This window comes from Myxine glutinosa, chromosome 10 (genome assembly GCF_964187855.1).
Source record: "Myxine glutinosa chromosome 10, kmMyxGlut1.1, whole genome shotgun sequence".
Classification (NCBI taxonomy): domain Eukaryota; kingdom Metazoa; phylum Chordata; class Myxini; order Myxiniformes; family Myxinidae; genus Myxine; species Myxine glutinosa.
Window position 1 is genome coordinate 96,614,967 of NC_136270.1, and position 144,179 is coordinate 96,759,145.

Consider the following 144,179-nt stretch of genomic DNA (forward strand, 5'->3'; position numbering starts at 1 on the left):
AGACTGCTGATGTCATTCTTTTCATATCAGTTATCATATCCTGATTAATTTCCCAGAAAAGTTTGCCAACGAGGCACCGATGAAGGGGCACGTGGAAGTCTGCTGTGGCACTCGACGACGTATCGCCAACTAGCACGAAGGAAAATTTTACCGCAGACTCTGCGGCTGCACTTTCTCACTACATTAATAAGAATGTTTTTCGAAAGATGCATTTTAAGAATTTGTGTCGATGCGTTGTTTCTGCGTCACTATATTTTCTAAACTTTTAATTATCATTTTAATGCTGTTTTGTACGAATTGTATTTTTTATTATGAATGACCTTAATGGCAGCCATTGTAAAAAAAAAAAAAAAGAACAAAAAAAGAGTAAACTTTCTTCCTATTAAGTTTTCTTTTCTTCAAGAAGGATGCTTTTAAAAAACTTTTCTGTGATTTATAACAATTCGTGGGGTCACCCGTGGGAATCCCACGGGCATGGAGGTGTATCGTTGCGATCGGTGGAGCCGTTTTTGCGGTACCCAGGACAATAACGTTAGGAGGGAGTCCAAACCTGAAAATGCTGGAGACCAAAGCTGAAATTGGAAAAACAATATAGCCTATTTTACTCCAGGGGGTCCCAGGATTACCCACGCAAAATATCGTTGCGATCGGTTCAGCCGTTTATGCGGTACCTGGGAACGGACGGACGGACAGACAGACAGACAGACAGACGGACCGACATTTGGTGAATTATAGTAAGATTGTTAGAGCATGTTGAGCTACGATGATTCAGAAACTTGTTTGTTCAGCCGTTGTGATGTTTGTGAGACTTTATCCTGGAAACTGCGGAAGGCCTTTTCCACAGGCAGAAAACAACCAGAAATAAAGAAAGATGTTGCAATTCTACAGCGTTCGTCATAATCTAACAGGTGTCATTTATTTCTCACATTTTCTATCTCTTTCTCTCCCATCCTCATCGCTTCCGTCTGCGGCATTAGATCGCTTTGCAGTCTCTTCTGAAGTGCCTCCTGGAATTTCTGACAATTTCAGTTGTCCTTTGAGAACTTCCTTGTAGCTCAGTTTTTATCCACTGAATTTTCGATTTCCTTCGACAAGTTGATCGTAAAACACCATTCTGACAACCTGACTGCCCCACCGAAGATGGGAGACTAGTAATAATGAGCACCTCCATGTTAGGCATCTTGGTACGATGGAGAACCTCGACATTGAGTACAAGATCTTTGCAAGAACTTTTTTGTTTTGTATACAAGATCGAGGCTGTAAGAGCTAACATTAATCACAAAAAGACAAACTGACACACAAAACATATGATAAAGGGAGCAGGAGACAAGATGGGGAGAGAGGGGGAAGCACACAAGTGCAACATTTGAGGGCAGGGACATCGGGAGATCTGTGGGAGGGGGAGGGCTTGGGGGGGTGGAGGAGGCATGAGAAGTGGGGGGGGGGGGAGGGGAGGTGGGAGAGGAAAAAACACATGGACATTGCTAGGACTTCCAGGAAAGAAGTCAGAATCTGTTCCAGGAAAGCAATTCCCATAATCTGTGCAAAATTCCCAATTTGAATACTAGTTATAACTACGGTATATACTGATATAATGTGCCGTCTCTTTAGCATTTAGGATTCAGCAGAATAATGGAGTGAGGACAGCACCATTGCATAATAAACTTTACATTTTATTGTGAGTTTGATACAACGTTGAGATCACATCCTCTTTCTCAGACCTTTATTAACCTCCAAGTTTAGTAACTTTAAGTTAAGAGAGTAACATGATCCAGGTCTATTCACTGGTCAAAAATGATTAGTGTTTTTTAACTTCGAAACAGAAAGACATAATTCCCCAAGTCAAGGGATATGATAGCAGGCAGCCCATGCAATTTGGTCATCCCGCAAGGATTAATCTAATTCGAGTGTTTAAAAAGACAATCTCTCAGGTACACAAAAATACAATACAGGGAATGTCAACGGATCTCTGGCAGGGAAAATCAACCAACGCAGTGGCTGCACTTCTCCTTGCGTATGGCCTCAAGGTTGGATGTGAAGTCAGCAGTTCTCAACCAGTGTCGGACTCCCGGTGTGAGTCTCTGCAGGCCAGTCCATCCACCTGGGCAGCTGTGTGTGCCACGTCTCTCAACTAAATGGTCTGCAGTTTGATTGAGACCACAGTCGCACAGTAGGCTCTTGCAGAGACCTCACGAGAGCATACAACGTTTGTATCTGCCAACGCCTGAGCGAACACACTTGAAGCGGAGCAATTTGGTCCATAGTAGATCAGATCCCAGGGTTTGTCGGACATGGAGAGATCTTGCGTGTGACCTCCTGCAGGTTGGGTGGCCTTCCATCAGTTGATGGTCCAGGTTTTCCTGGTTTGATTGTCGATGCAACTTCGCTGGTTTGAAGAATGGCGTATGGCTGGGCAGGTATTGGGCTTGAACGTCACTGTTTATCTTGGTGTGGAGGGGGTGGGAAGTGCTTTGTGTAGCCCACAGAGTAGCATGGCATGTTGCAGTTTCTCTTCTGACATTGCGAGCAGGGACGCTGACTAGGAAAGGAAAGTATTGCATTGGAGTAGGGTGAAGTGCAGGTGTGTGTTGACATTATATGTGTGCACTTTGGGCCCATGCCAACACGCAGTGCTCTGCAGGAGATTAGACGAGTGCAACTGTAGATGCATGGAGAGTGGTAAAGCCCGTGTAGGTGGACCATAGACCACATTATATGTAACAACGCTTGCGCAAAACAGCAAGGTGGACATTATCAGCAATGGACAATAGCCCAACCTACTCACCTGAACTATATCAGATTAGATGTTGTACAATCTTTCACAAAAGGATTACTTAATGATCTCTTTGGAGAGCGTCAACCTGGAAGGCAGGATCCACGCCCAATGTTTCATGACAGATACCATTTAGCCATTCCACATGAACCAGGCTAGGTGAAAATATTTACTTTACAAATGCACTCCAACCCGCCCACATTTCCCTCCACTTTGTTCCCTGTAAAATCATAAGGATACTGGACCAATATTTACCAGTTTTAGTCTGAAGGGGTTGTGGCAAGATTTTATTGTCTGGATTGGTTCCAATACAAAGACTTGGCAGGCCAAAACCCTTAATTTAGTGACTAATTTTAACCTTTGGCTACTATGAAATTGAAAGGAAGACACGTGACCAATGTGTACCTGCATTATTCTGGAGCGACTGTTGTAAGGTATCAATTTGCTAATTCTTGTCTGGATTTGTTGACATAAAGAGGCATCACAAGCTATAAACCTTAAATTGGATCGATTTGACCTTTGACCCCTGTTTAACCTTGAAAACGACTCTAATCTGAAATATTTTGACACATACCTATAGGAGCTCTTTTAAAACACCTTCATGTCAAATTTCACATTTATTGACTCAAGTAGAAGGCAAAAGGTGCGATTTTTAGTGCTTCATTTTTGACCCCTTAAAATCAGAACAGGAGCCGAAAATGAAAAAAATAAAAATGGGTTTGGGCGTATTTGATCAAGGTACCTCAATTGCAAATTTGAAGAGGATTGCCTCGCAATTGAATGCAGGTGTGCGATTGTAATTGTTGGAAAAGAAAAAAAAGAAAGAGGAACTGAAGAAAAGAAGCAGGAAAAACTATCAAGCATCTCCAAATGCAAAGCCTGTCCACGTCCGCTTTGTACTTGAGCTAAACCTTACGAAAAGAACAGCTGATTTTTTTGATTTTTTTTTACATTTTAATAATTCGTTTTCTCCATATTGTCATCATGGAGGTTTGTTGGAAATTTGTTGACTGAAGCTCAAATGGAAGAAACGTTATTTCCCGGGCAGACACATTGAAGTTCAAATAGTAAATAAATAACGAAACTTGAAGTGGTTATAAGATACCTGGCCGTCTCATGCTGTGCAGCTGTGGTCAGGCTAAAAAGGCCTTTTCCCACTTACTGTTACTTTGCCCTTTGACAATTTGACCCAATTATTCATTAGTCTTCTTCATATCCTCATAATAAGGATTTTTTTTGAAAATTTGAAGATAAAAGCTCATTTGGTTAAAAAAAAAGTTATACCCTAGAGCCCAGAGTCTAGACAGACACAGAAGCGATTAGAAAACCCCATCTCCGACTCACGGGCGGGCAGGGCTTTGCCCTGTAAGACGAAATAAATAATTAGGGTGTTGTGATTTGGGACAGTTCAGTTATGAACACGTTTGCCACTGAAACATTGTCTAGGTTGGATCCCTGACAAAGTTGTGCTAAACTAAAAGCTGCTGCTGTTGTGAAGTGCCAACAGGGAGCGATCCATGATCTCAGAGCCATGTCATACAAAACGGGCTTTCCCATGATGTGCATTTCGGTTGTAGATGTTACAGATCCCACCGTAACTTTCAAAATGATTAAGTAATTGTGCTCCGGTACCGGGTATCCTTGCCAAAGCCTGTTTGGAAATAGCTGTGTAATTAGCATTACTCACAGTGAATAAGCTACAGACATGATGCACACTAAAAGGCCTCCTTCTGTGTTTAAGTTTCCATTGAAATGAAAAAGTGCTTTCCCAGCAGTGCCAAATGGCACCCTCATTTGCCATAGTAGAATGTGATTTACAGACAAATGTGCAATCTGGAAGGATAACTCGGGGGAAGGGCACCTGCCTGTGTAATATGTAGTCCAGGTTGAATTCTCCACCTGACTATAACTGCCACCCTATTGTTTTGCACGCAGGTTCATTGCATCAATGAGTCTGTTGTCGCTTGAATTGACCTTAGTCTGGGTACTCATTTGCTGGCATTAGTTGGTGGGCGGTAGAGACCTTTCGTTGCCATTTAACGAGGAGTAGGCTACGACAGGTTGTCGGCAGTCCCTAGCCAAAATCCAAATATCTGTCGCAACCTGTCACAACTTCTCACTTCAGAAGTGATACAACTCGGAGTCGTGAGCCACACATGCTCAGAACAAAGACAGAACACCTTTTATAGGACAACAGAGGTCTTGGTTGGGGTAGGGAAAATAGGGCGATGCTTTGGCAAGTCGTGTTGGCAATGATTAGATTATTCTACTCCTTGGAGGAAAGAATGCATTTTTAAAAAGCATGGCACAGGTACAGAGCAAAAGGTTGTGCCAAGGAATATTTTGGAACAACAATCGGTACCCATCGGTTATTCTTTAGACCATGTTCGGTGTGTCGGGCCAAAATGCTATGGAACACGTTTTTATCCAGTCCATAATATTCACGTTTTTTGGGGAATTTTAGCACAGACTTAGCAAATTGTTGATTTGTGTTTAGAGCTTTGTGTTGGTAAACAATATTGATTGCTTTTCAGTTGTTTACTTGTAGGTTGGAATTGTCACTGCTTTGTGGACCACCTATTATATTAGATATTCACGATGGGGTGGGCCAAAATGGAGGAAATTCAAATAGAAAATAATAAAAAGTATGAGAAGTTATATTGTAAGAGGAACTGGAGGGCAAGGGAGACTGGGAGAGAAATTAAGGATGTTTGAGAGAAAATAATAGTGAAGTGAGAGGAATAACAAGACAACTTTCTCTTTGGCCTTTCTACTACCAAATGGTTTAATTTATTGGCATATGAAACGATTAGTCGATCAACACCAGCACCTGTTACGCTGTCTGGGAAACAAAACTACTTTTGACTCCAACTTACTGTGAGAACCGAAATAAACAATACAATTAAAACTTTAAAATAACAACTTCCAAAATACCTGTCTATCATCTCTACCTTCGTACACTGACTGATATGTGCAGTGAGTCCATCGCAAGAAAACAAATTACATTCTCCTCCTGGAAGTCAATCCCTACTGATGGTAACCTACAGTCTCTTTGCACACCTCGGGACCATTGTGTCCTTGGAAGAGCCAGGGCCAAACATCAGGGTCATCTTCCACGGATATTTCTCATGTTCCTCCATATCTGTGCGCGCGATTTGCATTACAGAACAGAACAGTTATGGTTAAGCATTTTGGAATTGCCACTCTCTTGTCTAAATGCTGAAAATTATGTTTAAACTAGCAAATGCCACTCATTGCTTCGCTGGCGGGAATGCCAGGTGAGGAGGGATGGATGGGAGAGAGAGGGGAAAAGGAAAAATAGAGGGGTGAGGGGAGAGAGAGGAGGGAGAGAGAGGAGGGAGAGAGAGAAGGGAGAGAGAGAGAGAGAGAGAGAGAGAGAGAGAGAGAGACAAAAAAAAGATGGTGGAAAGAGAAAAGGATTGGAGAGAGAGGAGGGAAGGAAAAAGAGAGGGGTGAGGGGAGAGAGAGGAGGGAGAGAGAGAGAGAGAAATAAAGATGGTGGAAAGAGAAAAGGATTGGAGAGAGAGAGGAGGGAAGGAAAAAGAGAGAGGGACAAGGGAGAGAGAGGAGGGAAGGTAAAAGAGAGAGGGGCAAGGGAGAGAGAGAAGGGAAGGAAAAAGAGAGAGGGGCAAGGGATAGAGAGGAGGGAAGGAAAGAGAGAGAGAGAGAGAGGGGCAAGGGAGAGAGAGGAGGGAAGGAAAAAGAGAGATGGGCAAGGGAGAGAGAGACAGAGGAGAGGGGAGAGAGCAGATTGGAGAGAGACAGAGGAGAGGGGAGAGAGAGAGAGAGGAGGGGAGGGAGAGAAATATGGTGGAGAGAGAGAAGGATGGGAGAGAGAGAGAGAGAAAGATGGTGGAGAGAGAAGGGGAAGGAAAAAGAGAGGGTGAGGGGAGAGAGAGAGTGAGAAGGGAGAGGATGGCAGAGAGGGGGTAGGACAGAGGAGGAGGGGGTGAGAGGAGGGAGGGGGGCCAGGAGGAATGGGGGGAGGGAATGACGCCTTACCACACGTTGTTATACACTCCTGGATGGATAGGGTATGATGAGGATGGGGGGGGGGGGGGGAGAGCGAGAGGTGGAGGGAGAGAGAGAAAGAGGGGAGGGAGAGAGAGAAAGAGCTGTGGAGGAGAGTACTGCACTTTATGTGGAGTGGTAAGTGAGGAGGGGAGAGAGAGAGAGGGAGAGAGAGAGACTTTTGAAGCTCTTTTATTATAAAGGTAAGAAAACCATACAAGTCATGCAAATAATAAAGTCACCACAATTCAAAACATGTGCAGCCAAACAACAATAAAAACACCAAGCACTAAAATAAAAAACTTAACAAACCATGATCAAGTTTACAAAACCCACCCTTTGCACACCATTTTTCCACAAAGGTTTGCAAATCATCTTTCATTTGGCAAAAAGAAAATTCCAAGCATAACCTTGCCATGACTAGAGCCTTAAACACAATTACCACATCACATAAAATATCAGCATTTGCCAGGAGCTTTGCTTTTCTTGTTTTGTAGATTGCTAATTTTCCAATAGAAATTAAGAAATTAGCAAGAGCAGTCTCAGAGCGTTTTTTATAACTAAGTGGTGTTCCAAAGATAAAAACACGTGTAGAAAAAGAAAAGTTCATACGATTAAAAAAAGTTGATAAAAAACCAAAGAAGGGAGAAAGTCTTGCACAATCTACGTAAGCATGGAAAAGGTCTTCAGAAATCATACAACAGGGGCATTCCACTGAATTATCCTCATTTAAACGATGTAATAAAACATTGGAGGGCAACACCATATGGGCGAGTCTCCAAGCAATATCACCAGTCCTTTTAACAATCGGTGAAACATACATTGCGGACCATTGCGGATGGGAGGGAGACCCAGAAGGCAGTTTCTCTTTCCATCGAGCACCAAAAGAAAGAGGCTGTAACGAGGGAAACCGAACTGAGATACACAAACGATACAGTCTCTTTTTATCCTTGCTGGAAAGTGGCGATGAGGATAGCAAGATAGATGTTGTGGCGCTATCAGCTGGCAGGCTTGAGCTAGCACAGATCTGTGGTGGTGTATGGTGGTCACCAATGTTGGCGGTTGAGCTCAGGCCCAGGTGCCTAAAAACACACAGGATTTCCTGTAGGACCTTGGCTACGCTCCTCAAAGTTCTGATGCCAGTTCTTACTTGAAGATGTCCTGCGGAGAACCAACTGTTCCTGTTACAGTCACGAAGGTCCCGAGTCGTTTTCACGCCAGCACTCACAAAACGTTGCACAAAGGCACGTGAGCGAGGAATAGCAGGAAAGAGGGCATTATAGAAAAGGGGTTCCCGGAGGAACCTTTCACTGTTGTATGTCCCCATTTGGCGAGTTATTGAAATGGACCGCCAGACATTCAAGACATCTTGGTAAAAGTCAGGGAGCAGCGAAGCATCGACATGTTGCAGCTCCATGAAGAAGAGTTCACAATTGTACCCAAGCATGCCGGCTTGTTTTAGTATACAGTTTGCAGTCGATTTCCAGGGCAAGGCCTCCAGAAATATAAAACGACGAGCTGTGGAGACTCGGAAGGCCATCACCCGACAAAGAATGTCCACAAGCCCATGACCTCCTTCTGCCAGTGGGAGGCAAATAGTCTCTGGCTTTAGCCAGTGTTTGCCATCCCAAAAGAAGTCAAGTAAACATTTTTGGATTGACGACACCAACGTTGCAGGTGGCTGCAAGGCAATCATTTTATGCCATAAGAGAGGGGCCACCAGGTTGTTAATGACCAGGGCACGACCTCGGAAAGACAAGGTCGACAAAATTCCTCTCCATCTGTTTAATTTGTTGCTGATTTTGTGGAGCAAACCATCCCAATTCCTTTTGACAAAGCCTGGGGTTCCAAGGTAAACACCGAGGTATTTCACACCTTCTTTTTCCCATGTCAAATTCATAGGGAGAATTGGAAGGGCAGAAGGTGGCGTACCGCCGACCCAAACTGCTTTGCATTTCGACCAATTAATTTGCGTTGTACATGCTTGAGAGTAAACCCGTAGGCACTCAAATAGCAGAGCAATGTCATTACTGCTGCGAACAGCAACACATACATCATCAGCATAGGCCGAAATGATAACGGGATTTTCTGAGGGAGTCACTGAAAATCCCATAAGAGAAGATCGTAAACGAATCAAAAGGGGCTCAATGCAAAGAGAGTACAATATTCCAGATAAGGGACAGCCTTGCCGAATTCCCCTCCCAATCCGCAAAGGTGAACAGAGACCATCATTGATTTTGATCAAGCTAAAAATGTGATTATACAATAAGGATACATATGAAATAAAGGATGCCCCAAAACCAAATTGCTTTAAAATGTGAAACAAATACTCATGATTAACAGAGTCAAAAGCCTTTTCTTGGTCAATAAAAAAGAGACCGGTATGTTGTTGTTGAAATGCACACACACCCCACAGGTCTCGTACCAAAAAAATGTTATCGTGCATAGATCTGTGCATAACACAGTACGATTGATCCTGATGTATAACTGTGCTTAGAACAGTCTTTACACGGTTAGCTAGCGTTTTGGCAAAAATCTTGTAATCTGTGCAGAGAAGAGAGATTGGACGCCAGTTCTGTATCAATTGCAGGCCTTTTTTCTTAGGGATAAGGCAAACAACTGCACGTCGACACCTAAGGGGTAACAATCCCTCACGCAGACTGTATAAAAACACTGAGTGCAAAGCAGGACCAAGCATGTCCCAAAAGGTTTTATACAATTCAGCTGGTAGCCCATCAAAACTAGGAGCCTTATGATCAGCAAGGCCATCGAGCGCAGTTTTAAGTTCACCGAGAGTAATGTTCTCATCCAAGACATGCCGTTGATGCTCATCTATCTGCGGTAAATTGGTCGTAATATTCTGCATTGCAGGCACATCATTGGGCTTAAAGGAAAACACACTCTCAAAGTAAGACCGAACAAAGTGAACAATCTCCGTATTATCACTAAGAATATGCCCATCACCAGCCCGAAGACTAAGCATTTGCTGGCTCGCCTTCGTCGTCTTCTCAAACTTAAAGAAATCTTTACAACATGTGTCTGACGACAGTAAACCATTCACTCTCAGCCTGACTAAGGCACCGATACCATTTTCTTGAATTAATTCCTTAAGCAGAGTTTGTTTTTCAAAGAGGAGTTGACACCGTCTTTCATCACTGAGGACCTCAGCACCTTCCTGCAATCGTAGAATTTCTTGTTTCAAGGCATCAATACATAATTGTTTACTTTGAGAGCAATTGGTTTTGTATTGCTGACAGAAAACACGGATCTGCGCTTTAGCATAGTCCCACCACTGACAGAGATTTAGGAAACGATGTTGGAAAACCACAACCTTGTCCCAAAAAACCACAAAGGATGATTTAAAGAAAGGATCGCTCAGAAGTGAGGTGTTAAAGGACCAATACAGGGTGCGGCGTTTGAAACGAGGAAAAGAAAAGCACAGTTTTACCAAAGAATGATCAGAGAAGCCTGAAGGGACAATAGCCGTATATGTCACAAGGTTGACAGCAGAGTTAGGAATATAAAATTTATCAAGACGAGCAAGTGAAAGATGATTTAGTAAAACCCGACACCAGCTAAATTGCTGCAGGTTTGGGTGTTGTTGCCGCCATACATCGTTGAGGTCATGCCGCGAAGTTATACTGGAAAGAGGCCTACTTGAAGCTGGATGTGGCTCTGCACTGTTCCTATCTAAAGTTGGGTTTAAAGTACAGTTAAAGTCACCCCCTAAGCACAACAACGTATCAGAAGAGAGGTGTCTCAGGAAATTAAAGGACTGATTAAAAAAAGTTCCTCTATCTGTGCTATCGCTTGGAGCATAGACGTTAACAAACATAAATCGTTGCTGATTGTATGCAAGCTCTACAGAGGCTAGATAGCCTGGTACGATTTCCTTAAAGATGGGGGGGGAGACAGACAAACGTGAACTGACAAAAAAGCAATACCCGCACTCACAGAATCTGTATTACTAAAAAACCAAGTGCCAATCAGCTGTTGCTGCCAATCAGCCATGCAGTCTGCAGTGGCACGAGTTTCTTGCAATAAAAGTACATCAATCTTTTCCCTCCTGGCTAATTGCACAGTTTGGGACCGACGCAGCTGACTGCGCCCACCGTTAATGTTCAAGCTTGCTATGTTCATAAAAACATAGGCAGAAACACAGCCATTACAGGTTTAATTATTTCCTTGCTGTGACAAGGTACCTCTTCAGTCTTTTCAGTGATTGATCAGAAATATGAAGGGCCGCAGATTGTTGTACAACTTCCTGAGCCCCACTAATGAAGGCGTGAGTATCAACGAAGAAATCGCAGATTTTCACGCGCTTTTTACGGTAAGTTTTTTGTAGGAAATCCACGATTTCAGCAGGAGGGACAGAGCCTCCAGAGACATGCTCCGATGAGAAGTCGGCCTCACCATCACTCAGTGAGGCAACGGAAGAACCCCCATCAGAGTAACAATCATTGCATTGAGAGTCCATTGCCGAGGCAATGGGCTCATCGACGCGAAAATCTGAGACTTCAGCACTATCACCCTGCTGACCATGAGCTTGACAAGGCTCAGCTGCCTCAATGGAGGATTCCACAGACAGATCACTAGTTCCAACACACTCACCACTCCCCACAGAGGGAGGGGTGGCACAATCAACACAAGCTTCAGCAGGGGACACACATGGAGGCTCAACCTCACATGGAGGTTTACCCTCAGAACACGGGAGAGACTCAGGTGCTGTCTGGCCAACACATACATTTTCAGCATTTATCACATTACCCTCAGAGTATTCTGAAGGTGGGGGAGGTTGAGGAATTTCCTCAACTGGAGGAAACTGCTGAGGAGGAGGTCGCGCTCCACCATAACCTTCACTAACCACTTGAGCGAAGGTTGGAGGACCGGCCAAGACCTTATTATCAGGCTCGTTGAGGTCGCTAGAAGGTGGGAGGGTTCTTTTCCTGGTTCTCTGTTTGTCTACAATGGGGTTTGCATCAGCACCATCCATATTGTTTACATCATCGACAACGATCTCAGTGGAGCCCTGCTGTTCATCACCACTCAGGCTAGTGACTCTATCTGTGGACTTTTTCGGGCACGAGTCTTTTAAATGACCATATTGACCACACTCAAAACAAACTAGAGACTCTGTGGAGACAAAGACCCGATAAGTGTGACCTTCGACCTTGAAGGGCAATACCGCATTTAAAGAGGTTACACCACGCGGTAAGATCATATAAACAAAACGACGAAAGGACATGACGTGTTTTAAACGGTTATTTTTTCCTCGTACAGGAACCATTGTGACTGAAGAGACGACAGAACCAAGTTTGTTTAGTTCAGTAACCAGGTCTTTGTTCTTAAGGAACGGAGGAGCGTTAGAGAGAGAAACCCGAACTGCCGGCGTGTCGACTGGACAAACCTGAACAAACACATCGGGAGCAAAGAAGAGCCCGTGCTCGACTATTTGAGCAACCATGGGCACTGTGGAAACAAAGATTACCATGTGGCGGACACAAAAGCCCACTGGTGTGGTGACATCATTCCACGCACCAAGTGGGCGGTGGCCACGCCCGAGGGGTAGGCGTGGCCTCATGATATACACCGGGCGACCAGCCCGGAGCAGTTCAGTGTTACAGTGTGCTCTTACAATAAAGACGTTTATATGTTACCGCTTGTCCGCTTCCTCCTTGCTCACAAGCAGCGCGCGTAACGCCGCGCTTTACTGGTGACCCTCGACGTTGGATCTGCCGTAGCGATCCTTCCGAACACGACGCCATTGCAATGGCCAACGACAAGGCAATGGCGATTAAACTTCCCGAATTTTGGGAGGCCCAGGCCGAAGTCTGGTTCGTTCAAGCCGAAGCCCAATTTCAGCTTCGGCGCCTCACCAACGACGACCTGCGCTACTGCCATGTCGTCGCCTCCCTCGGGCCCGGCACGGCCGCTCGAGTTGTGTCCGTCCTTCGCCACCCACCGGACGGCCACAAGTACGAGGCACTCAAGCGGCTACTCCTAGCCATGTTCGGCCTCACGGACGACGCACGGGCCGACCGCCTCCTGGATCTCCCCGAGCTCGGTGAGACGCGCCCGTCGGTCCGAATGGACCATATGCTGTCACTGTTGGGCGACGAAGCCCCCGGTTCGCTATTCCGGGCGCTTTTCCGGCGCCAACTTCCAGCGCAGGCTCGCCTCGCGTTGGCCGGGACTGAGCTAACGGAACCCCGAGCATTGGCAGCCGAGGCGGACAGGTACTTCGCCGCTTCGGACACGCGGGCGAGCGTCGGCGTGGCCGTCACGGCCCTCGACGCTGATGTTCAGCAGCATGTTCCACAGCATCAGGTTCTACAGCACGCTGATGTTCAGCAGCATGCTGATACGCACCTCGTGAACGCCGCCACGCCCCGCCCACCGCCGCGGCGAAAACCGCCACCGCGGGGAAACCCGCCAACTCCACCGGCCTGGCGGAGCCAGCCGCGCTCCTCCAGCTCCACCACCTGGTGCTGGTTCCACGCCAAGTTCGGCCACGAAGCTCGGCGGTGTCATCCGCCGTGCTCCTTCAACGGGTCGGGAAACGCCCGGGCCGGCGCTCAATAGTGGCGATGAGCGCCGGCCGTTCGAGCAGCCTGCTGTTCATAACGGACACCTTCTCCGGGCGCCGTTACCTGTGTGACACGGGAGCACAGGTGAGTGTCATTCCCGCCGGCACGTCAGACAAGCACGCCGTGGGTGGGGGCCCCGCGCTGCTTGCCGCGAACGGGACGCCCATCCGTACGTACGGAAAACGCTGCCTCTCTCTGCGGTTTGGAGGGCAGGTTTTCCGATGGACGTTCGTCACCGCCGACGTGCCCATGGCACTGCTTGGCGCGGACTTCCTGTGCGCTAATGGGCTCCTGGTCGACGTCAAGCGCAGACGGCTTGTCCAGGCCGAGACGTTCAGCTCGCTCGCTTGTGCGTTGCCCAGCTCAACGGGCGGCTTGCCAAGCGGCTTGCCGAACGATTCGGTTCCGGCCATGTTGGTCTGTACGCTTCCGGCAGCGGACGCATTCACCCGCCTCCTCGCCGGCTTCCCGGCCCTCACGCGGCCCACCTTCTCGGCGGGGGCCGTCAAGCACGGGGTGGCCCATCACATCCCCACCGTCGGGCCACCGGTCTACGCCTGGGCACGCCGCCTCGAGCCGACGAAGCTGGCGGTGGCAAAAGCGGGGTTCGCTACCCTGGAGCGACTCGGCATCGTTCGGCGCTCAGAGAGCGCTTGGGCGTCGCCGCTGCACATCGTGCCGAAGCCCGGCGGGGGATGGCGACCGTGCGGGGACTATCGCCGTCTCAATGACGCCACGACTCCCGACCGCTATCCCGTCCCCCACATTCAGGACTTTTCCGCCCGTTTGGCGGGCAGGTCCTTCTCCTCGAAGGTGGACCTCATACGCGGCTACCATCAGGTCCCCGTCAGGCCGGAGGACGTCCCGAAGATGGCGGTCATCACGCCATTCGGACTCTTCGAGTTCCTGCGCATGCCCTTCGGTCTGAAGAATGCGGCTCAGGCGTTCCAGCGACTGATGGATAGCGTCCTGCGCGACTTGGATTTTGTCTACGTCTACCTGGACGATATCCTCGTCACCAGCGCGTCCCGCGAAGAGCACCTACGCCACCTCCGCACGCTCTTCGAACGCCTGGGCCAGCATGGCCTGATTGTGAACCCCGCAAAGTGCCGGTTCGGCGCCGCCACAATCGATTTTCTGGGGCACCGTGTCACCAGGCACGGAGCCGTCCCCCTGCCGGCCAAGGTGGAGGCGGTGAAGGGGTTTCCGCGCCCCCGCACGATCAGAGGGCTGCAGGAGTTCCTGGGCATGGTGAACTTTTACCATCGGTTCCTGCCCCGTATCGCCCAGCTCCTGCGCCCCCTGCACGAAGCTCTCCGAGGTAAGCCGGGCAAAGGCGACGTTACCTGGACCGAGCAGATGGACACGGCGTTCACGGGCGCGAAGCTCGCCTTGGCTAACGCCACCATGCTCGCGCACCCGGCGCCCGATGCACCGATCGCCCTCACCACCGATGCCTCGGACTACGCGGTGGGCGCGGTGCACGAGCAATGGGTGCGTGGAGCTTGGCAACCGCTGGCGTTCTTTAGCCGGCAGCTTCGCCCACCCGAACGCCGTTACAGTACCTTCGACCGCGAGTTGCTCGGACTTCACTTGGCGGTCAGGCACTTCCGCCATCTGCTCGAGGGCCGGGCGTTCACTGCCTTCGTCGACCACAAGCCGCTGATCTTTGCGATGGGCAAGGTCACCGAGCCGTGGTCGGCCCGGCAGCAGCGTCACCTCTCGGCCGTGTCCGAGTACACGACGGACATCCAGCACGTCGCGGGGAAGGACAACCCGGTGGCGGATTGCCTTTCCCGGGCCGTCGCCCACGCAGTCCACCTCGGCATCGACTATGCCCGGATGGCAGCGGACCAGGCCGCTGACCCCGACGTCCAGGCCTTGCGGACCGCCGTCACGGGCCTCCGCGTCACCGAGGTGCCGTTCGACGGCGCGGGCGCGGCCCTCTTGTGCGACGTCTCCCTCGGGCGTCCTCGCCCCATCGTGCCCGCGGGCTGGCAGCGCCAGGTGTTTGACGCCATCCACGGCCTGTCCCACCCGGGCGCGAGGGCCTCCCAAAGGCTGATCGCTGACAAGTTCGTCTGGCATGGCCTCCGGAAGGCCGTCCGCGGCTGGGCCAGGACGTGCCTCGCGTGCCAGCGCGCCAAGGTGCACCGGCACACCCAGGCCCCGTTGGCCCCGGTCACGGTGCCGGAACGCCGGTTTGACCACGTCCACGTGGACCTGGTGGGACCTCTGCCCCCCTCGCGGGGTTTCACCTACGTCCTCACCATGGTGGACCGCACCACCCGGTGGCCGGAGGCCGTGCCCTTGGCGTCGACAACGGCGGCCGATGTCGCGCAGGCTTTCATCGCCACCTGGGTCACCCGGTTCGGCGCCCCCTCAGACATCTCATCCGACCGTGGCCCCCAGTTCACCTCGGAGCTCTGGGGGGTGGTTGCGCAGGGGCTCGGGGTCCGGCTGCACCGAACCACGGCCTACCACCCCCAGGCTAACGGCCTGTGTGAGCGATTTCACCGCTCATTGAAGGCCGCTCTCCGGGCCACCCTCCGCGACGGCGGCTGGGTCGACAGGCTCCCCTGGGTCCTGCTGGGCCTCCGGACGGCGCCCAAGGAGGACCTGCGCGCATCCGCGGCGGAGTTGGTCTTCGGGCAACCGCTGCGGGTGCCGGGCGAGTTCCTCCCCGACTCCACGGCACCATGGTCCGCGGCACAGCAGCGCTCCGCTCTGCAAGAGACCGCCCAGAGGTTCGCCCCGGTGCCAACGGCATGCCACGGGCACCCACCGACGCACGTCGCCCCAGAGCTTCGCACGGCGGAGTACGTCTTCGTCCGCCACGATGCCCACCGGACACCACTGCGGCCCCCGTACGACGGGCCTTTCCGCGTGCTGGAGACCGGGGCGAAGCACTTCACCCTGGACATCGGCGGTACTCCTGACCGCGTTTTGGTAGACCGCCTCAAGCCGGCCCACCTCGATGTGGACCATCCACCGCCAGTGGCCCGACCCCCACGTCGGGGCCGCCCTCCTGCGGGCGGACCCCCGGCACCGCCCAGCCCCGCCGCCACGCCGCCTCCCGGTCCTGCACCCATCCCAGGGGCAGCCAGGGGCATCCCACCTGGCATCCCTGCACCCCGGACGCCGCCGATGGCCAGGGGGCGCTTCGGCCGGGTCATTCGTCTGCCCCGCAAACTGGCCCTCCAGGTGCGCGGGAATTCTGGGGGGGGGCGCGTGTGGCGGACACAAAAGCCCACTGGCGTGGTGACATCATTCCACGCACCAAGTGGGCGGTGGCCACGCCCGAGGGGTAGGCGTGGCCTCATGATATACACCGGGCGACCAGCCCGGAGCAGTTCAGTGTTACAGTGTGCTCTTACAATAAAGACGTTTATATGTTACCGCTTGTCCGCTTCCTCCTTGCTCACAAGCAGCGCGCGTAACGCCGCGCTTTAACCACACGCTTATTCATGCGAGAAGCCGCTTTTACATTATCCGAACCGATTAACTCTCCGACCGCAAGGATAATGGCCTCCACATCGATTCCCGACGGAGGTGAGCAAACTAACCCATGCTTCCGGGTTAGCGCTTCAAGAGACGTGTAACGAGAGCTATCCGCCATCGTTTACACGTTTAAACAAAGGATAAATGTATAAAGGGTTAATGAAGCCAAAAAGCTCCAGTAAACAAACGAAAAATATAAATATTTACGAAAAAAACAACGGAAAAAGTATTATGATTTGTAACACGAAGCCGAAGACCCGAAGAGGGAACCGCCCTAAGGGGGAACCTTTACCGGTTTCATCACGTGTGCTCTCTCACTTTCTCACTCTCAAGAGGGGGGGGGGGGGGGGGATGATAACGTGGAAGGGTGACACACAAAAGACAGAACAAAGGTGAGAAAAGGTAAGGGGAGGGTAAAGATACAAACCACGAGCACGGAGCTACAATGCCAAGACACGAACAGACTCCATGACACCGCACCCAGTGCACCAACAGCCGATAGGTGGCGACAGAGAGAGAGAGAGACAGAGAGACAGAGAGAGAGAGATAGAGAGAGAAAGGGAAAGCAAGGGAGGAGGAGAAAAAAAAAAGAGGAGCGGAGTGAGAAAAAGAGAAAGGAGCAGAGGGGGTGGGGGAAGAGAGGGGCAGAAGGGGTGGGGGAAGAGAGGTGCAGAGGGGGGTGGGGGAAGAGAGGGGCAGGGGGTGGGGGAAGAGAGGGGCAGAAGGGGTGGGGGAAGAAAGGGGCAGAAGGGGTGGGGGAAGAGAGTAGCAGAGGCGGGGGGGGGGAGAGAGGAGCAGGGGGGGTGGAGAGAGGAGCAGAGGCAATGGGAAGAGAGGGGCCGAGGGGGGGGGGAGAGATAAGTGGAGGGGGGGGGAGAAAAAGAGAGGAGAGGAGGGCAGGGGATGAAGAAGAAGAGAGGAGGAGGTGGGGGGGGAGGGAAGGAGAGGTCATCTTTTTTCATACGGCACTCGGATTGATTAATCATCATGCTTGTGAAACACCGAGATGACAGTTTATGCCTGGATTGAGATTCAAACCGAGGCTGGATAGATTAGAGCGAGTGTGTGTACCTCTCAGCCAGCCTGCCTTGGAGTGGGGATGCATTGCTCTGTAGCCACTGAAAACATTATTCAATTTGCTCACAAACTTTTAGTTCACTTTACTCATTCTATTACCCTCAATTTATTTTGCTTTCCAAACTATGGGGATTTCCCCATAGAGAACTGAGAGGCGGTCGAGGTCGACATGCCCACGTCTCGCACCGCAACAAAAAAATTTTTTGCTGCACTCAATGAAGTTACACTTTGGGCATATTCCTTTAACTTTTCTTCAATCAATATGATTGTAGATACATTAGAAAAATTAACGTTTAATGCTTTGGCAATTTCACATGTTCTTGTGTAAATATGGCGAAGCCTTCCTTAAATACATATGCTTATTATACGCTTAGTTATAAGAAACTAATTTCTTAACATTCTCAGATTCCACTACAGATTTTGACACTCATTTAGTCCACGAGGTCCGATCCTCAAATCTGAACACAGATTATGATTATATACTTTAATTAGTCTATGAGAGTAGATTGTGTTTCCAAAGCAAGACTTTTTGAGTAGGCCAAATCAAAAGACTCTTACGAGGTGAAGTTGGGCAGATCAACGATAAGCCTTTCCTGAAGGTAAACCGTTAATTATCTTCAAAATAGGTGTTAAATTTTGCACAAATTCCCAGTTTTCATTCATGCACTCCCTTGGATTTCCCTTCATATGCATGCAAAGTTTTGGGCCACCAAGTTGCATGGTTTTGGAGTTATTGAGGATACACACACACTAACTAACACACTGACACATTTATTATTATTATCATCATCATCGGGTCGATCTCTATTGGACATTCCAGGTATGCACAATATTTTCCAGTTATGCATATATGGCGTTAATAGGGAAGTGGCTGTATATAGGTGTGTGTGTGTGTGTGTGTGTGTGTGTGTGTGTGTGTGTGTGTGAGTGTGTGTGTGTGTGTGTGTGTGTGTGTGTGTGTGTGTGTGTGTGTGTGTGTGTGTGTGTGTGTATTATAGATTTGAATTACTGGTTTTGCAGGTTAAAAGTGCACGTTGATCAAAACCGAATCAGTGTAAATACACACAGTGCAGGCTCTAATGGCCTCATTTAGCATTCGTACGTCATTTTGAAAGTACCGTAGTGTGCTTTAGGCTCAATTTTTTTTTTTTTTTTTTTTTGTATACAAGATCGAGGCTCGTGTAAGAGCTAACATTAATCACAAAAAGTCAAATTGACACATAAAACATAAGATAAAGGGAGCGGGAGACAAGATGGGGAGAGAGAGGCAAGCACACAAGTACATTTGAGAACAGGGACATCGGGAGATCTGTGGGAGGGAGAGGGCTGGGGGGGGGGGAGGAGGCATGGGAAGGCGGGGGGGGGGGGGAGTATCAGTATTCCACTGTATTACTAATCTACTGCATTTTATAGTGGGACAATCCATGACGACTCAAAATTTTCATAACTTGAAAAGATTCCACTAAAGGTTCGCATAAGTTTCAGTGCCTTGTATCCATGGGTAATAGGCGTTATATAAATCAAATTATTATCATTATTATTAACTATTATTAGGATATTCTGCTGTATTTGCTTGTTATATGTACTGTATGTGGCTGATTTTATACCATGTTATATACAGAGCGTCGGTTATACCGAAGCAGTTTCTTTGCCAAGCGTTGCAATCTTGGATGGGCCACGACTCCAATGCAGGATACTTGACTGGAGGTGCAAAAATTTGGAATTTGGCCAGAATGCCGGCGATAGCTCGCCTACTATTCATGAAGTACACAATGGGATCTTTGGCATCCACCAACTAATGCTGACAGACGGGACACCCAGTTTAACGTCCACAAAATGAACAGCGTACTCATTGATGATATAATCACCAGGTTGGCAGTTTATAGCTGCGTCAGAATTCTAACCAGGATATATAGATCGGAGGTGAGTGTGCACACCTCCAGACAGACTGCTGTATCTCCTGCCTATCCTTTAAATGGCTCTTTATAATAAATGAGCAACTCTTCAATTTTCCTATGATTGTACACAATGTAATATTTCGAATAAGGAAAGGCAAATGGCGTTGCGTTATTCCCATCTACTGACGAGCCATGGCAAGTACATGGAACTTTTGGGCAAAAGGTAGACCGGTTTGATGTTGTTGTTTTTTTTGTGACCAGAAGATCGTCTGGTAATTAAGAAGGCAACTGCGTAGGGGAAGGCGGGGCAAGTTGAGCCAGTTTTTGTTCTTGGAATGTTAGGACTGAACTTACTGATGATCTTGCACAAATGAGTATCTTGCCTTCTAATTTAATCCTTGGGAAACATTTTGTAGCTAGTTCTTACTTTCTATCCCCACACTGAAAGTCACTGTGACCTTTGAAAAAACGGAGGCCAAATGGCTCAACTTGCCCCGCCTGAGGGGTAAGTTGATCCAACCTCTGGGGTAAGTTGCACCACATAGGGGTAAGTTGATCATTGCCCCAAATAAAGATAACTAAAGTAGAAAACCATTGTTTTGCCAGAAAAATATTTAATGTTCTAAAGTTCTACAACACTGAACGAAATGATTACCTTGTGTTCATGGTTATAGTAATCAGTTACGAACAAATTGAGTCACTCTCATAGCAAAACAAGATTGTCAACTGTGGTAAGAAAAGTCAACTCAATCCACCTGTCACAGTTTCAAGTCACAATTAAACAAAAAGTATCCCAAATAGTTGATCATTGTCCCAAATAAAGATAACTGAAGTACAAAAATTTGTCTGCCTGAAAAATATTGAATGTACTTGTTACAACACTGAACGAAATATTTACATGTGCCTTGTGTTCATGGTTATAATTCAATGTGGCAGCTGGATTGACTTGAAAACAGCTGCCACAGTTTTAAGTCACAATAAAACAAAAGTGTCCCAAATACACCCATAAAGGCCAACAGTCAGACTGTGGCAATTAAGGCACAATATCTTGCTCATCAATGCCAGCTTCATCATTTGGATCTGGAACTAAAACTAAAACATGTCAGAAATCAAGTCAATTAAGCTGCCAAACTGACAAGTCACAATTGAACACAAGCTGTCCAGAACAACGGGCAGAACTGCCAACGCACTTATGCTGTGGCAGCTTACGCACGATGTCTTCCAGTTCAAATCCTGCTTCATCCTTTGGGTTTGGAACAAACACTGGGTTGTCAGATCCAACTTTTCCAGCAACCTTCTGCAGGAAGACACCTTCAAACTGAAATTCCTCTCCATTCAGTACATCAACCCGAGCAATGTAATGCACAAATCTTGATTTGCCAGCACATTTGCCCGAGCTTTGCTCGGAGCGCTTGAAATGGCAGCACGGCAAGGAATGCTCCCCGGGGAGTGGAGATGGTACACCCAGGGTGGTGCAGGCTCGCAATGTATCCAATGACCGGGGTAATAATATGGTATTCTGTAAGCGCTTTGAGCCTTTGGGGAAAAGCGCATTATAAATGCTAATTATTATTATCTCCACCAACATGAGTTGGCAAGTTGAGCCAGACCCTACGGGGCAAGTTGAGCCATGGCTCAACTTGCCCCGTAGGGTCTGCCTCAACTTACCCCAGTCTGAACTTTCTGAGATGTCTCCACATACACACATATTCTATGCATCCATCGTATTAAAGTCTATGACAAGAATGGAGACACATACCTGGACTAACAATTGTCATCTGATATCCATATTATATCTATGCTGCATATGGAAGAAACGTGAACTTACCAGTTTTACACCTTTTTACAATTATGGCTGAAAATTGGATTTTTCCCTCTGCAACACTGGTTTCTGTTTCAATTTAGAAAACAATATGGCAGAATTTGGAGTTATGCAATGGGGCATCTATAGATGGCGCCACCACAAAGTCTGACTCATTCATAACTGGCTGGGAGGTGGTGGCTCAACTTACCCCTATGCTCAACTTGCCCTGCCTTCCCCTACCTGAGCACGTGTCAGATGAAAGTGGTTTATTGATCTAGAAACTGTCTGGTATTTTCATCTGTGGGGGGAAAGGTAGAGAAGGATTGGAGGAGAATGGAGAAAGGGGCACGGAGGAAGGGGAACATTGGAATCAGCAGGAATAAAAGGGAGCTGGAGTCCAAAATTTATACTATTTTGTATGATGGTGGCCAGGTGGTAAGGGCACCTGGTTGATCTCCCAAAGGTTAGGGGTTTAAATGTTGAAAGGTAATTTCAGGAGAATATCCACATTGCTTTGAATTTTTCATTCAAAATCCCAGCTGGCTCATTAATGACCTCCAGGAAGAGGATAACCTTCCTTCGCATCAGGTCTGGTCTCCATCTGACACCCATTCACACATTGCATCCGACTCTTTATGGCCTCAGGGAAACTTGGGACAGGGATCCAAAACGCACTGTACGAAAAGCTCTTTCTGCTCACAACCTTCTCACGGAAAAATCATAAAAAGATACAGACCCAAAAGGCTTGAAAAAAAAAACTTGCACTTAAATCTAACTGAAATGAGCCTTTAAGAATGAAAAACATCCCTGACTTTCATGTGACAGGCTACAGCTTGACTCGGCCTGTTTGATGAAACGCATCTTGCTGACTACGTTCAAAAAAGTTTTCAAACTTCATAACTCAAAAGACAACATAAAAAAAGAAGAAGTGTCCTTTGGAAGCATTTGGTCCCATTTACAGACTGAATCATGTGTTCATGTGTGGCTTTCATGTCTGTTTTAATTTCTCTCGTGGGCTCTTTTATTTACCATCACTTTGTTGTTCTGGCTTAGACATAAATTCTGTCATCTGTGGTCAACTTCTCAGCCAGGCCTGCTGCCTGCATTGCATTTATGTGCAGGTTATAGCACTGGCCTAGCCTGGTGTTGCCTTTTTGGGTATTTGCTTGGGATCCTACGATCCTGAGTTCCAAATCCCAGTCAATTGTTGAATTAACGCCGGGGGGGTTGACTCAGCCTGTCATCCTTCCGATGTCGGCAAATTGAGTACCAGCTCGCTGGTGATTGGGGCACTGCATATATATATAAAAAAATAACCACCTTTAGAGGCCATTTTTCCCCGCAAAGTGGGGGTTGACCTTTTTCGGGAACCGTGGTTGTTGTTGTTTTTCGGTCCCCTTTTTGAAGTAATGTTTTACGGCCGGATGCCCTTTCTGACGCCAACCCTTTTTGCCGCCTTTAACGACAAACAGGGAATTACCAGTGAACTGGTACTCAATTTGCATCAGCGGCACAAACGCGCTTCCAGAGAGATGATGCAACGAGCAGCCACAGGCTGCATACGAAACAACAACAACAACAACAACATGGTACTGGGTAGAAGATACTAAATGCATCATCGATTTGCACACCACAAAAACTTTTTTTTTAAAGCATTTTTATTCAGTTCATTCCTGATACTGACATGTTGCAAGAATTAGATACTTTAAAATAAGGTCTATGTGTTACTTTGTAGAAAAACGACATTAATAATTATATTACTGCAGCTAGTGTTTCTGCTATAATTCAATGGGAATTTCTCTATAATAAAAAAAACCGCTTAAAATATCTTAAATATATGTACATAACAAATAAAGTTAATTAATTTCGTATAAACCAACTGTTTAACAGGGAGATATGGAAAACATTTTTACATTTGCAGAGCAATATCCTTTTGGTGGCGCTGGCAGGGTAAGGTTGAGGCATGTGGACTCATCTGTGAGCTGCCTACCCGAGGTTTGAATATGGATGGTGGATGTCAAATACCTGAGGGTCTTGCAAAGAGTAGGTGAGTGGAACCGCCAGTACCCCAAACAAAATCCAAAATTTCTGCCCAAACTATATTGCCAACCTGCAAGTACGGCCAAATACCCTCATCGTGAATGGAAGGAGGCCTTGAACGTTCAGTGGACTGAAAACAGGATGAAGATGATTATGATGATGATGATTTTTGGTTTCTCATTTAGACCAATCATGTGGTTTATATGAAAGGAATTATATTTTCATCACATGTGCTTTCAACAATACCATGATGACTGCTAGAAAGCAACACCATACACAAAAATATGCTACACAAGTACCAGACTTCACTATTTGAGCTTTCCCCATTGCGGATATATAAATGACATTATCGTAAATCAATTGCAAGAAGAAATTAGTGAATACTGGGAATGAAGAAGTCAAATATACTCGTATCAAAGAGATAATAATGAGAGAATGTCTGATTTCACCATCAGCTTCAACATTCATTGGCATTTCATACCATCGATTGATTGGCAAACACACGCTTAAGTTTCTTTATTATTATTATTATTATGAAATCTTGCATTGGTTGCTTTTGAAAAGATCAATCCTTTTATCTTACAAAACTTTTTTCAAAAATACAAAGCAATTCGACAGGAAAAGATTAGTTGGACAGTTTGCATGGAGAATACTCAGCTATGATACACAAATATATATAAAAAAACAATTATATATAGTGCGTGTAATATATATATATATATACGTATGTAAATATGTATGTATGTATGTATGTATGTATATATATATATATATATATATATATATATGTATATATAGATTTGTGTATATATATATATATATATATATATATATATATATATATATATATATATGTATATATATACATATATATAACATATACTGTATATACATATATGTACAGTGTATATGTATATATATATATATATATTTATATATATATATATATATATATATATATATATATATATATATATATATATATATATATATATAACAATGCCAGCAAGGCAGCGTCTTCGGACAGTGATCCCATGAGGAGGACACAGGGTGGGTATCCCAGACATTGCAGGTTCAAATCCAGCTGAAGGCAAAATTATCAACGACTTGGAATCTTAGCAGCTTCTGTAACTGGAGCTTCTCTCAGGTAAATTACCATGTTGGTGTTGGATTTTTAGTGAAAACCAAAAAAAAATCTAGGAGCCTCATTAATGACCTTGAGAGAAGAGGTAATGTCTGTCCTGCCTGGGCCGATGTCTATACAGCACCAATCTACACTTTATAGTGGAATCATAAATTCTTCCGGGCTGCAAAGGATTCACATCAATGCATGCTGCTCATAAAAGGCAGTGGTATTCACAACTCCCTAATTGAAGAAAATATCTACATATGTGGCATATTTCAAACCTGTAACAGGGTCTGCAAAATGAATATTCATTTAGTAACAATGCAGTGATGTTTGAGTAATGTTAGATGGAAAATTGAAATGCTTTTATATGGAAACCTGACAAATGTTCCACAAAAATACAGCCCGATTAAGAATGTAAGCAATGCAACAAAAGTCTGCCCGACAAATAAATCAGTCATCATTTGGACGGAATGACTGGGCCTGCAGAACTTCCAGACCATTGACGAGCATAAGTAGACCCGTAGGAACATGCCATGAATGTGTGGGTGGCTCCCGCATTTTGTCCAATGCTGTATGGACATCCTGCAGGACATCCCTGTAGGAATCCCCAGCTTGTGTGCGCCACGTCACCATGAAATCATAGGCTGGTTTCCAGCGCATCTGGAGTAGGAGAATAACCTTATTATTCAAGTAAAATGCCACTTTTATATAACAATCCATCAGTTTGTTACTACCGCCACCGAATGTGGATGGAGGGTTTTAACCTCTGTATGTTTGTTTTTACAGGTTGGGTTTGTGACAAGGACGAAATGATTACGTTTTGATGAAAATCTGAATCCAGATCTGGATATGAGAATTTTGATTCTTCACCATTGAGTGTCAGAGCCAAAAACGATATATAACATGATATTTCAAAAGGTTGTGGACGAGTTATCACAAAACATGGTGGATGGGTTGGTTACGTGACAAGAACAAGGTGTTTAGATTTTGGTCCAGGACGGATCCAGATCTGGCCTATCAGTGGGATACAAAGCGTAAACTGTTCGGTCTGGCAGAGGTTTGCTCTCTACCGAGTGCCGTTCTAGTTTTCATCGTTTCAAATAGATCTATAGATCAAATATCTCTGCTCACCTTCACTCTTTCATTCCCCTTTTCTCCCACCTCTGGAACAAACTCCCTCACTCTCTTCAATCCCACTCCACCCTCCAGGTCTTTAAAACATCTGTTCACCACGATCTCTTATCTTCCCCCATTCAAAACCTTGATCTTTTCTACCCCCGTTAATTCACCCCAGATCCACTTTTTTGAAATACCAACTTCTTTCCTGGAAGTCCTAGCAGTGTCCATGTGTTTTATACCTATCCCCCTCACCCCCTTCCCATGCTTCCTCCCCCCCAAGCCCTCTCCCTCCCACAGATCTCCCGACGTCCCTGTTCTCTGCTGTTGTACTTGTGTGCTTCCCTCTCTCTCCCCATCTTGTCTAACGCTCCCTCTATTGTATGTTTTGTGTGTCCGTTTTTTTTTGTTTTTTTTTGTGCTTAATGTTAGCTTACATGAGCCTCGATCTTGTATACAAAAATATAAATAAATAAATAGAATTTCTTCAAAATAATTTCCCTGAACCGATACTTATTTAAAGTATATATTGGCAAAAGCTTAGATATGGTTGAATGCATTACCCGTGTGCTACCCCTATTTTTTGCTTTAATCCATGTTGGTCCTTGTGCCTTACCTCAGAAGGCACCAGGCCATTCTTGCTGTGAGGAGATTCATAAGCCTCGGCCTCTGTGGGTGAGAGGCGAGCAAGTACTGCAGCGAGATGTTTCCATTGGGCGCCCACCTGCACAGCCAGTGTTAGCAGCATGGAGTCCAGCAGACAGCGGATGAAAATTGCCTGCAAGTTCAACTTCAGTAAAGCCTGCACAAAAGGTGGCGACAAATCCATGATGAAGTGTGTTCATACTTTTTGCTTTTTTATTTTGTTTTACAAACCAAAAACATTAGGGTTTGTTTGTGTTTTGTTTTTTTCATTTGCAATCCATTTAGCAATCCATTTTTACATTGAGCAAGTTTGATTGCTATAACTTTGCAAAATGCAGGAAAATGTTGAAGAAATTCAACCAACAAAACTTGTGACTCCAAACTTGTCTGTGCACATTATTACCATTATTACCCCACACGAGTGCATGCACGAAGCGCAAAGCGGGGTTAAGGAATTGGTTCACTCTGTCTGTCTGTCCAGTGATCGAGGAACTACTTCATGTCATGAGACTTCAATATTTTTAACACCGTAGAACACGAATCGGAACATGAACCCGCAATTTACTCGTCCTTTGGCTCTGAATTTGGTAAATTGTCCCGAATCTTGTCCCGAATCTTGTCCCGAGTGCAGATGTGCACAGCCGAGTGAGATAATTGCTTTAGTCTGTCCGGCAAAATTGAAAATCATTCCAAACGGGGAACGTACTGTTTTTAGGGATGTCATAAAGGATGCAAATAGCAGGCACGAATCACGAATGTAATGTGTCACCGTAAATAAGGTGGTGTAACAGACGGTGCATCAATGGCGGTAAACTCCTGAAAAAAGTTTGGTTTTTTTCACAGATTTTAAAACTTTTTAAATTTCAATTGAATAATATACTTGACCACAGCAGAACACAAATTACCTTTTGGAACATTCAAACCCCTTCCATTTAGCAGTACTTGGACAAAATTTTCTGCCATTTAATGCCATCTTGACCAATCACATTTGTGGCTTGCGCTCTCAGCCTTTGGGAATATCGAGATTTTGACAAAAGTGCATGTCTTGGGAAATGTAGATCGTAATCGGAAATGCAAGGCAAGAGTTGACAAGACCCTTAAGTTCCCTTGTCTTTTTTCTCAAGACTGCGTGGAGTAAAGTGTTCTATGAAGTCTCTCTTCTTTTTCTGCATTTAGTTACTGGAAAACTTTGGAACGTTTGTGCCAACAGGGAGTGATTGTGCAGCAGGTCATCCTAAAGGGTGTCATATGTTGTCCAGCAACGTTTTGACAAATAAGATATCACAGTGGGTTTCTGTAAGAGTGAGCATCTGGGCAGCCGCATGATCAAATATGATATTCAATATGCAGGTTAACTGTGGATATTTACTTTAAAAGTTGTAAGTGAAGTTAAAAACGAAAAAAAAATAAAGGGTGGAGAGTTTACAGACTTTTGGGTCTCGGCTTGGATTCCTGGTGAGAATGAATGTAAATAAAATTGCCTTTCTCATTCAGTGCCAGCAGGGGGCAATGCACCTCAACTTATGTTGCATTTGGAATGGGGAAGCAAAATCTGGCTTTTCAATTGATCTCAGCTAGTATTACAGATCCCAATAATATTTTGAATCGACTAGACCGTTGTGACCAATTTCCTTTCTTTTAGTTAGCTGCAGAGATGTCAATAAGTCACTTGAGCCAAGTCTCATGTAAGTCTCAAGTCTTTGAGGGCAATTCTCAAGTAAAGTCTAAAGTCTCCGCAGTATTACTTCAACTTCTGTGAATTCTCACATTTACTTATAAACCTTTCCAAGAATGGAAATATAAACTTATTTCTCTGGGTGAATTTTCAAGTGTTGAATGAAATTTGATGTTGTTGATGTCACACAGCGCTTCTTTTTATGACCGAGTTATCGAAAGTTTTACATCCGAGTGAGACCACTTTGGGAATGTTTGCCACAATTAACTATATAAGAGAGCCGTCGGTCTGTGTGTCTGTCTGTGTGTCGCCATTTTTCTCAGAGATGGCTTAAAGGATCTTCGTCAAACGTTCAGAGGTTAATCAGTGAGTGCCTGGGAGTGTTTTATGCAAAAAGAAATTTATTTATGATAAAAAGTTCGTTTTATGGATTTAAAAAAAATGCTCTATAATAGTACCTTAACCTTTTTGATTTATGACAGTTATATACACGTACACATTCACATAAATAAATCCAAAATAAGCACCAGACATTTGAACACAAATAATCAAACAATACCGGAGGTGGTCGAAGTTGGTAGTAAGGCTTTTTCTTCTTCCTGAACGTCATCGTACTTAACTCAGAAACGTGAGCACATTCAGCAGCATATATTCAACGAAAAGGTAAAATGATGATTTGACATTTGTGATGTTTTCTGATTTGGATTTATTTGCTTTTACATTATATTTGCCCTCATTTCAAATATGTTAATGTTTCTTTTTTGCTTGAGCAACGCCGGGTACTCCAGCTATAAACACTTTTCTACCTTACTTGGGGTACAAATACAACTTTGTCTGGGAGGTAACATAAGCTATGTGGCCATGGCCTCATTCGGGAGTGTGGGGGACTGGGAGAGGGGCGTAAATTCTCTATGTAAATGTGTCCCGTGTAGCGCCACCTGGTGATGGTGGCAGCGGGTATTACAATTTCCTCTTTGCACAGGTAAATTTTTCCTCCTTCACTTCCCCACCTTTCCCAAAATGGAGGGGCCTGTCAAAGCCACACCCCCCCCCCCTAAATATGTATATGTAGTATATCTTTCCCCTCTCTCTCCCCTCACCTACCCCTCCCCCTTCCACTCCCCCCACTCCCTTCCTCACCCCTCCTTCCTCTGCTTCCTCCCCACCCCCCCCCATGCTCCCCCCCTCTAGGTAAGTGCCAGGTACTCCTGCTAGTCATTAATAAATTTAATAACACAAGTGCAGCTTATAAGTCAGCCTGATGATCGGCTATCAGAGCAGACATGTGAGGAGATTTTTCTAATTCACTTGTATACAGTACTAGCAGAAGTACCCGGCATTGCCGGGCGGGGGGAGAGGAGGGGAGGGGGGAGGGGCAGGGAGGGGAACGGGGGGGGAGGGGAGAAGAGGGGGAGGGGGAGGGGGAGAGGGGAGAAGAGGGGGAGGGGGAGAGGGGAGAAGAGGGGGAGGGGGAGGGGGAGAGGGGAGAAGAGGGGGAGGGGGAGGGGGAGAGGGGAGAAGAGGGGGGGATGGGGAGGGGGAGGGGGGATGGGAGGGGGAGGGGGGAGGGGAGAATGGGAGGGGGGAGGGGAGGGGGGAGGGGAGGGGGAAGGGGGAGAGGGGAGGGGGAGGAGGGAGGGGGGAGGGGGAGGGGTAGGGGGGAGGGGTAGGGGAGAAGGGGAGGGGGTATGGTGGAGGGGGGAGGGGAGGGGGAGGGGAGAGGGGAGGGGGGGAGGGGGGAGTCAAGTCGGAAGTCATTGTCGTCAATTGAATGTCGCATTTATTTTTTATTCCCTGTCAAATGGCATTGGTCCCGCATTCCGAACCCGGAAGTCGGAAGTCATTGTCGTCAAATAAATGTTTCACTCTCTGTCACATGCCGTTGGTCCCATGTCAATTGGATGAAGTTGAAAAATTAACGTTACGAAGTTTCTCTGGGACGTACTGATTCCGAATATGAAGTTGAAAAATTAACGTTCCGAAATACGCTGATGACGTCATAATTTTAAAACGCGAAGTTTTTTAAATTTTAAGGTGTGCTGTAGTTGCTCTGAGACGTACTGATTCCGAATATGCCTTTGGTTTTGCTCTGCGATGAGTAGTTCTCGAGTTATAAGAGGACAAACAAACAAACAAACAAACAAACATACTTTACTGCTTTATATAGATAGATTTATTGTGGACATAAAATGAAATGTACAAACTAATTAACTTCAATTGTTGTGTTTTAAGGTACCGTACTTTTTTTATGTTTTCCTTTAAAAAAGATGTCATTACATAATTGACAACTAGATATCTGTGATCACAAAGTGGTTGCCAAGGGTAATCCCTCCTCCGAATGCAGGAGGCTTACCCTTGGCCTGTGATCCAAAGATGGCCATAATTTTTCAGATCACCATATGACCATGACCTTCAGTATTTTTGGGCAGAGTGTAAATAAATAAATTAATTTATCCATAAAACTCAACGTCATGAAAATCGGATAAAGATTATTTAAGTTTTGATCACTTTCAGAATGAACTTTTGCACCAATAATGTGAATAGAAAGTACGCGGGGTTGACCTGAATGTTGACCTTGACCCAATGTGGTAATGACCTAATTAAAGTCATTTTAACATTTTTCACCATAACTCGATTGAGGTTTGTCAGATTTGAACGACATTGCCCTTTTTTAGATAGCCTAGAACAAGGCACATTTACGATCTATTTACATCATATTCATACCCCTACGGATTAAAGGTCAATTTCAAATCACGGTCGGAAAAAATAATGCAGTCAAAATCAAATGGTGTTGTGAATGGTCTTACACCCTGGGAGTACTAAACCACCATTTAGGTTTTTCTTCCTTTTTCTGCCAATGTCCGAGCTATACCTTGGAGTTAGCTGGGACTTTTTGGGTTGACCTAATATTTTTGACCTCGACCTCATTTTAATTCAATGTTTATTCAACGATTATTTTCCGAACATTGTTAACAAGCCATAAACTCAAGTCTCAAGCAAGAAACAAGTCCCCAGACACCAAGTCCCAAGTCCTGGTCTCAAGTTAATTTCGCCGAGTCTGAGTAAAATCACAAGTCACAAAATTTTGCGACTCGAGTCGCCAACTCTGGGTAGCTGTATAATTCACACTACATGTTGTGGGTTGCAAATGCTGGGATGTGATAATATGGCGCAAGCATGATGGGCAAAATAACCTCTTCCTGTGTCTTTAGTACCTTGTACATTCTTTGTAAAGATGGGAAGTTGATTGTTATGGGAATAATAAGATTAATGGATAATTTGGTGTCTACGTTTCTACAGACTTGGCATTTAACATGGAATATATATTTTTTCTTGACTTGGGTTTACTTTCTGAACTCAGTATATCAATCTGGTGAGTTTATTTTACCCTTCGGTGATGTCTTTGTTGAAAGAACCATGTCACTGATTGTCTATCGCAGCAAGAAGTCAATAACAGGATTATATCACAGGTGGCGTGACAAAATGTAAGGACAGGTACATTTGACGATTGGCTTCACAATCGGGTATATAAGGGTTGTTGCATTCTGTATTAGTGGAAAACAACTGCTGCAGTGCTGCACGTCTACAAAAGTTATTGCCGCTTCCTCTGGAGATGGCCCGTCAACTTGACAACGCTGTTTGTCATGGAGTGGTGGCTTTACGAAATTCTGGCATGAAACAGCGTGCTATTGCTCGGCAGTATGGCATCACTCAAGGTCAGGTGTCAAAGATCCTGAAACGAAATGCTCAGAGGGGTGTCCCTACTCCAATACCGAGGCCAGGACGTCCACGCAGAACCACAAGGAGAGATGATCGCCAGCTCCACCGGTTAGTCTGCAATGGCCGTACCAAGTCAGCTAATCGGCTTAGGGCTGAGTGGCAGCAACTGACAAATGTGCCTGTATCCAGAAGGCTAGTCAACCAGCGACCGGCTCAAGCAGGCTATCGTGCCAGGCGTCCCCTGAGAAAGCCACGCCTGACCAGACAACACAGCCAGCGCCGATTGCAGTGGGCCAGAGAGCACCGTCAATGGCAGCCAGGACACTGGAATCACGTGACCTTCAGTGACGAGTCTAGATTTCTGGTCTATCGTCAAATGGCTGCGTCCGATGTGCGCAGACAAGTGCATGAAGCCCACAACGGAGATTGTATAGTGCCAAGAGTCCAAGCTGGAGGTGGTGGGGTGACCGTTTGGGCTGCTTTTCATGCAGGGGGCAAAACTGACCTGGTTGTTCTGAATGGAAACCTGAACCAGTTCAAGTACAGGGTCATTCTGGAAGAAACATTGCTTCCATTTGCTCATGCAGCCTTTCGAGGAAACTTTGTCTTCCAAGATGACAATGCACGGCCTCATCGTGCTTGCATGATCCAACACTTTCTTGCTGACCGTGGTGTAGAGCATATGGAGTGGCCTGCCATGTCCCCGGATATGAATCCGATAGAGAACTTGTGGGCAAAATTAACGCATCAAATCGACAACTTGGACCAGCAGCCTACCTCTGTGCATGAATTGCAGCAGGCTATTGTCACTGCATGGCAAGCGATTCCTGTCCAAACCTTGGCAAATCTCGTGAACAGCATGCCTCGACGTGTACGTGCTCTCCTGAATGCTCGTGGGGGTTACACGAAGTACTGAACTGTAATTTTACTGTCCGTAATCCCAGTCATAATTTAGCTTTTGTTTTTGTTGGAATTTGTTTTGGCTAATGTGCAAAATAAAGAGATACTTCTGGAAAACGTACAGAAGTTTAACACAGTACTGTCCATGAATTGAGTTTGATATCAGTTTACATCACTTTCAAGGATCAATTTATTTGCTTCGAAATGTCAAATGTGGTTTTTGTTTCTTTTAAAGGTCACATTAACAAGATCTAGAATAATTTCAACATAATTCCAATGAACTTTTGGTTCTAAGTCATCTTGAAAAGTAAGTTCACCCCCACAAAAAAAATATGCCATATTAAATGCCAAGTCTGTAAATTATGGTGTGTACATGCCATATTAAACATAAACAAGTGATGTCTCTCACCTAATGCTGTATGCATCATGATATGAGATATTCAGTGTTATTTTATCATGCAAGATATAAATCAGAACATTCTTTTTAAATTTGCACTTACAGTGAAAAGCTCTTTTGGAAAAGACCGTCGTGGCCTGAGCTCTTGGCTGTTGCAATCCTTGCGTAATTTGTCGAGTACAGCAGCAACATGCTCTGCCTCGTTCCAGTCTGAAAGCCTCAGGGACATGTCCAATTCACTTTTGTTGTAACCAAGTGCATGTGCCAGCATCTTCCAGTCAGCAACACCCTCCGAAACTGTGGCACGTAGTGTCACGTAGCTGTATGTCAGGTGGCGGCAAGGCCGCAAGAGGAGGTCTAGAAGAATGCCTGTGGAAAGTGGAACATTGTTCGGACAACGCTTGGCAAGTCGAGGTTCAAGAACCTTGACATTTTTGCAATGAACCAGGCCAAGGCGTCCTGTCACATAAGCCACAAACCATTCCTTGACTTTGCTGTGACCACGCACATGCAGACGCTCTTCACTCAGGAGACCAAACACATCTCCCTTTCGGTATTCCAGCAGGTAAGGCGACTTATTTTGCCGTGAAATTGTGCATAGAGCTATGGCGTAATGGGGCAGCACCACGGAGCGGTCTTGGAATACGGGTATTTTGATTGGTGGAAGTGGGGGTGGTGGTGGTGGTGGTGGTGATGGTGTTGAATTTGGAGTTGCAGTTACTGAGCTTTGTTCGCGCCTCTTTAAGAAACGTCTTTGTGATGAGGCCTTACTTTTGGACAATACACTTGTTGGAGCAGCAACAGAAAATTGAGAAAGGAGGTCACCTGGCTGATCACGAATTTGAACTCTTAATGAGAAGTGAGGCCATGCTGATTCTCCATGTAGTCTGAAAGGAAAAGGTAACCTACAAACACGACCCAACCGAAGATGGAAGCTTCGAACAGGCCTGCTTTTCTCAACCAGCTGGATGATAGATTCACTGGCAAAGAGAGAGAGCTCCAAATCCTGTGGGTTACTGAGCACAAATTCGTGTTTGCCCCACAATATTAAATTGTCAGACTTCGCACCTTTCTTCGATTTTCCTTCATGGGCTGCATCACACAGCGGCATCTTCCGCGGCACTTCTTGATGCCCAAATATGGCTAAAATTGCGGTGAATGAACGTGGAAGTTGTGCTGGTCCATAAAGACCCACCGTCAACTTTCTGTAGACAAAGTTCCAAACTCCAGTTTTTTGTGACAGTGCTGGTCGGGGCTCTGATTGATTGAATGCCGATTGTTGATTAAGGTTTAGATCAAAATCAATGTCGATCAGTTTTTCACAAACTACCTCGCTTTCCTTTTGGAATGCATTCACTTCGGAAAGTAGGCTTGCGTCTTGAGCAGAATTACTGAGGTTATTCATCGCTGTGTCAAATGTTTTTATTCTAGCCACTGCCACTACATATGTGGACTGCAATGTTGACTTTAAAGACACCTGAAGCAAATCTCCATGAATGCATGGGTCAGGAAGTGGTTGAAAAGGGCCATCTTGGCTTGTGCCAGAGAAGCACACAATTTCAGCGGCATTCTGGCTTTTAGTGTCTGGCTTTACAGTTGCTGATACTTTCATCTCAAGCATGGGTGGCTTTAGAGTAGGAGAATCTCCAAGAAATACCTGGACAAGTGGTGTGATTACAGTGCTGCAGTGGCCGCTCAGCTTAAGAGGAGGGTCGAGCAGAGCTCTTAAAGAGACCTGCCGTGTCCCACCTGGCCAAACGTGGCCTTCAGGCACATGTAAGGTGATAGATGTGTCAGGTATTTGTACTGAGCCACCTGCTGAATCTAGGTGTCCTGATGTTTGGACAATCAGTGGTTGATGGGGAATGCTCGCAGGAGTCTTTCCAAGATCAGTGCAGGAACGGGTGAGCTTACGATGCTTCAACCAGGCTTCACGAAAAGCTTGCCGGTTGTCGTGTAAGAGCTCGGGCTTTGAGGCGCTTGCAAGGCCAGTGGAACTGAAATTTCCCTCTGGGCAGTACCCATTGATACTTTCCTTTGTTGCACACAACTCAGCCATGCTTTTCGATCGCTGTCTAGGTTCCGCTGATAGATTAGGTGGCTCAATCATAGGACTCGATAGATTATCTTCAGACTTGTTATTTTCAGTCCAGTCCTTTGAGGTGGAAGATCCATACAAACTCATCAAGTTCTCTTTACTTGTAAATCTTTCCTTTAGCACTGGAGATGTATCATTATTTATCGATGAGCCAGGAGTCCCTCGCATAGTATCACTTACATCGATCAGAGGATCATCCAACGAGGTATTTTCAGAAGCTTTACTGAAAGTATTTGGAGAAACATTTACATTCATATGGTTTAGGAAAGGGTTTGAAATGGCAGCAATCTTCCAAAATGGGTTGCTTTCACCTGACACAGTCATTCTTCTCTCTAACGTGCTGGCAAAAGCAGTCCGTACACTTGTAGGGTTTACGCTTAGGCATCTCTGATGGTTATTCATTGTGGGAAACACATCGCTTTCTTCTGCAACATTCGTCATTTTAGGCTCAAATTCCAAATCTATTAGAAGTTCGTTGGGACGACCCTCTTGGTGATTAACCGGGCTGTGCTGCACTTCATCTTGAGTCTTGGTTAAACTACTTGTGGTGCTGTTCATGCTTAAAGGCGATGCTGTTTTCCCAGAATGCCGCTCCATGGTCAAGTGAACTTCATCACTATCCCAGAAGTTGTCGACCATACCAGAGTCCGCTAGTGTGGTCCGTTGCAGGCCCCCATTCATGACAGGCCGCACATGTGATGCGGGGATGTAGCCTGCGTTGTGACTGTTGTGGGCATACCACCAAGCTGGGCCTGATGAGTCCAGCACATAAAGGTGTTCTCCACGCGAGAAGCGAAGCGTTGTCAATGTGTTGTCCGTGTGATCCTGAATTGCCACCACCTCCTGTAGGCAAAAAGGCGCAGGGCCTACAAAGGCAGGGAGTGGAAGAAAGAACATAAAAAGCAATAAAAATATTAAATATTTATTTATAAGTAAGTGAAACTATTCTCTAAGAAAACATGCACCACTTAATTCAGTACAAGTCTACAACATACCGGTACTGAAAGTTTCGCAGGACAGCCTAAAGACATTCACACTCGTCTTTTAGCTGTCCAGGCTGGGTTTGAATCTCAACCCCACAAGAAAACTGCCAGCAGGGTGAGGCATCAATGTGTTCGCCGTCTATTGGATGGGTGTTAATTTGAAGTATCCATCTGCCAGCACTGGTCATTGGTGGATGGTAGGATCTCACACTGTCTTTCGTAAAAAGTGGGCGGGTTATCACCAGCACCATTAACAAATTCCAAATTCCTGCCACCTTCGCTCAAGCATCAGGCCTTGTCAACCAGCTATAGTCTTCAGATTTTAAAATGTTTTCTGTGTTTGACACACACTATTGTTTGCCACATAATGGAAATATTTAAATTATCTGATTGTTTTTTGTCACTCTGGATCTAATTACACACTCTGCTTGCTGACAGTCATACAAGTACAAGGAAAGTTAAAACTAGGAGGAAGAAGGCTGCATGGCTCATCATACCTATGTTACATCAACATCACACCATTCCTACTGACTCATTCAGTTAGTGTTAGTAAGTGTTAACCCCAAGTTGAAATTTGACCAGGGTACCCCTACAAAGTTGCTTATTATTTCGGAAAGAGGGAATGGGAACTTTAACAAGCATGCCCTAAATGCAGATGAGATGAGTCTGGCCTCACGCTCCAATGGGAATGACACCCGAACTTGAAATGAACCCTCACAACCTGCATGCACCTGGGGTGGGCATATGTTGCTTACGCAGCAATGTAGCGAATGGTTTGCAAAGGTATGTCATTGTGACATTTTGGACAATGCTTCGCTCCTGGCTTTGATACAATTCTGGGATGACGGTCCTTATTCCGCCATGATGACAACACACCTTGCCATACTATACTGTGTATATTTGGAATTTGTTTGAGGACAACACGTTGATAAGAGTCCTGGACAGTGCAGAATAACAAAGTAAGCTCGGGTCAAAGCACTCTGGCACATCTTGGAACATTGTGTGAATTGTTGTAACAGACCATAATCCAGCACTGTAGTTGCAAATGCTACGAAGGAGGAACGATGCAATATTATGGTTGTTATCTTCCAGCAAAATCGAATGTGACGATATCATGGTATTAGAGGTAAGTTAAATGATCGGATTAGTAAATTTCTTTCAACTTTTCCTTGAGCCTTGATTTACCCTAAACATTTAAATGGCGTTTCTTCGATAGTGAATGCATCTGCACATCCAACTTGTTTGGCAACTTACTTAAAAAATTAAAAGGTTGCCTGTTATTACATCCACGAACGAAGGTGGTTACGTATATTCACCCCTGCTTGTTTGTCTGTTTGACTGTGAGCAGGATATCTCAAAAAGTTAAAGATGGATTCGGATGAAATTGTTAGATGTTTGACAAGGACGAAATTATTAGATTTTGGTGAAGACCTGGATCTGGATCCGGATACTATAAGTTTACAAGTGTCTTCACTATTGAAAGATAGGGCCAAAAACGACATATTGCATGATATTAAAAAAAGTTGTGGAAAGGTTGCTACAAAACTTGGTAGAGGAGTTTGGTAGGTGATGAGAAGAAGCTTATTAGATTTTGGTTCAGGTCCAGATGCAGATCTGGCCTATCAGTGTAAAGTCTTCAGCCTCATGGAGGTATGCGCTCTTAGTTGTACTACTGCATCTCATCTGTAGAATATATTGAAAGCCGTCACGACTGGTAGTGAGGTGGCAAAGTCAGAAAGAAGAGAAGAAAACATTGACAGACATGGGAGACAGCATGAGATAGTTGGTTGTGGGTGGCAGGGATGAGCAAGATAGGAGAGACTTGGAAACAATTTCACAGATGAGATAAAAGGGGATTTGTCCAAATTTGCTGTTGGCTATAGATGCAAAAGAAAACTAGTACATCACTCGGTAGAGTGCATACCTCCGCCAGGCTGAACAGTTTATGTTTTGTATCCCACTGATAGGCCGGATCTGGATTCAGACCTGAACCAAAATCGAATCTGCTTATTCTTGTCACCAAACCAACTCGTCCACCTAGTTTAGTCATAACTCATCCATAGCTTTTTTTAAATATCATGATATATATCGCTTTTGGCCCGATCTCTCAACGGTGAAGAATCACTTGAAAATTAAATAATTATTGTATACGAATCCATATTCAGATCTTCACCAAAATCGAATCAATTAGTCCTTGTCACATACCCAACTTGTCCACCAAGTTTCATGCAAATCTGTAAACAACGTTTTGAGATATCTTGTTCACAAACAGATAGACAGACAAACAAACAAGAGATATGTCGTGCAAAGCACAATACTTGTGAAATCCCTAAAATAAGTTGTTGGCCGATGATGACCTCAAAAATAATTGGTGGTTAAATTCAGTGACGTGGTATATGCAAATCCTCTTAATTTTTTTTAAAGTCAATCGGATGAAAATTGAGGATTTTACAAGTCTGGCCTATGTTGACCTTTTGGCCTATGTTGATCTAAAATACAATTAGTGGTTGAATTGAGTGACCAGATATGCAAATCCTCTTCAAATTTCAAGTCGATCAGATGAAAATTGAGGATTTTAGAAATTTGACAAGGTTGGTGACCTTTGGCCTATGTTGACCTATTGACCTTTTGACCCCAAAAACAATAGGCTTCTTGCTTATGACCAACTCTACCATTTGGTGAAGGTTCGTGAAGATCGGTTGAAAATTGTGACCTGTAGGCAACTGACATTCAGACAGACAGACGGATGGACAGACAAACAGACAGACAGAATGAAAAATCACTCATAGAGCGACACTTGGCAAAACAGAACAAAGTAGAATGGCACTCAGTAGGAGTAGAGCATCCTTTTGACCTCAAAAATAGTTGGTGGTTGAATTCAGTTAGCTGATATGAAAATCCTATTCAAATTTCAAATCAATCGGATGAAAAATGAGGATTTTAGAAATGTGAAAAAGTCGTTGACCTTTGGCCTATGTTGACCTTTTCGCCTTTGCTGATCTCAAAATAGTTAGTGGTTCAACTCAGTTAGCGGATGTGTAAATCCTATTCAAATTTCAAGTCAATCTGATTAAAATTGAGGATTTTAGATATTTGAAATTGTTGTTGACCTTTGGCCTATGTTGACCTTTTGGCTTATGCTGATCTCAAAAATAGTTGTTGGTTGAATTCAGTTAGCTGAAATGAAAATCCTATTCAAATTTCAAGTCAATCGGATGAACATTGAGGATTTTAGAAAAATGAAAACAGAGGTTGAGCTTTGGCCTATGTTGACCTTTTGACCTATGTTGATCTCAAAAATAGTTGTTGGTTGAATTCAGTTTGCTGACATGAAAATCACATTCAAATTCCAAGTCAATTGAATGAAAATTGAGTATTTTAGAAAAATTGGAATTGTTGTTGACCTTTTGGCCTATGCTGATCTCAAAAGTAGTTGGTGGTTGAATTCAGTTAGCCAATATGTAAATCCTCTCCAAATTTCAAGTCAATCGGATGAAAATTGAGGATTTTAGAAATTTGATATTGTTGTTGACCTTTGGCCTATGTTGACCTTTTGGCCCATGCTGATCTCAAAAATAGTTGGTGGTTGAATTCAGTTTGCCGACATGTGAATTCAATTCAAATTTCAAGTCAATCGGATGAAAATTGAGGATTTTATAAATTCGAAAAATGTGGTTGACCTTTGGCCTATGTTGACCTTTTGACCTCAAATGCATATAGGATTTTGTCGGACCACGAACTCTACCATTTGGTGAAGATTCGTGAAGATCGGTTTAAAATTGTGACCTGTAGGCAAGTATAAGTGAGCGGACAGACAAACACAAACAAACACACAAACACACTTGAACCGGAGTGATCAACATACTGTACTTGCAAAAAAAATATTCTTTTTTTGCCAAGTAATAACGCACAAGACCAACCAATATACTTGAAAAATCTTAGATTTTTGTAAGTAACAAACAGACAGGCATGGGTGAAAACACAACCTCCATCAACCTTCGGTGGCGGAGGTAAACACGACCAAAACTAAATTTGAAGCAATGGATATATGTATGTGCATAACAGCCCATATAGTGAAACAAGCTGTCACCAATACTGAGATGATGCACATAATATTAACTAATTCACCCCTTTTCAATAAACCCACTGAAGTGCTATTTCTCCCACAGGCAGTTATCTTCCTGTGCACAAACAAAGCTCTTTGAAAGAGGCAGACATTTTGTAATAAGTCCCGAGGCCAATTTGAGAATGAATCAGACAATGAATTGCTTGCAAGCGACTCTCCTTCGTTTCAGTGGGAATTCGTTTGTGTGTGTGGCATGGTGTGTGGGAGCAGCGGGTGGTCTTACCTCCGTGTTTAGCAGAACCTTGGGAGGGATGTGGGTCACTGAAGTCAATGAGGTCTCCCTCTGATTTGCACCGGGTAAAGTCATTAGGATTGTCCCTATTAATCCTATTTGCTGCCATGGCTTTGCGTGCTGGTCTGTGAAGTGGAAGATAAATCATTGTTGATGACAATTCAAACATACACAGGGACTTTTCCATGATGTACATCACATGACCTTTTCATTACTTCGTCTTAGGAATTATGCCATAATTTTAGGCAAAGGAAACATGTCTCCAGTAAAGCATATGACAGTCAGTATTCACTGCAGGTTTTTCTTATCTGGAAGGAAGATGCATGATAATAGCACATGTGATCAACTTTTCTACAAAATCCTGCAGAACCTTTATTAGTCCCAAGTAATATAGGCAGAATGCAGGTAACCAATTTTCCTAGAATTCACCAAATGTCCGTCCGTCTGTCTGTCCGTCCGTCCATCCATCCATTCCTAGGTACCGCAAAAACGGCTGAACTGATCGCAACAATATTTTGGGTAGGTAATCCTGGGACCCCCTGGAGTAAAATAGGCTATATTGTTTTTCCAATTTTTCCAAGTTTTTCAATTTTCCAGTTTTTCCAAACACGATGGAATAATATTTACCGATATGAACAGGGATGTGGCTTTTATTGAAATTCTACAAATACTGTTTAGATTTTGATGAGAATTATGAACCTGCAGCGAATCCGGAAGTGGACAGATGACGGCAATGTGCGGGTTTGATAATATCCCAATGCAACCGTCATTCAATCGTAATGTTAAATCGTTAAACGTTAATCATGTTAATTGTTTTGTTAAAGTATCAATTGATGATTGGAATTGAGTGAATACAATTACGATTTTGAATTCGTAATTGTGTTCACCCAACCATACGGAACTTCACATCAAGATTTAAATATTTTTTTATGTCACGAATGTTGGTAAAAGTTTATTTTTTATATTAATGTTATTTAATTTGTGATTGGAGTTATGCTGTTTGGAATGAAAAAAGAGATATCGAGTTCAAGTAAATGACGACATGCCGTGATGGTTTCTCCTTTCTAAATGTGAACTTCGCGGATCGCCATATGCAGATTCCGCCTTCCTACTTGATTTTTCTCCTTTCCCACTTGATTTTATTTCATTCCGACATGATTTTAGTCCATTCCCAGGTTGGAAAAAGTAATGTTATAGTATTTATGGAATGCCATTGTGTGCTGCTGACGGTGGTGATCAAGAAGAGAAATCACATTTCATCGGTAAGTGGCATTTCCCTTAGTTACTAACAGTCCCATTCATTTGTTTTGGGGACTCGTGGGAAAGCAAAGATGGCGGGCAAAAAAGAACTACCTCTCTTATCCAATTAGTATAGAGATCAATGGATCTGAACTGCTTTCACTGGCAGCTTTTTGCTTCACTCACCCTTTTTGAATATGGTATAATAATGTCATCTGGGTGGATAAATCTTGTTTATTGGCACTATTTTATAAGGAAAAATTGTTATGCCATTTCTGTACTCAATGCATCGATCCATCAGAATGGTGACACTTATTAGGGATTCTGATGGAATGACGGATTCAGTCCAGAAATGACACAACATATGACCTGTGCAAAACGGAACTTTCTGTTTTCTTTACTCCCACTTATCTTGAATGCATATTAAATGTAGACTATGCCTTAGCAGATAGAATACACATGAACCTTCACAAAAGTCGTTTTGCAAACTCAATATTTTTATTTTTATTTTTTTTGTATACAGAATCGAGGCTCGTGAAAGAGCTATCTTCACAAAAATCACATTTTTCACAAAAAAAAAATCAAACAGACAAACAAAATATATGAAAAGAGGGAGCGGTAGACAAGATTGGGAGAGAAGGGGAAGCACACAAACACAACATTTGAGATCAGGGACATCGGGAGATGTGTGGGAGGGAGAGGGCTTTGGGGGAGGAGACGTGGGAATGGGGGGGGGGGCGGGAGGAGACGTGGGAATGGGGGGGGGGGGGTTGGGAGAAGTAGAAAACACAAGGACACCAAGGACTTCCAGGAAAGAAGTTGGTATTTCAAGAAAGTGGCTTTGGGGTGAAATTAGCGGGGGTAGAAAAGATCACGGTTTTGTATGGGGGAAGATAAGAGATGGTGGTGAACAGCTGTTTTAAAGACCTGTAGGGAGGAGTGGGATTGAAGAGAGTGAGGGAGTTTGTTCCAGAGGTGGGAGAAAAGAGGAATGAAGGAGTGAAGGTGAATAGAGATATTCTAACATAAAGAAAATGAATTGGATCTAAACGACCCAGAAAACAATGAAGTCTCAAAACCTGGCTACAGACACTGATTGCCAATATCGTCTAAGTATGCACTATAACATACAAATGATCAAAAGTCCAAAGGAAAACAAATATGAAAACAAGCTCTAATTGTATACAATTACCTACAGAGGAGCATAACACATTCAAACTCCTTGGAATGAAAGTTTTGGATCTGCTGTATATTCCTTCTCCCAAATAGAGCAGTGGAAAGACTGACGTCCAACTCTCAAAATGACTCCATTTATGGATTTTGCATGAATACTCAACTAAAAAAAAACATTTACAACCAACTGAATTTCTGTCAGTCGTTTATAATAGCCTCAAACTGTGATAATAATGGGCCTACTATGTTATAATTCAACAAAACTGAACGCTTTGGGTATCACTTTACAAACAAAGAAGATGTACTTTAAAAGTAGACCAGTACCTCCCAACACTTGACCCAAAATAGGATAAACCAGAATACATCATTTGCAACATTAGTAGTGTGTCCTGATGCACTGCAGCGGTGCTGCTGATATAGTGCCCCATGTACTCAGATAGGAAATTTGGAATTTACTCAGGGTTCTGGCAATAACTCGCTACCCTTTTAGGAGGACATCATGGGATATTTAGCGACCATGGACAAAGATGGGCCCTCTAGCGGCCCAGCCACTACCTGCGATGCACCAATCAAACAGTTTATAGTCAAGTTCTGAATCAAACACAATTTAAATGGCTCAAAGGCACAAATACAAGTATGCTACCTCTGCATTATCTATATAATAAAGCAGGAGTGTCTGCATGGGTGAAGCTGCAGAAGCTTTAAAAAAAAAGGAAAAATACGCATTTGAAGGGGCCTCCGCAGACATGCATTTGAAGGGGGCTCCGCAGTCCGCAGACATGCATTTGAAGGGGGCTCCGCAGACATGCATTTGAAGGGGGCTCCGCAGTCCGCAGACATGCATTTGAAGGGGGGCTCCACAGACATGCATTTGAAGGGGGCTGCGCAGACATTTATTTATATACACTTTACCATCTTCACAAGAAACAGATAATTTTGAATTATTTATTTATTTTAAATACCTTTTCCGTTTGTACATCCGTTACTTATTAACCCTTTAAGTACGGATGACGTCCAGTGCCGCAACCCCCGAAAAAGTTTTGAGTAGGATTACGTTACCACACGTCATCGACTATACCTATAAATAGATCGTCAGGACGTGGTTGCATTCCCGTAATGCCAAATTAATCCCGTACCGGGGGTATTTTTATCAAAAAAATATCCCGTACTCAAAGGGTTAATTTATAGAGGAGTTGTATTAATGCAGAAGCTTTAAAAAAAAGGAAAAATACGCATTTGAAGGGGGCTCCGCAGACATGCTCCCCTGGAAATTTTTGAAAAATCGATGTCAAAATATGCCTTTTGGGGGTGATCTTGTCAAAATTGTAAAAAAAATCTATGCAAATAAAAAAGTGATATTTGGGGGAATATTTTTTATTTCACCTGAACATCCATTGCTGGGAGGATTATTTTCAACTAATACAGCATTTTATTATTATCAAAGAAATTAATTCTGAATACCACATTCGTACCTTTCCAGGATGTTTGATACACTAGTGGGTCCGTTGGTACAAATTCTCATCGGCCTTCATGGCCTTGTAGCATGCCTACCTGCTGTAGTGCTTGAGCATTAGCTTACCTATACAAATACAGTGATGTTTCCAAACATTCTTGCCCACCATGTGATTAACATAGAAGTTCCTCCATGAGTCTTCGATCAATTTTTTTTTTTTAACCTGAAATTATCTTGCTGACTTCTACTGCATAAGCTGACGAATCTTCGCAGTTGAAATCCAGGTGGTAAATCATTGGGGTTTCATCCTTGTTGCTATGCCATTGTGATATTAAACAGGATTTAAAAGTTTACTGAGCAACATTTAATGCTGCATCTACCTTCAAAGGAAAGAACATTGATGTAAACCACGTCACTAAAACTTTCCTTCATAAATTCAGCAAATCATTCGATTATGTTATGACGTACGTGATGTCGATCATGATTACAAACATTTTTGAAGTGCGCTATGAATTTGTGGGCTGAAGCATTGTTTCCTTTAAAAATAGCAAACTTGGGCTGCATGGTGACATCATCGTGCTGCTATGTTATGTGCGATGTTTGCATCAATAGAGAACAATTCCTGGAATTTGCTTTGTGTGCCTATTCACCCTGTCCCCACCCTTCCCTCCTTCGTCAAACCCTCACAATGATGTCATACTTTTTCAATGCTGAATACCTCTTCGCCTAAAATGGTATCCTCCGCGGATTCACCAAAATTCACCAAAAAAAAATGGTGGTCTTGGAATTCACCAAAATGCTCTCTGAGAAGCTGTGTACAAATTGAAAAAAAATATTCTGACTTTTGTACTTTAGAGCTGGGAGAAACTTTTACAAATCACCATACCATGTACGACTGCTTATAGTGAGTTAAACATGGAGTAAATGGAAGTTTTTCACACACTCAAACAAGACTGTGTACATCTACATTGTGAATATTCATTTGCTGAAAAGAACTTCAAGAACAGAAGATTTTATGCTGGCACATTAGTGTTCTGGGCTAACACCCTTCTTAACAAGTCTGATCAAAAGAGGTCAAGGTAATTGAGAGTACCTTTTTTAGCAACCATTAGAGGGTGAGAAACAACACTTGGCACCATTAAGTCGGGAGACAGAAATGGACTCGAGTAATGACCCCACAGTAATGTCATTGTTACATGCTGACGGCGGAGGCAAGGAGAGACCAACCCGAAATCTTACTGAATGCCAACACAGCACAACTCTTAATCCCTTTCACACAATAACCAACTTCCAAAGCAGATTCCAACATCTTGCATTTCCTGGTCCACAAAAATGCTTTTCACGTTACTTGATAATATTTTGTCATTTTGCAGCCCCTAAGTGGGTCAGCCCAGCTGGGGCCTTGTATTTTGGGTGCTGCCCGTCCGATTGGATCCTCTACTCAAAAATTGCTGGACATATTTTTTTCGTACTGGGTGCATGAATGCAATTACATAAGGAAATGAGGCGGGTCAAATTATTTTGGGATTGGAACCAAACGTCATGGGACACATGATTTAAAAAAATAATTATGGGAGAGAATGGTACAGGATTTATATGATTTTGGGAACCATTATTTATTTATATACACGTTAACATCATTATTATGAACATGCAATTTTGAATTGTTATATATTGTTACAGACGCGGTTTTAGATGTTATATTGACCGAGCGGTGGTGTATTACCGCGTCCGAACAGTTACTCCCCGATTAGAACCCGATTCCACCCGACGTTGACCAGATCGCACCGCAGATATTCAATCGGGAAACCTCTAAAGCGACCGAAAGAGAATGAAAAGAGAAGAAGACAGAGTACGGAGGAAGAACAGATTTATTATACACACACAAGCAATGGATGGAAGAAGCAGTCACACAGCAAATCGTTAACTTACACTATTCATTTTACTTAACCCCAAGACAACGAGTAGGACAGACGACGTTCACACTTACTCGGGGGATATTGCAGGCAGGTAGGGCTTGAGGTGGATTGCTGGAGAGGGAGGCGGGGTCGGAGGCAGCAGCTCTCAATTCCTCGCGGTTTTTGGCGGGAAAACCCTCCGTCGCGTATCCGCTGCTGTAGACGTCACGCGCTGGTTCGGCACACCTGCTCCTCTTCTTCTGGTGGAGCCGTCTCCCTCCTTTCAGCGCGTCTCTCCAAAGCTGGTTTCCTTTCCGAGTACTTCTCCTCTTTGGCTTGGAGCGTTTCGCATCTCACCGCTCCTCTTGGTGCCGCCTCTTCGCTCCTCTCCCAGGTCATCTGGTAAAGCAGTCCCTTACAGTTGCTTTTATAACTCGGGGCGGAATCAAGCCGCCGGCTGCGAGGGCACGCCTACCGGGTCGCTCACCGCGGTGCTGATTGGCCATGCGACCCTCTGGCTCACTCCTCCCCTCTATGACGAGATGGAGACACGCCTTTCTTCTCCGAGATTAGCACATGGGCAATGGCGGCTTACGGGATTGAACACAACTCGCACCCTTTTGAAAGGAACTTTGGAGAGCGGAGATGTTTGGGGAAATTGCAAGGGCCTACGCTTATTTTGTTTGATACAATGCAAAGTCAATCTAGTGGGAAACACATATTTAGCCTACATGGAATAAGGAAATACACTATTTAAAAAGATATATCGTGACCTGCGTGTAAGTTTCATGGAATTAACTAGGAGGACGGCTGCGACCATTATTTACATTACGAGGGTGTTTACACATAACAAAACCATACTTTTTTACATTCGTTACACTTCCTCCAAAATTGTTACACTTCTTAAAAACCGTTACACTTCTCAAATTCGTTACCCACTTCTCAAAACCGTTACAATATATATATATATGTATGTATGTATATATAGATAGATAGATATATAGATATATTACCATGTCCACGACATCACCCAACTTCGAATTATTTATTTATATACACTTTACCATCTTCACAAGAAACACATAATTTTGAATTATTTATTTATTTTAAATACCTTTTCCGTTTGTACATCCGTTACTTATTAACCCTTTAAGTACGGATGACGTCCAGTGCCGGAACCCGCGAAAAAGTTTTGTGTACGGATTACGTTACCACACGTCATCGACTATACCTATAAATAGATCGTCAGGACGTGGTTGCATTCCCGTAATGCCAAATTAATCCCGTACCGGGGGTATTTTTATCAAAAAAAAATCCCGTACTCAAAGGGTTAATTTATAGAGGAGTTGTGTTAATTTAAATGTAAAATCTATTCAGCTAATTTTAAGGTGTGGGGGGCTGTCTCCTCGATGAGGACCTGTATCCTTGCTTCACATAAAACCTTTGTTTTTGCCAAAATAAATGTTTCACAGAAAAGCTTTCTCATGAACATGAAATAAAAAGTAACTGCTTGAAAAAAATTAAATTAAAAACATTGAAGTGACAAGACAAAGTAACCAATCAGGACAACCCTGCTGGGATTCGTTCTCATTGACCCCTTCAGGGGTGGATCCAGGAATTTAAAGACGGACGGATGGGGGGGGGGGGGGGTTCATGAAACTATCGGGCTCCGGGGGGGGGGGGATTATGGGTGGTCTGGGGGTCCACCCCCAGGAATTTTCTTTTAAAATTGATCGTCAGAAACGGCATTTCATGCGTTCTTGGCAGTTTCTGCAGTTCCTTGTGTTCTTCCCTGGTCCAACAGTTCAGCAGATTCGCACTGCCTGCACCCTCATAGTGGATCGAAGGGGGGGGGGTGCGCACCCCCTGCACCCCCCCCCCCTGGATCCACCCTGCCCTTACCCATGCTGGTGGTGCTAAAATAAAGAAGGGGAATATATGAGTGATACAGAACTTTTATTGGCAAATATATATATATATATATATATTTATTTATTTCTAAAGCCACAATTGGTATTCCCAGAGGAGATCTGAGTGACAAGGTTGCGGCCTGACATTGTCATTTGGTCAGGTGCAACAAGACAGGTCATCTTAGGGGGATTGTCGGTACCTTGGGAAGAGAATATGGAGGAGGGGCAAGAGAGGAAAGTACAGTGAGCTGGAGGCAGAGTGCCGGGAGAAGGGTTGGCGAGTTTCATGTCAGCCATTTGAGGTGGGGTGCAGAGGGTATATTTGCAATTCCTTTTCTGCATTTCTTGCTCGACTTGGAGTGTGTGGGACAGAAAGAAGGAGGATGTGTGACAAGGTGGCCCAGGTTGCCTTGAAAGGCTCATTTTGGATATGGAGGAAGTTTATGGAGGCACGTCGAACGGTGTAGGTTGGTTGTGTTTTTTTTTTTGCTTTTTTGTTACTATTATTATTTCTTATTTTGTGGAAATGAGTGAGTGGGTGAGGGTGTGTGTTTTTTGCATGAATTATTTTTTGCATGAGTGTGTGTTTTTGTATGTTGAGTGGTGTATGTTGTAAGGGTAGGTGGTTGGTAGGTTGGTGTTGTGTGTGTGTGTGTGTGTGTGTATGTGTGTGTATGGGTGTGTATGTGTGTGTATGAATGATCTGGTGTGTTTTGTTGGTGAGTGGTGAAGGGTATAAAGGTGGGTGTTTGAGTGTTCCACCGTGTTTGTTTGGTGCTGTGGATTCTGGATGCGGAGGTGTTGTTGTTGTTGTAGTCTGCGTTAACACTGGCTGGGGGTGGGGGTATGTACGCATCCAGGTGTAGTTGCTGCATGTGGATGTGTATGTGCCCCTGCTGGCACACCTTAGCTGACCATATCGAGGTTGAAGGGCCGAAGCGGGATGATGCTGAGGACCTCGACTGAGGACCCGGTCAGTGCGGCACACTTGTGACCAGGTGTTGCTGTCGCTGTTGAAACCAAAGCGTTCAGAATCATTGGAATCTCCCGCGATGAAGCTAACTCCAAGGGCCTTTCACTCACTCACCGCAGGCAGGTTGGTGGTCTTTCCATCTTCTATCAACTCCTCTCTGGCCCTGCCCCCCCCCCCCCCCAGCTCTCTCTGGGCTCTGTCCCCCAAATATTCCTACAGGTCGCACAAGATCTGCCTGCAACACTCTTATGGTTAAACTGCCAAAATCAAGACTCTCTGCTCACCTTCACTCCTTCATTCCTCTTTTCTCCCGCCTCTGGAACAAACTCCCTCACTCTCTTCAATCCCACTCCACCCTCCAGGTCTTTAAAACAGCTGTTCACCACCATCTCTTATCTTCCCCCATCCAAAACCTTGATCTTTTCTACCCCTGCTAATTTCACCCCAAATCCACTTTTTTGAAATACCAACTTCTGTCCTGGAAGTCCTTGGTGTCTTTGTGTTTTATACTTCTCCCACCTCCCCCCCCCCCCATCCCACGCCTCCTCCCCCCCCCCCCCCCAATCCCACGCCTCCTCCCCCCAAGCCCTCTCCCTCCCACACATCTCCCTGCCCTCAAATGTTATGTTTGTGTGCTTCCCCTTCTCTCCCCATCTTGTCTTCCGCTCCCTCTTTTTATATATCTTGTTTGTCTAGTTGATTTGTTTGTGAAATAAATGTTAGCTCTTTCACGAGCCTCGATTCAGTATACAAAAAAAAAAGAAAAAAAAAGTGCGTTTTGAACTTATAAAATATATATATATATTGTTTCGGTTTTTCGAACCTTCACATGTAAATTTAGTTGTAAATTTCCTTATAAATAACCCCCTGTGTACATTTCCCCTTAATTGGCTGTTAAATGAAATAATTGCACCTTAGTTAGTCCACATTGCAACAAGAGAGCAAATCATAGGCCCTTTCGTAGTTATATCATTATTATGTGTTTCAGGTAAGGCCATGTTTCCAATAGTTGAATCTGCATTGCATCAAACAAATAAGATAGTTCCCCTTTTCAATTTCCCCAAAGCGCCTCTGCCAGCCGCAGCCGCCTTAGCGCTCACTCCAAAACTTCATTGCCCACGAGGCCAGGATCAGGGAAGAAGGGTGTGGCCCCACCTCGTCATACAAGGTGGAGCCAGGGAGCCCTCGTCATCAAAGGGGGAATCAGCCAGCCCTTGCCGACCAACCAGGGCTCAGTGGGCATGGCTTGAGAGGGCGGGGGCAGAAAGATCGAGGAGGTTCGAGAGGGTTCCACGGGGGTGGCGATATAACCCGTCGCACGAAGCCCCCATCGCAATTCTGTGGAGGGAGGCGCTTGAACAAGTTCGCAGTTCTGTGGAGGGAGGCGCTTGAACAAGTTCGGAGGTCTGTGGAGTGGTGAGCGTGCAAGTGTTTATGAAAACGGCGCTTGAGTGTTGAGCAAGTTATGAGGTCTGAGAGAGACGCGCAACCTGCAGAGGTACGAGAGAGAGACGCTGCTTCAAACAGCCCCTGCCACGTGAAGCTTTGACGCGCTGCCGCGAGCAACCCCGCCGTGTGAACCAGAGTGCGGGGAGTGGGCAGCCGCTCGCCTCCAGCCCTGCCGTTCTGCACGGACCTGAACCTCATCATCCCTCCATTCAATTCCTGCCTGCAATTCCCCATTCGTGTACGTGAGTTTGTGCTGTTTGTGTTGTCTGGGATTCTATAAGTAAGCCTGTTTAAGAATTGCCCTGTGTATCTTCTTCTTCCTTTTCTGTAAATTACCTTCGTTTCTTCTTCTTCTTTGGTTTTTGTATAGTAATAATAAATACCAGTTCCTCCTTACTTTGGTTTCTTTCTCATCCGACCGCTTCAGTGATTTCCCAATTGAGTACCTGTGGCACGATTTTGGCCGAATCGCTTCGCAATCAGGTTTAGTCTATTGCTAACGGCTCGGATTCCGGACTGCGAAACCACTCGGCAAAATACTATCTTGTCCGGGATTCGAGCGGTACTTGTCTCCCTGTTCTGCGGAGGGACTGATCAAGGTATTCGGGATAAATCCTGGACCAATAACCCTGATCAGTTCCACCCCGCTGAAGAGCGTTACAAGTACCAGGACCGGTCGGACGGCCAGCATAAAAAGACGCGGGGATTAAACCCCCCTCGGTAAGGGGAGTGCGGTCCCCCGGATTCCGTAACAATATATATATATATATATATATATATATATATATATATATATATATATATATATATACATACATACATATATATATATATATATATATATATATATATATATATATATATATAGATATATATATATTGTTACGGACACGGTTTTTGGATGTTATTTTACCGAGCGGTGGTGTATTTAACCGCGTCCGAACAGTTACTCCCCGATTAGAACCCGATTCCACCCGAACGTTGACTAATCGCGCTACAGATATTCAATTGGGAAACCTCTAAAGCGACCGAAAGAGAAGAAGAGAGAAGAAAGACAGAGTTTGGAGGAAGAACAGATTTATTATACACACACAAGCAATATTTTAGAGCGACCAATATTATTTACAGCAATAGATGGGAAAGAGCAGTCACACAGTGCATTGTTAACTTATTCTATTTCATTTACTTAATCCCCAAGACAAACGAGTAGGACAGGACGTTCACACTCACACGGTGGATATTGCAGGCAGGTAATGGCTCGAGGTTGATTGCTTGAGAGAGGAAGGCGAGGTCGGAGGCCGCAGCTTTCAACCCCTCGCGGTTTTGGCGGGAAAACCTCCGTCGCGTATCCGCGGCCGTCACGCGCTGGCTCGGCACACCTGCTCCTCTTCCTGGGGTGGAGCCGTCTCCCTCCGTTCAGCGCGTCTCTCCAACGACAGGGGATATTGCATGCAGGTAGGTAGGGCTTGCGGTGGATTGCGCTCCTCTTCCAGGTCATCCCCCAGCGTATCTCTCAAGGCCTCTCCTTGGTGCAGCCTCGTTGCTCCTCTCCAGCTCATCTCCAGTCATCTCTCATCTCGACTCGTAAAGCAGTCCCCTGCAGTCGCTTTTATCACCTCCGGCGGAATTAAGCCGCCGGCTCCGAGGGCACGCCTACCGGGTCACTCACCGCGGTGTTGATTGGCTGTTAGGGCCGGTTCACTCCTGCCCTCTTCTGACGAGGTGGAGACACGCCTTTCTTCTCCAACCTTACCTCGTGGCCAATGGTGGTTGAAGAGAAAAACCGACCAAAATGCGGAAGGCAAATGGAAGGGAGGTTTTGGGGAAATTGGAAGGGCCTACGCTTATTTTGTTTGATACAATGCAAAGTCAATCTAGTGGAAAACACATACTTAGCCTACATGGAATAAGGAAATACACTATTTAAAAGATATATCGTGACCTGCGTGTATGTTCTATGAAATTAATTAGGAGGACGGCTGCGACCATTATTTACATTACCAGGATGTTACCATACCAAAACCATACTCTTCACATCCGTTACCCTTCCTCCAAAATTGTTACACTCCTCAAAACCCGTTACACTTCTCAAAACCCGTTACACTTCTCAAAATCGTTACACTGCACCCTCCTTTCTTCAGGCACGTCCTCGGGCCTACTAGACTTAACTGAGTGTGACATGTAGGTGTAATTCCCTCTACAATTAACCTGACCCTGAGTGTGACAATTTTAAAACACAAATAAGTATGTCCCCCTATTGCATTGCATCCTGTCTAACAGACTCAAGCCCACAGCTAACCGAATTACGGAGTTATTCTGAAACTATACATTTACGGTGGGGAGCATTATTTACAATGACGTGATTTCTTATTTACAACGCAACCCAGGACCTGTGTGTTTTTTTCCTTTTCTTTTTAGGGAACAAGAGAAAGAAATTCCTGTTGGGAGGGAGGAGACAGCACGCATTGCATCGATGCACCAGTACCAATACCACCAAAGCACCCAAAAGCACCCAAAAGCACCACCAGCACCACAAAGCACCACTCGGTGCGCAGTCACCATGGTTCATAATAAACACAACAAAACAACTGGTGGTGGTCTTCTCCTTGTCTGCTGGGCCGATGTTCTTCCTGACGTCTTCTGGCTTCATGCGGCCTATTTGGACATAATAAAGAGCACAACTTGTGTCCATTTTTATTTAGGGCCTCAGGGGCCAACTAAGGGTGGTCCACCTGTTTGGCATAGGTGCCACCTTACCGAGGTCCGCAAGCAAGATTCCCTGGCCACTATGGCCGATTTCCAACAGAGGTGCCCTGCCCCAGAACCTGGGGTCCATCAAGTGGTACTTGGCCGCCGAACAGCGGTCCATAAAGTGGTACATCAACGCAATGCGTGCTGGTTCTGGGAATCTCGGGCGCACAATGGCCACCTCACGCACGCTCCCCTCGGCACCCAATGGCGCACAGGTCATGTGGGAGACAAAAGAAAGACAATTTAGCGAGGGGTAAGGTCACAAGGGTACACGTCAAACAAGGCAATGCAAGGTGAAATGCGTACAGAGGGCGAAGTGAGAAAGCTCGTCCCTACCGTACGTCACCCCCCTGTCACCTACACTACCCTTGCTCTTACCCCATATTTACAAAATCTACCCATTTACAAATTCGTCACTACTGTCACGTCTTCCCCATATTTCCCTTATACCAAATTCGTCACCACAATCCCTCTACTTCAAAATTTGCCATCACCAAATTCATCATCAATCCTCATAAGGAGGCAGAGATGGAACATCAAAGCACAATGTCACACCCACGTCATGATGCGCCTCACAACCCAAACATTTGCACAGTAAAAAAAATAATCAAACATGGCATGGTGTGGAGTACCTGTCACCTCAGGTGAGTGGATGCAGATGGTGTGAGGAGATCCTTCATCCTAACTATCCTCTAAATGATTTTAACACACTTTACACTACCCGGGGTCTTTCCCTGCCAATTCATTGGCCAACTTACACTATGGGTTCTAATAACCAATTCCCATTGGCCAAACTGTGGTGCTCCTCAATTTTGGGGTCTCACTCCCCCGATTCATCTCCCGGTGCTCTAGCACAATTTCTGGGCTGCGACGTGTACCTCTCCCAACAGGTCTACCCACCTGCACACCTCCACCACTGTAGTTGCCACCCGAGCTTACCTAGCTCCTCACCCTAACCTAACTACCTGGGGACAGCCCCTCTCCTGGCTCTGTCACCCCACTGGTGCCCTCTGGCACTGGGCTACCCGGGTCCGTCCTCCGGATCCTCGGGCCCCATCCACAACAACTACTACCGGCTCCCAGAGCCCACCTGCGGCCTCACCTGGCCGACATCCTCACAGTGGTGGAGTGCCCAAACCAACTACACACACTAACAGGCTACACGCCCAGCCATTTCCACAACACTAATGCACCCATCCAAAGACCATTCTTCCACTCGCACCACAGATGCCAATATCCAACCACAATTTACCTATACCCTCTACCTAACACTTACACTACCCGCCCCGGGTATCCGTGATGGGGGTCCACTCTTCCCCCATTCACACCTTCGCACCATCCACTCCACTCCACAATTTCCACCATACTCACTCCACGACCATCCATTCCAATACTCCATACCATTTATTCCATACACCTGCCCTCCATTCACCTGTCGTTGCACACCTGTGCAATCTCACCTGGTGCCACCTGCACCCTCCTTTCTTCCTGGACCACTTGGTCATCACAATACACAATCACCATCACTCACTCATACACTGCTCCATCCACCTGTTCAGTTGCACACCTGTGCAATCACACCTGTTCAATCCTCACCTGTTCAATCCTCACACACACGGCATCATCTCAGCTAACTACTCCCCTCTGAACTTGCGCTTCCCAGTCGTCCCTTTAAACTATTGCGCTCCCACGTCATTATCAACCACACTAACCTACCTGCGTCCCCACTACAGGTATCAGTCACTAACTAACCTTATCGTTACCTAAGGTCATCTTCGCTAGATCCCTATCATTATCCAAGCCCTCCCTGGCTCGTTTTCACTGCCATAAACCCCATAATCTATAGCGCATTTGCCCCCACCTGTGAGGGATGGTGGATTTGCCATCCCACCACATCGGGGGTCTCTCACTACCAATTTCGCTCGTCCAAATCCAACAATTCAAAAATTTTCCATTTACTGCCAATTCTATTCACTTTTCTAAATTTCGTTTCAAATCACTACTATCACTATCACCATCACCCGTCTACTTATTACATCCTCTCGGTGCGCCAATTCACATCACCCGTCTACTTATTACATCCTCTCGGTGCGCCAATTCACATCTACAGCCCGGCTTCGTACAGCCGAGCAATGAACGCGGGTCGTTTTTTTTTTCCAGCGGCTGGATACGTCCCGCATTCGGGGCAGGGACGGAGGCTTACCCGGGCCGAGATCCCATGCACCACTTCGGCGTGGAGCCATCCAATGTCCCGATCTCGACCTGCCGGCACGTCTCAATAGAAAGTGGTCGCCATGACGACCCTTCCTATCGAGCTGCCCGCTCCGCCTTGTGGAGCCCGGACGCGGCCGCTCCACGCGAGGCCCAGCGTGGATCGCGCACGGCGGTCCTTTCGAACCCGCCGTGGCTCGGATCTCCGCTGGTTCTCGCGGCACGCGAAGCCCGGCACGCACCGAGGGCCCGATCCGGCTAAAAGTCGACCTAACCTTTAACCCGGTTACCGTCGACGCTTCACCTGCAGGCTTACATGCATACGCTACCTCTTTCTTGCTCATACATGCAGCCGTTCCCATTCTCCTCGTACCTTTTCTTTCACACCTCGGTACACTCACTCCGCTCACCGACTTGGTCACACACCTGACCACCGAACACTTTGGCACACATTCGTTGCTCGCACACCTCACCAATACACCGCTTCGCGCCCCCTCCTCGGTCACCTCCTTTGTGACAATCACAGGTGTGCTCTCACCCGCACACCCAACCACGTGTCTCACTACCAATTCCAGCGTGCATTCCCACTCACGCTCTACCATTCCAGGTGTGCATCCTTCCATCCCAGGTGTACATCCTCGCTCACCTATCACAACCAGCTCACGCTCCGTTTCACTCTCACTACTCTCACCTCCACTCTCAGTCGCGCACTCACCCTTACTCTTGACAGCATGCGCTTTCCCCATGCACCCGTCCGTTACACACCTTTCTCGCGCATCCTCCCGCGCACACTTCTTCGTTACTTCCTCCGTAACACTCGCCACAGGCATGCATTCTCCCTTACTCTTGACAGCATGCGCTTTCCCCATGCACCCGTCCGTTACACACCTTTCTCGCGCGTCCTCCCGCGCACACTTTTTCGTTACTTCCTCCGTAACACTCACCACACCGCGCTTCCCTGTGCTCCCTCGCACACGCGCTTTGACCAATTCACTCTTGACGGCACACTCACTCCTCGGCGTGCACTTTTTCCTCACACACCCCATGGTCGGACATTCTCGCACACCCCTTTTTTCGCACACCTGTCCTGTCACACACCTCACCAACGGCCTTTCACGAACACCCGGATCCAAACCAATCCCCAAGCCGACTGAATCTCCCCTCACATCATGTACATTGCCACTCACCTCCGTACCTCGTCGCACCTTCTCTGCCACCTGCAAACTTTTTATTTGGTTAGTGAGCACCGCATCATGATTTGAACACAGACCTTGTACACATTCCATCACCTCCTCCCGGATTTCTCTCTTAGTTTCTGTCCGTCCCTTCTTAATTTCACTCACCTCTTCTCCCACTTCCTCTAATTTTTGTTTAACCTCTTTTATTTCCCGGTGCGTCTCCTCAAGTTCGTCCTCTAAGGCTACCGTGACCGTTTCTACGTGCGTCCTTACCTCCCGGTCCTTCGTCTCCATTGCTTCTGTCACCTCTTCCACCCTCATTGTCAGTTCCTCCCGTACCATCTGACATTGCCTCTGCGTCGCTATTAATTCGTTTTTAATTTCTTTTTGTGTCGCCTTTAACCCTCCTAGTACCGCAGTGTTCTTTTGAACCTGCTCCACTAACTTAGTTTGTCCCTCTGTCAGCTGCTCCACCTCCTCCGTCAGATCTTCTATTCCCCCCTGTAACTTTGCCGTATTATTTCTCACCTCTTTCTCTATACGCTTTTCGCCTCGCTTTACCTCCTCGCGCAGCCCCGAGACCTCCTCACTCACCCCTCGTCGTATTTCCTCCATCTGGTTCCCCATCTGTTCGATTTCCCGGGCGGATTGTTCCCCTATTTCCCGCAATTTGTCCTCCATCCTATTTTCTAACCCCATTAACCCATTTTTCACCCCCTCTAACTGATTCTCCTGGGCAGCCATTCTGTTTTCCACCCCCGTTAACCCATGTTTCACCCCTTCTATCCCATTGTCTAACCCCTCAAATTTCTTGTCTAATCCCTCAAATTTCTTGTCTAATCCCTCAAATTTCTTGTCTAATCCCTCAAATTTCTTTTCTAATCCCTCACCGGTACCCCTCGCTTCGTCCCTCATTACCCCCATTTGGCCCTCCAATCGCTCACCCTGAGCATCCATCCGGTTCTCCAATCGCTCACTATTCTGGGCCATAAGGGCCTTCATTTGTATAAAAAAAAGGTTCAAATCCATTGGCATCTCCGGTTCGACTACCGCGACCATGGGCGTGGCTAAATGTGGCGCCGCTGTAATCACGTGCGCTAGAGCGCCATTTTGTGCACCTGAAATTCCCGCAACCACATTGCCATTTTCCTCCTCCCTTTCTTCCACATACATTTCCCCTGGTTCCTGGGTTACCCCTAACCCGTCTATCTCCCCCACCGACATCCGATCGCCTTGATTGTCCATGGCGCGATCTAAAAATTCGGGTTTTATAAAACAACACAATTTCGTCCGCTTTATAATTTTGAGCGCGTGCAGCGCGCTCCGGGTCGATCTCACTCCCCGACACCAATTGTTACTCTAATAGTACAATTGGTGTTCCAAAATTTGGGCCTAACAAATTTAGTCCCAGGTTCGAATCCAACTCCTCGACACCAATTGTTACGGACACGGTTTTTGGATGTTATTTTACCGAGCGGTGGTGTATTTAACCGCGTCCGAACAGTTACTCCCCGATTAGAACCCGATTCCACCCGAACGTTGACTAATCGCGCTACAGATATTCAATTGGGAAACCTCTAAAGCGACCGAAAGAGAAGAAGAGAGAAGAAAGACAGAGTTTGGAGGAAGAACAGATTTATTATACACACACAAGCAATATTTTAGAGCGACCAATATTATTTACAGCAATAGATGGGAAAGAGCAGTCACACAGTGCATTGTTAACTTATTCTATTTCATTTACTTAATCCCCAAGACAAACGAGTAGGACAGGACGTTCACACTCACACGGTGGATATTGCAGGCAGGTAATGGCTCGAGGTTGATTGCTTGAGAGAGGAAGGCGAGGTCGGAGGCCGCAGCTTTCAACCCCTCGCGGTTTTGGCGGGAAAACCTCCGTCGCGTATCCGCGGCCGTCACGCGCTGGCTCGGCACACCTGCTCCTCTTCCTGGGGTGGAGCCGTCTCCCTCCGTTCAGCGCGTCTCTCCAACGACAGGGGATATTGCATGCAGGTAGGTAGGGCTTGCGGTGGATTGCGCTCCTCTTCCAGGTCATCCCCCAGCGTATCTCTCAAGGCCTCTCCTTGGTGCAGCCTCGTTGCTCCTCTCCAGCTCATCTCCAGTCATCTCTCATCTCGACTCGTAAAGCAGTCCCCTGCAGTCGCTTTTATCACCTCCGGCGGAATTAAGCCGCCGGCTCCGAGGGCACGCCTACCGGGTCACTCACCGCGGTGTTGATTGGCTGTTAGGGCCGGTTCACTCCTGCCCTCTTCTGACGAGGTGGAGACACGCCTTTCTTCTCCAACCTTACCTCGTGGCCAATGGTGGTTGAAGAGAAAAACCGACCAAAATGCGGAAGGCAAATGGAAGGGAGGTTTTGGGGAAATTGGAAGGGCCTACGCTTATTTTGTTTGATACAATGCAAAGTCAATCTAGTGGAAAACACATACTTAGCCTACATGGAATAAGGAAATACACTATTTAAAAGATATATCGTGACCTGCGTGTATGTTCTATGAAATTAATTAGGAGGACGGCTGCGACCATTATTTACATTACCAGGATGTTACCATACCAAAACCATACTCTTCACATCCGTTACCCTTCCTCCAAAATTGTTACACTCCTCAAAACCCGTTACACTTCTCAAAACCCGTTACACTTCTCAAAATCGTTACAATATATATATATATATAATATATATATATATATACAGACTTGGCATTTATTATGGAATTTTTTTTTTGTGGGGGTGAACTTACATTTCAAGATGTCTTAGAACCAAAAGTTCATTGGAATTATGTTGAAATTATTCTAGATTTTGTTAATGTGACGTATAAAAGAAACAAAAACCACATTTGACATTTCGAAACAAATAAATTGATCCTTGAAAGTGATGTAAACTGATATCGAACTCAATTCATGGACAGTACTGTGTTAAACTTCTGTACGTTGTCCAGAAGTATCTATTTATTTTGCACATTAGCCAAAAATTTTTTATAACAAAAACAAAAGTTAAATTACGACTGGGATTACGGACAGTAAAATTACAGTTCAGTACTTCGTGTAACCCCCACGAGCATTCAGGAGAGCACGTACACGTTGAGGCATGCTGTTCACGAGATTTGCCAAGGTTTGGACAGGAATCGCTTGCCATGCAGTGACAATAGCCTGCTGCAATTCACGCACAGAGGTTGGCTGCTGGCCCAAGTGGTCGATTTGACATGTTAATTCTGCCCACAAGTTCTCTATCGGATTCATATCCGGGGACATGGCAGGCCACTCCATATGCTCGACACCACGGTCAGCAAAAAAGTGTTGGATCACGCGAGCACGATGAGGCCGTGCATTGTCATCTTGGAAGACAAAGTTTCCTCGAAAGGCTGCACGAGCAAATGGAAGCAATGTTTCTTCCAGAATGGCCCTGTGCTTGAACTGGTTCAGGTTTCCATTCAGAACAACCAGGTCAGTTTTGCCCCTGCATGAAAAGCAGCCCAAACGGTCACCCCACCACCTCCAGCTTGGACTCTTGGCACTATACAATCTTTGTTGTAGGCTTCATGCACTTGTCTGCGCACTCGGACGCGGCCATCTTGACGATAGACCAGAAATCTAGACTCGTCACTGAAGATCACGTGATTCCAGTGTCCTGGCTGCCGTTGACGGTGCTCTCTGGCCCACTGCAATCGGCGCTGGCGGTGTTGTCTGATCAGGCGTGGCTTTCTCAGGGGACGCCTGGCACGATAGCCTGCTTGAACCAGTCATTGGTTGACTAGCCTTCTGGATACAGGCACATTTGTCAGTTGCTGCCACTCAGCCCTAAGCCGATTAGCTGACTTGGTACGGCCATTGTGGACTAACCGGTGCAGCTGGCGATCATCCCTCCTTGTGGTTCTGCGGGGACATCCTGGCCTCGGTATTGGCCAATTCCTTGGGATACCCCTCTGGAGTAGGGATACCCCTCTGAGCATTTTGTTTCAGGATCTTTGACACCTGACCTTGAGTGATGCCATACTGCCGAGCAATAGCACGCTGTTTCATGCCGTATTTTCGTAAAGCCACCACTCCATGACAAACAGCATTGTCGAGTTGACGGACCATCTCCAGAGGAAGCGGCAATAACTTTTGGAGACGTGCAGCAGTTGTTTTCCACTAATACAGAACGCAACAACCCTTGTATACCCGACTGTGAAGCCAATCATCAAATGCACCTGTCCGTACATTTTGCCACGCCACCTGTGATATAATCCTGTTGTTGACCTCTTGCTGCGACAGACAATCAGTGACATGATTCTTTTAACAAATAAATCACCAAAGTGTAAAAGAAACTCACTGGATTGATATACTGAGTTAAGAAAGTAAACCCAAGTCAAGAAAGAAAAAAAATTCCATATTAAATGCCGAGTCTGTATATATATATATATATATATATATATATATATATATATATATATATATATATATATATATATATATATATATATATACGTATATATATATATATATATATATATATATATATATATATATATATATATAATAATAATAATAATAATAATAATAATAATTCATTTATTTTGTATAGCGCTTTTCCAGAAGCCCAAAGGCGCTTTGACAGAGTGGCAAACATAATGCATAACAATACATGAAAACAACAATTGCAAAAAGACAAGAATCAATAGGGAAATATTTAAAGCAAAAGGAGGGAGAAGGAGAAGAGATAGTCAGGGGTTAAATACTGTGGGTTGAATGTTGAATGCAGTGTTGAACAGGTGGGTCTTTAGTGATGTTTTGAATGTGGTGAGTGAGGAGGAGTCTCTGATGGTGTGAGGTAGTGAGTTCCAGAGGGTGGGAGCAGCGATGGAGAAGGCCCTGTCCCCCCAGGATCTGAATTTGGTCCGGATGGAGGGGGTCAGGAGGTTGGTACCAGCAGAGCGGAGGTTGCGGGTGGGAGTGTGTCTGGAGAGGAGGTCAGCCACCACCATCAGAGAGATATATATATATATATATATATATATATATATATATATATATATATATATATATATATATATATATATATATATATATATAAATATATATAAATATATATATATATATATACATACACTCTGATTCTGATGTACTGCCAAAGCAGTTTCTTGGGAAAGGTTATGCCAGGTGGTTTGCCATTCCCTTCCCAGTAGTAGTTAGGGCAAGAATTAATTTGGCCATGGGGCCAGTAATACCTCGCATACGCTTTGTGAAAGACATCATGGCATAGCAAAACAATGGACTAGCCACGACAACGGGACATCTTCACAGGGCATTAACATGGACAATCACACAAAAGTGGCAGTCTACCTAATTAGAGAGGTGTGTATATATGCTAGCACTATGGATAATTACCCAAAAAGGAGAGAGAGGAATGATAATTTGAAAAAGTTTAAATTACACCTTCAATTGGATGGTTCTATAGAACAGCACTTCATCATTTTGTCTGGAAATAAACTTTAATTGAAGGGATTTAAACAAGTTACTTCGTTTTTGCTTACACTGTCATTGTCATTGCTCTGTAACTTGGAAGGTATAATTGCATACAATCATATATATATATATATATATATACATACAGTACATATACGGACACTTTTACGGTTCTTTACATAAATATTCATCGGCATGCAATGGCCATCGGCACATGAAATTTCATCTTTCTACATTACCCGGAATGTACCAAACATTAATATCAGTCAGTCAGTGCATCCGTGATTGGTTAGAATGATGTGTGTATATATATATATATATGTATGTGTATATATATATATATATATATATATATATATATATATATATATATATATATATATATATATATATATATATATGTATATATATGTATATATATATATATATGTATATATATGTATATATATATATATATATATATATATATATATATATATATATATATATATATATATATATATATGTATACTGTATATACACTAGTATACAGGCCGTCACAAATGACGAGTTGGAACAGTTTATTTGACGGTGCAGCCGCGTGAGCTGAAGTCTGAAGCCTGGGTCTAGTGTCAAGTGTGTTTATATCGTCTTTATTTCGTAGACATCCTACAGACGTAAATGAACACTCGGTTTACTCTGTGCACTTTGCACGTCATGTTCAGCGAATTTCACATCCCTACGCTCTGTATTTATTGTGATTTAAAAAAAAACCCGTTTCCGTACACCGACCTTGAGGCTTGGTTTGCAAGCCACCATCTACAATTCCAATGTAAGAGACATAATTCCTCTTCTTTTGTGTCTTCAGAGTCCTCTTGGTCTTTTGGGTCCTCTGGTTCATTTGGGTATTTTGGGTACTCAAGCTCTTTTGCATCCTTGGGATCTTCTGGGTCATTTGGGTCCTCAGGGTTTTCAAGTGTGATATTCTTATCTTAACCTCCTAACCAGGTTAGGTACAACATGCAGTTAAACTCCTAACCAGGCTAGGTACAACAACTCAAGTGTTGGCTTCGAGGTTAGGGTGCTGGCTTGGGATCCTCGGATCCTGAGTTTCAAATCCTGGTCAATCATTGAATTAACGCCAGTGGGGTTGACTCAGCCTGTCATCCTTCGGAGGTTGGCAAATTGAGTACCGGCTTGCTGGGATGAAAGTGCCGATGTGTGCCCCGGCTTAGAATAGGTACACCGTATCCCTGTGTGTCGTAAGAGGTGACTAAAGGGTTGGTGTCAGGAAGGGCATCCAGCCATAAAAACATTGCCTCAAAAAGGGAACCATGATGATTGTCATGGGGCCCGCAAGGCTAAACCCTGCTTTAGCAGGGAAAATGGCCTTAAAAAGGGAATTTATTTTTATATACATATGCATATGCCTAAACCTAAACCACCACTGTTTCATCAGAATCTGTAACCTTTTGAAAAATAATTAATTAAATAATTAATCGATTCATTGATGAATCAATAAATCAAAATACCCTTCACAGCCAAATCACTTGGTCCCTGTCCTGTCCAAATATCAGCTTCCTAGCAAATGGAGTGAAAACTGAGTACTCCCTTTTGGCATGCACCATCGACGGGCCCCCTTTGGCGAATGGCGATGATGTCATGCAGCGCCTGGAGATGAAATCAGAAAGGTACGGTGTACAATGAAATTGAGAAATATATAATTTACATGAGTGTTCAACTCCCTGAGTCAATACTTCGTAGAAGCACCTTTGGCAGTGATTACAGCTTTGAGTCTTCTTGGGTATGTCTGTATCAGCTTTGCACACCTGGATTTGAGGAGTCCCTCCACATTCTTGCTTGCAGATTTGCTCAAGCTCTGTCAAGTTGGATGGGGAGCATCAGTGAATAGCAATCTTCAAGTCTTTCCACAGATTCTCAATGGGATTCAAGTCTGGGCTTTGGCTGGGCCACTCAAGGGCTTTGTCATTGTTGTTCTGAAGCCATTCCAGTGTTGCTTTGGCTGTTTGCTTGGAGTCATTGTCCTGCTGGAACATAAATCTTTGCCGCAGTCTAAGGTCCTTTGTATTCTGAAGCAGGGTCGCCTCAAGGATTTGCCTGTATTTGGCTTCATTCATTGTTCCCAATATCCTTACAAGTCTCCCAATCCCTGCCACTGAAAAGCATCCCCATAGCATGATGCTGCCACCACCCTGCTTCACGGTCAGGATGGTGTTAGATGGGTGATGAGCTGTGGTCGGTTTCTGACAGACATAGCACTTTGCTTTCAGGCCAAATAGTTCAATTTTCATTTCATCAGACCACAAAATATTTTGCCTCATGCTCTCAGTCTTCCACATGCCTTTTTGCAAATCCAGGTGTGCTATCATGTGCCTTTTTTCTCAGGAGTGGCTTTTGTCTGGCCACTCTATTATAAAGCCAAGATTTGCGAAGTGCTGCATAGGCTGTTGGCCTTCCAGCAGGTTCGCCCATCTCATCCAAGGAACTCCCTAGTTCTGTCAGAGTGGTCATTGAGTTATTGGTCACCTCCCCGACCAAGGTCATTCTTACCCAGTTGCTAAGTTTGGTCGGACTGACAGCTCTAGGAAGAGTCTGGGTAGCTCCATATTCTTTCCATTTCCTAATGATGGAGCTTACTTTGCTCTTGGGAACTTTCAACACTCTAGAAATTGTTTTATACCCTTCCCCAGATCTATGCCTCCTCACAATTATATATTGGAGTTCATCGGACAGATCATTGGACTTCATGGTGGAGTTTCTGCTCTGACGTGCACTGTCAACTGTGGGACCTTATATATAAAGGTGTGTTTGTTTCTAATTCATGTCCATTCAATTGAATTAGCTACAGGTGGACTCCAATCAAGTTGGAGAGACATCTTAAGGAAATTGGATCGGATCTGATCAAAGTAAATCAGATGCACGTGAGTTCAATTTGGAGTGCCATGGCAATGGGGATGAATACTTATTGACTCAAGATATTTTAGCTTTTCATTTTTAATTACTTTGTAAAAATTACTAAAAATAACAATTACACTGACATAATGGGGTATTACGTGTATATCGGTGACCAAAAAAAGTCACTTTAATCCATTTTAAATTCAGTCTGTAACACAAAAAAAATGTGAAAAAAGTCAAGGGGTGTGAATACTTTCTGAAGTCACTGTACACAGATAAAGTTTCATACAACACCCCAAGACTCTTGGAGATTCTCGACTTTATACATGGCACAGATTTAGGTTTAATCATGTATCAACGAGTTTGCCTTATTGATTTATGGGTGACAGAAACTCCGAACCAGTCTTTTAGGTTTTCATGATACGTTTATTTAATGACATGTACAGGTGAATTTTAAGTACGTCCTTGTCAGACAATGTACTTTAGCCACTTTTCCATGTACATGTACTACCTTTTATGAACTTATCTGTTTCTTTCATGTCACCTTTTATACCAACATGCTTTGATAATCGTTTTCATTCACCTCCACTTGTAATGAATATCACAATACGATTGTCAAATCTACCAGACTTTCCTGATCCTTATTTGATATATATATATATATATATATATATATATATATATACACACAATTGTCAATACAGCTCGTTTTGTTTTTATCAAGCACTGCATCAAAACTATTGTGAAACAGGCATTGGAATTAAAATAAATACATGGAATTAAAATAGTCAGGTTTTTGTGATGGAAAAGGCGTGTTTACTCAAAACCTTACAATGTGCTGTGCCTTGAGGAGGACTTGGGTGTAAAAGGCAAGTCTGGGCATGCCAAATGTATCACGCCAGAAACTGCACACAGGCCATAGTGCTGCAATGCTTTAGGCTTTAGGGCATTAGGCTGTAATGGCAAACTCTTTTGGAAATGCTTTCCAGACGTCAAATTGAAGGTCAAGCATGTGCAAAGGTGGAAGAGAAGACAAATTTAAATAGTTTGGTGTTCAAGAATTTCTGCTTCCCACACAGCTATGTCCAAGTTCAGAAAGTTGTTTAACATGAAGCAAGGAATGCAGGAAACCAAATGACCACCCTCAAAATCTGATGAGTATTTAATTTTGTTTATTCCTATATTTTCAACGATGGACTCCTCCATGCATAAACAAGAATGTGGTCTTCTAAACAAAAGCTCCCCTATGGACATCCCATTTTCAGAATGATCAAAAGTAAGACCAAAGGTTTCCCATCGTCCATGGAGTCATATGATAACTATCCATCATTCTTGGTCGGGTTGTCGGCGACTACACCAACACCCCTCACTGGCTTGCCAGTGGGGAGGGTGACCGTGACACCCTGCACGACTAATAGTCCAAGTAAAAGATGACATAACCTAACCAAAATTGCAACAGAAAATATTTCAACGGTTATTTATTAATTAAGGTGTCCTTGACAATATATCAAAACACTTAAGAAGTACAAGTCGGGAAAGTGCTGAAATATACCTTTCAAACTTTTTTTTTTTACGTTTTTTAAAATCACTTTTATAATACATATTTCTTTGACCATATTGAAATGGATTTACATATATGAGCTGATGTATGCTTAATTAATGTCAATTTTCATTGTAATTGATCGGCTTGGACTTCAAGAAGTGGTGGAGGTCATGTACGCACCCAATGCAGCAGTACACATGATGACGGGCAAGCTCGCCATTGCCAGAGTATTGCAAGCTCATCTCCGAGTCGACGCAGTACTCAATGCCTCAGTATTCCAGACGTTCTTGAAGTCCCTCTCCCTTAGCACATTCAAGACACAGATGATGTGGAAGCACACGCCCGTGGAATCACCGTGATCACAACACAACATCAGCAGTACACCAAGAGGCTGCAATAGCTCGAACGGGCAAGCCTGACCTGGATGAAGTTCTCTACAAGAGTCTGATGGAGTGGTCTGTTTCTAAAGAGGAGGTATGCAATGCAGACATCCCAACTAGATGCAAGGACATCATGAAAACCAAAATGCAATCCTTGAAATCGTGAAGGACTGCTGCACTCTGTTACAATACATGGATATGGTGGGTATTCTTCGTAAGTGTATCAGAGCAGAACGTATTGGAAATTGGTGACTACATCTTGAAGTGGTCTCGGAAATGCTCCCCTTCCTGGCAGCATTTGGGCATAACCTCGACACAAAATAGGCCCGAGTGTGTGTGCAGCAGATGTCCAAGCTTCAAGTGGAACATCCGCACGTTTACTGACACTTTGACGAAGGCTACCATGCAATCGGAAGTAGTGATCGCATATGGGCTGGCCTGTCCTCAGATCTAATCATAGAGTAGGTGCTGATGAGGAATATGAAAACCAGTGGTGGACGCATGAGAGGGTGAGGACTCGCAGACCAACAATGTCTTACATGGCTGTTTTCAATGCCAGCTTGCTCAGAGGTGAACAATGCTAGAATTAGAATTAGAAGTGAACAAGCGTTAAGCCTAGGTCCCCCGTCGGTGAAGTGATGTGAGTTGACAAAGTGGAAGACGCAGGAAACATGGAAGAGTCGATAATATTTGCGAGTGGGTTGGAGACACACCCACGCACCAGATTAGAAGTTAGTAGTTCGTTTATTTTTCAAGATATTTCGCTCACAAGGTTCAGACGTATATGGCGGCGGCCATCTTGGATTTTGCCGTGGCGACCCAATTTTCAATAGCGTTCTTCCTTATGAGTAGAACAACCCACACACCGTATTAGAAGTTAGTAGTTCATTTATTTTTCAAGATATTCCGCTCACAAGGTTCAACACAAGCAACGCACACACGGACGGAGGGGAAAACCATAGTCCCCCTTTCGCTTTGCGGTGCGACGGGGGACAACAATGCTCCTGCAGAATTAGCAGCAGCTAATAGGGGTGAACTACAACACAGGGGAGCAGAACAAGGACATATGACAGGCTAGACAAGCATGAGACATGAAAGACACGCACACAGTTCTTCGCTACCAGCAGGAGAGAAACTCCATTCAGCACTGATCGAAACTTGCGGAATATTTCTACAGGCATACATGCACACAGCACAGTCAATGTTGACACATCAACAGCCATTGGAACCACCATCCTGACCAATATGAATGGAAAAACTTCTGCCGAGTTCACATTCAAGAGGAATGATCAGGCCGTCACATTACGCACAAAATCTTCAGTGATGATTGATGGTGATAGTGTTCAAGTGGATCCTCAACTACGCTTGCCACAAAAACATCAAATGATCTGTAAGCAGTTTTCCAATTTGAATTGGGCAGGCATCCCCCAGCATTGTTCGATTCCGCACTACTACTCCGAGAACCGCAGAAGCCAGCCCTGGAAGATGCCATCTAGTCTCCCATGGCACGTAACATTCCAGAAATGGCAGGCAAAGTCCAATACGTATTGGATGGTGGGGCACTATCTGCTAATCCTGCTGATTTACCACACCAGCCTCGAGACATGTGACCTGTTTTTCTGACCTGAGCCAAAGAATGACATGAAGAAATAACGTATGTGGAGCGTAAGGACTGTCAGGCAGAAACTAGGCCCTTATCTGTGCACCAACATTCTCTTCCTACATGCTCTTCTCAGATGTGACACTACCTCCCACATATATGGCATAGGAAAGGGAGCTTTCCTCAAGAAATTCAACTGCAGCAGCAACATCTATGAGCAAGCCAAGGTATTTGACACAATCAGCATCAACCCATGATGTTGTAAACACAGGAAGGATGGATGCTCTGTTGTGTCTATATGACTCAAAGCCCACAGAATACCCGAACTCACTGTGATACAAACGTTTTTGCGAGGAGGTTGCCACCAGAACTTGTCATGTACAGCCACAAAATCTGCCACCCAATCAGCAGCAGCAAAATACCACAGTCTACGCATCTACTACCAGATCTAACAGTGGAAGGGAAATGGAAATGAGATTCAGCCAGAAGAGTGGGGATGGATGGAGAGCGACGGAAGACTTGGCACCAGCTCCTGAAGAACTCCTTTGGCTGATGAGATATGACTGCCAGACAGACGATCATGAACTGACAAGATAGACAGACAGCCGGACGGACATTAACTAATTGCTTAATTCCGCTTCTTGCTTTACGTGCATGGGGTAATAAGAATTATTCCCAAATACATTTGTTTAAATACACCTCATCATTGAAATAGTTAGGAAGAGAAACCTGTTTATGATGCAAGCAATCCTGGCTGAAGGTCTTTTTGGATCTATTGAGACTCCTCTTCCTCCTCCCCAACCCTCTTCTCCCCCAAAATCAAATTATTTTCTCATGCACAGGCCATTCATTATATGTCATTGCCATAAATAATACCCTTTGTAAAGATTCCATAGCACAATGACAATCCCTGAATCAAACTGAGGAAATTATGGAATCTAACCACAAAGTGTGGATTATGGCAATTGTAGACCACAGAATGGACAGCAGGCATATGACCCCACCCTTGAAGGTGATTGGAGAGCCATCCAAGTCTGATAGCAGCATGGTAAATTTCATGAAACAAACACAGAATCTAAATTATTTAACACTGCTACGTTATCTGGATTTGAACGCACAACCTCAAGGATGCCAATCCCATGTCATCACCACAGGGTCACCATGGTACCCATACTGGACACAATCAGCTCAGGACAGACATTCTGACAAGGTGCTATATCCTCAGACATTTTATTTCCACCAATGTTATTGCCTCCGCCACTAAAGGTGGATGGAGGTTATATTTTCACCTTTGTCTGTTTGTTTGTAACTCGCGAAGAAGATTCGGAAGTATATTGGTTGGTCTGGTCTGTTATTCTGTCTGTCTGTCTGTCCGTATGTCAATCACCTATAAGTTGCATTTTTACTTCGATCTTCACAAAACTTCACCACCCGGTAGAGTAGTAAGAAACTGGAAGACTATTGTTTTGATGTCAAACGATCAAAAGGTCAAAGGTCACATAAATTATCAATCGGCTATATATCAAAAGGTCAAACGTCAGGGTCACATAAAACAATTAGGTTTGCAGTCAGGAACATTAAATTTAACTAAAGAAGCACACTAACCCTATGACATGACGCTGATTGTTGATGAGCAGGGCAGAGACAATGTCTCAGCGTGTCAGGCTACACTTGTTGCTAACAGGTTGTGCAGCAATTGCTGGGGTGAGACTCAATCTGTGCCTTGCTTCCTAGTCAAGTTAGGGGGTTCAACCTGTGTATATTGTTGCGAATATGGAATTTGGCCTCCATATCCGCTTGTAAATATTCCCCTATTTTCTCCAATACTCCCCAACTTTCCCCGATCCCCCATTCCCTAGTCCCATTGCATGTAAATAACAATCAGTAGAGCCGACCTTCCCCTTATTCCCCCATTAAATGTCGTGCCCAGGTCCACCGCACCACACGTAGACAACTTTCGGACATCTTCCTAGTTATTCTTATTCTATGTCAGCTAAGGCCTCGTCTCCATTAATTATGACTCTTCGTTGCACCAGAATGTGATTATATGGCATCAGTAGTGAGTTTAGGACCTTTCCCATACCTCCTTCCATCTTCTTCCCCAACAATTACAACAACAACAGAGGAGATGGCGGCGGAGCGGGGGAGGATGCGTCCTCACACCGGCTCGATTAGCGCCATAGACCATGCGCTCCACGGGGTTACCACGAAGGGGCTCCTTGTCAGCTCCTCGTCAAGGGCGGAGCCTGGTAAACCCCCCGCACGCACCCAATGAGAAGCAACGTGCCGATTCCACGAGGCGGAGCTAACGAGCCGAGGGCGTGTCACTCCCCGCCGGATATACGCGGCCCCGCGCCGGATGTGACGTCAGATGCGCACCCAGCTTGGAGAAGGAAAGCCACCTGCGAGCGCTGAGTCAGATGCGCCCCCAGCTTGAGCAGACAAGACGCCATCCGAGCGCTGCGACCTCCCCGCATCTCTGGACCGGACCGAGTCGATTCTGACCTTTGAGCCCAGGTGCACCTGGAGCCATCGCTACCCGCCTGTCCTTTCCATCAATCCCCGTGTGAGTCAGCTTTGTCCCGTTTATCTGTCGTCTGTTGGGAATAATATAAGATTGTGTCTAAGTGCTTGTCTTTCTATGCTGTCCCTCTTGTAGTTGTAATCTAACCTTCCGCCTTAATATAACCTCCTCCGGAGGTCTTGAGAACTGAACCCCTGGTGTCGTATTGTGTTATTGTAATCCAGCCGGGTGTCTTCTTTTTCTTATTGAGCCAGCGTGGCGCGGCTTCGTCAACGTTCGAGTACAATCGGGTAATTTGTGCGGACACGACGGCCATTCCGCTCGGCCCACCTTAACATCAAAGTCGTGTCTGTAACAATTGGTGTCGAGGAGTGAGATTCGGACCCGGGACTAAATTAGTTAGGCCCAAATTTTGGGAGGGAAAATCGAGCCGGAGCGCGTACGGCGCTCGACCAAATCGATCCGGAGCGCGGTCCCGCGGTTACTGCGCTCGACGAAATTATAACAGCAAAATTTGGATTGGTGTTACGAAACTCGAATTTTGAAAGTCGCGCTATGGCGGATCAAGACGGCTGGGGTCCGGTAGGGGAGAGTGAAGCAGGGTCGGTCCAGGACCAAATTGAGGGACATGAGGAGAGCGAAGCAGTGAGGGCGGCAGGTTCGCAAAATAGCGCCGTCACGCACGAAGTAGCGGGCGCGCAAAATGGCGCGCTCGCTCACGTGGTTGAAGGGTCCCAAAATAGTGGCGCCGCGGAGGGCGAGCCTGCGGTGGCGGCTGGGGACGCTGGGCAAACCGGGTTTGACCTCAGATTATTCTTGACCCAACTGAATGCAAAAATGGATAGGATGGAGGGCCAAATGAGGGTTGATAGTGGGCGATTAGAGGGCCAAATGAGGGGTACCGGTGAGGGGTTAGACAATAATTTTAAGGGATTAGAAAAGAAATTTGAGGAGTTAGACAACGGGATAAAAGAAGTAAAGAATGGGTTAACGGGGGTAGAAAACAGAATGGCCGCTCAAGAGAATCAGATAGAGGGAGTGAAACATGGGTTAACGGGGGTAGAAAACAGAATGGCTGCCCAGGAGAATCAGATAGAGGGAGTGAAAAATGGGTTAGAGGGGTTAGAAAACAGTATGGAAGGCAAATTGAGGGACATGAGGGACCAAGCGGAAAGGGAAGTTAAACAAATGGAGCAGCAGATAGAGGGGGTCAGAATGGGGGTAGAAACCAAACTGGATGCTCACAGGGAGGAAATGGAGCAGATGAGGGTGGCATCTGGGCAGGAGATGCAAGTGATGGGAGAGGAGATCAGAAGAGGAGTGAGTGAGGAGGTCGGAGGAGTGCGCGAGGAGGTGAGGCACTGTAAGGAGCGCATGGAGAAAGAGGTGAGAAAGGGGACTGTAAAATTGCAAGGTGGCATAGAGGACCTGACGCAGGAGGTGGAGCAGCTGACGGTGGGACAGACGGAGTTAGTGGAGCAGGTTCAAAGGAACACTGCGGTATTAGGAGGTTTAAAAGCGACACAAAACGACATAAAAAACGACTTGATAGCGACAAAGAGGGAATGTCAGATGGTACGTGAGGGACTGACAACGAGGTTGGACGAGGTGATAGAGGTAATGGAGACGAAGGACCGGCAGGTGAGGACGCACATGGAAACGGTCAAGGTAGCCTTGGAGGACGAGCTTGAGGAGACGTACCGGGGAATAAAAGAGGTGAGGCACAAATTAGAAGAAGTGGAAGAAGGGGTGAGCGAAATTAAGAAGCGACGGAGAGGGGATAACAAAGAGATAAAAGAGGAGATAAAAGAATTGGTCCAAAGTCTGTGTTTGGATCGTGATGTGCTCGTTAACCGGATGAGGGATTCGCAGGTGATGGAGGAGAAGCGAAGAGGAAGAGGACCCGGTGTAAGTGGTGACCAATATGGTCGTGCGTATGATGCGCCAGGTGATTTAAGAGGCTTGGGGGTCGAGATAGACCCGGGTGTTCGTGAGAGGCCGTTGGTGAAGTTTGCGACAGGTCTGGTGTGCGAAAATGGAGGTGTGCAAGAAAGTCCGACTCTGGGGTGTGTGAGGAAAAAGTGCGTGCCAAGGAGTGAGTGTGCTGGCGAGAGTGAGTCGGTCGTAGCGCGTGTGCGAGGGAGCACGTGGAAGCGCGGGGTGGTGAGTGTTACAGAGGGTGTGACGGGAGAGTGTGCGCAAGAGTGTGTGACGGACAGGTGCATGGGGAAAGAGTGCGCTGTCAAAGGCAAGGAAGAATGCACGCCTGTGGTGAGTGTTGCAGAGGGTGTGACGGGAGAGTGTGCGCAAGAGTGTGCGCGAGAAAGGTGTGTGACGGACAGGTGCATGAGGAAAGAGTGCGCTGTCAGAAGTAAGGAAGAGTGTCCACCTGTGGTGAGTGTTACAGAGGGTGTAACGGGAGAGTGTGCGCGAGAAAGGTGTGTAACGGACAGGTGCCTGAGGAAAGAGTGCGCTGTCAAGAGTAAGGGTGAGTGCGCTGTCAAGAATGGTGGTGAGAGTAGTGAGAGTGACATGGAGCGTGAGTTAGTTGTGACAGGTGAGCGAGGATGTACACCTGGGATGGAAGGATGCACACCTGGAATGGTGGAGCGTGAGTGGGAATGCACGCTGGAGTTGGTGGTGAGGCACGTGGTTGGGTGTGCGAATGAGGGCACACCTGTGATTGTCACAGAGGAGGTGACCGAGGAGGGGGCGCGAAGAGGTGTATTGGTGAGGTGTGCGAGCAACGAATGTGTGCCAAAGTGTTCGGTGGTCAGGTGTGTGACCAAGGCTGTGAGTGGAATGGGTGTGCCTGGGTGTGTAAGGAAAGGTACGAGGAGCATGAGCACGGCTGGATGTGTGAGCAAGGAACGGGCTTCGGGGTGTAAGCATGCAGGTGAAGCATCGACATTAAACGGGTTCGAGGTTAGAGCGACTTTTAGCCGAAGCAGGCCCTCGGTGCGTGCCAGGCCTAGCTTTGAACGGCCGCGTCCAGGCTCCACTAGGCGGAGCTGGCAGCCCGATAGAAAGGGTCGTCATGGCGACCACTTTTTGGTGAGACGTGCCGGCAGGTCGAGAGCGGGGCATTGGATGGCTCCGTGCCGAGGTGGTGCGTGGGATCTCGGCACGGGTAAGCCCCCGTCCCTGCACCGAGTGCCGGACGCATCCAGCCGCTGGCACAAAACAACCAGCATCCATTGCTTGGCTTTACGAAGCCGGGCTTTGGACAGGGATTGGCGCACCGAGAGGTATTAGTGAGTCGACTGGGTGATGAGGTTAGTGTTTTGGACCCAAAATTAGAGAAAAACAAAATTTGACGATTGGCAAGGGATTGGCAGTAGTGATTGGCAGATGATGGGTAGTGATTGGCAAATTTTTAATTTGTTGAAATTTGATGTGCAAAATTGGTAGTGAGAGACCCCCGATGTGGTGGGATGGCATCCCTGCCACCCTTCCCCTGAGTGGGGGGCAAAGGAGCAATAGCTTATGGGGTGTATGGCAGTGAAAACTAGCCCGGGAGGGTTAGGATATTGTGTGTAGGGATCTAGAAGATGACAGTAGGTAACGTTAAGGTTAGTTAGTGACTGATACCTGTAGTGGGGACGCAGGTAGTTTAGTGTGGTTGATAATGACGAGGGAGCGCAATAGTTAAAGGGACGACTGGGAAGCGCAAGTTTCAGAAGGGAGTAGTTAGCTGAGATGATGCTGTGTGTGTGAGGATTGAACAGGTGTGATTGCACAGGTGTGCAACTGGACAGGTGTGTGGAGCAGTGTATGAGTAGTGAGTGTTGTGGATCAGCGCGAATGCGCTTGGGGAGAGAAGGGTGCAGGCGGCACCAGGTGTGAGAGCACAGGTGTGCAAGTACAGGTGTGTGGAGAGAGTTGGAGTAAGTGGTACGGAGTGGTGTGCATGGTGCGAAGGTGTGGATGGGGGAAGAGTGGACCCCCATCACGGATACCCGGGGCGGGTAGTGTAAGTGTTAGGTAGAGGGTGCAGGTAAATTGTGGTTGGATATTGGCATCTGTGGTGCGGTTGCAGAATGGTGTTGTGAATGGGTGCATTAGTGTTGTGGAAATGGCTGGGCGTGTAGCCTGTTAGTGTGTGTAGTTGGTTGAGCACTCCACCACTGTGAGGATGTCGGCCAGGTGAGGCCGCAGGTGGGCTCTGGGAGCCGGTAGAGTTGTGGATGGGGCCCGAGGATCCGGAGGACGGACCCGGGTAGCCCAGTGCCAGAGAGGGCACCGAGTGGGGAGAGTGCCAGAGGGCCTTCCCCAGGTAGTTAGGTTAGGGCAAGGAGCAGGTAAGCTCGGAGGCAACTGCAGTGGTGGAGGTGTGCAGGTGGGTAGACCCGCTGGGAGAGGTACACGCCACAGCCCAGAAATTGTGCGAGGGCACCGGGAGATGAATCGGGGGAGTGAGACCCCAAATTGAAGAGCACCACAGTTTGGCCAATGGGAATTGGTTTTTAGAACCCATAGTGTAAGAGGGCCAATGGTTTGGCCGGAGAAAGCCCCCGGGTAGTGTAAAGTTGTTAAAGTCATTTAGGAGATAGTTAGGATTGATGAACCTGTCGCACCATACGCAGCCACTTACCTGTGGTGATGATGATGACTCCACACCTGTGTTTTCTTTGTTTGTGTTGCAGAAATGAGAATTGCTGTTGGATTTGTGAGACGCATCACGACGTGGATGAGACATTGGGGTGATTCCATCTCTCCCTCCCTAGGAGGGACTGATGATGAATTGGTAATGGCAAATTATGATGTTGAGTTGGAGATGGCAAATTTTGATGAGAGTTGAAAATGGCAAATTTGATTGGTTAGGAGGGAGAGAAGACGAATTTGGTTTATGGGAGGAACGGGGAAGACAGTAGGGATGTTTGTTGATTTGTAAAGTAGATGTTTATGGGTAGTGTTGTGTTGTGTGGATACAGTAAGGGGTAAGGGAGGGGCCATGTAGGTTACCTGGTGGGGGGGGGGGGGCGTACGATAGGAACGTACCTGTCTCACCTGGTTCCCATGTGCCCCCAGTGTGCATCACCTTACATTGCGTGCACTTTTGCGCCCTTACCACCTTACTCACTTGTCTGCTTCTTTTGTCTCCCACCTCCGAGGATCTGGCTTTGGGGTGGAGAGAGAGGAGAGAGAGGTGCTGGCTGCGCAGTTGTGGGCCTGCACTTTCGCTGTTTGCTGCCGGGATCGATACACCATATGGACCGCAATGTTTGTGGCCACCCACAATGGACCGCAGTTCGTTTGCGGCCAAGCACCACCCGGGGATGGACCTATGGGTCAACGTGGCACCTATGCCATACAGGTGAACCACTAATAGTTAACACCACCAAGTGCACCACAAGAAGAGCAAGAGACACCTGCAGGGTTAGGGGTTGTCGAATTTATTTTTATTCCAATGAACAATGGTGACTGCACCGATTGGTGGTGGGGTGGTGCTGTTGATGCTCGGGAAGGGTGCTCTGCACGTTATTAAAGGCCGTCGGCCACAGAGCACTCGTGGGTTGGTGTATCGATGTTGGCAAGCGCGCTCTCTCTATGCATAACATCTGCATGTGTTCCTCCAAAAACAGGTCCTGGATCGTAGTGTAAATAGCAGCGTAGTCTTGTAAATAATGCTCCCTACCGGCTGTATGTTTAGTTTGAGAATTCTTTCCGGATTCGGTTATCCTGTGGGTGTGTTTCTGTGAGGAGAAGGGTGCAACGTCGCAGGGGGACATATTTACTCATTTGTGAATATCTGTAAAACTGTCGCACTCAGGGTAGAGTTAATAGTAGAGGGAACTACATTGCGTGCCACACTAAAGTAGGTAAAAATTTATCGGGTCGGGACGCCCCGAGGGTAGAGAAGGGTGCAATGTTGCGAATATGGAATTTGGCCTCCATATCCGCTTGTAAATATTCCCCTATTTTCTCCAATACTCCCCAACTTTCCCCGATCCCCCATTCCCTAGTCCCATTGCATGTAAATAACAATCAGTAGAGCCGACCTTCCCCTTATTCCCCCATTAAATGTCGTGCCCAGGTCCACCGCACCACACGTAGACAACTTTCGGACATCTTCCTAGTTATTCTTATTCTATGTCAGCTAAGGCCTCGTCTCCATTAATTATGACTCTTCGTTGCACCAGAATGTGATTATATGGCATCAGTAGTGAGTTTAGGACCTTTCCCATACCTCCTTCCATCTTCTTCCCCAACAATTACAACAACAACAGAGGAGATGGCGGCGGAGCGGGGGAGGATGCGTCCTCACACCGGCTCGATTAGCGCCATAGACCATGCGCTCCACGGGGTTACCACGAAGGGGCTCCTTGTCAGCTCCTCGTCAAGGGCGGAGCCTGGTAAACCCCCCGCACGCACCCAATGAGAAGCAACGTGCCGATTCCACGAGGCGGAGCTAACGAGCCGAGGGCGTGTCACTCCCCGCCGGATATACGCGGCCCCGCGCCGGATGTGACGTCAGATGCGCACCCAGCTTGGAGAAGGAAAGCCACCTGCGAGCGCTGAGTCAGATGCGCCCCCAGCTTGAGCAGACAAGACGCCATCCGAGCGCTGCGACCTCCCCGCATCTCTGGACCGGACCGAGTCGATTCTGACCTTTGAGCCCAGGTGCACCTGGAGCCATCGCTACCCGCCTGTCCTTTCCATCAATCCCCGTGTGAGTCAGCTTTGTCCCGTTTATCTGTCGTCTGTTGGGAATAATATAAGATTGTGTCTAAGTGCTTGTCTTTCTATGCTGTCCCTCTTGTAGTTGTAATCTAACCTTCCGCCTTAATATAACCTCCTCCGGAGGTCTTGAGAACTGAACCCCTGGTGTCGTATTGTGTTATTGTAATCCAGCCGGGTGTCTTCTTTTTCTTATTGAGCCAGCGTGGCGCGGCTTCGTCAACGTTCGAGTACAATCGGGTAATTTGTGCGGACACGACGGCCATTCCGCTCGGCCCACCTTAACATCAAAGTCGTGTCTGTAACAATATTAACGGCTTAGATTGGTCACAAATAAACAATTTGCAGTATGTTGTCCTGATGAGGGAAAAATAAGCCCTCGTCAGAATGGCATGGTGTTGAAGTCATGGGGACTCACTCCTATGGAGGAGGGGTCCAATTGTATGACCATGCATTCTGGCCCTTCGGGGTCAGGATGCATGTGTTTTGATTGACCATGTGCTTCAGCCTTTGTGTTGAGGTGCATGTGTATGCCAATGGGACAGTCTTGATAGACGGTGTGCATTGGCCGTGGGGTCAAGGTGCACGTCCAAGGCTGTTTAAATGTTTGATTTTTAACCTTTTTTATGATAAAAAAAAAGGCAGGTCCCATAAGGCCCATAACGAGGGCGAAATCTAGATCGACATCTCTGCCTTTGTCTATTTGTGACCATAGACCTTTAATCTCAGTCTGCAAAGACATGAGTACCACACGGATGCCTCCTAGTTTGGAGGTGATGTGTTGGTATAATTTATGCACATGACGTCCACGTCATGTCATAGGGTTAGTGTGCTTCCTTCGTTAAATTTAATATTCCTGACTGCAAACCTCCTAATTGTTGATGAGCAGGGTAGAGACAATGTGTCAGCGTGGCAGGCTACACTCGTTGCTAACAGGTTGTGCAGCAATTGCTGGGATGAGACTCAATCTGTGCCTTGCTTCCTAGTCAAGTTAGGGGTTTCAACCTGTATGTATATATATATTACATGGTGGTGAGGTGTAATCGTCCCAAACTTCCAGTCTGCACCTACCCCTCCTGTATGTATGTGCTGAGGGGTTCCTTTTTTGAATTTCTTTTTCCAACCTAAACTGCTTATAAAAATGTAATATCACAAACACTTCAAATAAATTTGTGCAAAATAATTGTTTGTATTATGATTGGTGTAAATCATGACAACACAGCAACTCAGGACAGTATCCTGAGTATATACAGTATATTCAGTCATTATCTTCAGCTAAAATAAGCCCGTTCTTCTGCAACGACGCATGGTGAGGCGAGCATAGCGAGCCGAGCCAAGCTAGTATATATACATATATATACAGTCACATGAAAAAGTAAGTACACCCCATGTAAAGTTTTGACTTTTTCAACATATTTCAACATACAGCTATTTGGTCTTCATTTCAACAATATTGATAGATAAAGGTGATATAATATAACAAATATCATGAAACATTTACATTTTGTAGTCCATTGTATAATTTAAATAAACATAAATGCAAATTTCACATGTGGAAAAAGTAAGTACACCCTTGGCTCTAATAGGTGGTATTGCCCCCTTTGGCAGAAACAACCTCAAGTAGGCATTTCTTATAACTGTCTCCCAGTCTCTGACATCGACTGGGAGAAATTTTTGCCCACTCCTCCATGCAGAATTATTTCAGCTGTGCAATGTTTGAGGGGTTTCTTGCATGCACAGCTCGTTTCAAATCCCACCACAACATCTCGATGGGATTTAGATCCGGGTTTTGACTTGGCCATTCCAGAACCCTCCATTTCTTTCTTTTCAGCCATTCCTTGCGATGAATCGCAAGGAGACTTTGAATCGCCAGGAGCCTTTCAGCCTTGGAAACTCCTGCGATGAAGTTAACTCCGAGGGAATTTCACTCACTCACCGCAGGCAGGTTGGTGGTCTTTCTGTCTTCTATCGACTCCTCTCCATCCTTGCTCCCCCAGCTCTCTCTGTGCTCTGTCCCCCCAATATTCCTTCAGGTCGCACAAGATCTGCCTGCAACCCTCTTATGGTTAAACTGCCAAAATCTAGGCTCTCTGCTCACCTTCACTCTTTCATTCCCCTTTTCTCCCGCCTCTGGAACAAACTCCCCCACTCCCTTCAATCCCACTCCTCCCTCCAGGTCTTTAAAACAGCTGTTCGACACCATCTCTTATCTTCCCTCATCCAAAACCTTGATCTTTTCTACCCCAGCTAATTCACCACAGATACTTTATTATTATTATTTTTTTTTTTGAAATTCCAAATTCTTTCCTGGAAGTCCTTGCAGTGTTCATATGTTTTATACCTCTCCCACCTCCCCCAAAGCCCTCCCCCTCCCACATTTCTCCCGTTGTCCCTGCTCTCAAATGTGTTTGTGTCCTTCCCCCTCTCTCCCCAGCTTGTTTGCCGCTCCCCTTATTTTTTGTGTTTTGTGTGTCGGTTTGACTTATTGTGTGATTAATGTTAGCTCTTTCACGAGCCTCGATCTTGTATACAAAAAAAAAAGAAGAAGCCATTCCTTGGTGGATTTAATGGTATGTTTAGGGTCATTGTCATGTTGCAACGTCCACCTTCGGTTGAGCTTCAACTTTCTGACAGATGGCCTCACATTATCCTCAAGCACCCTCTGGTACAATGAAGAATTCATCGTGGATTATATGATGGTGAGCTGCCCAGGCCCTGATGCAGCAAAGCTGCCCCAAACCATAATATTTCCACCACCATGCCTTACAGTTGGTATCAGGTTCTTGTGGTCAAATGCTGTCTTTGGTTTTCGCCAAACATGTCTTCTGGTACTGTGGCCAAATAGCTCTACATTTGACTCATCTGTCCAGAGCACATTGCTCCTGAAGTGCTGGTCTTCGCCTAGGTGTTCATTGGCAAACTTTAGTCTTGCCCTGATGTTCTTTCTGGACAGCAAAGGTTTCCTCCTGGCACACCTTCCATGTAGATCAAATTTGTGCAGCATCTTTCTAATGGTAGACTCGTGCACTTTGACATCAACAGTGGCAAGAGCTACCTGTAGGTCCCGTGATGACATTCTGGGGTTCTTCGAGACTTCTTTCAGCATCTTGTGGTCTGCTCTCGGGCTGACCTTGCTGGGGCGACCTGGCCTGAACAAGTTGGCAATTGTTTGGAATCTTCTCCACTTGTAGATGATCTTCCGGTCAGTCGAATGATTGATTTCAAATTTTTTGGAGATGTTTTTAAATCCCTTCCCAGACTCATAGGCAGCTATAACCTTATTTCTGAAGGCCTCAGAGAGCTCTTTTGATCTCGGCATGGTGACGCCACACACTTGAACAACAAAGAGCAAACCAAACTAAATGTCTGAGATTTAAATAAGACAGGTTCCTCCAAGATCCTCTCCAACGATGTTCTAATCATTTGCACCTGAGCTGGTGCACCTGATTCTAATTTTGGGTATTTGAAGTAGTGATAAATGTAGGGGTGTACTTACTTTTTCCACATGCGAAATTTGCATTTATGTTTATTTAAATTATACAATGGACTACAAAATGTAAATGTTTCATGATATTTGTTATGTTATATCACCTTTATCTATCAATATTGTTGAAATGAAGATCAAATAGCTGTATGTTGAAATATGTTGAAAAAGTCAAAACTTTACATGGGCTGTACTTACTTTTTCACGTGACTGTATGTGTGTATATATATATATATATATATATATATATATATATATATATATATAGTTATGGTTTTGAGAGTGTACATATAACATCATTAAAGGTTAAAGGTTTGCCCCCTAGTTAGTCCACAAGCAACACGTAGGCCCCTTAGAACATTAGTTATGTCATAGTATGTGTGAGGATAAGGCCATTTCCACTAGTGATACCTGCGTTGTGTAAAGAAATAATAAGCTTAGGTCCCGTTCATTTTGCCTCCACCCTCCAAATCAACCTCGTTGGGCAGCATCCATCCCGCGCCCCATTTTGGCTATTGCAACTCGCATTAGGATGCTCACTAGTCAAGGGACACGAGGTAGGCCTGAGAGAGGGTGGGGCCGGCGTTGAGGTTGGGGAGCGGCAGCGGGAGACGGTAAGAGCCACCAGCCAAAAAGGGCTCTAAGGGCATGGCGTGAGGGGCGTGGTAAGGGCGTGCCTATATAAGCGCACGCACAAAGCCCTTGAGAGGACTTGCAGAGGATACGCGCGCTGTAAAGAACTTGCACGATTCGCGCATGTGAGAGGACCTGCAAGGACTCGCTGGGGGAAGGCTGGCTTTGTAGGAGGACTTGTTGGGAGAGCGCACTGTACAGAGGACTTGTTGGGAGAGCGCATTGTATAAGGACTTATTGAAGGACTCGTGCGAAATGACTCGCGTGCACACGGCAGTGGCGACAGGACTTCTGCGGGAGCGGCGCTTTGCTATTGAGCTTGCATTGGGAGCGCTATTGAACTTGTATTAGGAGCGCTATTGAACTTGTATTGGGAGCGCATATAGCGCCGGTTCATCTATTACATACGCGACCGTGGTCGCAAGTAACCGCCCAGCCAGCCTTACCTTTCGCCCCGCATTTAATTCCATGTGCACCAACGACCCGCGGGGAGCTTCTGCCATCCTGACCATCTTCTTCGCGGTGCGAGTCGGGGACCGGAGCGAACTGCCTGGACGCCATCATCCCTGGACCATCAACCTGACCATCTGAAATCCCCGTGTGAGTGTCTGAGTGTGAAACGGGCCCGTGTCCTGGGATAAGTTAAGACTGTATAAGGCTGCACTGTGTGTTGTTCTTCTTCTTTATTGTACAAAGTGTAAATAAATTCTGTTCTTCCTGTCTTTCCTAATTCGACCGTATCAGTGATTTCCTCCATTGGGTAAGTGTGGCACGATTAGGAACCGCTCAGATCGGGTTTAGTCCTTGTTAACGGCTCGGACCACGGTTCGCTATCGCTCGGCGTTTCCACCTATAACCGTGATTCGAGCGGGGCTTATTTCCTTGCTTCCTGTGCAGCGTTGGTAATTAGGTATTAGTGATCAGTGCTATGACCCTACTCAATGCTGTCCGGAAGTGACGTCATAGCCCCGGATCCCGTCGGCTAGTAAAAGCGCTGAGATCCGCAACAATATATATATATTTACATGGGCTGTACTTACTACTGTAACACTACTGTACATTTAACTATACTGTAATATAGTATATAACTATACTGCATATAATACTGTATACACACTATATATACAGTATTATATGTATACTATATATACTATATAATATATACTGTATATACTATATATACTGTATATATACAGTATACTATATAAAACTGAAAAACATGGGTGGATGGTGAACCCTCATCGAGGTGAAGTCTTGGTTGACACATGTGAGCGTGCCTATTAATAACATACTAACGGGAGTTGGAACATGAGTATGTTTATTAATTACTTATTATTGGGCCTTGAATGCGTCTATTAATTACGTTTATTAATTATGGACTATTGGAACATATTTTTTAGACATGTAGACATTGAGAGCCCTTACATCTTTAAGTACCCTTTAGACCTCTTATACCCACCCTTTGGACCTTTTAAGATACTTTTTACCCTTCTTACCCTTTAAACATTTACACCCTTTAGACCCCTTAGACTCCTCATAACCCTAAGACCCTTCAGACTGTTTAGATATCTACCCCCTCTTCCCCCCAGTGGAACCCAAGACTTCCAAGAACCCTTATACAATTTAGACCCTTTATAATCCCAAGACCCAGAAGACCCCAAAGACACTTTAGATCCTGTATCCTGTAAGACCCTTTAAGACCCCTAAGTCCCTACATCCTTGTAAGTCCTATATACCCCATTATAACCTTTAGTCCCCTTTGAACCTATACACCCCATTAAACCTTCTGTCTGAGGGTCTTCTGAAATAACACTTGAGGGTCACCAGTCATAATCAAAAGTCCCTCCAATCCATTGGTACACCACCACAGTACCAAGCTAAGAGGGCAGAAAATAGAATCGATTAATTAAAATATATATATATATTTCAGGTTCTGCTCATCTTGGTTGGTGGCATAGGGAAAAGTCCCACGTGGCAAAGAGAAAACGGTGTCAATGACAACAATTTAATTCCATTATAATCAAATGGGATTTTTTTGTGATTTTATAATTGCCAAACCTAATAATTTTTTTAGGATATCAGGTTGAAACATACACAGCTTATTTGTACGCATGTATGTGTATAAAATCTGGTGAAAATGATCAATGATAAGGTCAAGGTCAAGGTAAAGTGAAGGAGATAAGGTAAGAAGTTAATGCCATCCAAAACATGTTAAAGAGTTAAAGACATGGTAAGTTAAAGTTTAAGTTAAAGTAAAAGTAAGTTAAAGTAAGTTAAAGTTTCAAAGTTTAACATGTTAAGTTAAAGAAGTTAATGCCATCCAAAACATGTAAAACACTTATTCGGCAGAAATTAGAAAATGTATCAACCAAGTTTGCTATGCACACCATTCCATCATGTAAAACACTTGATAGGTGACATTTTCCAAATTACCAAATTTCAGTTTCCATGGCAACTATTGTTTATTTGGATTTCTCAAGTATCATGCATGACATCTTTCTTGTTACTTGCAAAATCGAAGATTTTTTCAAGTATATCGGTTGGTCTTGTGCGTTATTCTGTCTGTTTGTCTGTTTGTTACTTGGCAAAAAAAAATTTTTTGACAAGTATATTGTTCACTCCAGTTTGTGTGTGTGTGTTTGTTTGTTTGCGTGTCCGCTCACTTATACTTGCCTACACGTCACAATTTTAAACCAATCTTCACGAAACTTCACCGAATATTAGAGTTCGTGGTCCGGCAAAATCCTATATATATATTCGAGGTCAAAAGGTCAAAGGTCAACTCAAGGTCAAACTTCCAAAATCATCAATTTTCATCCGAATCACTTGAAAATAGAACAGCATTTGCATATCGCTTCACTGAATTGAGAAACCAACTATTTTTGAGGTCAAATGGTCAACTCAAGGTCAAACTTCCAAAATCATCAATTTTCATCTGAAAAATCATAAATTTTCATCCAATTGACTTGAAAATTTAACAGCATTTGCATAGTGCCTCACTGAATTGCGAAACCAAATATTTTTGAGGTCAAAAGGTCAAAGGTCAACTCCAGGTCAAACTTCTAAAATCATGAATTTTCATCTAAAAATAATCACTTTTCATCCTAATGACCCGAGCTTTAATCAAGATCATTAATTTTGATCTTGATGAAATGGACAATTTTCTGGACCAATTGCAACATTTTTTCGGGTTGGGGGGGGGGGGGGGGGAGGTGGATTTTGCAAGTATCGTGCTCTGCATGACATCTTCTTGTTTGTTTGTCTGTGATATGGTTATCTAAAAAAAGGTGAGGATGGTTTTGGACGAAATTTGGTGGACAGGTTGGATGTGTGACAAAGACGAATTGCTTCGAGTTTGGTGAAGATCTGGATCTAAGAGTTTTATATTTTTAGTGATTCTTCACCATTGAGATATATAGGACCAAAAACCATACATAGCATGACATTCAAAAGTTTGTGGATGGATTAATGATTATGACAAAACTTGGTGGATTGAGTTGAGTAGATGACAAGAACAAGCAGATTCGAATTTTGGTTCAGGTCACGATGCAGATCCGGCCTATCAGTGGGATATGAAACAAACTGTTTGCCTGGCGGAGATATGCGCTCCACCGAGTACCGTTCGTTTTTCTTGGTATTGGGGAAGCAGCCATCTACATAATCATGATGACATATATCATACTCTCCACAGAACATTGGTTCTGTCAAAGCAGTTACTTTACAAGGGTTACACTGGGTGGTTTGCCATTGCCTTTCCAGCAGTCATTGAAGGCAAACATATGTATGTTTTTAATGGTGCCAGCAATAGTTCACCCACTATTCATGAAGGACACTTTGGGATCATTTTAAAGACATCACCCATTTTAATGTCCTGGACGGCACACACATTGATGAACCACCTTGCATGTCAAACACCAGAATGACAACCTATAAGCTGGGTTGAGATTCAAAACCAGGCTAGACTGCTCACATATGTATACATGGCAGAATTTTGACCTTCTGCTTACATATTTTATCCGCTCTCCACCGCCCATATTTTTGGAATGTTGCCTTTTTTAAGTCTGCCTCCATTACAAACATAGCAAACATGTCACCGGCCTTCTTTGGAGAGGGCGATACTTTAATTTCGTTCCAGAAATCTGCTCTATCCGACAATCATAAATGGCATTTTGCCTCTGCTACTTTACTATAACTGGAGATATCACATGCCAGTTCCAGTGACGTCGTGTTGCCTTTGGTAAATAAATTTTGATCTTTTTTTCTCCAGGGAACATTTCCCAGGGGACAATCCAGGCGACTTTCTGACTCAAGTATTGACTTTCAAAGTTTCAAAGTCTGTCTCAGATGAGTCACACTTTTAATCGTTCTTTCTTTTTAAAAATAAAGCCTTCACCCAATAGTCAAAAATGAAGCAGCCACAGCCCGTTATCTCAGACAAAAATGATTTTTTAAAAATAATATTTATTATAATATTATAGTATTTATTATATATGCTGCATGTGTGAGAAGTGTACTATGATTTATGGGAGCGAGACATGGGTAATGAACGTAGAGCAGCAACGAAGGTTGGAAAGGGTGGAAATGCGAATGGTTCGGCGGATGTGCGGAGTATCGTTGAGAGAGAGGAGGACAAATGATGAATTGCGAAAGATGATGGGAATAGAGCCTGTGATTGATGCTGTGAAGAGGAACAGGTTGAGATGGTTTGGTCATGTGTTGAGGAAGGATGAAAGTGACTGGTTGAGAAGAGTGATGGAAATGAATGTAGAAGGAAGTAGAGGACGGGGAAGACCGAGAAAGACTTGGCCAAAGATGGTGGAAGAAGAAATGCGGGCAAGGGGGTTAACAAGGAGAGATGCAGAAAATAGGGCAAAATGGAGAAGATTGTCATGGGGACCGCAAGGCTAACCCCCGCTCTAGTAGGGAAAATGGCCTTTAAAATGCATGTTGTTGTTGTTGTTGTATAGTAAAAAGTCAATAAATGCATTAACATAACCCAGACAAATGATGATAGGCAGCGACACTCATTAAATGTCCACATATTTAAGTAGCTGGCAACTTTCACGAGGAGATTAAATTTGAGTTAAACTGAAGACTCGATTCTGTATACAAACAAAAAAAAGGAAAAAAAAAAAGGAAGGTTTCCCACCAACTTTTAATTACACCGTCTGTCTAAATTCAGCAAAGGGCCAATGGGATAGATAGTCTGACTCTATCAGTGCACACGCCAAAACTACTCAACCCATATTAGGCCTACCAGCACCGTCGTGATATTATGGATCAATTTGGCTCGAAAGTCCCCCGAACCCCCCCCCCCCCCCGCCCCCCCCCCTCCACCAACCACGAAAATGCAATGCCAATAATTAAAATATGGAATGTTTTAAAATCCAACTTTCCCAAACGGCATTCCAACCATTTTATCTACACAGCAAGGAAAAGTCCAAACACAATCATTAAAATTCTGGATCTGTTTACATTCGCCGTTGTTCTATTAGGTAAATGAGGTAAACAGCATTTACTCAAAAAATGTAACCCTCATCTTCTTGCTGCAAACTGATCCGAAGCCAAACCATATCTTTCATCCAAACCGTAAACTCAACACGACATCCTTGCATTCCTCGACATGTTTCGACATGATTTTGTTTTATTTGTGGGCATTTCTGCAATATTTTGATTTGTTTTAAGGCCATTTGAGTTTACACAACATGGCAAGCATGCAATAAAACGAGTTATATGATCTCCATAGCACAATGACTTTCATTACCTGTGACACTGGGCATGACCTCATGTTATAAATGATAAAACCTGTTTCATCTTAATTTAGAATACCAAACGTATGGAGAAATAATTTTAAAATGCTAATATGCTAAAATAAAGAAAAACTATAATGTCACTCGGAAGATAGAGAGCAAACCTCCGCCAGACAAAACAGTTTACATTGTGTATCTCACTGATACGCCGGATCTGGATTCGGACCTGAACCAAAATCGAATCGGCTTGTCCTTGTCACTTACCCAACTCATCCACCAAGTTTTGTCATAAGTCGCCCACAACTTTTTGAAATATCATGTTATTTATCGTTTTGGCCTTATCACAATGGTGAAGAATCACTCAATAATTTTAAAAACTCTCGTATCCGGATCCGGAGTCGGATCTTCACCAACATCGAATCGATTCGTCCTTTTCACACACCCAATTTGTACAAAGTTTCATCTGAATCCGTCCACAATCTTTTGAGAGATCGTGATATATATTGTTTTTAGGTCTCAGGGGCGGATCCAGGAATTTCAAGACGGGGACGGGGGGGGGGTGCATTAAACGACAGCGCTGGGGGGTGGGGGGTACAAAGGGGGGGGGGGGGTCTGGGGGTCCTCCCCCAGGAAATTTAAAAAAATCGATCGTCAGAAACGGTATTTCGTGCGTTCTTGGAAGTTTCTGCAGTTCCTTGTGTTCTTCCCTGGTCCAACAGTTCGGCAGATTCGCACCGCCTGCACCCTCATCCTGGATCGAAGGGGGGGGGGGTGCACATCCCCTGCACCCCCCCCCCTGGATCCGCCCCTGCGGTCTATCTCTCAATGGTAAAGAATCGCTTAAAGAATTCTCTGATCTGGATCCGGATTCGGATTTTCACCAACATTGAATGAGTTCTTCCTTGTCACACACCCAACCTGCGCACCAAGTTTTGTCCGAATCCGTCCACAACTTTTTGAGATATCCTGTTCACAGAGATATAGATAGACAAACGTAACCTCCATCCACCTTCGGTGGCAGAGTTAATAATAAAAACACTGAAAATAATTTGCAATTTAAAAAATAACTTCTGTAGACCACTGCTAAAAGGGTAGTGGGTAACACATTGGCATTCGTACGAAGGATTGAAATGTGAACCAATTGTGTGACTGGAATGCCAGAATACAACAATTGGTGGAAACCAGGCATGTCTGCTTATTTTAAGAAAGGTTTCATGAAGGGATAAAAAAAAAACAGATTACATTCTGCTGCCATCTACATATCAGATTACTTATGCACTAATGGAGGAATGTTGACCCCCATGCTCATTCTCAGCCCTTCCTCACTGTGCTCCATACATTCCTCTTGCCTCCTATCTCCTTCCGTTTCACTGGATCTTTTCTCTCTTGCGCTCCTAAACTGTCCAAAATTTCGTTTTTCACCCCATTCTCCTTCCTCAATTGTTTTGACTCAATTATATTTATTGCAAGTTTAAATCCCTTCCTTGCAAATGCAAAATGTAAATAAACTTCTCGTGCAAATAATCATAATGCAACAATAAAAATATACGTGCGGTATCACGTAAACCTTAAAGGAAGAGTGAAAATGAGCCCGCAATCATTCTGTACCTACATGTTTGAAAGTAATGAATTGATCATTAAGCCACCTGTACTATGTGGCCAATTTTGCTTGGTGTCTTGTACAACACAGGTTTACCTATAATGTACAACCTTCTTTCTGGGATAAAATTACAGTAATCGCTTATCAACATTAGCAGTAACTTTACATTATAAAAATTCAAGCTCGCCCATGGCTTGAAACCCATATGTAGCTACTACTACTACTACTACTACTACTACTACTACTACTACTACTACTACTACAACTACTACTACTAGTACTACTTCTTTTAATGGCCCAATTATTCTCACCCCTTTGTGGAGTCTGTCTCTAAGCTATCCTGTCATTCCTAAATGGATAATAAATCCACCAGTTATGAATTATATGAACATCTTTTGTAAGAAGCAAAGAAGAATGTTTTAATAGCAAATAACTTCTGCCAATTGCAAAATATTACCAAATGGAATGATTATGAATTTTCACGACAGCACAAGAAAAAGGAAAAAAAAACGTGTAACTCCATACGAGTCATTGATATGTTCGGATTATTCTTAATTTTACCCACGCCCAATTTTCACACAATCCAACCAATGTGCCACACAATGGTCTAAAGCTCATACTTGGCAGTGGTTATGTGTGGTGCCCTATCATTACAGGAAAAGTGAAAGGCCAGGAATCTCTTAGCTCACTCCAGTCAAAGAGTCAAAATTTGGCAAGGTGCTTCTGTCACACCTGCTAACCATGAATCAATTATGTTCCGTCCATCCAGAGTCTGCAAGGAACCCCTCCTCATTGGTCAAGATAATGTGGGTCGAGGCATCGCCAGTAATTTCCTTCCGGTTACTCTTCTCCCTATTAGCTGAAATTGAGACACGGAACTGGTTACCATGAAAATATTTACTTAATCTGATCAAATGTCTGTGAAACATTTTAAAACTATGACATCAGTGCAATGCCGTTTTAAATAAAGCTTCAAGAAAAGCAATCAACAACAAATATGGTCACTGTTCTAAAGAAAGGTAAATTCATAGGATAACTAGAATGTCACTCGGAAGAGCGCATAGGCCTACCTCCGCGAGGCTGAACAGTTTACGTTTTCTACATCTGGACCATAAGTCCTTGTCACACAATCACATTTCTAAAATGCCTGTTCTTCTCACCTCCACAAATCATTCACCAAGTTTTGTCATAACTTGTCCACAACGTTTTGAGATACCATGTTATATATCGTTTTTGGCCTCATCTCTCAATGGTGAAGAATCACTTAAAAAAAAAAAAGTTCTCGCATCCAGATCCAGATCCGGAATTTTAACCAAAATCGAATGTACGAGTATTTGCCCTTGTCACACATCCGATTTGAATTTGACTAACTGGCTGGCATCAGGCCTGACGTTTGAATGAAGGATCGTCGGAATTTGGAGTGTATGGAGAGTTGGTCCTGATTGATTGGCAGGTCCTGAACTTCTTCCAGTGGCTGATCAAGTAAGTAAGTTAGTATGTGCACTAACGATATTACGGCATTGGCAAGGTGAGAATGCTGGACGTTTCTGGATTGAATCTGATCTGAGAATCTGAGACCAGTATCTGATCCTTCCAGATAATCTGAGAGCCAACAGTTGCTGCAAGTCTGTTAATGGGATGAAAAATCACCTTACTATAATTCACCAAATGTCCGTCTGTCTGTCTGTCTGTCCGTTCCCAGGTACCGCAAAAACGGCTGAACCGATCGCAACGATATTTTGAGTGGGTAAATCCTAGGACCCCCTGGAGTAAAATAGGCTATATTGTTTTTCCAATTTTCCATTTTTTCCAAACACCATGGAATAATATTAACCGATATGAACAGTGATGTGGCTTTTGTTGAAATTATACGTACCAGGAGAGAGTAGATCGACTCCTGATGAACTCTTCCGATATAAACGTGCGGCTCTGAAGTAACACGGCAGCGTGTGCAAAGCGACTGAGAAACAGGTGTAGCGGCTGCTTCCGTGTTACAGATTCGGCACACACTCTTCACACATAAACGTGCGACTGAGAAAGACGTGTAGCGGCCGCTTCCGTTTTGCAGAATTCAATCTTTTTTCAAAATGGGCGCCATGTACTGTTTAGATTTTGATGATTTGCGTGTGATATGATTTAACGGATGTTTATATGAATCATTTAAAATAAAAAAAGCCTTCAATTTCTGATATTTTGCCTTTTCATTTGGGCCTCTCAATTTAAGCCCCGCCCGTAGGGTGGGTACCGATGCTAGTATGGAATAATATGCAAAGTTAAAAAGGGGATTTATTGGGCTTCAGAAAGGTTTTTAAAGTATATTGTATAAGGCGCATGATGCAGCCCCGTCTCCAATGAGAGAGGACATTAATTGCTTGCCATGATTACAATTGGAATCACATTGAGCGGATCGGTTTTTGTACCATTCTTCTGTAATGGGAGTGATGTTGGCTATCTTCAAAGCAGATGGGAGATGGTGAATGTGAAAGATAAGCTGAATAGAGCAGGTAGAAGAGAAGCAAGAGCAGAAGAGCAGGATTTGAAAACATGGGCAATGACGCTGTCTAAGCTTGTTGCGTCGGGACAATCGAGGCTTGGCAGATCCTTCTGCACTTTTTTGGAGATAAGCAGTCGAGAAGACCGTGGGAGTCAGGCAGGATGACACGGAGATAGCACACTTGCTTTTGCGTTGTCGAATCTGAGCAATAAGAAAGAGTGCTATCCATTGGATGGGACAACCATCTGGGGACCTGCCTTAACATGGAATTATGGTTGATATGAAAGATTCTACAATAACAATATATTTTGATGAAGAGTTAGCAAGTGAATTGCTGGTACCCTTAACCAGCTTCTCCAAGTGCTGTATCTGCCCTAACCAGCTGTGCATCTCATGTCAGCCAGCCCTCTAGTGATGACCCTCGAAAACTGGCATTCTACTAGGCTATGGCATTGCACTATGTAAGGTGGTTGTACCATCATCCTTCAATGGACATAACTAGTCTGAAGGACCAGAAACACACACACACACATACACACAATAAAATTACCAACAGGATTCCACCAGCATATCTTGTAAGGAGAAGCATAGGTGATGCCAAAATCAAAATGGAGGTGTTATCACTAAGTGCAGGCAATTTCTATATGTGGCAAACTCATCTTGCATAATCCCATGTGCTTATGACATCACAAATCAAGATAAAGACCTGAGCCTCCTTTTCGATAAGCTTTTCAATTATTGTGCATGTTGCATTTTTGCACTTTGCTCTTTGTACATGTAGAGTTCCCTTTAGCCCTTGGTATGTAGGTTATTAGAATTATTCATTCGAGTGGTTTTCACCCAAACAAAAGTAAACACATAATTCAGCTGAACATTTTTTGCATTCTTGCTTTTCGAGCTGTAATTTTGGGTCTATCACTCTACGTGTCTGTCTGCTTCTCTACTCTTAACGATCATCGGGGCACCACAAAGGGAGCAGCATCGGGATTCTTCAGTGAGCATAAGAATGCGGTAGTGCCTTCTCTTCTCTGGAATTCAGCAAGGTCACCATAACACAACAGCATACTCTTTTCAAAATGTTTCATGACAGCAGTCTTTAATGTCCACTATCGAATGCTCGAACAACAGGACAGCCGGCTCAATGCCGCTTCCTTGAAGACAGCGTATTCTATGATGCAACACCTTGCCAGCACATCACCATGACAACAATTTATAGTCAGATCCTTCAACATCAACTACCAAACTAAAGCTAGAACAGCTCAAAGGAAAGTAGCATATAAATCTTGAATCTTTTTTTCCTGAATCTTAATCATTTCAAAATTTTCAAGCAGACTATCTCATCGTTGGCTGTTACCGGCTTGAGTTGACCTATCAAGCACTTGCCTTTCCAACTTTCCTGATGGAATGTCAGGTTTACACCCCAAATTTTCATATGTACTGTGTTCATTTGTTCACTGCATACTGATGTGCTTAGAGTTCATGTAAACGTATATTGACGCCCTATCTCCCTGATCTCCACGTGATATATATGTGGTGTTTTCAAAATGTTTTAGGAATGAGATACACGGAATAGTCCAAGAAACACGATTGTAAATGTACAAATATGTATAATTGGAAAGGATTTTCATTTTTAGCTCACCTGGGTCCACGTTGTCTGTCCGTCAGTCCATAAACACTTTCAACTTCTTCTCCGAAACTGCTGATGGGATTGTGACCAGACTTGGCTAAAATGATATTTGGTATGTTGCAACTCAAGTTTGTTCACAGCATTAAAAAAATAGGGCCCTGAGTGGGTTTATGGGGGGAAGGGAGAGGGGGGTTGCCCCCCCCCAAAATAGGTATTTGCTTTCTACCCAGAAACTACACACGCAATTCTGATGAAACTTGACCACAACCTTAATCACCCGTGTTGTACCAAAGTTTGTTCACGGCATAAATTATCGGGGTCTAAGGGGGTGTATGGGGGGTTTGACCCCCCTGAAATAGGTATTTGCTCTCTTCTCCGAAAACGACACACACATTTTATTTTTTGATGAAACTTGATCACAGCTTTCGACACACATGATGTAGCAATGTTTGTTTAAGGCATTAAGAAGATTCGGGGTCGAAGGAGGTATACGGGGAGGGGAGGGGAGTTTGATCCCCAAAATAGGTTTTTTGTTTGTTTGTTTAAAGTCTTCTGGTTACTTAGTATGATTGTACATGCTGCCCTGACTCATAGCAACCATTGGAATTGGTTTAAAATACCGTGATACTGTTTAAAATACTTTTAGTCAGTGTAGTGTACTACACTGCTTTCTTATACTAGGTGAGCGCCAAGGGGTATTGCCCCTATTTTTACTTATAAAATACTTGTTTGTATACTGATGAATTTTTAAAAAGTTTCCTTTCCTCTGACTTTTGTGAGTGTCTCAAATGTGATACGTGCAAGATCCTCCATGAGCCTGAGATGTGGACAACAGCTTGTCTCTTAAGAAAATACAGTTTCTCTAATTGGGTCAAGTATTAGAGACAGTAATGAGAATGAGAAGTTTATTTATTCTTATATAAATAGACCAGAGCAGCACTCCATTTTTACACATGTACACACATACCTATTATTATGTATATATATATATAAATATATATATACATCCTCAAACCCTACTTTTTTTGTAATTACTATTTTGTATCATGCCGATTATATAATGGAGGAAGACCCTCTTGTGTTCAGGTCGTTGCTACTCCTATGGCCCAGAAGCAGTGATGGAATGAGAGTGGCAATTCTTTGTGTGGGAAAATTGCATGCCTGGTCAGGGTCACCCAGATAGCTCAGATGGTAGAGCACTGGTACGGTTCACCAAAGGACCTGGGTTCGATTCCTTGTCTGGACATGTAATTTTCCCACTTATGTCCATTTAAATATATATGTGCCACACAATGGTTTAAAGCTCATACTTGGCAGTGGTTATGTGTGGTGCCCTATCATTACACACACACACACACACACATATATATATATATATATATATATATATATATACATGTATATATATATATATATATATACATGTATATATATAAATAAATATATATACTAATATACCTGGTGGCCACTCTTGGGGAGATGGTGGTTGTATATATATTATATATAGATATATATACACACTCACACACACTGTATATATATATATATACAGTATGCATGCCTTAAAATGCATGTTGTTGTATATATATATATATATATATATATATATATATATATATATATATATATATATATATATATATATATATATACAGTATACACACATGGAAGTGGATACTTTGAGACATGGGAGGGCTCTGTTCCAGCTTTTGAAACCCGCATATGGAGATGACACACACACACACACTATCCTCCTCTTGAATAATTAAATGTACAATATTTTAAAAAATTCTTTCTACGTTTGTAAATTTCACTTCATCTTCCTCCATCCACCTTTTTCTATACCTTGGTCTAATAACGAAGACAATGGCCCACTTACATTCCAAATTGTTAATTAATACAGATTATATACATTAACAGTAATAAGAACCCTTAAATCGAGTCAATTGCTGATGCCGTATTTACCATTAGCAATTTACCAATCACTGTTAATATAATCACTATCACCGTGTCATTCATTGTTCGCTGTCTTTTGCTCGACACCAACTCCATCCATTCTGCTGCTCTACCAACCATGCCACAAGTTAGTGTTCACGATGAAATGATAATGAAACCACATTTCACATTTATACCGGGAGTCTTGGGATAACCGAAATAATAACCAGGGACATTGTAAGATCAAAATGGTAACAGTCGATTGTGGTGCCGGGATGAATGGTCTATATATATATTGATAGTTTAACACCGCAGAGCAGTAACACGTGGTATTGTGGTATTGGAGAAAATCAATGGCAATATTTCACGAGCCTCGACCATGTATAAAAATAGTGATGTTGTAACAGTGACTGACAAATGACAACAGTGATATTGTAATACTCAATGATTAACAGTGATTTTAATTTAAACAATGTGTGGTGGAGAGCGATACTGCAACACTGACTGATAAATATTAAGAGTGATGACTGATGTTGTAACACTGGAATAGTAGGAAAGAGTGGTATTGTAACATTGAATGGCAACACAGATTTTGTAACACTGATTTGAAGGAGCGAGCAGTGCTATAGTATAAGGAGCCAGGTAAGCGGCAGGTTTGGGACGAGACAAGCACGAACACGCGATCAGGCACCTACCGAACACGCTCATGCGGCCAGACGCATCCAGGAGGAGGACACGGAGTCCGAGGGAGGACTTGGTGCGAATTGGAGCGAACACGCGGGCGGTATACGTGCCACAAGTTCTTGGGAGTTGCGTAGGGCGAGCTGTGTGTGGGCTGGGCGTGCGACGCTGGGAGGAGCCATCACGGGTGGGCGGGGGGTGCGACGCCGGGAGGAGCCATCATGAGTGGGCGGGGCGTGCCACGCTGGGAGGAGCCATCAAGGGTGGTGTTCCGTCCGCATTCTCTCTCGTTTCACGTGAATGGGAATACTATAGAGTGTTGCTCGTTTGTGTGCCAATCGTACCATTCCTACCACGGTATTCCTTTCGACACGTACACTTAGTGTTAAGAAAGGTTTTACCTCAAATCCCGTTTTATCTCAGAAAGAGGATTAAAATTTTTTTTGTGAAAAACCAAATGTCCAGAAACATGACCTGATGAAATGGCATTTGGGAAACGCAGCCACCGCTGGGAATATGACGCCGAGGACTGGCTGAATATGAACATCTGTGCCGTTTTGTTTGATGCACGTACGTTCCTGATAGGGAGGTTTGTCCCCAACCCCCTTATACAGCAATAATATTTACACCAAACTCGGTTACCCTGTTTCATCCTGACTAATTTTAGGTCGAGACGTTTAAAAAAGCAATACAGTAAACAGTCTTTGCATCAAACAACCCCAACGAAGAAGGAAACTCAAGGAAAAGGGCACTTTGTCAAAATATATGCCGCCATCATGAATCTGCGGCACCCTCTCCCCCCTTCGATATTCCAGATGTTTGATATATAGGTAAAACTAGAACGACACTCTTCGACGTCACGACGTCGATCAATATGCGTCCACCCAAATTATTACATCATTATACATACTTGTACCAAGTTTAATTTAAATCACTTCAACTGCTCTCAAGTTATATTTTTCTCTGACAGGACCTCTCTGACCTTTGACCTCTTGATGCCATAATCCAATCAGTTCATCTTTGCATCATATATACTTCTACCAAGTTTGTTCAAAATCCCATCCCTTGTTCACAAGTTGGCTGAACAACAAAATTTTTACTGAACATGACCTCTGACCTTTTACCTCTTGATGCCATAATCCAATCAGTTAATCTTTGCATCATATATACCTATAATAAATTGTTCAAAATCACATCACTTGTTATCAGGTTGGTGCGGCAACATAACGTTTACTTAACATGACCTCTGACTTTTGACCTCTTGACTCCAAAATCGAATCAGTTCATCTTTACCTTATTATACATACCTGCACCAACTTTGACTAAGATCCCTTCAGCCATTCTTAAGTTATCGCGGTAACGAAGTAATTGTAACTTAACATACATGACCTCTGATCTTTGACCTCTCGACTCCAAAATCATATCAGTTTATATTTACCTTATTATACATAACTGTACCAAGTTTGACCAAGATCCCTTCAGCTGTTCTCAAGTTATCACGGTAACGAAAACCTATCATGGACGGACGGACAGACAACCTGAATACATAATGCCCTCAGCGACTTCATTGGCAGAGGCATAAAAATCGCACCCATGTCCGAAGGAAGCGGTGCAATTTCGCAGTACGTGTGCAATCCATGCAAGTTACAGAACTTCAGATTCTGACAATTTTAGAACCCATTAGAATAACCTTTTAGAATCCTTTATAATTACCTTTTAGAATCCTTTAGAATTCTCTTTTAGAATCCTTTATAATTAACCTTTATAACCCATAAGAATTACCCTTTAGAAACCTTTAGAATTAGACTTTAGAACCCATTAAAATTACCCTTTATAAACCTTTAGTATTAGCCATTATAACCCTTTAGAATTACCCTTTAGAACCCATTAGAATTACCATTTATAAACCTTTAGAATTAGCCTTTCGAACCCTTCAGAATTACCCTTTAGAACACATTAGAATTACCCTTTAGAAGCCTTTAGAATTACCCTTTCGAACCCATTATAATGACCCTTTAGAAGCCTTTAGAATTATCCTTTACACCCTACAGAATTATCCTTTAGAACTCTTTAGAATTGCCCTCTAGAAACCTTTAGAATTACCCTTTAGAACACATTCAGAAACCTTTAGAATTATCCTTTAGAACCCTTTAGAATTACCCCATAAAACCCTTTAGAATTACCCTTTAGAACCCTTTAGAATTACCCTTTAGAGCTCATGAGAATTACCCTTTAGAACTCAATAGAATCACCCTTTAGAAGCCTTTAGAATTACCCTTAAGACCCTACAGAATTATCCTTTAGAACTCTTTAGAATTACCCTCTAGAAACATTTAGAATTACCCTTTAGAAACCTTCAGAATTACCCTTTAGAGCCCATGAGAATTACCCATTAGAACCCTTTAGAATTACTCTTTAGAATTACCCCTTAGGAACCATTAGAATGAACCTTTAGAACCCTTTAGAATTACCCTTTAGAAGCCTTTAGAATTACCCTTTAGACCCTACAGAATTATCCTTTAGAACTCTTTAGAATTACCCTCTAGAAACCTTTAGAATTATCCTTTAGAACCCATTTAGAAACCTTTATAATTACCTCTTAGAACCCATTAGAATTACCCTTTAGAATCCTTTAGAATTTCCCTTTAGAACCCATGAGAATTACCCTTTGGAAACCTTTAGAATTACCCTTTAGAAACCTTTAGAATTACCATTTAGAAACCTTTATAAATACCCTTTATAATTACCCTTTAGAACCCATGAGAATTACCCTTCAGAACCCATGAGAATTACACTTTAGAACCCTTTAGAATGACCCTTTAGTACCCTTTAGAATTACCCTTTAGAACCCTTTAGAATTACCATTTAGAACCCATGAGCATTACCCTTTAGCAACCTTTAGAATTACCCTTTATAATCCATTAAGAAACGTTTCGAATTACCCCTTAGAACCCATTGGAATAAACCTTTAGAACCCTTTAGAATTACCCTTTAGAACCCATGAGATATATTCATTATAACCCATGAGAATTACCCTTTAGAACCCATGATAAATATTCATTATAACCCTTTAGAATTACCCTTTAGAACGCAATAGAATCACCCTTTAGAAGTTAGAACCCCTTAGAATTAAACACGGTGGAGTACAAGGTTCTTCTTCCTCATTTTACAGACGGATGGATGGACGGAAAGACATTCAGCAGCCAAATATTGATTCGGCTTCACCGCTTTAAAAATTCCAGCTTTTTGTCAGCCAATGGATGCCGACAGGTTTCTCAAACAACTGTGTAAGGTTATCAAAGATAAAGGTGTTCGCCCTTGTATAAGAATGTAATCATCGGAGGAGCTTGGCCCGTGGTAGGTTGCTAATATTTAAAATACTAGGGCATGCCCGTACGTGGGTGCCCGTTCCTTGCCAAAAAAAAACAAAAACGCTACCCGTACGCTCTACCCCGCCCGTACGCCCGTAAACAAAAAAAACAACGCTCTTCGCTTCCGCCCTTCGCTCTGACTGAATTGGGAGAAATAATGCGCATAAGAAATCGAGAAATTATTATTATCTCCGGAAGAAATCGAATTACGAACCGTAATGGCGCAGGCTCTCGGGCTCGCAACAACGCGTTCTGTGATTGGTTGCCGGAAGTGAAGTCTTCACTGTCGCAAATGTGAAGCGATGAATACGATGAATCGCAAATTAGTTTTTATTAGTTTTAAAACATAGTTTAACGGCAACATAGTTTGCCGACGGGAAATAAATGAATACGCTCTCAAATGTGCCATCCGAGGCAGAGTCTGTTCGCCACGTTCGGCACACGTGATAGCTCGCTGCTCTCTGATTGGTTGAATCGTTTTTTGGACATAGCTCGGTAACTACTTCTGCGATTAATTTAAAACCTTGAAAAGGCACATCCTCGGGTCCCCAGCAATATACCTGGCAAGTTTCAAGTATATCGGACCGGTAGTTGTCGAGAAACAGCGGTCACAGACAAACATACATACAAACATACATACAAACATACACACAGAGATTAGTGGAATTATAGATAGATGTCGACGCTAGAAGAAGAAGAAGAATCTTCAGGGGAGGAAGAACAACCTGTGATTTTACCTTTTCAGAAGCGTAGAGCTGCCGAGGCTGTTTTCCATTGGCTATTGGGCACAATCCTGGACGGGTCGTCACACTGACGCAGGATACTCGAATGGCTCATTCTTCCCAGTAAGCTGGTACTCGTTGTGACGACCTCGGAAGGATCACGTGGCGAGTCAACCCACCTGGTATTTCTATTTTAACGCCACGACAGGGGCTCAAACTCAGGGCTCTAAGATCTCTGTTGAAGTTATGCCCTTGTTTATTTCAAGAATGAACAAGATTTTAATGAATCACAATCACGTCACAATCACGTGATTCACAATCACGTCACAACGAGTTTCAAGAATGGCCCTGAATGGATTTCTCTCATCTCCCCTTCCCGTTCAGGCTGGAGTTCCCCAAGGCAGTGTGCTGGGCCCTGTGCTTTTTCTGGTCTTTATCAATGATCTCTCCGACTCTCTGGAAAATCCTCTGTATCTCTTTGCTGATGACTCCACTCTCTGCCGCTCCATTCCTCTTCCCTCAGATCGGCAGTCTGCAGCCTCCTCACGCTCTGAAGACCTGGACAAAATCACAGACTGGTCAAACATGTGGAACATGTCTTTCAATCCTGACAAATCTCACACTCTTACTATGTCTCTCCGAAAAGATCGACTGGACAACCCTCCCATCTACTTTCTCAACAATCCTCTCCAAGAAGTTCTGTCGCTCAAGCTTTTGGGTCTCACCATCTGCCATGATCTTTCTTGGGAAAACCACATTTCCAAGCTGGCCTCCAAAGCCAGTCGCCGACTGGGCATCCTCCGTCGTGCGAAGTCCTTCCTCGGCACACCTGAGCTCCTCACCACATACAAGGCTTTCATCCGCAGCTCAATGGAATACTGTTCTCCCCTATGGGCTGGTGCTCCTGCCTCACACCTGGCTCGGCTTCATGCTGTTGAATCCAAAGCTTTCAGAATCATTGGAATCTCCCGCGATGAAGCTATCTCTGAGGGCCTTTCACTCACTCACCGCAGGCAGGTAGGTGGTCTTTCTGTCTTCTACCGACTCCTCTCCGGCCTTGCTCCCCCAGCTCTCTCTGTGCTCTGTCCCCCAAATATTCCTACAGGTCGCACAAGATCTGCCAGCCACCCTCTGATGGTTAAACTGCCGAAATCTCGGCTCTCTGCTCACCTTCACTCTTTCATTCCTCTTTTCTCCCGCCTCTGGAACAAACTCCCACACTCACTTCAATCACACTCCTCCCTCCAGGTCTTCAAAACAGCTGTTCACCACCATCTCTTATCTTCCCCCATCCAAAACCTTGATCTTTTCTACCCCCACGAATTCACCCCAGATCCACCTTGTTTGAAATTCCAACTTCTTTCCTGGAAGTCTTGGCAGTGTCCATATGTTTTATACCTCTCCCACCCCCCCCCCCCCTTCCCATGCCTCCCCCCCAAAGCCCTCTCCCTCCCACAGTTCTCTCGATGTCTCCATGTCTCTCGGTCCCTGCTCTCAAATGTTGTGTTTGTGTCCTTCCCCCTCTCTCCCCATCTTGTCTACCGCTCCCGATGTTATTTGTTTTGTGTGTCTGTTTGTCTTTCTGTGTGATTAATGTTCGCTCTTTCACGAGCCTCGATCTTGTATACAAAAAAAAACAAAAAAAAAAAAAAAATGTATGGAATGTTAAAGGGAGATCATTTAAGAAAGAGGTTCATAAACGAAGGAAGTATCAAAGTACAAAGTAAGAATGATGCGTTATCTGAAGAAGAGTCTAAACTCTAAAGATTATGCTGCTTACACGATGGCGCCCTTGTTAATGTAGATGGCAAAGGTCACAAAGTCGGAGTTAGGTGTTGTTGAAACCGAGATTGTTAAAACTTCTGCATCCTAAAAAAAAGTGTGTGTGTGTGTGTGTGCGTGCGTGGGGTGCGTGTGGTGTGTGCGTGTGGTGTGTGCATGTGGTGTGTGGTGTGTGTGTGTGGTATGTGGTGTGTGTGCATGTGGTGTGTGCATGTGGTGTGTGCATGTGGTGTGTGCATGTGGTATGTGTGCATGTGGTATGTGCACGTGTGGTATGTGCACGTGTGGTATGTGCGCGTGTGGTATGTGCGCGTGTGGTATGTGCGCGTGTGGTGTGCGCATGTGGTGTGTGTGTAACGAGGTCGATTGGAGGGTGGGCTGCAAAATGAACGGGACCTACTCTTATTTATTTCTTTACACAACGCAGGTATCACTATTGGGAATGGCCTTATCTCACATATACTATGACATAACTAATGTTCTAAGGTGGCCTACGTGTTGCATGTGGACTAACTATGGGGGCAAAACCGTTAACCTTTATTAATCAATATGTACATTCTCAGAACCGCAACACTGCACCCCTCCTTCGCCAGGCTCGTGCCCGAGCCGAACCCACACACCAGTGAGCCCGACCGGTTCTGATGCAAGGGTCAGGACTACGTTTTAATTAGTGTGACACTTAGGTGTGGTTACCCTCTACATTTAACCTAACACCCTGGGTGCGACAGTTTTAAACACTAGATATGTCCCACCTACTGCGTTGTGTACTAACTAACAGACTCACTCCCACAATTAACCGAATTACGGAAAGAATCCTCAAACTATACATAAAGCCGGTGGGGAGCATGTTATTTACAAGACTACTAATTATTTACAATACTAGAACCCAGGACCTGTTCTTTTGTGGGAAAGAATAGAAATTTTGAGAAGAGGAAACACAGAATGCACTGCACCAATACACCATACACCCATATGCACAAAAATAAAATAAAAAAGGCACAAAAAGCACCAAAATGCACAATCATCAAAATGCACCATAACCATCAAAAAATGCACAATCACATTTCAAAATAATCAGTGATGTCTTGTGCTTGCTTGGCTGCTGGGCCGTTGTATCTTGGCTGCATCTTCTTCTTCGGTGTGGCGTAATAACTTGGAGATCTTCTTTTCCGGGCACACCGGAATAATAAAAAGTGCACAAACCGTGTCCGCTGTTTTATATCGGCCAGCAGGGCCAACTTAGGTGGTCTGACTGCATGGCATCGAGGCCACTTAAAAACACAGTGGTCCACAGGAGCAAGATAACGCTTGCAGCAATTGTCTGCTCAAGCAAAGATGCCAGGCCACAGCACGTGTGGTCCATTTGGTGTACCGGTGCAGGCAACAGGCAGCAGGGTGCAGCACAAAGGTGCAGCCGCACAGCTCAGGGTACCGGCACACTCCCCTCAACAAAAGATAATGGGTCCATGGGTGGGGAGGAAAGACAAAGCAGAGGTTAGCGAGGGAAAGGGCATAAGGGTACACGTCAAAACAAGGTACTGTGACATGAGGGGCGCGGGGAGAGCGAGCGGAGAAAGCTCGTTCCTTGTCGTACGTTAACGTGACACCCCATGTCAACCTACACTACCCTTGCCCCTCCCCGTATTTACACTTTACAAATTCCATCTCTACCGTCCTGTCTTTTCTATCCCCCCTCTATACCAAATTCGCTCCCAATCCCTCCCAGGAAGGAAGAGATGGATTCACACACAATGTCTCACCCACGTCATGATGCGTCTTTCATTCCCAACATTTGCAAAAACCTGGTATGGAGTCCTGTCACCTTGGTGAGTGGATGTGTATGGTGTGAAGAGACTTCATCCTAACTATCCTCTAATAACATTAACTCTTAAACTACCCGGGGTCTTGCCCTGCCAATCAATTGGCCTCTTTACACTATGTGGTTCTAAAAACCAATTCCCATTGACCATCCTGTGGTGCTCTTCCAATTTTGGGGTCTCACTCCCCCATTTTTTCAATACTGTGCCCTCGCACAATTTTGGGGCTGGGTCGTGTGGATTTACCAGCAGGTCCTACTTACCTGCGCACCTCCGCCACTGAAGTCGCCACCCGAGCTTGCCTAGCTCCTGCGACTACCCTAACTTGGGGAAGGCCCTCCTGGCTCTCTCACCCTGCTAATGCCCTCTCTGGCATTGGGCTACCCGGGTCCTTCCTTTGGATCCTCGGGCCCCGCTGAGCATTATACTGAACTCTACCTGGCTCCCAGAGCCTACCTGCGGCCTCACCTGGCCGACAGACTACCAGTGGCGGAGTGCCCCAATAACCATACTTACCAATTAAGCCCACACGCCCAGCCATTCCACTCACTCATGCACCCCTCAAAGCAACAACTTGCTACTATCTGCACCACAGATATCAATATCCAAACAATTTACCTACTCCCTCTACCTAACTTTAAACTACCAATGGGGAATGGGGCGCAGACTGGATGGTGCCCAACGAGGTTGATTGGAGGGTGGGCTGCAAAATGAACGGGACCTACTCTTATTTATTTCTTTACACAACGCAGGTATCACTATTGGAAATGGCCTTATCTCCAATATACTATGACATAACTAATGTTCTAAGGTGGCCTACGTGTTGCATGTGGACTAACTATGGGGGCAAAACCGTTAACCTTTATTAATCAATATGTACATTCTCAGAACCGCAACAATATATATATATATATATATATATATATATATATATATATATATACACACACGAGAGAAATAACTATTCCTTACTATTGCTATCCTGATATATTGTGGATCGTACGGTAATTATTCTGGGAGAAAAGCTAACATGTTTGCCATTGACGTTATAGTCTTAAAAACAATTTGTTTTGGTTTAAAGCCATTGTTCGATGAAGGAAGGCTGCCCATTTCCTACGTGACTGGGTGTGGGGGGCAAAGCGTTTGGCAGATTGATTGGGTGGTTGTTTTTGAATGTTGGCATTTTACCAAGACCTCGTAACAGTTATGCCTTCATCATTCATTCTTATTGTTTCTGTGTAAGCCTTTGCCATAATGCATGAACACTTCCATTTGGCCTTTCAATAACATTTTGAACCTTCTAAGTTTAGTCATGAAATAAGGGATATTATTACATCCCAAAACAATTCTCATTAGCAAGATAGTTTGTAGAAGCTTTTAGAACATTTGCAGGCTTGAGGCCAAAATGCAAGAGGGAAACAAAAATAAAAGCAGACACAGGAAAGGGGCCATTTGGGCCATCACGCGAGTGTCACATTTCCACCTTACACCTGCATTTCACAGGTAAAACGCCCCACGGTGAAAAACCAAACGGAGGTGGGACCCACAAACTTGGAAACGCAGCCATACTTACAATGCACATTGCAAACGGCAGACATTCAACAACAGGAAGGTAATGAGACAGCGGAGAATGGAGATTCCATCCGTCCACCTTCATCCAGATGCACGAGTACAAAGAGATGGTATTATTAATTTATTTAAAATGTTAAAACAAACTAATGTTAATGAAACTAATGTTAATGTAATGTTAATGTTACAACATGCCCAGCCAGATAATAATCATTACATTTGTCAGCGAACTACAATTGGATGTATTTTTTACAATCCCTACACCCTTCCTGATTCCTTGGTTTGTAAACTATACTAACACTAGATATCCATAAAAAATATTAACTTCTGTTCCTCCTCTCTTGCACAACAACATAATGTTTGTTTGGCGGACATGATGCATTATGCAAGGGCAACTAAGTATTTATACAATTATTTAGCTTCTTGCATCCTATTCTCCCGTTGGTTGTTATGTCGATATGCAGGTTTCAGAAGGTGGGACAGAGCCCTCCCTGGTCTCAAAGTACCCACCTTCCTGTGTGTGTGGGTGCACGTATATGTGTGTCTGAAAGTTGTTGTTGTTGGCTGCTATCTCCAAACGTGGGTGGGTTTCAGGAGATGGAAGGAGACCAACCAGGTCTCAAAGTATCCACCTCCGTTGAAATCTCCCTATATTTCAAGTTTATGTTTTCTGCAGATTTCCTACTATAGTCATAAGACAAATATATATCAAAATCATCCATATGAATAACTACCGATACACGGATCAATTCAAATTACTCTGATCTATCCATAGTGTATTTTATTTTTCCCATGATGTCAAAAGAACGAATATAAAGCTGATGAAAAATTACGAATTAGTTTTGTTTTCTGTATTTGTTTAGGCTTTCGGGGATGTGGGTGTTGCTATTTCTAAGCAGAATTTAATGCGTATCCCAATGTAGCACTGAGAAGACAGTGGTGGACTTTCTCTTTAAATCATTATTGCAGTCCTTGTTGGGATGGTTAATGTACTTGGAAGGCCACTCCAAGGTTTCCATCGAGCTATAATGGAGTTGGCAATTTGCACGTACTCCATTCGAGACAGGATGTTGGGTGACTTGGTGTAAAACTAGAATGTGTTTTTTTTTCTTTGTATAATATATATCAAGGGTAAAATCTTTGTACTTAATATTGAAGGCAAAAATGTGTATACAAGGGTCATTCCAAAACTTCGAACACCCTGCTTGTACATTTTAAATAAAATATCTATGTGATTTCCAAATAGCATGGATACTCCCTCATTATTTATTTTTGAAATCCACTGGGTTTGTGGAAGAGCTTGTAAGTTTTTAATAAAATATCTATGTGATTTCCAAGTAGCATGGATACTCCCTCATTATTTATTTTTGAAATCCACTGGGTTTGCGGAAGAGCTTGTAAGTTTTTAATAAAAGATCTATGTGATTTCCAAATAGCATGGATACTCCCTCATTATTTATCTTTGAAATCCACTGGGTTTGCGGAAGAGCTTGTAAGTTTTTAATACAATATCTATGTGATTTCCAAATAGCATGGATACTCCCTCATTATTTATTTTTGAAATCCACTGGGTTTGCGGAAGAGCTTGTAAGTTTTTAATAAAATATCTGTGTGATTTCCAAATAGCATGGATACTCCCTCATTATTTATTTTTGAAATCCACTGGGTTTGCGGAAGAGCTTGTAAGTTTTTAATAAAATATCAATGTGATTTCCAAATAGCATGGATACTCCCTCATTATTTATTTTTGAAATCCACTGGGTTTGTGGAAGAGGTTGTAAGTTTTTAATAAAATATCTATGTGATTTCCAAATAGCATGGATACTCCCTCATTATTTATTTTTTAAATCCACTGGGTTTGTGGAAGAGCTTGTAAGTTTTTAATAAAATATCTATGTGATTTCCAAATAGCATGGATACTCCCTCATTATTTATCTTTGAAATCCACTGGGTTTGCGGAAGAGCTTGTAAGTTTTTAATACAATATCTATGTGATTTCCAAATAGCATGGATACTCCCTCATTATTTATTTTTGAAATCCACTGGGTTTGCGGAAGAGCTTGTAAGTTTTTAATAAAATATCTATGTGATTTCCAAATAGCATGTATGTACACTCCCTCATTATTTATTTTTGAAATCCACTGGGTTTGTGGAAGAGCTTGTAAGTTTTTAATAAAATATCTATGTGATTTCCAAATAGCATGGATACTCCCTCATTATTTATCTTTGAAATCCACTGGGTTTGTGGAAGAGCTTGTAAGTTTTTAATAAAATATCTATGTGATTTCCAAATAGCATGGATTCTCCCTCATTATTTATCTTTGAAATCCACTGGGTTTGTGGAAGAGCTTGTAAGTTTTTAATAAAATATCTATGTGATTTCCAAATAGCATGTATGTACACTCCCTCATTATTTATTTTTGAAATCCACTGGGTTTGCGGAAGAGCTTGTAAGTTTTTAATAAAATATCTGTGTGATTTTAAAATAGCATGGATACTCCCTCATTATTTATTTTTGAAATCCACTGGGTTTGTGGAAGAGCTTGTAAGTTTTTAATAAAATATCTATGTGATTTCCAAATAGCATGGATACTCCCTCATTATTTATCTTTGAAATCCACTGGGTTTGTGGAAGAGCTTGTAAGTTTTTAATAAAATATCTATGTGATTTCCAAATAGCATGTATGTACACTCCCTCATTATTTATTTTTGAAATCCACTGGGTTTGTGGAAGAGCTTGTAAGTTTTTAATAAAATATCTATGTGATTTCCAAATAGCATGTATGTACACTCCCTCATTATTTATTTTTGAAATCCACTGGGTTTGCGGAAGAGCTTGTAAGTTTTTAATAAAATATCTATGTGATTTCCAAATAGCATGGATACTCCCTCATTATTTATTTTTGAAATCCACTGGGTTTGCGGAAGAGCTTGTAAGTTTTTAATAAAATATCTGTGTGATTTTAAAATAGCATGGATACTCCCTCATTATTTATTTTTGAAATCCACTGGGTTTGTGGCAGAGCTTGAAAGTTTTTAATAAAATATCTATGTGATTTCCAAATAGCATTGATACTCCCTCATTATTTATTTTTGAAATCCACTGGGTTTGTGGCAGAGCTTGAAAGTTTTTAATAAAATATCTATGTGATTTCCAAATAGCATGGATACTCCCTCATTATTTATTTTTTAAATCCACTGGGTTTGTGGAAGAGCTTGTAAGTTTTTAATAAAATATCTGTGTGATTTTAAAATAGCAGGGATACTCCCTCATTATTTATTTTTGAAATCCACTGGGTTTGTGGAAGAGCTTGTAAGTTTTTAATAAAATATCTATGTGATTTCCAAATAGCATGGATACTCCCTCATTATTTATCTTTGAAATCCACTGGGTTTGTGGAAGAGCTTGTAAGTTTTTAATAAAATATCTATGTGATTTCCAAATAGCATGTATGTTCACTCCCTCATTATTTATTTTTGAAATCCACTGGGTTTGTGGAAGAGCTTGTAAGTTTTTAATAAAATATCTATGTGATTTCCAAATAGTATGTATGTACACTCCCTCATTATTTATTTTTGAAATCCACTGGGTTTGTGGAAGAGCTTGTAAGTTTTTAATAAAATATCTATGTGATTTCCAAATAGCATGTATGTACACTCCCTCATTATTTATTTTTGAAATCCACTGGGTTTGTGGAAGAGCTTGTAAGTTTTTAATAAAATATCTATGTGATTTCCAAATAGCATGTATGTACACTCCCTCATTATTTATTTTTGAAATCCACTGGGTTTGTGGCAGAGCTTGAAAGTTTTTAATAAAATATCTATGTGATTTCCAAATAGCATGTATGTTCACTCCCTCATTATTTATTTTTGAAATCCACTGGGTTTGTGGAAGAGCTTGTAAGTTTTTAATAAAATATCTATGTGATTTCCAAATAGCATGGACACTCCCTCATTATTTATTTTTGAAATCCACTGGGTTTGTGGAAGAGCTTGTAAGTTTTTAATAAAATATCTATGTGATTTCCAAATAGCATGTATGTACACTCCCTCATTATTTATTTTTGAAATCCACTGGGTTTGCGGAAGAGCTTGTAAGTTTTTAATAAAATATCTGTGTGATTTTAAAATAGCATGGATACTCCCTCATTATTTATTTTTGAAATCCACTGGGTTTGTGGAAGAGCTTGAAAGTTTTTAATAAAATATCTGTGTGATTTTAAAATAGCAGGGATACTCCCTCATTATTTATTTTTGAAATCCACTGGGTTTGTGGCAGAGCTTGAAAGTTTTTAATAAAATATCTATGTGATTTCCAAATAGCAGGGATACTCCCTCATTATTTGTTTTTGAAATCCACTGGGTTTGTGGCAGAGCTTGAAAGTTTTAAATAAAATATCTATGTGATTTCCAAATAGCATGGATACTCCCTCATTATTTATTTTTGAAATCCACTGGGTTTGTGGAAGAGCTTGTAAGTTTTTAATAAAATATCTATGTGATTTCCAAATAGCATGGATACTCCCTCATTATTTATTTTTGAAATCCACTGGGTTTGTGGAAGAGCTTGAAAGTTTTTAATAAAATATCTATGTGATTTCCAAATAGCATGGATACTCCCTCATTATTTATTTTTGAAATCCACTGGGTTTGTGGCAGAGCTTGAAAGTTTTTAATAAAATATCTATGTGATTTCCAAATAGCATGGATACTCCCTCATTATTTATTTTTGAAATCCACTGGGTTTGTGGCAGAGCTTGTAAGTTTTTAATAAAATATCTATGTGATTTCCAAATAGCATGGATACTCCCTCATTATTTATTTTTGAAATCCACTGGGTTTGTGGAAGAGCTTGTAAGTTTTTAATAAAAGATCTATGTGATTTCCAAATAGCATGGATACTCCCTCATTATTTATCTTTGAAATCCACTGGGTTTGTGGCAGAGCTTGAAAGTTTTTAATAAAATATCTATGTGATTTCCAAATAGCAGGGATACTCCCTCATTATTTATCTTTGAAATCCACTGGGTTTGTGGCAGAGCTTGTAAGTTTTTAATAAAATATCTATGTGATTTCCAAATAGCATGGATACTCCCTCATTATTTATCTTTGAAATCCACTGGGTTTGTGGCAGAGCTTGAAAGTTTTAAATAAAATATCTATGTGATTTCCAAATAGCATGGATACTCCCTCATTATTTATCTTTGAAATCCACTGGGTTTGTGGCAGAGCTTGTAAGTTTTTAATAAAATATCTATGTGATTTCCAAATAGCATGGATACTCCCTCATTATTTATTTTTGAAATCCACTGGGTTTGCGGAAGAGCTTGTAAGTTTTTAATAAAATATCTGTGTGATTTTAAAATAGCATGGATACTCCCTCATTATTTATTTTTGAAATCCACTGGGTTTGTGGCAGAGCTTGAAAGTTTTTAATAAAATATCTATGTGATTTCCAAATAGCATGGATACTCCCTCATTATTTATTTTTGAAATCCACTGGGTTTGCGGAAGAGCTTGTAAGTTTTTAATAAAAGATCTATGTGATTTCCAAATAGCATGGATACTCCCTCATTATTTATTTTTGAAATCCACTGGGTTTGTGGCAGAGCTTGAAAGTTTTTAATAAAATATCTATGTGATTTCCAAATAGCATGGATACTCCCTCATTATTTATTTTTGAAATCCACTGGGTTTGTGGCAGAGCTTGAAAGTTTTTAATAAAATATCTATGTGATTTCCAAATAGCAGGGATACTCCCTCATTATTTATTTTTTAAATCCACTGGGTTTGTGGAAGAGCTTGAAAGTTTTTAATAAAAGATCTATGTGATTTCCAAATAGCATGGATACTCCCTCATTATTTATCTTTGAAATCCACTGGGTTTGTGGCAGAGCTTGAAAGTTTTTAATAAAATATCTATGTGATTTCCAAATAACATGGATACTCCCTCATTATTTATCTTTGAAATCCACTGGGTTTGTGGCAGAGCTTGTAAGTTTTTAATAAAATATCTATGTGATTTCCAAATAGCATGGATACTCCCTCATTATTTATTTTTTAAATCCACTGGGTTTGTGGAAGAGCTTGTAAGTTTTTAATAAAATATCTATGTGATTTCCAAATAGCATGGATACTCCCTCATTATTTATCTTTGAAATCCACTGGGTTTGTGGAAGAGCTTGTAAGTTTTTAATAAAATATCTATGTGATTTCCAAATAGCATGGATACTCCCTCATTATTTATTTTTGAAATCCACTGGGTTTGTGGCAGAGCTTGAAAGTTTTTAATAAAATATCTATGTGATTTCCAAATAGCATGTATGTACACTCCCTCATTATTTATTTTTGAAATCCACTGGGTTTGTGGAAGAGCTTGTAAGTTTTTAATAAAATATCTATGTGATTTCCAAATAGCATGGATACTCCCTCATTATTTATTTTTGAAATCCACTGGGTTTGCGGAAGAGCTTGTAAGTTTTTAATAAAATATCTGTGTGATTTTAAAATAGCATGGATACTCCCTCATTATTTATTTTTGAAATCCACTGGGTTTGTGGCAGAGCTTGAAAGTTTTTAATAAAATATCTATGTGATTTCCAAATAGCATGGATACTCCCTCATTATTTATTTTTGAAATCCACTGGGTTTGTGGCAGAGCTTGAAAGTTTTTAATAAAATATCTATGTGATTTCCAAATAGCATGGATACTCCCTCATTATTTATTTTTGAAATCCACTGGGTTTGTGGCAGAGCTTGAAAGTTTTTAATAAAATATCTATGTGATTTCCAAATAGCATGGATACTCCCTCATTATTTATTTTTGAAATCCACTGGGTTTGTGGAAGAGCTTGAAAGTTTTTAATAAAATATCTGTGTGATTTTAAAATAGCAGGGATACTCCCTCATTATTTATTTTTGAAATCCACTGGGTTTGTGGCAGAGCTTGAAAGTTTTTAATAAAATATCTATGTGATTTCCAAATAGCAGGGATAATCCCTCATTATTTATTTTTTAAATCCACTGGGTTTGTGGAAGAGCTTGAAAGTTTTTAATAAAAGATCTATGTGATTTCCAAATAGCATGGATACTCCCTCATTATTTATTTTTTAAATCTACTGGGTTTGTGGAAGAGCTTTAAAGTTTTTAATAAAATATCTATGTGATTTCCAAATAGCATGGATACTCCCTCATTATTTATTTTTGAAATCCACTGGGTTTGTGGCAGAGCTTGAAAGTTTTTAATAAAATATCTATGTGATTTCCAAATAGCATGGATACTCCCTCATTATTTATTTTTGAAATCCACTGGGTTTGTGGCAGAGCTTGAAAGTTTTTAATAAAATATCTATGTGATTTCCAAATAGCATGTATGTACACTCCCTCATTATTTATTTTTGAAATCCACTGGGTTTGTGGAAGAGCTTGTAAGTTTTTAATAAAATATCTATGTGATTTTAAAATAGCATGGATACTCCCTCATTATTTATTTTTGAAATCCACTGGGTTTGCGGAAGAGCTTGTAAGTTTTTAATAAAATATCTGTGTGATTTTAAAATAGCATGGATACTCCCTCATTATTTATTTTTGAAATCCACTGGGTTTGTGGCAGAGCTTGAAAGTTTTTAATAAAATATCTATGTGATTTCCAAATAGCATGGATACTCCCTCATTATTTATTTTTTAAATCCACTGGGTTTGCGGAAGAGCTTGAAAGTTTTTAATAAAATATCTATGTGATTTCCAAATAGCATGGATACTCCCTCATTATTTATTTTTGAAATCCACTGGGTTTGTGGCAGAGCTTGAAAGTTTTTAATAAAATATCTATGTGATTTCCAAATAGCATGGATACTCCCTCATTATTTATTTTTTAAATCCACTGGGTTTGTGGAAGAGCTTGAAAGTTTTTAATAAAATATCTGTGTGATTTTAAAATAGCAGGGATACTCCCTCATTATTTATTTTTGAAATCCACTGGGTTTGTGGCAGAGCTTGAAAGTTTTTAATAAAATATCTATGTGATTTCCAAATAGCAGGGATAATCCCTCATTATTTATTTTTTAAATCCACTGGGTTTGTGGAAGAGCTTGAAAGTTTTTAATAAAAGATCTATGTGATTTCCAAATAGCATGGATACTCCCTCATTATTTATTTTTTAAATCTACTGGGTTTGTGGAAGAGCTTTAAAGTTTTTAATAAAATATCTATGTGATTTCCAAATAGCATGGATACTCCCTCATTATTTATTTTTTAAATCCACTGGGTTTGTGGAAGAGCTTGAAAGTTTTTAATAAAAGATCTATGTGATTTCCAAATAGCATGGATACTCCCTCATTATTTATTTTTTAAATCTACTGGGTTTGTGGAAGAGCTTTAAAGTTTTTAATAAAATATCTATGTGATTTCCAAATAGCATGTATGTACACTCCCTCATTATTTATTTTTGAAATCCACTGGGTTTGTGGCAGAGCTTGAAAGTTTTTAATAAAATATCTATGTGATTTCCAAATAGCATGGATACTCCCTCATTATTTATTTTTGAAATCCACTGGTTTTGTGGAAGAGCTTGAAAGTTTTTAATAAAATATCTATGTGATTTCCAAATAGCAGGGATACTCCCTCATTATTTATCTTTGAAATCCACTGGGTTTGTGGAAGAGCTTGTAAGTTTTTAATAAAATATCTATGTGATTTCCAAATAGCATGTATGTACACTCCCTCATTATTTATCTTTGAAATCCACTGGGTTTGCGGAAGAGCTTGTAAGTTTTTAATAAAATATCTATGTGATTTCCAAATAGCATGGATACTCCCTCATTATTTATTTTTGAAATCCACTGGGTTTGTGGAAGAGCTTGCACGTTTTTAATAAAATATCTATGCGATTTCCAAATAGCATGTGTATACTCCCTCATTATTTATTTTTGGAATCCACTGGGTTTGTGGAAGAGGTTGTAAGTTTTTAATAAAATATCTATGTGATTTCAAAATAGCATGGATACTCCCTCATTATTTATTTTTGAAATCCACTGGGTTTGCGGAAGAGCTTGCATTTACTGAAGAGGTAAATGCATACACGTCTACTGCATTATTAAGAACACTTTAAAAGGGATCTCAAAGTTTGTGACCACTGAATGACGTGCATTGAAATGGATGGATGTCATGTCGATTAAGGTGACATTAATAAAGTTTCTCAATGTTACTATCTCTGTCATGTCGTTTTGTTGATAAATAAAACCTTTTGATGATCCTCGTATTTCAGTGTAGCGAGCTCCACTGAAATATCATGTTACAATGAAGTAATTTTGATGGAGGTGATCTATATATTATGTACGTATAAGGTTTGGGGGTTGGTGAGGGAAATTTTCGGAGAAATGACATGAATTTCAGAGAAGGAGGAGGACGAGGTAAGATAGAAGATAGGAGATAAGAGATAGGGAAAAGAGAGAGAAAAGAATAGTTATTTGTTAATGACGGTAATGGTATCAGGGTTTCGTTTTTGAGTATTTGCTTATTGTCAATAACGTTTCTTACTATGGTCCCTCTGTTCACCTAATTTTGTGATGAGTATGTACAAATATCGAAAACACTAATATCTATATTTAAGTGCACATCTGCTGGAATATTCTCAGGTCACAATTAACACGTTTTGTTAGACATTTAGTAACAAGTTGTTTTGTTTCTGTTGTGAATACATTTGAAAATGTGCCACAAAGTCCATTTCTTAAATTATAATTCTCACTTTAAACTTTCAGCTCATGATCTGCACACGCCACAGTGAAAACTAGGTCAGAGAAAAGGCACACTGCTGGTGATTTGAGCACCAAAGGAATAGGATACTGCATGAAAGTACCGCTTTTTATGGGCAATAAATATATGGTAACCATTCAGGTAAAGTGTCCCCGAGTGTGGACTCCGAAAACGGAAATGTGCTCTATTAAAACAGCATGAAGGTAAAAACGTAAGCACAAGGTGAAAATGATCTCTGTGGACAGGATGTTTCACATCATTTATGCTTTATTCAGCGTTTTAAAGGACAGGTAAATGCAAATGCAATCGCTGGAAACTTTAATTATCCCCACACTTTTGTTATTAATAGAAAATATGGAGATATTGTAATCGGCTTTGTCTGTCTATCTGTCTGTCCGTCTGTCACTCTATCTCCCCCTAAACGATTGTGCAGAAATTCTCTGAACTTAGTAGTTATGATCACCACATTGCAAGAAGGTGGCAGTATCATTTTGGCCCGCCCCTTGGATCAAAAGGTGAAATACCAACAAATGCAATTACGGCCACATTTTAAAATGAAACTTCGTATATGCAATCAATATTGGGGGACGCATGAAATATGTAACCATTTTTTGATTTGACTCCCACTTCGTGCCGCAGGGTCACGGGTCAAAATTTAAGATTTTTTTTTTAAGTCAAAAAATTATATTGGGTCATTCCTGGTGGAACTGTTTACCATCTTTCAATTTTTCTTCAGGTGGGACGCGTGGGGATTTACGATGGCACGCCATCGACTTCGGCCTAGGTTTTATTTTAATTTATGGAACTTTTAAGGGTGTTTTTAAAATATTTAATTAGTTCATCTAATTGTCCAATTTAATGGGTGATACCTTTAAAAAAAACTAAGATTCCCTGCCCTACGTAACTAAAGAAAGTTTCAATATACAGTGAAATACTTCATATCGTCTGTTTTTGAAAGATTTTTTGAGACGACCTTTTTATTAGGAATTAAAATTGGATTTTAATTTTTTTATTTCGATCAGTGAAAGAACGAGGTTTAAGAGTAATAATATATAAATAAATATATATTTATATATTTATTTATATATTTATATACTAATATATAAATATATATTTATATATATATATTTATATATTAGTGAAAGAACGAGGTTTAAGAGTGAGGTGGGGGGGGGGGGGGGGGAGGGCACGGTGCCCTTGCAGAAAATATGGAGTAAGATTTCTCTCAACTTTCCTATCCTCCTCAGTCACAGTAGTACTGTCTTGAGTTTGAATGCCCGAAGTAAATATTTCTGGTCATGGGTATTTATGGTGCTTGTCTCTTCACGCTCACATTGCGCTCCCTCACTGCGTGCTTTGCACTCATGTGCTTGCTTGTACATGCTTATTAAGTTTTCAGGACATGGTAACGTATCATTTTCACTGCATAGCTTTTATTTGCCACAAAGTCTCAGTAAACGGAACATTATATGTAAAACACTTTGGGAGTTCAATCAATAATCATTATAGATGTTATGACATGTTGTTAAAGCTGAATTTACATTTGATGTTATTGTAAATGTTTAACTTACTGCTCAGTCAACTTATTGTTCAATGAAATAGCTCAACACAATGTGTTTTTGTTATTTTGGATTATTTCAACATCGAGGGGTTGTTGAAGGTGTTGTTGAAGGTAATGGAAATTCCAAGACTGCTTAATCCTAACATGAATATTTCAAAGTTATGGTGCATTCGACTAGTTGGGTGGACTTTCTGGGTAAGGAAGTTGTGTTGGGAGGGTACTTGTTAGTCCTGAGTGCAAAACAAACAAGAAAAATGGACAATGTTATTGCTGCTGAGTAAATGGGGCTTCCTGAGTGCGACTTTATAGGACTGTCTGGGAAGTTTGTTTGAAGTTTTAAAAAAGGTGATATAGCTGTGTGCCAGATCGGGTGTTGGAGGCAGCAACAAAGAGACTGCTGTGCTTCGTTGATGCAAATTGTTCTGGGTGCAAACTGATTGAAGCCTCGTTTTAGTTTTGTTATTTCTTCATGCATTGCTGATGTTATTTGAGCTTGTTGTAAACTTCCTTTCAGCTGCAAATCATCGAGAATGCGCAAGAAAATGGTGTCTGCAGCACATATATTTAACTAACTTGAAGGTTGCTGTCGGGAGCGTGCACTGAAAACAAATTAAACTAGAACAGCACTCAGTAGAGAGCATACCTCCACCTGGTTGGCCAAATCACTCAATGGTGAAGAATCACTTTAAAAATTCTATGAGCTGGATCCGGATCCGGATCTTTACCAAAATCGAATCGAATCGTCCATGTCACACACCCAACCGGTCCACCAAGTTTCGTCCAAATCCGTCCACAACTTTTTGAGATATCCTGCTACGTATCGTTTATGGCCCTATCACCCAATGGTGAAGAATCACTTTAAAATTCTAGTAGCTGGATCCGAATCCGGATTTTCGCCAAAATCGAATCATTTCGTCCTTGTCACATACGCTACATTTCTGCCAAATTTAGTCCGAATCCGTCCACAACTTTTTGAGATATTTTGTTCATAAACGGACAGACATGGGTGCAAACATAACCTCCACCCACCTTTGGTGGTGGAGGTAACTAGAACGGCACTCAGTGGAGGGCATACTTCCGCCAGGCTGAACAGTTTATGTTTTGTATCCCACAGATAAGCCGAATCTTGATCCGACATGAACCAAAATCTAATCGGCTTGTTCTTGTCACCTATCCAACTCATCCACCAAGTTTCATCTGAATCCCTCCACAACTTTTTGAGAAACCAAGCTGTATATTGTTTTGGCCCTATCTCTCAATGGTGAAGAATCATTTGAAAATTTAAAAATTCTCGTATCCAGATTCGGATCTTCACCAAAATCGAATCGATTAGTCATTGTCACACACACACACAACATCTCCACGAAATGTCATCCGAATCCGAACACAACTTTTTGAGATATCCTGCTCTCTATAGTTTTTGGCCCTATCTCCCAATGGTGAAGAACCACTTAAAAACCAGAACAGCACTCGGCAGAGCCCATACCTCCACCAGGCTGAACAGTTTTAGTTTTGTATCCCACTGATAGGCCGTATCTGGATTTGGACCTGAACCAAAATCTAATCGGCTTGTCCTTGTCATCTAACCAACTCGACCACCTTAGTTTAACCAACTCGTCCACCAAGAACAAATGGTTCCAATAACCTGACCATAACTTTTTTAAATACAGTCGTGGCCAAAAATATTGGCACCCTTCCACCTTTTTTCAAATAATGCACCATTTCTTCCAGAAAATTGTTGAAATCAAAAAATCTTTTGGTATCCACAAATGTATTTCCTTGGTTTGCATTGGAACAAAACAAAAAAAAGCTGAAAAAGAATCACTAAATCTCAGCTTATTCCACACAAATCCTAAAATGGCCCGGACAATATTATTGGCATCTTTTAGAAGTTTTTATAAATCATTAGATTTCAAGCAGGTGATTCTCCTTTACTTTGGAAATGAACTCACCTTTGGTGAGATGCAGGTGCCTGCAATATAAAAATCACTCATTCAACCAGTTTGAATAGAGAAAAGCAGTCATTGGCTGTTTTGTGTCACTGTGTGTACCACAATGACCATGGAGAAAAGAAAGAAAACCAGAGAATTGTCTGAGGAGGTCAGACACAAGATTATAAGCAAGCATGGACAATCTCAAGCCTACAAGTCCATCTCCATAAACCTTGATGTTGCTGTGTCCACCATACGCAATGTTATCAGGAAGCTTAAGGCCCATGGCACTGTAGTTAACCTCCCTGAACATGGACGCAAATGTGAAAACCTGATCGAAGATTACAGCGAAGGATTGTTCGAATGGTGGAGAAAGCACCTCGATCAACTGCCAAACAGATTCAAGCTGACTTTCAGACACAAGGTACGACAGTTTAAACTCGCACCATCCCTCCACAACTTTGAGATATCGTTCCACATATTGTTTTTGGCCCTACCTGTCAACGGTGAAGAATCACTTTAAAAATTATACTAGCCAGATCCGAATCCAGATCTCCACCAAAATCTAATCATTTTATCCTTGTCCCATACACTACCTCTCTGCCAAATTTCGTCCAAAACTTTTTGAGATATCTGGTTCACAAACAAACAGACAGATAGATGAAAAATCAATCATAGAGCGACACTTGGTAAAAGAGAACAAAGTTGAATGGCACTCAGTAGGGCATCCTTTTGACCTCACAAATAATTGACGGTTGAATTCTGTGACCTGATATGCAAATATTCTTCAAATTTTAATTTAATCGGATGAAAGTTGACAATTTTAGAAACTTGGTAAAAGAGAACAAAGTTGAATGGTACTCAGTAGGGCATCCTTTTGACCTCACAAATAATTGACGGTTGAATTCTGTGACCTGATATGCAAATATTCTTCAAATTTTAAGTTAATCGGATGAAAGTTGACAATTTTAGAAATTCGGCCTATGTTGACCTCAAAAATAGTTGGTGGTTGGTTTCAATAAGCTGACATGCAAATCCTATTCAGATTTCAAGTCAATCAGATGAAAATCGAGGATTTTAGAAATTTGAAAAAGTGGTTGACCATTTTTGACGATGAAAGATTTTTCATGATGTTGATAAAAAGCCTATGTTGACCTTTTGGTCTCTGTTGATCTCAAAAATAGTTGGTGGTTGAATTCAGTTCACTGATATGAAAATCCCATTCAAATTTCAAGTCGATCGAATGAAAATTGAGGATTTAAAAAATTCGAAAAAAGTGGTTGATCTTTGGCTTCAAAAACATATACGATTTTGTCAGAAAATGATCCCTACCATTTGGTGAAGTTTCGTGAAGACAGGTTTAAAATTGTGACCTGTAGACAAGTATAAGTGAGCGGACAGACAAATGAAAAATCACTCATAGAGTGACACTTGGCAATAGAGAACAAAGCAGAATAGCACTCAGTAGAGCATCCTTTTGACCTCACAAATAATTGGTGATTGAATTCAGTGCAAATCCAATTCAAATTTCAAGTGAATCGGATGAAAATTGAGGCTTTTAGAAATTTGAAACAAGTGGTTGACCTTTGACCTATTTTGACCTTTTGGCCTATGCTGATCTCAAAAATAGTTGTTGGTTGAATTCAGTTAACTGATATGTAAATCCCATTCAAATTTCAAGTGAATCGGATGAAAATTGAGGATTTTAGAAATTTGAAAAAAAGTTATTGACCTTTGGCCTGTGTTGACCTTTTGATCTTTTGATCTCAAAAATATATAGGATTTTGTTGGACCACGAACTCTACCATTTGGTGAAGTTTTGTGAAGATCAGTTTAAAATTGTCACCTGTAGGCAAGTATAAGTGAGTGGACAGACAAACAAACACACACCAACCTCACAGAAAGACCACCAACCTGACCACAAAAAAAACAATAAATAAATAATATAAAAAACACACCAAACCGGAGTGATCAACATACTTGCAAAAAAAAAAGTTTTTTTGGCCAAGTAACAAACAAACAGACAGACGGCGTGAAAACATATCCTCCATCCACCTTTGGTGGCGGAGGTAATTACAGTATCTGGATGCAGATCTTCACCAAAATCTAATAATTTCATTGTTGTCACACCGAACCTATCCACAAAATTTCGTCTGAATACCTCCACAACTTTTTGAGGTATCCTGTTCACAGATAGACAAACAGACGGACAGGTGTGAAAACATAACCTGCGCCAACTTTGGTGGCAGAGGTAACCAGTTAAATTCAGTTGGATGGATGAGAAATTTTCATATTGTTGATAAAAGTTGTTGTAGTTATGGTTCAGCAAGACCATGTCAGTTTTTCAGATATGTAGCAATGGAAATCAATTTCAGGCGATAAGTTGGTAGTGCAGCTTTTTCGTGCACACAAACCAAGTTACCTTGAAAACATTAAAAATCAACTGCAATGTATGCACTGATATTACGTACATGCACACCAGATCATGCAGACTATATAACCAGAACCCTATATGTTGTTAGTGAGCAAGATGGTAACATGGTAATTGATGTAAAAATAGTTGGTTAAATGGTAAAAAAGAAAAAGAAAAAAGGTAATAAAAAAGTTCCATTAGTAACATGGTAATTGCTCCTGAGCCAAACTGGGTTTTGAGAAACTTAGAATATAAATTCATACTGCTGTCTTTAGCTAGATTTGAACCTGCAACCTCTGTGATGTCATCACCAGTATACCGCTTAATGGTGCATTTTGGTAGGTTTTGTATTCTATGTGCTACATGTGCGCACAACGACTCGCTGAGCTGCAGAGATGAAAGTTTTGACTGCTTGGTTGATTGATTCATAAAGCTCTTCCTGATGTTTGTTCATCATCTTTTCCATATTGGTACCAATCAACCTTGAGATTCAATAATCATATCGTAACAATGTGATACAGTATCATTTCCCAATACAGTGCTGCCGACCATCATCTCAGTGAGGATTGTTTCAAGACAAAGTTTCACTAAGGTGGGGAAATCAACTTTATCGGTGTGTTTATGTCATTCTGTATTTCCCTTGCACTGATTAAGTCGACTTATTCGAGAAAACGTAAAAAAAGTTTCAATATTCAAGGACATCTTTATCCACATCCTGCACCTTTGACACAGGCAGCTGCAGGCAACAAACTCTCCACACCAATCTCTCTGACAATGGCATTTTTCTCTTAGTTCCAACCAAAATATTTATTTGTATCTGATCGGAGATGTGCAGCTGATCGAAGATGTGCAGCTGATCGAAGATGTGCAGCTGATCAAAAATATCCCAGCCCAGTTAGGGTTTGAGGAAATATCGGTTTCTGGTTTTGCTCAGTTATGAATTTGTTGATTTTCCCCTTAATCTTCTCTCCTGTCCTGTTTAATTTTTCCCCTCCCCTTGTTCCTGTTTATATACCAATTGTTTATTCTTTTTGTGGTTGTTTTGAAGCAGCCGTGATTCAGGAAATATTTTAAGTGTTTTTGCCAATTTCTGCTGGCACAGTTGCATATTGATCTGATTATTTATTTTTATTACTATGTGCATGCATGTTCACTTCTGTACCACTGGCCACTTCTATATGTTCAGGTTAGGCTCTAGTACTGGGTGCTTTGCTAATATTAGCAGAGTACCCGCCCTACGGGCGATTTTCTTCGATGCATGCAACAAATTCTTCTGACACACGTTCATTTGGGCGGTGTATAGGTAACTGACACATCCCTCAACCACTTCCGAAACCCCGCCCCCTCCCCCCCCCCATCCCCCCCCGCCCCCCCTTCCCCCCCCCCGGGTCACACGCATGAAGCAAAAACATGCCTAATGCTTATAATGCAAAACACATCACTGCATTGGAAAATGTGGGGACAGGAATACAGTGCAGTAAAGGGTGGGGACTTGTAATACCCTCGACCACCTGGAATGGTGCTACACAATACACATTTACATAGATAGTTTGCAACCCCCCCCCCCCCCCGCCCGCCCCCCCCCCACACTCCCCCACCTCCCGTCCTAATCTGGATGTTATCAATCCAGAACTGGAGGCTGTAATCTGTAATCATATTATACTGTAATCAGTCCAGAACTGTCAGCTGTAATCTGTAATCATATTAAACTGTAACCAGTCTAGAACTGTAGGCTGTAATCTGTAATCATATTATACTGCAACCAGTCTAGAACTGTAGGCTGTAATCTGTAATCATATTATACTGTAATCAGTCCAGAACTGTCAGCTGTAATCTGTAATCATATTAAACTGTAACCAGTCTAGAACTGTAGGCTGTAATCTGTAATCATATTATACTGTAACCAGTCTAGAACTGTAGGCTGTAATCTGTAATCATATTATACTGTAATCAGTCCAGAACTGTCAGCTGTAATCTGTAATCATATTATACTGTAATCAGTCCAGAACTGTAGGCTGTAATCTGTAATCATATTATACTGTAATCAGTGCAGAACTGGAGGCTGTAATCTGTAATCATATTATACTGTAATCAGTCCAGAACTGTAGGCTGTAATCTGTAATCATATTATACTGTAATCAGTCCAGAACTGTAGGCTGTAATCTGTAATCATATTACACTGTAATCAGTCCAGAACTGTAGGCTATAATCTGTAATCATATTATACTGTAATCAGTCCAGAACTGTGGGCTGTAATCTGTAATCATATTATACTGTAATTAGTCCAGAACTGTGGGCTGTAATCTGTAATCATATTGTTGCGGTTTTGTGAATAAAGGATGACCCCCCCCCCCCCCCCCCCTCATCGGTAGTTGCACCACAACATGTAGCCTCGCTTTAGTTCAGTTATTTCTTAGTGAATGTAAGCATAGTCTCCTTTCCTGTGTTAGTTTGCATTGAGCAGGCCAGTGAGTTAGGTGTTCTTTTGGGCTGGAATGCCATGTGCTAGGCCTGGAACAAGTCTGGCAAGGCTGAAGGGAGGAGCTGCAGGGAGTGGCCGGTAAGCAGCGAGCAGCCAATCGGAGCTCAAGGGGAGTGGCTCACACCGGCAGCGAGAGGAGGGGCTTGGAACATTCGGGTAAGGCTGGGGAGGGGCTATATAAAACACTGCCCCGAGTCCCTCCGCGGGTCAGAGTCAGTTGCCCCGGGAGAGAGTTGGTTCGTGGTTGGTTCATGGTGATTGAGCAGTGAGAAAGAGACATTGTCGCAGCACGAGTGAAGTCCCTTGCTTGTTATAAGCCTCCCCTCTGTACACGAACTCTCCCTGTGTCCTGCGCTCTGCGGCTGTGTTAATCGCGTTTGTGGAGACGATCCATTCCGGGCCACAGACGCGCGATCTCAATGCCTGCGCTCCCAGCATACGTGCCGTGAACACCCGAGGGCCAAGCCCGGTGAGCTGTCCGGGAGCGACCGGCGTCAAGGCGCGTTTGGCGCGCGAACTTGTTCTTCCTTCTTTTCCCTGCGTGAGTGAGTGGGCCCGTGTCTGGGGGATAAGTTACGACTGCTTAAGCATCTGCTCTGTGTCCCTTCCCTTTATCCGGATCATTGTACATTGTAAATAAACCTGTGTTCTTTCTTCTATCTGACCGTTCCCGTCCTTTCCATTTATTGGCCGAGCATCGCACGAACAAAACCGCTCGAATCGGGTTCAATAAAAGTAATGGCACGAATCACGTGATACGCAAACCGCTCGGCGTACTCGATTAGCGTGGCTTTTGCGAGGTCCGGTCCCCATTTTCGTGGCAGCGTGGGTACCGAAGGTACATGTGGAATCGACCCGATACCCTTTCCCACGCTCGCTATGGGGGTGGCGACTCGGCCTCGTGGACTCGAAGACCCGAGGGGGAAAAGGGGTTTAACCCCCCACCCCCCCCCTCTGTACATCGACGGGCTTCGAGAGATCTGCAACAATATTATACTGTAATCAGTGCTGAACTGTAGGCTGTAATCTGTAATCATATTATACTGTAATCAGTCCAGAACTGTAGGCTGTAATCTGTAATCATATTATACTGTAATCAGTCCAGAACTGTAGGCTGTAATCTGTAATCATATTATACTGTAATCAGACCAGAACTCTAGGCTGTAATCTGTAATCATATTATACTGTAATCAGTCCAGAACTGTAGGCTGTAATCTGTAATTATATTATACTGTAATCAGTCCAGAACTCTAGGCTGTAATCTGTAATCATATTATACTGTAATCAGTCCAGAACTGTAGGCTGTAATCTGTAATCATATTATACTGTAATCAGTCCAGAACTGTAGGCTGTAATCTGTAATCATATTATACTGTAATCAGTCCAGAACTGTAGGCTGTAACCTTTTATTACCCTGCGCTTGTGAAGCGAAATGTGGGGTTAAGCAATCGGGTGGGTATGTGTGCCGTACGTATGCCGTGTCTGCATTTTTAAAATCCATTTTCTCGGCAACCGTTGGTTTGCTCAGATCCAACCCTTTAAGGACAAATGGACACATATGGCCCTAAATGCTAAATGGTGTGTGCCCGTTATGTTCCCTGCGGGTGCAGATTACTTTATGTTTGTGCATTCCTTTTTTGTTGTTGATTAGAAAAACTTGCATTTTTCATCATGCATATTCTTGAATTTCAATTCATATTCATGATTATTATAGCCAAACTAACAAGCATTCTGAGTATTGCGCTGCAATACATGTCCCCTACCAACGTTCTAAGTGCCATTACTTTGTCAACAATGATCGAATATGCAAATTTATGCACGGTTGATGCTGGTTTTCAAACTTGATCTGAGGTATGCTGAGACACATGTGTGTCACGCCTCGCCTTGTTGATAAGCCCGCAAGGTCGCTCCGTGGAGCGGCCTGCACGTATTGCACTGTGTGAATTATATAATTACCAACTCACGGTCTGAGGTACCAGCGATTCAAGAGATATCCATTTTTTTTATATTTTCGTTTAATTGACGATATCTGCCAAACCACGTGCCCTATCGCAAATTCCAAATGGACATTTTAGTAGACTGATATGCTGAGCAGATCTGTGAAGTTTCCTCTCGATTAGATAAAAAAATGAGGGAGGGGCTCAGTTTTAAAGAGTCATGCTTAAAACGTCATAACTCTGAAACCATGTGATGCATGACGTCATGCGCGTTGACTTTTTTGTTCGTCGTGGGTATGCGATTCTGCCTGCAAAGTTTGGCCTCGATCTGTTCAGCCGTTGCAGAGAAAAAGGGGTTTTAGTGTTTTCACGAAAAACAATATGGCGGCCAAACCACGTGACCTGTAGCGTCATAATTACCATTAAAATATTCTACAGACCGAGTCCCTCCTATGGTGAAAATTTGATCTCAAACGGTCCTATTATTGCAGAGAAAATCTTTTTTAAAGGAAATTAAAACTTAAAATGGCACTGAGTTAAGGATCATCAGAATTATCAGAATTCCCAAAGTTCAAAGTGCCATAACTTTGTCAAAAATGATCGAAACGTCATGAAGTTCGAACTTGACCTGTAACTTATCATGAGGAAACCATGTGCCAAGTTTGAAATCATTAGCATTAAGCGTTTAGAAAAAAAGTCCGGAAAACTGTTCTTTGCGTGACGGACTGACGGACTGACGGAAGGAGGGACGGCGTGCAAACCTATAGTCCCCTACCGGTGCTAATAATAAAATTGGACTTGTATCTGAAATGTACTTTCAAGATGCATTCAAGATGAAAATCCCATTTATAGCGTGGGTTTCTCCATTGTCTCCCACAGTCCTCATAATTCTTCTGATATATAAAAGGAGCTGTGCGTCCATGCGTGCGAGTTCCACCCATTGGTTGGACAGTTTACATGACTCCGCCCACAATTTTTGTACTACGCCCACCAATTTAGGAACCCTTTAGAATTACCCTTTAAAACAGGGGTTCGAAATCCCAGGGCCGTGAGCAAAGGGGTTGGTTGATGCCTTAGGGTTGGGAGGGGAAGGTTGAGGACTTGGGGTAGGTGTGGAGGAGGGAGAGTCAAGAAGGGACAGAGTTTAGAGGGGGAGGCTGAGACTTTTTTGTTGAGGCGTTGTCGGAATTATTTACATTGTGTTCATTGTGTACAACATCTTGTTATTTACATTGTGTTCTCCAGCGCAATTTATTAGTAAACACTGCTTTTTGGGGTGCGAGTTTTAGTTGTATCTATATATAACGATATAAGTGCAGTCTTGCTTTTGGCCAAAGGTTATAGCTTCAATGTAACAACCAAACAGTTCATTTCCAGCATGTGTGGCCTTTCAAAACTCTTAATGATGGTGCTGCACAAGTCTGCCAGCACGTTTCGTCATTTGCATGTCCCATTGCTTGGGCAACACTGTCTGTCTGGATGGATTACCAGCCAATAAAATGAAGGAGCTTGGATGACCTAAGTCACCAGTCGGCACATTTATGGAATATAATGTTTGACAAGGTGAGCAAATTACATTTCCTCACGATTCGTCAAATGTAAGTAATCATTACATTTACATTTAAACAAATGAAATTTATATTGAATTGACACATAATTGAACAATATATTCAACATAATGATGTCTTCAAGCACAGCTTTGTGGTGTGAATCCCACAAATACGCTGAAGGATTTTGAATCTCTGGTAGAAAAACATGTTAGAGAGAACGGTGGTGAATCTGCCCGATCACTCCGTTCCATGATTCCACATGAACAGATGCATCACATGATCAAAAGAGACTAGAAGTTTAAAATTAATCTTTAGTTATTTTCACACAGGAAAATAGAGCAGAAAGTGTCCACACAAATGATCAAATCCCAAAATTTATCTCTGCAGCACTTGTGTATAATGGCAATTCAGAGCAGAACATAAAAACAGGGTGATCTATTTTATTGGGAAACTTACTGGGTCATGCAGGCACTGGTGAATATTCACTGACTCTCATTGACCAATACGAAAATCATTTAATAAGAGGAGATTATTTTAATAGTAAAGCACTTTCTAGACAATTTTTTTCTTATGTTGTAAATACGGAAGAAGGTTCAGACCCATAGTCATTCAGAAAAACCTCCTGTGACCAGGAGGAAAAAAACCACAGTGAGCTGATGGGACATGTAGACCAGACCCCTCCACTGTTTCTTCCCCTCCACTGCCAAACTCTGGAACTCTTTACTTTCCCATGTCTTTCCAAGCACTTACGATCTTCCCCATTTCAAAAAGATGTATTTACTTCCTCAAAAACTCTTGGACTATTCTCTCTTTCTTCACTTTTCTATCAATGCAGCTCTTTTATTTAAGGCCTGGCCTCGATGAGGACTATATAGTCCGAGACTGAAGCCTTCACAATAAAATAAAAACTAGAACAATGCGACTGTGTCGCCAATATGCCTCCACATAGTCCCACAACGGGTACCGATGACATCACTCCGATGACATCACTCTGCATATGTATGGGTAGGGGATCACGTTTGTGAAGTTTCGTGTTGATCTGATAAGGTTCGTTTTCTATCTAAGATGGCTGCCAAACCACGTGACCTATGACATCATCATTTTCAAGCTAAATGCAACAGTGCTGTTAGATTATAATTGTAAAATTTCACATCGATAGGGTGAGCGGTTTCAGAGATATAATTATTTAATATTTTCCTTCAATCCAAAATGGCTGCCAAACCATGTGACCTATGATGTCATAAATTTAATATTTCAATACAAATGGGTCATAGATCATGTGCATGCAATTTCAGATTTTTAGGCTAGGGAATTCGATTAAAACATTTTTGACTGGTATACCAGTTCACCCATGATGTCATCATTATCATGCTTATGTTTCCCATTGGGAGTACTTGACAATGTGCCAAGTTTCAAATTTTTCCATTCAGTGGTTTCCGTAAAATATATATTTTAAATTATTTGCTCTTAATCCAAAATGGCTGCTATACCACGTGATCTATGACGTCACAATTATCATAAAAACATTCTGCATGGGTGTCACTCCTACCCTGAAAGTTTCGTCTCAATCGGACATGTGGTTGCTGAGAAAACCGAGGTTTAGGCCATACGGACAGACGGACAACCCGAAAACATGTTGTTGTTTGTGTGTTCCTTCCATGTAATTTTATACATTTTTGTATTGTTTTGAGAGGTATTACTCTATATAATTTTGTGTATTCATTCCATGTCTGACTAAAGGGTTCCTGCTTTTGTAGGATAATAAATGTTACCCTGTTGAAACATCTCAATTAGCTCACATTCATGCTTCTTCTTCTTTGTCGACACCAGAAGGAGTGATTTTAATCCAGGCACTTTTGTGATTAAACTGATTTTTACCTTCCCAACGGTACCCTTTTTTTATTACTCTATATGACAGCAGGAACAGCTACATTATAACTTGTGATCCTGCTTCTTCTTCAATACCGGAAAAAGGGGATTTTAAAACAGGCATCCTTGAAATTTAATGGACACAAATTTTTGTTCCAAGTTTATCGATTATTTGCTTTCCATTGGTACCATTTTTATTATTCTTCGACAGCAAGAACCATTTCCAATGAAGCATGAAATATGGATGGGTGGACACTTCTCCTTTTACCAATATAGGAGTATGGGCTGGCAGGATACCTTAGAGGTATGCACACTCACCTTTGAGCTGTCTAGCCTGGGTTTGAATCTTGATCCAGCTATAAAGTGTAAGCCTGGTGTTTCACTTGCAGGGCAATGCATCAATGTGTGTGCATTAATCGTGTTAAACATTGGAAGGATGGTAAGCCGAAGGAACCAATCTTCCAGCACTTGTTGTTTTTGGACATTAGCGATCACGTGGTCTGTCATGGAAAGTTGTCCCAGGACCCTGAACAAATTACAAATTCCTGCTCTAACCTCCATCATACCTACATCATCAGCATCAAAGCTGCACTCCCAGCAATGATGCAACTACCAGCCACGTGTTGTAGCCGAATAAATGAGTTTCATACAATAGACATATTTTTGGATCAAAGCTTGTGAAAAAGAGGTAAAATAATTGTTTTTTTTTTCCAAACGTTATTCTCTTCAAAATTAAATATGAAAAATATAGTGTTCCCTTGCATCCACTTATTTAACCAATGCACAATAATAGCACTCCCCCATGTGTGACCCACTCCCCCGTGTGTGTAAGACACAACACCATAGAAAAATAAAAACCAGTCTATTTGAGACCACTGCAGGAAGACGACCTCTGTCAGCACATGATGAGAGGTGTTTGGCATTCTCACTCCACTTGCTAAGTGCAGGTTGTGGAGAACTTAGAGCCAATGGAATCGAACCCACACCAGCCAGTGGAGGAAGTGTACAGGTGAAGATTTATAACAATGAAACACTATGTATTTTCAGATTAGCTACTGTGTGCAGGTCAGTTTGAAGTTCATGACCACCTGTATCCATCACACCTGTTCAAAAGAATCTACAGGATGTGTGACGATTGCCTCATGAGCAATTTCCTATTTCCATGATCCAGCTTCCTCTGCACTTGCAGTACGTGATATGAGCAAGGATTTACACTTTTTTTATTTATTCCTTTGTCTGCTGAGTCCACTACAGTTTCCGGTTTCTGCATCGAGAGACATATATTGATTTGATGCCTCAAACATAATTCAAATTTATTTAAAAAGCAAGTGGCAGAGAAATATGTATTAAGAGTTACAATATACACTTTTGGCTTTGCAATATTACATGCCGGTTTAAATTTTGGCTTCGCATGAGGGATCTGACATTGCAATGCAGTTTAATATTCGTAAATGTCATGCTGGGAATGGGTAGGAATACCGAAAATAGGGATTACATAATGCAAGGGGCAGTCTAGGGACATGTCACACAATAGGATCTGGGGATGGTAATATATATGGGGAGTAGGTAGACAGCACAATGCCAAGCAGCTTTAGGTAAATCTAACATTGGGTTTAAGTTTTATCCATAAGGGGATAAATTATAAATCCAAAACTATTAGTGTTAACACTATTTAGGAATTTAATGAGGCCTCACTTAGAATATTGTGTATACCTTTAGTCACATCTGAGGAAGGACATTGCTGCCATAGAGCGGGTTCAGCAGAGAGCAACTCGACTGATTCTGGGCGGAGTGCGACTAAGATATAAGGTGTGGCTGAAAGAGACAGGACTTTTTGTTCCCCGCCCCTCCGACAAGGTCTGACAAAAATGAGCTCCATCGGACCAACCGATCATCTGTCCATGTACTTTTGTGTTCACAATATTTCAAAAAACCATTGAACATTTAGCTTCCATATTGCAGATATCCATTCCTCATGACATTATCTCGGCCCGATTCGATCACGGCTGAAGACAGTTGAATTCTGTTGCCATGGCAACATCTGGTACCTTGGCTTGTATACGCGATATTTCAAAAACCGTTCAAGATTTAGCTTGTTTAGCATATTGTTTAAGAAATTGGAAGGTATCTATAAAATAGCACCTTTTAATATCAAGTCAGACAGAAACAGAGAACATAGGTGGCAAAGAGGAGGTCCCCAGTAGAAGCAAGGCAGAGGTATCCCAACGGTCTTGTGCAGAAGGTGTTTGCAGTGGGACATTTGACCAGTTTAAACTGGGTTTGGATAAATGTACAGGAATATTGGCAGGAATGATAGGTATCTTGTGATTAGTCAGGTGTGATTGAGTTGTTATGTCTGTAAGTTGATGTCAGACTGTTTTTCATGTGTGTCGTGTGGGAGAAAAATTAAAAAAAAAGTAATAAAATTGAAAAGGGGGTTTACAGGAAGGAATAGTGTTGTCGGGGACGTGGAGGTGGCATGGGCTTGGTGAGCCGAGTGGCCTCATCCTGTGTCTGAGTTTCCTTGTGCACTTCCTTGCATATAAGGGACATTTACTCATTACTGTACAATGTGTTTTATTTGGTTTTCCCATGTGTGAAGGGCATGGGAAATAATACGAATCTGCGGATTTTAACGTTTTCCTCGTTCAAATTTTACAAGTATGCTGTATTTTTCTGTTTTGACAATAAAAAGTGTCACATTTTATTGAACAGGCCATTAAATGTATCATTTTATTCTCTTATTGTTGTTCGATGAAGATGCAAAAAATCTGGTCCTTAAGATTTTAATATAGTTTGGCTGCTTGCACCAATTTTTGTGACTTGATAAAAATGTACAATCAATGTACGATCAATTATCAAAACTGATAAATTTGTGCCAAATAGCAGTTTGGGGAGTGAAATTGGGTTTGGGGTGGAGGGGGGGGGGGCAGTGTTTGGGAGGATGCCTCCGATTTTCAACAGGATATCCCGGGGCTTTCCGAATTACGTCACGTGGTGTCAATAGCAACATTGCCCAAATACGGCGACAACAATAGATCGGCACCTTTGCCACAATGGAGGGTGCTCACCCCATTCACACACAATGATTGCCTTGTTTGGGCATTTGGTTATATACTGCCCGATCAATGCAACCCACCGAACCGGTTAATCCAAATAGTGTGCTGTTTTCTTGCAAGTCGGAATTTACTTGTTTGTGAAGTGAAAAACGCTAACTTAGCAAGACTTGGGTGGATGAGTACAAACCAAACATTATTGGCTCGTGCTGACAATTGTCATGCACCTCAATGTTGAGCATGAAGCACAATTAAGTTTGTTCCCTCACCTTAAAATAAACTAATTTGTATTGGCTGTTTGGTATTCACACCTGACAGGAAGGAGTCATTGTTACAATTTTTTAATTTTTTTTACCATATCTACAAAATGAAATGAGAGAAGTGCATCATTTATTTTCTGCTTAAAGAAGAATATGTTCATTGAGCAACAGTAAAGTGAAAACATTCGAAACCAAATAGTTAACTATTAACCAAATTAGTGCAGCTGGAAAATTGTAACAATTTACCCGGAGTGTGGAGTAAATTGTTACAATTATTGGTACCACTGATTTGATTAGTTAAAACATGAATAACTAGAATGGCACTCGACAGAGAGCATATACCTCCGCCAGGCTGAACAGTTTACCTTTTGTATCCCACTGTTTGGAATCGGATTTGGATTTGGACCTGAACCAAAATCGAATTGGTTTGTTCTTGTCACTTAACCAAATTATCCACCACGTTTTGTCATAAGTCATCCACAACTTTTTGTTCCTGTTCACAAACAAACTGACAAACAAACAGACAGATAAATAGACAGACAAACAGACAGACAAACAGACAGACAAACAGACAGACAAACAAGAAGGCATCAGGCAATAGCTTGACAGGTATGACTAAAATTGATATCAATGAAAAAAAAATATATATATATATATCAATGAAAAATTATTTTATCCAAATATCAGCTTCCGAGCTCAAAAGGTGCCTGAAATATTGCCCAGATGTGAAAGAAAATAAATAATTGATTGATTAATTGTGTAATTAAAATAAATAAATAAGAATCGTAAAATAATTAATTTCTTAATCAATTGGCTAATAGCATAACTAAACCACCATTATTTCATCTGAATCAGTAACCTTTTGAAAATTAAGTAATTAACCAAATAATTAAATAATTAATTGATTGATCAATAAATTAAAAATACCCTTCACAGCCAAATCATCTGGTCACTGTCTTGTCCAAATATCAGCTTCCTAGCTCAAAATGCGCCTGAGATATTGCCCAGATGAGAAAGAAAATAAATAAGTACTTTATAAATCAATAATAATTAAGTAATTAATCAATTAATTGCTCAATCAAAAATTTTAAAACAGTCTTTTTGCCAAAGCACTTGTTCACTATTGGGCCCAAATTCCTAGCTCAAATGATGGCTGAGATATCGCCAGACAAATGAGAAAACCTTGACCTTTGACCTATATAGTGAAAAAACATTTACAGCCTCACTTTTGTCCTTCAGAATCCCCTGGTAAAGTTTGATGAAGATAGCTGAAAGCGTTTGCGAGTTATCACACTCACAGACAGACAAACAAACAAACAAGACAGACCGACATCTAAATTTAAAATCTGCATCATAACAAACAAGCGGACAAGGGTGAAAACATAACTTCCATCCACCTTTGGTGGCGTAGATAAAAATAATGAAAGGAATAATAAATTAACAAGAAGAAACAAAAGTCATGTTAAGCTCTGATGCAACAAATAAATATCAAGCAACAGATGTTACTATAATTATTTGCATTTTTGGCACCCTTGTCCTTTGTAGTAGGTGTAACACTAAAATAAAAAGAGGGTTCAAAGAACACCTTACCCCGCACAGTCTTGAGAGAAAAATGGGCATGGGCGGAGTAGACGAGTGGCAAATTTGATTGGTCAAGATGATGTAAAATGTTGTAATATTTTGTCCACGTACTGCTAAACAGGAGGTTTTTGAAAGTGGCAATAGGGCGATTTGGAATCTGCAATGTTCAAGTATATAATTAAATTGAAATAAAATAAAGATTCTAAAGATTGTAGAATTTTTTTTCCGGAAGTTTACTGCCATTGAGACAGCGTATTTTACACCTCCTTATTTAACACGTTACATTAGTTATCATCGCCTGTCGTATGTGTCCTTGATGACATCCTTAAAAACAGCAAGTTTCTTGTTTGGAATGATTTTCAATTTTGTTTGACTGCCAGACAGACAGACAGACAGACAGACAGACAGACTAAAAATATTATCTCACTCCTCTGTGTATGCGCGATCGGGACAAATTCCGAGCCAAAGTACTGGTAAACTACAGGCTTGTTTCCCGATTCATGGTCCGATTCGTGTTGTTCCTCGAATTTCAACTCAATGTTTTGGAAATTACGTTGTTCCTCGATCATAAACTGATGTTTGTGGACAGACAGACAGACAGACAGACAGACATAGAGATAGGCAAAGTGAACCAATTGCTTAACCACACTTTAATGAGGGGTCGGGTAAGGAGAACAGAGCGCAGGATAAGAGGAGTAAAACAAAGTACAAAGTATGTATGTAACATTGTGTGCACATTTAACAGCACGCTAGTTTCTATCTTTGAATGCCAAGTCCCTCTAAGTGCCCATACAACATACAACCAAGGTCAAGTTTAATGGCTCGTTTGAGCTTGGAAAAGGTAAGTATTGTAATTGTGTGGAGGATCCCAGCTTTAGACAGACTAGAAACACCCGCACCCCTCAGGAGTCGCCTGGAGTGGGTGGGGAAGAGGGGGAAGAGGGTTGGGGGGGTTGGAGGAGTGGGACAAATATATTTTATTCCATGACTACTCCCCCTGGCCTTTTCTGTAGCAGGGGTCTGTAAACACTTGCAATATGGTGATCGGATCCGGCTAGTAGAATTTTTAAAGCGATTCTTCACCATTTGTTAGATAGGGCCAAAAACAATACATAGCAGGATATCTCAAAACGTTGCGGACGGATTTGGACGAAACTTGGTGGACCAGTTTGGTGTCTGACAAGGACGATTCGATTCGATTTTGGTGAAGATCTGAATATGGATTCGGATATGAGGATTATTCAATTTTCGAAGTGATTCTTCACCATTGAGAAATAGGGCTAAAACCAACATATAGCAGGATATCTCAAAAAGTTAGAGACGGATTTGGACAAAACTTGGTGAACAGGTTGTGTGTGTGACGAGGAAGAAACGATTCAATTTTGGTGAAGATCTGGATCCGGCTGGTAGAATTTTTTGAAGCGATTCTTCTGCAATGGGAGATAGGGCCAACCATGCTCTCTCCTGAGTGCCGTTCTAGTTTTCTTTGATTTGCAGACATACTGAAAAATCGGCCAATGGGCTCATACAAGCATTTGTAGAAAAATAAATACGCGTTACTGCTTGCATGGAGGGAAGAGGGAAGGATAATGAACAAATGTCACATTGGGAGACATCATTGAGGTTGCCTTCAGAGTGTCGGGATAAATTAAATGGTAGAGAACGGATTTGGGATGAAACAAAGAAGTATTGAACATGACAAATGAATGATTGGAAAAAGAGCTGTGGATGATTTTCTATTTCTATTTTTGAACATAAAACAATAAAACAGAATTTTGGAGACAGTTAGATAAGGATCAAAAGAAGTCCATGCTGCATGAACATTTGCAACACCTTTGTTGAACAAAGGCAGTTTCAAAGTTCAAACCTTTGATCACAACATAAACATTGAACTTTAGTTTATCACAGGAAGCTCATGCTAAATCCAGAAACGAGACTTGAATGTAATGTTTATATTTTGTCTACTTTTGCGCTTTTGCACCTGCCCTTTCCAGATGCAGCAGGTCACTGACATTGTTCCATTAATTTGGTCCTCGTCAACATTGTCCATTAGATCTAAGGTTTATGCTCACTTCAATTTTGCCTTTCCTTTTTCTTACACCGTGAAATGGGGTGAATAGGGACAGCAAGGTGAATAGGGACACAAACTGAAAAAAGTTCGGAAACTTTTTTCGCTGAAAATTGTAACCATACTGATTTGTTGATATTTGGGTTGAAAGTGTTCTCTTGTTTTTTTAAAAAGCAACTTATAGTCCCTATTAACCCCATATATGGGTTAAATAGGATTTTTATGGCTGTCCCTATTCACCCCGTTTTACGGGTGAATAGGGACAGTCACTAATACAAAAAAATAATAATCAAGAAATAGGGACAGTTTGGAGAAACTTTTTATCCCATATTTTTTTTCATTGGCACCGTGGTTTATATTATGGGTGCATATTATGTGCATCCATCTGAGCTATCAATTTAGCAATAAGTTGGAAACTCAGGATTGTTTCTTGATTATTATTTTTTTGTGTTAGTGACTGTCCCTATTCACCCGTAAATCGGGGTGAATAGGGACACCCATAAAAATCCTATTTATTCCTATTTAACCCATATATGGGGTTAATAGGGACTATAAGTTGCTTTTTAAAAAAACAAGAGAACACTTTCAACCCAAATATCAACAAATCAGTGTGGTTATCAATTTTCAGCAAAAAAAGTTTCCGAACTTTTTTTCAGTTTGTCCATATTCACCTTGCTGTCCATATTCACCCCATTTTACGGCACCTGATATTGCTTGTCCTCCCACTCTTCGACTTATATCGATTCACCGTCTTATGAGGGTCATTCAAAAAGTTATCAAAACGAGGATGCAGTTTTTTTTTCTGTATGCACAGTCTGGGCTCGTAGAAGAGTGGGAACACAGAACCGAACTGAACATCGGGGTTTTTTTACAACTAAAATGGCCGCCAGTCGGCAATCTTTGATCGCATCGTGGAACAAAATGATGTGCATCTGTATACCATCATGTGTTGTCTTTAGGCCAAGTATGAACAAAATCGGTCAATACATCTCCGAGATATGTCTGCGGATGCACGGATGCACGGATGGATGGACGGACGGACGAGACCCAATCCATAAATCCCCGTTTCGGACCAAGTCCAATGGCGGCTAATAACACAATGAAGTGAATGATGGGAGCTCCTGTCAATCTGGAAATTTAGCTTCATTTATAACTCTTTAACATGACACCCAGAGAAGGAGTGATTTGGGTTATAATTATTCCTCCAGTAAAATATTCATAATACTGCTACTTTCAGCCAGATTTGAACTTATCTATCTATAATTCCAGTAATCTCTGTGTGTGTGTCTGTGTGTGTGTCTGTGTGTGTGTCTGTGTGTTTGTTTGTCTGTGACCGCTGTTTCTCGACAACCACGGGTCCGATATACTTGAAACTTGCCAGGTATATTGCTGGGGACCCGAGGATGTGCCTTTTCAAGGTTTCATATTAATCGGAGAAGTAGTTACCGAGCTATTAGTAAAAGTAACGCAAGCCGTTCGCTTTGGCTTTGCGAATGGACCAAACCATTTCATGTAAATAGAGGGGGGGTTCTACCGTACTCGCAAGCCGTTCGCTTTGGCTTTGCGAATGGACCAAACCATTTCATGTAAATAGAGGGGGGGGGTTCTGTGGTCGTTACTGCCACGTGGTTTCAAAGTTTTTTTTTGTTGTTGTTGTTTGCACGCATGTTTTTTTGCACCCACGTACGGGCACGCCCTAGTATCCTCAAAGACGGTAGTCGATGAATTCACCACCAGACACCACCACATTCAGATATCAATGGTGAGTGAAACTGACAAACCAGCTGGAATTTACAGATTAATTGTGCAGTTTTGTGATGTGTGTCTGTCGTGAGAAGGTTCAGATTAACCTCGACTTTGAAAGTGCAGGCTTTAGAACTCTCTCACTGAGCTTGAGAGATGTTCTTCAGTCCGCAATGAGTATATCATTCTGAAGCAAACCATGAATGTAATGTTTACCTAAATCTGGTAAAGGGGTAGAAACACCAATACATAAATACCAATAAAGGGGAATAAATAAAGCCAATACCAATAAAGGGGAATACAGTGTTCCAAAGTCATCACATAGTTGTACTGCCCCTTGCTGTACAAGCTTAGTAATTGCATCCCAGCTGATGAAGTGGAAGATAAAACCTTATGTGACTGTCATTTCTCATTTGAATGAATACATTAGTTGTTTTGAAACGTTTTTCTGTATTTTACTGGTCCTGTCAATTAGATAGTTACCTTATTTGACTATATTGCATCTCTGAAAATAACATAACAATTCAAGCTATGACACAAAACAGCAAGGAATTATATAACTAGAACAGCACTCCGGAGAGCACATACCTCCGCCAGGCTGAACAGTTTACGTTTTGTATCCCACCGGTAGGCCGGATCTGCTTCTGGGCCTGAACCAAAATCGAATCGTCTTGTTCTTGTCATCTGACCAACTCATCCACCAAGTTTAGTCATAACTTGTCCATAACCTTGTTAAATATCATGTTATATATCGCTTTTCACTCGATCTCTCAATGGTGAAGAATCACTTTAAAATTAAATAATTCTCATATCCGAATCCATATTCAGATCTTCACCAAAATCTAATCGATTCATCCTTGTCACACACACAACCTCTCCAAAGTTTCGTCCAAATCCGTTCATAACTTTTTGAGATATCCTGATATCTGATATCTATCGATATCCTGAGATATCGTTTTTGGCCCCATTTCCCAATGGTGAAGAATCACTTTAGAAATTCTAGTAGCCGAATCCGGATCTTCACCAAAATCGAATCATTTCGTCCTTGTCACATATGCTACATCTCTGCCAAATTTCGTCCGAATCCGTCCACAACTTTTTGAGATATTTTGTTCACAAACAGACAGACAGGGGTGAAAACATAACCTCCAGCCACCTTTGGTGGGGGAGGTAACAAGACATTATTTAAGTATACAAGGGGTAAAGAGGAGTGTGGACCCCTTGAGGAATAGCACAAGAGAATTGGTGGATGATGAGATGACAGACTTATTAAATAGTTGTTTTGCTTCTACATTATCTTGCACAAGAACAGTCAAAGGAACTTTCAGTAGATGACAGTATCTACATCTTGGATGTGAACGAGGGCTTTTTAGAGGAGATCGAAGTAGGAGAAGAGGAAGTGAAGAAACAGCTCGGCAAACTGAGGGATGATAAAGCTCTAGGGCCAGGTAATATGCATCCTGGAGTATTGAGGGATGTGACGGAGCAGATAAGCGTGGTGTCAATGGATATCTTTCTAACAGCTCGTTGGAGTCAATCACTGCAGGTACTGGGGATTGGAGAGGAATACATGTAACCATTGTTTAAGGAAGGATCCAGAGAATAATTGGGGAACTATTGACCTGTTAGTTGGACTTCAGTTTGTGGAGAAGGAACGGATGGGCAGATATTTGAATTGGTTCAAACTAATTTACGGGAGTCATCACGGGTTTACCAAAAGGAGGTCTTATTTAACAACTTCATTGGAGTTATATGAAGCAGTTTCTGACTGGGTGGACAAGGGAAGTGCAGTTGATGAAATGTTTCCAGACTTCAAGAAGGCATTTGATGAGGTACCATATAGATGCCTGTTGGGTAAGGTGAGGGTTTGTGGAGTTGCTGGTAGACTAGCTAACTGGATTGTAAACTGGCTTTGTGATGGAAAGCAAAGAGCAGCTATCAGGCAGAGAATGTCGGGCTGGGAGGTTCAAAGTCAGGTATCAGTAGGATCGGTATTATTACTAATTTATGTATGTCAAAGGATTTGGACAGATGGGTTAAGAGTAGGCTTTCTAAATTTGGAGATGACACGAAGATTGGAGGTAAGGTAGATAGCAGAGAGGAGGAGGAGGGATACCAAATTCAAAAAAAGGTTAGATACTTTCATTGATTGGGCAAAAGATTGGCAAATTCAGGAAATGGAAGGTGCTGGAGTTGGGCAAGAATAATGTCAATAGGGACTACCTAGTGGGGCATGTGACGAGGGAGAATTTTCTGGTAGGGGAAAAACGTATGGGGGGTCAGCAGACATTACAGTGCTAGGCAGGTGTAGGTAAAGGTTGCTGTTAGGTTCTGTTAGTATGGCGATTCAATTGTAAAACAAAAGAGGTCTTGCTCAATCTGAAGAGGAATTTAGTGAGGCCTCCTGTGGCATGGAGCGCTATTTTGTACACGCATTTTATGGATGACGTTTAACACGCATGTTTTCCGGTGTGAGGTGACACTTGGTTGGTAACATACTGGATGGCTTTGAGAAATGCTCCTGTTTCTCCTGAATGAGTTTGAGCTTGTTATTAAAACTCTGATATTTTACAGCATGCGGATTGGCTGATTTCTATCCAAGCATCATAGACACTTGGTGGCAGCGGTGATTGTTTAAGAGAACTTTCATTCTTGGTGGAGATAGCGGCGGCCTGCACATCAATGAAATGGTGTCTGGATATTGTCTCCCATCGCCTCTAAACGAGCACGGAAAACAACAATGCTCTTGTGAAGAAGTTTGCCAGGGAAGCCGAACTAGTGCAGGTGGTGACACTTCTCACAGTAATCGGTAATCGGGGAAGAAGCTCAAGTCCACTGAACGTGGTCAACAAAGTGGCCTGAAGAGGGCTAATCAAAGATGGCAGTTGATGCAGCAGATGGAAAGATGCAGTTGAAGTTTTACCATTACTGCCTACTGCACAAATTGTTCCCTTTGAGAGGTTTTTGAAGTTCAATAGGAGAATACAGGAAGCTGGTGAAAAAGTACAGCACTGAAAAAAACTTGCTGAAAGCTGTTATTCTTTAGTGGGGCGGCTTAGCCCAAATATTCAAAAGAATTGTGCATTTTGTGATACAAGCACCAAATTTGGCACACTAGTAGACTATCATATTATGAAAAGATCTGGATATTGGGCCATCTCAGATTCAGAGATTTGATTTTTGCAAGATTTGCAGATTTTGCAAGCTGAGATTTCAACGCCAGGGACGGCCGACTCCTTCCTACGAGCTGCCCACATCACCCGCACAAGAAGAGCTCATCAAATCACTGCAGCGGCACTGCACATCCTGCAACACCGTGCGTATGAACGCCACTGTATGACATATGCTGATGATGCAGAAGACCTGCCTGAGTTCGAAGACCGGTGTCACCAGAGAGGAGAAGACATTCCCAACTTTCAGTACTGGGCAACTGTGCTGGAACTAGAGATGTTGGTACTGGTCTACGTGCGTTCTCGGTGGCAGGCTTCATTCACGATGTACCTTGATGCCCTGACGGAACTGGTCCCATGGTTCCATGCCTTAGACCACACACACTATGCCAGGTGGGTCCCTGTTCACCTGAGGGACACGGTTGCACTCCCAATGAAGCACCCAGATGTAGCCAGAGAATTCAGGGCTGGCAACTTCACTGTACAGAAGACGAAGAAGGTGTTCTCTTCGATCCCAATCGAATCGAAATCTTGCAAAAATCAAATCTCTGAATCTGAGATGGCCCAATATCCAGATCTTTTCATAATATGATAGTCTACTAGTGTGCCAAATTTGGTGCTTGTATCACAAAATGCACAACAGGTTTGCTATGCTGCTACACTACTTCACTCGATAACGCTGAAGAGATACCTTGAGACCGACTTTTGCTTGGGTTCACAGATATGAAAGTGCATGAGAGGCTGCTTGGAGAGACTGACCTCACCTTGTTGAAAAATGACAAGATTTGTCACCCAGCTGAAAGTATGTGGCTACAACTCAAAGTTATTGTAGATTCAAGTGGACAGAAAATGTCTGCCGAACAGCAAGCCAAGGAAACCAGAAAGCACGACAGAGGCGAGCGTCGGACGAGGCCAAATGTTCCCCGAAGGCTCGAGGGTGCTGGAACTGTCGGAAGAGAGCCGAGTTCCACAGAAGAAAGCAGTGGTCTGCTTTTGGGAAAACGGGCATCAAGTGCAGCAAAACCAACCATTTTGCCATGGACGACAATCACCTACACGCAGAAATACGGCCGGGGCAGTACACGATGAACCAAAGACAGGAGAACGAGGTGATGTGATGAGGTGAGTGCTGCTATTGGGTTGGTACCCTGAAACTGGAGTCAAGTAGTAAGTTTAATGATCTGTTTTACATTCGAGCCTGAAAGATGATGTTTGACTTAATTTGGGTGATGCATTGGACCCATTATACTATTGTTATTGCACAACTAAATGAAAAGTTTATCGAAATTATCTTATCACAATTATTACCTCCACCACCAAAGGTGGATGGAGGTTATGTTTTCACCCCAGTCTGTCCGTTTGTACGTTTCTCCGTTTGTGAACAAGATATCTGAAAAAGTTGGGGACGGATTCGGACGAAATTTGGCAGAGATGCAGAGTATGTGACAAGGACGAAGGGATTAGATTTTGGTGAAGATCCGGATTCGGATCCGGCTAGTAGAATTTTTAAAGTGATTCTTCACCATTGGGAGATGGGGCCAAAAACGATACTAAGCAGGATATCTAAAAAAGTTGTGGAAGGGTTTGGACAAAACTTGGTGGACCGGTTGTGTGTGTGACAAGGACGATTCGATTAGATTTTGGTGAAGATCAGGATCCAGATCAAGCTAGTAGTAGAATCTTTAAAGTGATTCTTCACCATCGAGTGATGTGGCCAAAAATGATATAAAGCAGGATATCTCAAAAAGTTGTGAACGGATTTGGACGAAACTTGGTGGAGATGTTGTGTGTGTGAAAAGGACTGAGGGATTCGATTTTGGTGAAGATCTGAATACGGATTCGGCTGCAAGAATTATTTAATTTTAAAGTGATTCTTCACCATTGAGAGATCGGGTGAAAAGCGATATATAACATGATATGTTAAAAAAGTTGTGGACGAGTTGTGAATAAACTTGGTGGACGAGTTGCTTTGGTGACAAGAACAAGCAGATTAGATTTTCGTTCAGGTCCGAATCCAGATCCGGCCTATCAGTGGATGCAAAACATAAACTGTTCACCAGGTGGAGGTGTGCGCTCTACCCAGTGCCGTTCTAGTTAAGACTTGTTATGATTGTATAATAAATATAGTCTGAGCTGAACTGATCCACCGCGGTGGTTTCCCACGAGGGTAATTCAAAGGCCATGCCGCACTTTGTGCCGTTTTGCTTTGGAACTCGTCAGGACCAAACGGAAAAGAAAGGAAAAACAAAAAATTTCCCGAGGTGTTTGTAATAAATAAATAAATGACGCGCAGGTGACGCCACCGCTGGCGTGGTGCGGGCGTGTCGCTCCGTCAGACGTGGCACGCTGCTAGCTTACTCCGCGCCGGGCAGGGCCGCACCTGCGGGCTCCTCGGGTAGACCCTGGTGGTTGTTGGTGCGGATACCGGAGTACAGCCGGTACTGAGGGCGGTCCGTGAGGGTGTGGATCTCGAACGCTTCCTTCTCCGCTGGTGATAAGGGCGGATCCTGTATCGGCGGACATTTCCCCGTGTCCACGTACGTACCCTGCCCTGCACCATTCCAGGATCGTCGGTTGTTGATGTTATTGTTGTTGTTATGTTGCAGTTATTGCTGCGTAACATCCCGGCTTAAAGTGAAAAGTTTTTCTTTCGCACCTACGTGGCTCATCGGCGCGTCATAGCGATCCCTCCGTGTACCTGTAATATGACAATAACATTCAAAGATGTCCGAGAGTTAGAGCTTGATAACTGTATTGTTTACAAGAAGAGTTTGAGTCGAGTTTTCTTCCATACACCAGCAGAGTACCCACTCTCGAGGGTGCAGTTTGCGCATTACTTGGTAAAAACAGTGCAGTCTGTACACGCGTTTTACATGAAGACTCCAGAAGATGTTTGTGTGGTGTCACGGTGTGCGTCCAAAGGTAACAAGTGAATCCACTTGGATTCCGCCCAGGTTGGCCTTGGTTGGCCAGGTTGGCCAGGACCCAAATGACCCAGAGGACCCAAATGACCCAGAGGACCCAAATGACCCAGAGGACCCAAATGACCCAGAGGACCCAAATGACCCAGAGGACCCAAATGACCCAGACATCTCTGATGACTGGGTCCTCTGGGTCATTTGGGTCCTCTGGGTCATTTGGGTCCTCTGGGTCATTTGGGTCCTCTGGGTCATTTGGGTCCTCTGGGTCATTTGGGTCCTCTGGGTCATTTGGGTCATTTGGATCATTTGGGTCCTCTGGGTCATTTGGGTCATTTGGGTCATTTGGGTCCTCTGGGTCA

The 144,179-nt window shown here is 43.0% G+C and overlaps 2 protein-coding genes across 9 annotated transcripts in view; one reads left to right on the forward strand and one right to left on the reverse strand.

Annotated features, from left to right (window-relative positions):
* Positions 1 to 24,717: 24,717 nt before the first annotated feature.
* LOC137433941 (SH3 domain-binding protein 4) lies at positions 24,718 to 96,407 on the reverse strand. Of its 4 annotated transcripts, XM_068126450.2 has the most exons (6): positions 96,276 to 96,399; positions 93,658 to 93,803; positions 40,725 to 40,858; positions 33,398 to 36,258; positions 26,574 to 26,759; positions 24,718 to 25,501 (listed from the first exon to the last, which is right to left on the reverse strand). In XM_068126450.2, exons 3-6 carry the CDS (start codon positions 40,840 to 40,842, stop codon positions 25,292 to 25,294), a joined length of 3,375 nt encoding a protein of 1,124 aa, XP_067982551.2. In that variant the 5' UTR covers positions 40,843 to 40,858; positions 93,658 to 93,803; positions 96,276 to 96,399; the 3' UTR covers positions 24,718 to 25,291. The 4 variants fall into 4 exon arrangements, with proteins under 4 accessions (XP_067982551.2, XP_067982550.2, XP_078642041.1 ...); XM_068126449.2 differs by lacking the exon at positions 93,658 to 93,803 and having other exon boundaries at positions 96,276 to 96,407; XM_078785915.1 differs by lacking the exons at positions 93,658 to 93,803; positions 96,276 to 96,399 and adding an exon at positions 52,059 to 52,332.
* Positions 96,408 to 142,991: 46,584 nt separating this feature from the next.
* Positions 142,992 to 144,179, forward strand: part of LOC137433933 (islet cell autoantigen 1) — a 64,404-nt gene continuing 63,216 nt past the window's right edge. For 2 of the 5 annotated variants that reach the window (XR_013624788.1, XM_068126430.2), the window contains exon 1: positions 143,191 to 143,436. The gene's annotated coding sequence lies outside the window, so the exon portion shown is untranslated. Of the gene's footprint in view, positions 143,437 to 144,179 lie in introns of all 5 variants that reach the window. The other 3 variants (XM_068126432.2, XR_013624789.1, XM_068126431.2) reach the window with 3 other exon arrangements.

What these genes read in the sequence shown, in the direction of transcription:
- LOC137433941 (XM_068126449.2), bottom strand. Translation starts at nt 40,842, where the DNA reads ATGGCAGCAAATAGGATTAATAGGGACAATCCTAATGACTTTACCCGG. An exon ending in AGGTTCTGCTAAACACGGAG is followed by an intron (nt 36,259 to 40,724) that starts GTAAGACCACCC and finishes CTGCCTTTGTAG; the next exon opens with GCCCTGCGCCTTTTTGCCTA. An exon ending in ATGGCCTGGTGCCTTCTGAG is followed by an intron (nt 25,502 to 26,573) that starts GTAAGGCACAAG and finishes CTCCTACTCCAG; the next exon opens with ATGCGCTGGAAACCAGCCTA.